This window comes from Cyprinus carpio, unplaced genomic scaffold, assembly GCF_018340385.1.
Source record: "Cyprinus carpio isolate SPL01 unplaced genomic scaffold, ASM1834038v1 S000006714, whole genome shotgun sequence".
NCBI classification, from domain to species: domain Eukaryota; kingdom Metazoa; phylum Chordata; class Actinopteri; order Cypriniformes; family Cyprinidae; genus Cyprinus; species Cyprinus carpio.
In genome coordinates, this window is record NW_024879320.1 from 160,339 (window position 1) to 304,517 (window position 144,179).

The 144,179-nt window shown below is 38.9% G+C and overlaps 1 protein-coding gene across 2 annotated transcripts; it reads right to left on the reverse strand.

Moving 5' to 3' along the window:
- Positions 1-3,259: 3,259 nt before the first annotated feature.
- Positions 3,260-72,962, reverse strand: LOC109064939 (A disintegrin and metalloproteinase with thrombospondin motifs 16-like). Of its 2 annotated transcripts, XM_042755517.1 has the most exons (23): positions 72,567-72,962; positions 72,395-72,485; positions 69,831-70,159; positions 57,740-58,049; positions 57,038-57,240; positions 55,655-55,738; positions 54,847-55,006; positions 47,016-47,121; positions 46,801-46,938; positions 40,079-40,232; positions 29,412-29,507; positions 26,544-26,692; positions 25,228-25,400; positions 23,897-24,027; positions 22,290-22,413; positions 21,655-21,899; positions 20,523-20,661; positions 18,751-18,877; positions 8,197-8,401; positions 7,474-7,662; positions 5,891-6,100; positions 5,655-5,802; positions 3,260-4,390 (listed from the first exon to the last, which is right to left on the reverse strand). In XM_042755517.1, exons 1-23 carry the CDS (start codon positions 72,660-72,662, stop codon positions 4,275-4,277), a joined length of 3,723 nt encoding a protein of 1,240 aa, XP_042611451.1. In that variant the 5' UTR covers positions 72,663-72,962; the 3' UTR covers positions 3,260-4,274. The 2 variants fall into 2 exon arrangements, with proteins under 2 accessions (XP_042611451.1, XP_042611452.1); XM_042755518.1 differs by lacking the exons at positions 69,831-70,159; positions 72,395-72,485; positions 72,567-72,962 and having other exon boundaries at positions 57,736-57,935.
- Between the last annotated feature and the right edge of the window lie 71,217 nt (positions 72,963-144,179).

The window sequence follows — 144,179 nt, forward strand, 5'->3', positions numbered from 1 at the left end:
AGCCTAGTCCCAGACTAAAGCACTTGTCTGACAAGTTTCAACTAAAAGAAACTTGCACTGACATATCTTAAAATATGCAAGCGTCATTGATTTGGCTCAAGATGCACATCAGTAACCATGCACTAATTGAAAAATAAATAAATAAATTGCCTTTGCCAGTTGAAAACCATTGACTGAGTTAGGTCTTTACTGGTAGTCTATTCATGTAGAGCTAGACTTGACGTACAGTCCAGCGTTTCTTCTCACAGTCACAGGAGGGCAGCAGGCGTCTGATGTTGTCTTGACTGTCAGTGAAACAAACTAGAGCACAGAACTATCACTGCAGGTCTGTACCTGCACACTGAATATGTATAGACAAATACAGGCTGTTTTAAATGCACTAGGAATTCTTTTGATAGTGCATTGATTCACACGATTTGCATTCTGTAATGGTTTGTTTACATGACTTTTTGTTGCTTTGTGGAAAGGTAGATCCAATAAAAATCCAGTGAGTACCCAAAAACTGTGATGTTCCATGAGTCTTTGAAAAAGCTGTTGGACACAAGCCTTTATTTAAAAAATGTTCATGTAAACAGCCTGAAGAAAAGAAACAAATGACCAGTAGTGTTTTTCTCTTTTTGTTGTTAGTGTCTGATTAATATTAATGAATATGAAGGTAATAGATGCCAGTCGCGTTTTAGTTGTTGAAGGTAAAAAGCTTTTCTACAGTACCAGCAGCATCAACCAGAGAATCCATCAAGACAAACTGGATGGTGGGAGTCTGAGAGGGTGTGAAGAGAGGTTAGGGTGCATTAACCCTGACCCTAACCACTCACTAACCCTACAATCAGACAGAAACGGCAGGTTGATAAGAACTTTGTTCAAGCTTCAACCTCAACCTTAACCTCACAATCTGATGATAGAAATGTTGTTCCAAGACCAACAGAAGATATTGATCCTTAAACGTTTCCCCTGCATGGACAAATCAGATGTCCGTTAGTGAATGTGGCGTCTGAGCTTGAGCTAGTTAATGGTTAAGTGTGCTCACTATGTTTGTCTAACAGGAATGCTCTTCCAGATCCATATGTTGTTGTTTAGTTCCACATTAACATAATGCTCAGTGGAAACACATCCACTACACACTGGATTGAACTATTACCAAACCTCCTCCGTATCTGATGATGGATTCAGAAAGGTTGGTGAGATCATCTTCACGATGACCAAGAACACATGCAGAACCAAATGAGCACATCACAGCTGACCAGCCGTAAATCAGCTGTGCCTCTCCTTCAGGTCCTCCTCGAGGCCGCTTGGTCTGTCCTTGAGTCCAGGACTGCTGTGTTGTTGTTAAGCTCCTTCATTTCTGGTTCTGGATCTGATTTCCCATGGATGAATAGTTCTCTGAGCTCATCTGTTCTTACTGTCTGTCTCAGCAAGTGCATATTAATATACACAGTTAAGGGTCCCGCTATGAAATACCATGTCCGCCTCAGTCCCAGCGCAGCATTAAGACAGACTCTCCTTTGAGAGAGCACTACTGTTGTGTCTCCAATCAACACTCAGGTGTTTCATTCCTGAATGATTACACGTTTCTGACAGAATCATGTGACTCAGTGATTCAGTGGCTCATTCAGAAAGACAGTCACTTGATTAGTTCCCTGAATGAAACAAATTGGTTGAATGAATAATTCAATGACTGATTAGGACAGTGACTTGCTGCCACCTACTGGCAGTTTTAGTTTCTCATTTAATTTATAACTTAATTAAAAACATTTTTTACCAACATTGTAAGTTCTATATTTCAAAAGTTTTATGCTTAAAAACATTTATCACATAACATTATGTTAGTGCAGTGTAAATGCATTCATGCCACCTCTGAGCTGCATTCTGTGTAAATATACTACTTCAAACACTACATCAGTGCCACTTCTGCAGTGCAAAGATGGATTTTGTTTATACTTCATTTGATTGGTAATAGCCCTGAGATGTCTTATTATTCTAATTGCATCCTCTGCAGTGAATGGGTGCCACCATGAGAGTCCAAACTTCTGATAAAAACTGGATTATGGACTCATGTTGCATAATTTAGCCAGAAGCAATGTTTTAAAGATAAGATGTGAACTGATGGAATGGAGTGCTGTGGATTACTTGTGGATTATTGTGATGTTTTTATCAGCTGTTTGGACTCTCATTCTGACGGCACCCATTCACTGCAGAGCATCCATTGATGAAACACTGATGCAATGCTACATTTCTACAAATCTGAGGAAGAAACAAACTCATCCTGATCTTGGATGTCCTGAGAGTGAGCACATTTTTGGGTGTACTATGTCTTTAATCAAGGTGTCTTGCACCAAAAGCAGTTCTGCTTCTACAAGAAGAATACATACGATGCTGTGTTATATTTTACTCATAACAAGGTATCTTAAGAGGGAACTTTTCTTTTTTAAGCTCACTAGTAGGTCTGTCACGATCATTAATTTTGAGTTAAAATAAGACTTAATTTAAATTCAGCAATGTACAGTCCATTTGTTATCATTAAATTATAACTCACATTATTCATTAATCACCACCCTGCTCTCTAGATTTACTCAAAATTACTGAGACACTGATGTAATGCTACATTTCTACAAATCTGATGAAGAAACAAACTCATCTACAAATCGAGTACATTTTCAGCACATTTTCAGTTTTGGATGAACTGTCCCTTTAAATAATCAGTTTTCTTCAAGGGTTTAAGCACAGAGATTGAATTTTTTAATTGTATTTTCTTTCCCTCATTAGTGCAGACAGAGCCGATGCTGATCGTGATCAATAAGGCATCACTGCAACAATGAAGACGTTCATGTAATCATTCATTGTAAGTATCGGGTTGTTTTCATCTGGTTTATTGCTTACGATAGCAGGATTTTTTTCCTGCCTCTCCAGCTCCACATACAGAATTGCTTCAATAATATTCAGAACATTCATCTAAACCTTCAAAAGACTCTATCAAAACATGGTTTAAGTCTTACCAAAAGTCTTCAGACATTAATAACATAAAGTGATGTATGTGTTTTCTGTTAAAGTCTTCACAGAGCTGTACGTTAGAAGCCGGTGAAAAGCTCACAAGTCATATTAATTCCTGAACGCGCTCCAGCGGCCTCGTCTGACTCCATCTGGAAACAATAGCACATGAAGAACAAGAAAAAGCTCTGACTCAGCGTTAGTGAAGCCGGATCACGAGCAATCTTCATATCTGCTTCCTACGGCCAAGAGAGAAAGACAACACAGCCTGTAATGTGATAGCAGTGTGACACGCATCACGTTTAATAAGAACTGCCATTTATAACAAATCCTGCGTCCACTCTTCAGAATAACACTCGCAGTGGACGAGCGATTACATTCATCTACCGTTGCTGTACAACAAATGCAAATACTGTAAAAGATGGAAGTCATTTGTGCGACGCAGCTCTCTTCAAACCCCACACGTGCAGAGTCTCTCCATCAGGCCCAAGACAGATTTACTGTTCTTGGCAGTCGAGCGGTTGCTAAAAACATCCCGCGAAGAGAGCTGACTTTGTTAAACGTGACACTTCTTACAGTTCATTAAACTAGTTTAATTGGCATTTTGTTTTCCTCGAAAATAATGAAACCCAAATACATAACAGTGCTGTGAAGGCACATAGAAAAATAACCAATCGTGCAACTATACCCAAAAGTTAAACAGGAACATAAAAGCCGTATAACACAATGTTACAGCAGAAGAGCATTGTGGTATATTGCAGTATTGTTAATAAATAAGAGAATTAATATCAATCATACAAAAGCGCTGATTTATTGTCATGTTAATTTAAAACCCCTGTTATGCAACAGCTGCTCGGCTGCCATTAATATTAACATATAGCACCAAAAATGAATGTAGCTCTACTACACGACACCATATTCTCCCTGCTGCCACTATGAGACGCATTAAGCCCGTTTATGTGTTTCACGTGAGATTATGAGGCATGTTCATGGAAAAACATAACACATGTCCATGCATTTGGAGCTCCGTGACACATAATGAGTCCTCACACCCTCACTGACACGCTATCGCCCCCAGAGGGCTTTGTGATGATGTCATTTCCTGCAGAGAGCCGCGCACTGACAGTCTCGCCGGTCTCGGCTGTGTCATTCTCCAGACAAACAAACCGCTCTGAGTCTTTAATAATGTCTTTGTATTCAGTATGTGTTGAGCGCAGCACTAGAGAGGGCATGGCTCTGCTCCATCCAGGGCTCAGAAGGTCACGGTCAAACATCTGGAGCAGAAGTTCTCACGGGTTCGTGTGCGAGCAGGACTTGCAGCATTGCTTCCCGTAGAACTTGTGGTTGCAAACGCCGTGCTGCGGCACCAGATAACACCAGCTGAAATGATCCTTACAGATCACATCTGCACAGAGAAACTCGGATGTTACACAGCAGCTTGGGGTACATGACGGTCATACTTTAGTTTGGGGAGCAATTCTTCCTAAAATTGGTTTAGGGTTACTTGCATGTAATTATGCATAATTAATTGTAATTATAATAGTAAGTACATGTAACGAGTAACAAGGACACCTTAAAATAAAGTGTTACCCAAACCATTAACTTTGACTTTTGCCTCAATAAACTCCTAATTTGCTGATTATTAATAGATATTAAGGTAGTTGTTAAGTTTAGGTATGGGTTTTAAGGATTAAGGGATCTAAAATATGCTCATGCAGAATAAGGCATTAATATATGCTTTATAAGTACTAATAAACAGCCAATATGCTAGTATTATGCATGCTTATAAGCAGCTAGTTAATAGTTAGAATTTCTCTCTAAACTAAAGTGTTACCAGCATGTTCTGTGTACGGTTTGACCATTTCATTTTAATTGATTTGTAAATCACAAACAAAAAACGAGATATTGAGCAGAAATCTTATATCCTTTTTTTAGTATTATTAAATGCTATTATAATATTTATTAATATTCTGAATTAGCTTTTATTTGCATATTTTCAGTTGCCTTTGTCATTTTTATTATTATGTTTTTATTTAAAACTTTACTTTATTTAAAGTTATTTAACTTTATTTTCATTACAGTTTTAGCAAATGTAACTTATTTTTAGCTTAGTTGCCAAGCCACATTTCTAATTTTAGATAAAAAATAAATAAAAATGTTTAATCTAATATTTATATTTTATTTACTTTCAGCTTTATTTCAATTAGCAAAAACACTTTTTTAATATTTAGTTAATTAAAACACCAAAACATACTATCAATAGTACAAATGTCAACTCTCTCTCTCTCTCTCTTAAAAGTTCAGCAAATGAAACAATGTTTAATCACAATAATTACAATAATATCATGATATTATTCACAGTTAATTATTATAATTAACTGGCAGCACTAATTTCATTGGTTTAATTTAAGTTTAATGTACTAAAATATCTAAAAAACTAAACAATGAAATTTAAATATTAAAAACTACACAGACAAAAATGACAAATGACAGACAACAAATTATTGAAACTTCAATTAAAATAGTAAAATTAGAAAACTAATTCAAAATATACAACAACAACAACAAAATCTATAAATGAATCGCAATACTAAAAAACACTTCTCAAAAGTATATTTGTCACATAACCAGTATTATGTGATGGAATAACATCCCAGTTAGCAACAGACCTTTCTTCTCTGGCTGAGGGCAGAATGCAGTGTTACAGGCCTGGGACATCACAGGCTTCATCTGCGGGACACAGCTGGAGGAGGGACGTCCATGAACGAGACACTGGACGGAGCGCACCTGAACGCCCCCTCCGCACGACACCGTACACTGCAGACAACACAAAACACAACATCAAGCACCTGTTCTTTCTGCTGAGCTCATGATGTCAGACGGGTGTGGGACGAGGGAGACCTGCCTGAGACCACGCTGATGAGTACCAGTCCGGTCTGCTGTGAGGAGAGGCCATGGGACAGTCTGACAGGACGCAGGTTCTCTGGAGCTCCATGGAGGGTTTGGGCACATGCTGACACTTTTTGGCTGACAGTTCTCTATATTTTCCTGCGGTGTCCTTCTCTGCACACTTCACAACACGCAGCTGAAGCCCCTTACCACACGACACTGAACACTGCAGAGAGAAAGAGAGAATATCACAGCCAATATCAAATGTGTTCAAGATCAGGGGCTCGATTTCCAGGAATGCAAGTTGATCCTGGAGAGGTAGTTATTCTTATTTTACTCGATCTCACAGTTACATTTGAATCCGTTGATCATGGTATTTTATTGCAGCCCTACTGTACTGCCTTACATTGGTTTAAATCACATTTAAAATATAGATCATTCTTGGTTTGCATTGGAGATTTGTGTTCTACATCAGCTAAATTTCATAGTGGTCTGCCACAGGGGTATATACTTGGGCCTATTTTATTTCCATTATATATTGGCCCCTTGGGCTCAATTTTTTGTAAGTATAATACTATATATCATCTATATGCAGACGACACCCAGTTATATATTCCTTTGACGGACTTGTTCAGTGTTTAGGTGAGATTAGAGCCTAGATGGCAAGCGATTTTCTTCATCTTAATACTAATAAGACTGATTGTGTTGTCTTTGGACCCTCTTCTGCTTCCAATTAAATTATAAGTAGGCTGGCCTCTATGATGTTAAGTGTTTCAGATCATGTCAAGAATTTGGGTGTTATAATGGATTCAGCTTTAGATTTGGATAAACAGATTACTAGTGTTGTGAAGGCTGCATTTTATCAACTCTAATTCTAAGGACCTGGAGACTGTTATTCATGCTTTTGTATCATCATGCATTGATTACTGTAATTCTTTATATATAGGTATTTCACAGTGTCTGTTATCTCGTCTTCAATTAGTACAAAATGCTGCTGCTAGACTTCTGACTCACACAAAGAGGAGGGAGAGGATTACCCCAGTTCTGGTTTCTTTACACTGAATTTAGAATTGAGTTTAAGGTTCTGTTGATGGTTTTTAAAGCGCTGCATGGTATTGCCCCAAAATATATTGATGACCTTTTGATTCCTTATCAAAATACAAGAAAAATGAGATCCTATGAGAAAATCCTTCCGATGCACATTAAATCTTCCCCATCTGTGGATGCTTTTAAGTCTAGATTGAAATCGTATCTTTTTAGCATAGCTTTTAAAATTGATTAGAGTGATCAGGATTTTATTTTTTAATTTTAATTTTTGTTTGTGTGACTGTATGTACTGATGCTGGAAAGCACTCTGGTCAACTAGTTGTTTTAAATGTGCTATAGAAATAAAATTTGTATATGTAAAATATAAAAGGCCTGCAATAGGAGAAATCTGTCCTTAAGCATATTATTTTTATTTAAAGTGACTCGAAGTGCTCTAATTAAAAGGACAATCCCTTTTTAGCAGTATGGGGTCGCACCTCCAAACATTTGCTTTCACACCACACCACCCCACTGTACCTCAATGCAATGCTAATATTCTGCGGAGGGTTTTACCGGTTGCCAGGTTGAGACGAACCACTGGGCCTTGCGCTGTTTGTGGCAGCGTTTGATCATGCAGGTCTCTTGGCTGCTGGGTTTGGACAGAGCGGCACAGGAGGCATCCGGCAGCACGCGGGAGTAAGAGCCACTGCTCACGCACACCACCGCTCTCTTCATCACTCCCTTCCCACATTTACGAGAACACTGGTGGAAAAAAATCCAATCGTATTGTAAGACAGTGTTACTCAGTGAAGTTTTAACTGTAGAATTAGAGGTGCACTCAGTCATCGTTTGCTTCCATTCTTCTGGCCAGAGGATGCAGCATCACACAAAACAAAAGTGTTCAGTTACAGATGTGATTTTCAAAATGCACTATTCGCAGTCAGCCACAATTAGCTTATTTTGTGAACACGCTGACTCTTATGAGGAAGCGTCATAACCACCATAGATATATTTAGCAATATTTCTTCTGTACACCATTACACAGCACTCTGTTTGTTGTTAGTATGAAAAAAAGTTTTGAAATGAAATTTTTAGGCTGCTCAAGATGTCTAACAACTAGGGCTGAGCGATTTTTCTGATTTTATTGATTCATTTTTATAGATTAAATATACTAAAAGTATCAAGCTGTTAGCTTAGCAAAATGTTGTTATGTAGCATTTCTGTCACTTTACAGTACTGTATGTAGACATGTGATGCACTGTTGATTGCCACAGAGTTGTCTGATTGAGCAGTAACCTGCGACCAGGGTCCAGCGCTCCAGACGGGAGGACAGGTGTGTGTGTTGCAGGTCTGTCTGCGAGACGGCGGTGGTTGTGCACACCGCTCATCGGTCACAGTGTCCACCTGATCCGGGCCTGTTTTCTGGACACAGCGCACCTGTCTGATCTGCTCTCCGGATCCACAGCTGCGGCTGCACGCTCCCCAGCCCTCCACACGCCAGCTGTGGTGTTAACACACACACACACACACACACACACACACACACACATATATACAGTAAGTGCCTTACATCCGGAGGGAGTTATTTGTGTTTAAAGAATCACTAATATTTATCACATGGCCAGAGTGCAACCCAAGATTTCCCACAGCATTTATTTTTTCAAAGGCAATTAAATACTAATGCACTGCATATTACATCATGCTCATTATACTGTAAACTGCATAAATATTACTGTTTTTAAACATCATGACAAGCATTTTAACAGCATTCTGGGTCATAATTGCTATGCATTACAAAATGATTCTTTATGCCCCCTTCATACTATATGGTTCATTGTTTTTAAATATGCACAGTAAATCATTTTAGACAGTCAATATAATTAAAATAGTGGATTTTATATTTTCTGTGATGATTTGTTCCATCATATTTAATACAGTTACTTAAATCTACAGTTTATATTTTAAAGTGCAACTGAAGTACAGACATATTTCAAGAGTTAATGGTTAGAGTTCAAAAGGTACTTTTGCATCATCTCTGAAAATTCATTCTAATTTAATTTTGTATAAAAATGTTTAAACAATTCTCAGTTATTTACATAAAACAAGTGCATCAGTATTATTATACTATAATTGATTCATATTAGGTAAAAGCTTTTATTTTTATAGTTTTTGTTGTATTTTTTGCTTAGGTTTTAGTAATTTGACATATTAGTTTTTTATCTCACAGTATAGGTTTATTTATTTATTTATTTATTTATTTTCAGTGTTTGTTTCTGTAATTTTAGTAATTAAACTTATTTCAGTTAGTTGCCAACACAACATTTATTAATTAATGTTTTTTTATTTCATTTTCATTAAAGTTGAAGATTTTCATCTTTATTTCATTATATATTTTCATCTTTATTTCATTATATATATTTCATTACATTATATATATATATAAGTTTATAATAACACTGGTCAAAAATGGTTCATTCATCACATAGGAAATAAAGGGTGGAGTTGAGTGCATTGCATTGTGGGATACAATATTCTGAACATAATGAAACAGAAATATAATAGTATGGTAGTATTCTATTCTGAAGGTAGTTACAGCATAGTTTCCCACAAGCCTCAGCTCTGGTTAGGGGAGGATTAACACTGAGACACCTTGATCATCAAGGGCAGATGGTTTGTTGACTTTCAGCACAACCCACCAGTCACAATATCAGCTCATAAAGGCTATCAATTCACCCTACCGTCCCCAAACAACCTGAAATCCCCGTCAGCGCATTCAAACATCCTACAGGTTATTTCTCACAGCTCTGACCAATGCCTCCCATCGCTATAGTGACTGGATCTGCTTTTATCTTAAAAACAGCAGCGGAGACATTTCAAACAGCATTCTCTTTAAAACACATCCCATATTAGTACAGTGGAATCACACATTTGATCTGCTTCAAAAGGTACATTTGGCAGTGCCTTGGCTGGACATCTGTAGTAATTAAAGGACCTTTATAATATATCACAGGGAATATGTGGTCTTGTGTCTCTGTTGCCATAAACCTGTTTGTGTGAATTTATTAATTATGAGCTGGATTAAATGTTCACACAGCTATGATTTCACAAGCGTTCAGCTTTCACCATCTGTGATTTGAGCTGTAATGCATACGGTGCAGTTGGCACTCAATCAGAAGTTATTTGCCACATAAATATGACCGAAGATGGACATTATATTCTATTATGGCACACTATATATCTACCAGTTTTGTGCTAGTGCTACATTCAGACATTACAAATGAACAACTTTATTTGAATACAGCACAGAAGAATAGATGCTCTGCGTGGAGGAATCTGATCGCACAGGTCCGATATTAACCTTTTAACCCAACCGCAGTGATGTCAGGCTCTTATTGGGAACTTACACCTATTTCCATGATGTAATGACTTCTCCATGCTCTTTTCTGGCACTGAGGACTGAAGATCAAATAATGGAGCACCCTAAAATACTTCATAAGTGTGTCTGCGCATCCCGTCTGTGTCAAGGAGATGACACACATCTTTTTTTGGACACTTAAACCATGCATTCACTAAAAACTAAATTTCTAAATAATATAGAAACAAAAAAGAAGCACACTTCAAGTTTATTTTAATAAGCAAACTTAAGTAAAGTTATTTCCTAGTACACTTCATGTAGTAATATACTAAAACCATTGTACTAAAAAATGTATGTGACATTTCAATACTTCTTGGGACTAAATTGTTGCACTTTTTAGTTTATAAATGTATACTTTTAAGAGAACACTAGTTAAGTTTTTTTTTTAGTATTTAAATTATACTACAAGTAAGCATACATCTGTTGATTACTAGTTGTATACTTTCAACCCACTTAGTTTATGAAAGTAAAAGATACTCTCAGTAAATTACTACTTTACTAGATTGGTAACACTTTATATTAAGGTCCAATTCTCATTATTAAGTAGTTACTTATTAACATGAATATTACTAGCATATTGGCTGTTTATTAGTACATATAAAGCACATATCAATGTCTTATTCTGCATGGCCATGTTGTAGATCACTTAATCCTTAAAACCCATACCTAAACTAAACAATTACCTTACTAACTATTAATAAGCAGCACATTAGGAGTTTATTGAGACAAAAGTCATAGTTAATAGTGAATATGTGTTCCCTAATCTAAAGTGTTACCACTAGTTTTAATACTGCACGTATATTTATACAGTACTTACAGTATACTATTTATATTTTTGCACGTTTCTTAAGTACAAGTACAGGACAAACATACTTAGACTTTTCTGTATAAGCCAAGTATACTTAGTATATTTAGTTTTTAAAGTATACTAATAGCACACTGGAATAAATTTCTGCTTTTGCTAGGGAATCTATTGGGAAGAAAGACAAAAAAACCTCTAAAATGCTTTTTTTTCTATCTTTTTTTCAGTGTGTTAAGTTTACTTTCTCAAGTACTTAGTCAACATTTTGAACGAAGTCTGTCAACAAAGAAAGTATTGTGTTTGTTTGAGGTCAGTGGACGATGCTGGTAATTAATGTGATTCTCTACACCTGTGTAAACTTGAGCAGAGCCCACTTCATACAGCCACAAAAATCACCAAAACACCAGATTCAGACACATCTGCAGGTGGTTTAATATGTTGTATCTAACGCAGTGTGTGTGAGTATGTGTGTGCTGAGTTTAGAAGGTTTTTAACCTTGGCCTCTCATGAACCCAAAGAGTCTGAAGCCAAGCAGGACATCAGATAAACATGATGCAATAAATGGTGTTTACAGAGGCCAGCTAATGAGGCAGAAAAACCCAGCGTGAGAGAGAGAGAGAGCGCTTGAGATGCAGACCTTCAGTTAAACAGTATTTTAACAGCACTGCTCACTGGCTGAGCTCTTGCCTGAAGCACCTGTTATAGTCGTGACACCAGCATGCATTCATCAGGACACTGGAATAGACACCAACAAATGTTTGGCTGCTATTATAGCAGGGAGACACACATAGTGAAAACTCCCAACCCCAGATCATAATCTCTGAGTGTGAACGCAAATGTTTTTAGCTGCGCAAGCTTGATTTCACACACAGCTGCCTTCCAAAATGCACTCAAGTACATGCTGCAGTTTCAGTGTTGCCACAAAGGGCCCCTTAAGAAGAACAAGTGTGCTTAATTGTAGTAAACATGCACTTGTGAAGTACTTTAAACCTTATATATATATATACTTTATACACACACACACACACACACACACACACAGACACACACACACACACACACACACACATACAAACACACATATATATATATATATATATGCCTGTGTGTGTGTGTGTGTGTGTGTGTGTGTTTTTTTTATCTGTTCTTGCAGATAATATAAAATGAATGAAACAAATGTGTTTAGTAGTTTAGTCCTAACATACTAAAGCACATGTAATGTACTTGATTATAATTTAAACTGTAGTGTGTTATTCGATATTGCATTTAAAGTGAATATATTTTAAATGCATTAGCATCTTTACAAATGTGCAATTACAAATACATTTAAATACAAGTTGCAAAGGAAATGTCATTAAAGTATATTTTAGTTTACCATAAATGCTTGTCAATTCATTCAGCAGTAACACTTTAACCATATTTCAAAGACAATAGAAGACATTATGAAATTACTTATAAAGATGTACTTAAGTCTTGCTTATCAAAAAAAAAAAAAAAAAAAAAAAAAAACACTCTTAAAGTTTAGCTAACTGCATTTAATATAAATTTAAGCTACAATACATTTTTTTTTTTTTTTTTTTTTTTTTTTTTTTTTTTTGTGTTTAATGTTCGCACTGAAGTATATTGTTGTAAAGTTTTTTATTTCTGTATTAATGTTTTAAGTCCTCTTTTTATATGTATGTTAGAGTTCATTTGTTTTATCATGTGTTTGTAATGTGATGGTTTTAGAGATAAGAAATTGGTATTGTGATGGTCTTCAGTTATTACACTTGATGTTATTCATCTATTTTCCTTTTACATTTTTTTTTTTTTGCTTTCACATTCGTGCTTGTTTTGGACGTCTTCACTGTCTCTCTCTCTCTCGCTCTCTCTCTCTCTCTCAGGGCAGGAAGCCTATGAGGACTCAGTACTTGGACGGATCACTTTACAGAACCAAGTCAGCATTTTCTGGGAAGACTGACATAAGAGGACACAAGATCTCCAACAAGAAGATCATCTGTGTGCCAGAGCAGCCGCTTTTATCAGACACGAGTGTCTATCTTACAAACACCCAACACTGCTCTCTCAACCGCATCTGAAGAAATGAGAGAGATGCTTGTTTGTGCTGAAATCCCTGCCATGATGCATTGTGGGTGGTTGCCAGGGTGTTGCTGTGCAGTTGCTATGGTTTTTAGAGTGGCCTTTAGATAATTACTACTGCAGTTTCTAGGGCGTTTGCCAACTGGATCTTGTGCTTATCATCTTTCTTTGTCAATGATTTCATGAGAAGCTGATGTAACGGTAATGACAGGCGAGTTTTTGGGATGGGACCAGAGTCTGTCTGTCTGTCTCTAAAGCCATCAGCACTTGCTGATATGTTGTTTGATACTTTCGCTGACAGCAGAGCGCCGCGTCCGTCATCACCAGTGCGTTACGGAAAACACGGGAGGACAGATCCGTTCTCCAGCACTCGGAGACCAGTGAATATGGATCTGTAATGTGTGTGTATGACACACACCTTATAAACTTCAATTAAATTAGAAATTAGATTTGTTGTGTAAACTATTATCTAACATAAACTCAACCTAGAAATACAAGTTGCTAGTCTAAACACAACAAATTACTGTATTAAAATGATCCCAACTTAGAGGTTTCTTGCAACCCAGTAAAGCGTTATTTTACAGTTTTAAATAATTTTGTCTATTTAATATTTACTGCCTTAAAATGGCAAGTCACATAAGGTTTTATATTCTATTTTTTATGCTATTCATTAAAAAAGAAATATTAAAATAAAATAAAATAAAATGAATACAAATTTAATTGCATATTGCTCTCTAATTAATTATTATTGATCACACCTAAAATTAAAATTTGCTGTCATAAATATATTTTCACACTGAATCTCCAAATTTATCTATAAACAATACAAAGACAGTATTTTTAATATTTGATATTTTAAATATTTGTTTAATGGCTACTCATGATGGCCATTATCATTGAAATCAATATTGATACTGATAACTCTTTAATTTTTGGGTATGAGATGAATAATTTGGCCATTCATCATTACAACACCACTGAAAGCCAGGCCGGAACTGAAAATTATCAGACTGTTAATAAATTATAAATAAAAACAAAATAAAGAACATTAAAACATTAAAGGGACTTTTTACCACAACATAAGTGCAGATTATGCATGGTTGCAAGTTAAAACATTTATTGATTTAATTAGTTGTAAACATTATTTCACTTAATATTGTGTGTAATATAAACTGACGTTTCTGTTACTTGAGTTTTTTCATAAGGTGTAATAACTTAATGAAATTGTCTTAATTAGTGGATTTCTAGTTCCCAGCATGCTTTGCACAGGTCTGGATAAGCAGAATAAAAGTTTAAATTAAGTCCTATTTTATTATTGTTTAGTCAATGTAGTTTGTTGGTTGACCATAATTCCATTAGAAGTTGCCGTCACTCAAAATGATCAGTGCAAACTGTTGCATTATTTTTTTATTTATTTATTTATTTATTTTAACCAAAAAATCTTTTTTTTGAGTGTAAGCCTAGTATTTTTACATTCATAATGTTCATAAAAAGGTTGAATTAGCTGCAAACATTATTAAAAAGGTAATTAAAAAAAGCTCAGATGATATTTAGTTTGAATATCTTTGATCACTGGTTGAAAAAGCCGTAGTCATGGATCTGTTTGTGAGCTCAAATGCCCAGCTCACACACGTCTGTCATGCTGTGATGTGTCCCGCATTACTCCGTTTCCTTTGAGCTTTAACGTGTCACTCTTCCCTCGCCTTAAAGCCAGTCCCGTCTGGTTCCCCTCAGTTCCAGCAGACCCAAACCCTCCCAGTAATCCTGCAGGACGCACTCGTTGTTCAGCAGCAGGTTAAGCATGAACCTCCATCGTGAGAGCGTTTCTTCAGCGTCTCCTGAAGAGCCATGAGCTCACTGCATATTCAGTATCCTCCATTATAAATCAGTGCATTGTTGAGACAGAGATGGATATTTCTCGTTTGCATTGTCTCAGCTCAGATTATTCTGTCAGAAGAGGTTGTTGCACAATCATGCAGGATAAATAATAACAGTTCTGACATCTTAAACCACAAAAACTTCCATTTGAATGTCAAACATCATGAAAAACCATAGAAGCAACAACAACAAACAACAACAAACTTACAAAACGCAGCAAGCCTCTCATGCGTCTGTAGCGATCAGTGTCACAGTCTCCGTTTCTCGGGTCTCTCTGTGTGAATTGTCAAATCCAATAACCGAATGCTAGTCTACAACTGTCCAGATTTGGTGCTGATCTGGGGTCAGGGTTGTGAGGTCACCTTTGTCACTGTCCCAGGAATGGTTGAACGTGATGCCAACATGTGAGTAATGTAGGGTACACCCAAGACGTGCCAGTTGGCCAAGGTGACCCTTCACCCCGCCTCGCCCAGACCGAGCTGCCAGACACCCATCAGTGGGTCAGTTCATCCCAACAGTTTACTGAGCAATGCCCTTCTTTGTCAGCCATCAAACCAGCTTTACGTTCATGCAAACATGATGGATGAAGCATGTTCTCACAGGCACTGGGGAAATGAGCTGTTTGTTTCAATCACTAAACTCATATGAAGCGCTGTGAGGCTCAGAGGCTCATGGGAAGCAGGTTCACAATTCAGGTGAATGTGTTATAGTGCAGCTTTAGAGGTTTAAAACGCTTAATTACCCCAAAACTGGGATTTTTTTTTTTTTATCAATGGAGATCAGACAAGCTCCTTTAAAAGCATTTCAAGATACCTTTTTGATTAAATATTTGTGTATTTAATACCTTCGGTCTTTCATAATAATGTTCAGAATTATCTTTACATCAAAAGCTCAGCAAATATTAATACTAGAAAATTATTTTTTAATTAATAGGCACATCATATAATTAATTAGATTAAAATATTATATAATTTTTTTTTATAATTTATAAAATAAATAGGAAAAAACATACATTACTATCCGAAAGGTTAGGACTTGTAAGATTAGTTTTTTTTTTTCTGTTTTTTAAAGAAGTCATTTTAGTCAATTTGACCAAAAATACAGTAAAAACAGTAAAAATATGAAATATTATTACAATTAAAAATTATTATTTTCTATGTGAATATCTGTTAAAGTGTAATTTATTTCTGTGATGCGCAGCTGTATTTTCAGCATCATTACTCCAGTCTTCAGTGTCACATGATCTTCAGAAATCATTCTAGAAACATTTCTGATTATTATCAATGTTGAAAACAGTTGTGTTGATGAATATTTTTATAGAAACTGTGATACATTTTATTTTTCAGGATTCACAGATGAATAGAAAGTTCATTTTTTTTTTTTTTTTTTGTTTTTTTTTTCTTTTGTAACATTATAAATGTCTTTACTGCCACTTTTAATCAATTTAATGCATCCTTGATGAATAAAAGTTTTAAAAATGTATGCAAAAAAAAAAAAACGTATTGACCCCAAACATAATTTATAGAATTATAGAATGATTTCTGTACATGCCTGAATTTAAGTATAAATGCAACAAAAATAACACATAATGTCATGATAATTCTGAATGTTCTTATTATTATTTAGAGATGCTCAGGTCTTTGAGTGGATAAGTGAAACGGGAGAAGCAGCAGTGCGGTGTTTTCCCATCAGCAAGAGCAGCTGCGTGTTTTGTGTGTTAATGACAGCATACAGATGTAGATGCTTAGCAGGATTATAGTGCATGATCTGCCTCTTAAACTGAAGATATGTGAGAAACTGAGCGAGAATAAGAGATGGAGGAGAAAGAGCTGGATCTCGCGGCCAAATAAAACACAGCTACACTTGGGACACAATCAGCTGAGCATCGCGCAGGTTACGGGAGTCTCAGACACGTTAATGCTTTAAGAGCAGCTCTCAGAGACACTGCGTGAGGAGCTGTTCGGTGTCTCTCTGTCAGCTGCGCTGGACGTCTCTGAACTGAGGTTTTGGCAGACCTGCCGTGAGCGTCATTCTAAGCCACTGGACGTTATTGGGAATTACTCTGCCCTGGAGTCTAGCTGGACTAGACTTGATATGTGAAACGAAAACTTGCCATGCATGATGCTGCCATGGAGATGCTTCTACAACATCTGATGAGGGACACGAGAAAACATGAGCAGTGAGGTTTAAAACCAAATACACAGACACACACACACACACGCACACACACACACACACACACACACACACAGACACACACACACACACGCACACACACAGATCTGTTGCAGTGACATGAGACCAGACAACATCTGTGTCTCGTGTCAAATACACTCTTGATAATAAAACAATGGCATTAATGGCTCCATGAAGAACTATATCTGCATGGAACCACTGCATTGGCAAAAGGTTCTTCAGATTGCTGAAATACTCTTCACACTAAGAAACAAATAGTTCATAAATGATCTTTTGGAGAACCAAAATGGTTTGTTTATTGCATCACTGCTAGAGATTTGAAAATAGATAAAAATATGTGACAATTCAAATCGGTTAATCGCAATACAGTTGGGGGAGGAGTTTATACGAATATTAATCGTATAATTATTTCTTATATTATTAATTATATCGATATTTTCTTATCATCTTGCCTCCGTATAATACATATTAAAGTAGTGTTTATAAGTGCAACGCTGCTTTGTTCACAGTGTTTAACCAAGGAAAAGCTGGATCACTGCTGTTCCATAAGCGCCACCTGCTGTCAGAGAGTGAATCTGCGTCTCATTCAGAGCTTCTGCTGTTTCGGTTTCATGCAGATATGTTTTATGTATTAAAGTTTGAAACAGCTAAAGTCAGACCGTTCTGTATTTACTTTAAATTTCTAAATTATACAATCTCATTTAAATCAAAACTGCTCATGCTGCGTGTATGCAGCATCTTTGTTTGGATCGTGAGTAAAATGCAGTGATTGTAATTTCAAATGGAAAGAGCACAGGGAAAGCCTTAGCTCGTTTATTTGAAGATATTTAATTTATTTGTAATATGTATGTTTTAACATTTCTATTTAGTTTTGTAATTTGACATATTTCAATTTGCAGCATTTTGTCTGAGAAATAATAAAAGGACACTTTTTCATTTATTATAATTTGCCTTAAATGTCCTTTTATAAGTAAAAATTGTAAGAAAATCGTATCATGAAATCAGTATTGTGAGTCATATCACATCATGAGTTGAGTGAATCGTTACATCCCCTTATCACTGCAACAAAAATAAAATAAAATTAAATTAAAGTATGTAACTTAAGGAGTAAAAATACAAATACTTTTAAAACTATTTTTGTTAATTGAAATGAAATAAAATATACAAACCTGAATTATATTAAAAAATTAAATTTAACTTAAAAATGTTGTTTTGGCAAGCTGAAGGAGTGTAATTTTAATATCACTAAGATAAAATAAATCTAAATAGAAATATAAAAAAAAAATCAACAACAAAAACTAATAAAAATGATAACATAAATTACAATGAAAACTGAAAATAATAAAAATAAAAGACAATTCAAAATATTAATAAATACTACAACGGTAATTAAATAATAGTAAATGACCACTGGTTCCTTGCTCTAGAAAGGTCTTTCTCAGTGTGTAAGCAGATGAGAGGAGGTCAGTGAAGACGTTACCTTGCTGGACAGGGCTGTGTGTTACAGGACGTCACACCGGTGGACGGCCGAGACCGTGAGTTACAGTAAGACGTGTTCACCTGCAGCCTCAGATCCTTGTAGCAGACTGATTTACTGACCATCTGACCTGAGGAACAAACAACATAAGCTCAGAGTCCTTGACGAAAGGACTTACATACAGTACACCAACATGTGATTCCACAGTGATGAATCTGAGCTGATATGAACATAATGGTCATAAAGCCATGTCCTGTGACATCATTCATAAACGGGTACGGCCCGTGTCAGCCCTGATGGTGGGAACAGACCATAGAGAGTCCCCTGAGGCTCAACTATAGAGTTACACCTGCACAGACCAGCAGATACGCTTGAGAAACACACAGCAATGCTGCTGGATCTCTCTCTGATCATTTACAGAATGGATTCATGCAGAGAGATATGTAATTAATTAAAAAGTGCAACAGGTTTTACACAATCCCTGGTGAAAAAAGAAGTACACTTGAGTATACTTTTAGAGTACTTATTTTTGGAATTAATATATACTTAAGTGTGAACTGAATTTAATGTTACATGTTAATTGCAATTGAATGAAAATGTATTTTAGATTAAAGTTGTATTATGCAATGTTTGATAATTTTTTTGACACACTTACAGTAAGTGGTGTGACTTCAGTACATCTTTATATGTAATTTCATAATTCTATTGTCTTTGAAATATGGTTGAAGTGTTACTGCTGAATGCACTGACAAGCATTTATGATCAACTAAAATATACTTTAATGTAATTTCTACTAAAACTTTAAAATTTAGTAATTTCAAAATATATTTATTTTAAATTAAATTTCCAAATAACACACTACAGTTAAAATTATAAACAAATATGTTTTTTAGTATGTTAGTCAACGCATCAAAATAAGTGCACTTCTTACAAAAGGTTATAGTAATTTTAAAATATATTTATTTTAAATTTATTTTTTAATTTGACATCATTACAAAGTGCATTTTTAAGTCTTTTTAAGTGATAAGAAACATAGTCAAGAAAGTGTCTAGTTTAAGTCACTTGCCTTTTATTTCATTAATATTATTTTATCTGCAAGTATAGTATATATATATATATATATATATATATATTAAACATTAAACACAGTTATGTGCATTTCTTTTTTAAAAGGTATTACAGGCTGAAATGTATTCATTAATCCTATAAACTCTGATGCATTAATAAATCTTTCAGACTGATGAACTTGTGAACTGCATCAAATGATTCATTGAAAAGGTCTGAATCAAAAGATGGAATTATTGACAAATCTGATATTGCTGCTTCTCTCATAAACTCTCATGAAAGTGCCATATAAAGCTGTCTAGATTTTCAGTGAATAACGATTTTAAATAGTAGCAATGCAGTAGCAACGCCTTGGTCATCATGGGTTTGTTTTCCAAGGAATGCATGAACCGATGAAAAGCAATACCTTGAATGCAATACAGGTTGGTTTGAATAAAAGTTTCTGCCAAATGCATAAATATAAATGTGCCAATAAATACAGAATTTTGATTCAGATTGGTTTTCTGTGCATATGCATTTGATAATGAACATGTGCTTATGAAAGAATTTAGGTGTAGTGCAATCAGCAGTGCTTCATGAGCTTAGGCCGGACCAGAATTACAAACCTCCAGAAGATCCGTAGCAGACTGATTCAGTTAAAGTGTTAATGTTTTTACATGTGACCGCAGTGTAATGTCTGGCCTGCAGCTGTGTTCAGACTGACGGCGTACCTCCTGCACAGCTGGCTGAGCACTGCGAGCGAACGATGGCCCATGTGTAGTTGTGTTTGGGCTGGTTGCGTCGCTCTGTGTGATCTTTGGTCAGTGTGTATTCCCACTGAATGCCCGGGTTCCAGCCCTGCATGAGAACCTGTGCAGGGACAAACACACAAGACCTAATGAACACCATCCACCACACAGGAAATCACACAACCATTCTTCTCTCATCTCTCCAGGACAGTGAGTACACGGAGTCTGTTTTACGACAGAACGCTGCCCACATGCTGTGACGCTGAACAATGTCTCCAGCGATCAGAACATTCTGTAATTAACACATTCAAATCTGTTAACCATAATTCCATTTTGTAGAGTTAGACAAATAGTTGTCATCTGCATGATATAAGAGTCAATGACATATAAATATCAACAAAGGAAAGATATTTTAAAAATTACGTAAAAAAAAAAAGAGCTTAGAAAAGAACTGTTAATACTGGTAGTTTATGTTGGTTTCATATGGTTTTGATTTTTTTTTTATAACATTTTAATGTTTGAATTTTACAACTTCCAGTGACAGTAATAACATATCTTCATTACACCTTGAATAAAAGTGTACACATTATAATTTTTAAATACTTTTTTTTTTTCAAGGTAAACAGTATATTCACAATTCTCGTGAATAATTAACTACGTTTTTGGGAAGTCGGACCATATTCCAACTAACTATGGATTGCCATAAAAAGGTGAAATTATTAGATATTTGAAGAGACTTGTTGACATGAAGGACTGCAGGTATTCTCTCTATGATATAATTTCCAGTCCATTAATTAATGACTAAAGCCAAAAGCTGCATGTTGGTAAGAAACAAATCCATCATTAAGACGTTTTTAACTTCAAACCATTTATTTTGGTCAAAATACGAGTCCATAATCCATAATAACACTTCCTCCAGTGAAAAAGGCCATCTCCTGTTGTCTCTCACATCAAAATCCACCTACATATTTGTTTAGAGCTGTGAATGTTTCGGCTTGAAAACAGTGTAGATGAGATGCACACTTTGCACTATAACACCAGAGTCTGGCAAGCAGCATAATGGCAATACCATTATGTAATTACAGAAGATATAAAAGTTACAGGCAGCTTCTACCTCAACTACCAGCGTCTCATTGGTGGGTCCAGTGGAGGTGAGGCTCTCTGGACGGTTGTAGGGTCTCTTGTAGTCAAACACAGCCCCAGCGATGGAGTGTCGTCCGGACCAGTCCACTGTCCAGTGTCCATTCAGGTAGTACTTCCTCTGCAGATTCCTCAGGGCCAGATAAGAGCTGGAGGAGTTGAGCTCCGTCACACGGATGCTGCGCGCTCCAGACGGTATGGTCACCACACGGTAGTACTCTACACAACAGACAGCGCAGAAATCATAAAAATTATATTTCTGAATATAACATTATTTTTTAAATGTAATTAATGTTTTACTTATCATTAATTTTTAGATTACATAAACACTATTATTTCACTGGTACGTTCCTTATAAGGTTCCAAAAATTAAAACTATATTTACATAAATCTATTATAATACTGTAAATATGACTGATGATGTGGGGAAAAGACAGAGCAGCGTAGCTATTTTAGGAAGGGAAAACATGGATAAAACACGATTAGACAGGAAATATAATTGTAGAAATTAACATGTTATTTTTCCCAGCCCAAGTTAGAATGCTGTTCACACAGATAGATGCCTTCGTAGATTGTACATGCGTTCAGAGAGTAAAGACAGACACGTACGGCTCATGTAATGTTGTTTGGAGAACTGTCCTTTGTAGGTCTTGCAGGTGGAGTTGTCGCCCTTGCAGACGCCACACAGATCTGGCACGGCATTGGATCCCAGCATCCTATCACAGCCCACTCTCTGGAAATCACAAATCATGAGCTCTTAGCAAGCACAGAAACACTCCTGACCATCATTCCAGTTACAGCACTTCAGTTTAATCAGACAAAAAGTCACCTCCATGGCACTGTAATTGGCTGATTACACTGTCAGTATGATAATGCCCTTGATCGCAAACAGTCTGCAAATTGGTATTAATGAGTCTAAATGATAGAAATTAATGGGTTGACTATAAAGAAAAGAACTCACCCATTCAGATATCAGCCTCTCGTCAAATCAAACTCTTAAAAAAATGACTTACCCAATAGGTAAGAATAAATCTGTAACAGTGAGCATCATTATAGATTTTACCAAGGAAACCAAAATCAGATTTAACCTCTTCATTTCAGAAGACCACCACACACCACAGCTAGATACATCACACACACACACACACACACACACACACACACACACATGTAAACACGCTGTATTAATAAAGAGGTACAAGATGCTCCACACTACAAAGATAATCTAGAGAAAGAAAACACAAGAGGGTAATAGTTTCAACATGCGTGTCCAAATCCACACAGATCAAATCCTCTCAGCTGGACAGTGTGTTCATGTTCAGTGTGTTAAAAAAACTCTTTGTGTAATGTTTTCAGTGCAAGCTACTTGTGTATAATCTAAAACATGAAACAGCAATGATGATTCATCATTACCGCTTACTTAAACTAAATCCGCTGAACTACAATTGTTCTGGTCCACTGCAATTTGTCACAATTTCATACAAACACAATTTCTCTTCTAATATAACAGCAGATTTGAAATGCTGTCAGTGAAACGCAGCAGATGAAGTCAAATTTAATGGAACAAAATAGTAATTGGCTCTCTCGCTGCAGTCATCCAAACACACAATATGAAACTGATGTGTGTTCTGAAGGAAATCCTGTTTTCGTTGTTTTCGTTTCTCTGAACTAAACTGAGATGAAATGCGTTTGATCGCTCTGCCTCTCAAGAGGGATTTCCACAGCAGAAGAAAACATAAAACCGATCACTGGGAGAATTCACTACAGATGAATCCTCTTGAACATCTCTGGCTTTAATGATAACACACAAACTGTGTCAGTAGTCCATTACCAGAGGAAAACAAAACAACCAACAGCACGATGCTTTTATTATATGTAGCAATGTATTACAACTCTACAAACCACTGCATAGAGAACACAACAGACGTAAGTAAATAATATTTTGCATTCAACACATTTTCAGCTGAGAGTTTCTCAGTTACTCGCAAATGACTATTCTTGTTCAAGTAACTAGTAAAGTAACACATTACTTTTGAACTGATGCTGCTGTAGATCTAGACTAAATATTGAAATGCATTACTTTTAAAAAAAGTAACCGTCCCCAACACTGGTATCTACAGTTCTAATATCTACAAAGACAGAGACTTACTTAAGACCTCAGGTTATACAGCATTTGCATGGTGTCAGAATTCAAAATTGTGAATATTATACATTACCTCACAAATGCCGTCGATGCAGACATTAGAGCTGTCCTGTGTGCAGAGCGTCCCATCCCTGACTTTGCTGGAGAGGGCGAAGAAGAAGTCGTAACCTTCAGCGAAGCAGTAGAGCTTACACACGTCCTGATCTGGAACAACACACACACACACACACACACACACACACACACACACACACACACACACACACACACACACACACACACACACACACACACAGAATATCAGGCATAGTTCCCTAAAAACACAAGTGCTACACTCTGGGGACAATACATTCAAAAGTATTCAACCCCCCAGTGATTAGTTCCTGCTCTGTCACATTCTTAAATTACAGCATATATTACATAGGATATTAATCTTAATTGACTAGTTTGAGCAGACAAACTTGTGTAAACTATTCAATCACACCAGGAACGTAAACTCTCAAATTACACAAAACACGTTAACCAGGTACAACTGTGTTTCTTTCAAACCCATCTGTATTCCATTGTCTGAAAGCACACCAAATTTCACTGACTCAGTGAGTCTCACAACTAATGAAGCCCAAGGAACTTTGAGATTAAGATGCTAGGAGGAAAACAGCTGGAAATGGTTACAGAAAGACAGACAAAGCTCTGAATCTTCCTAGAAGCACTACAAACTCTGTCCCAACTCAATCCCTTAATTAAATCCAAACTAACTTAAAATCAGAGGGAAATAACTGGTAATAAGTGCTCTTTTTGATTGCATTTGCTTTTCACAATGGCAATGTTAACCCAAAATCTAAAATCTGATTTGTTTTTGGGGTTCCAGAAAGTCATCAAGAATGGAAGAAATGTCAGAATCATGCATAGTTTTTTTGTTTGTTTGTTTGTTTGTTTTTTTCAGGAGGAACTAAAAAGCTTGTTTCCATTAATGCAAACATGGATGAAGCCAAATACAGAAAGACGCTTCATGAGTACTTGCACAGTCATCCAAATATCTGCATTAAGTGTGAAGATCCAATGACTGAAAGCACATGTTAAAAACTACGTTTTCATTTCTAAAGGACAGTGTAGAAACGAATGACTTTGTGGGGTGAGAAAAGTCATTAATGTTCTTTTGGTGCGTACATGTGTTGAATTTATTGTGTGGTGAAAGAGGAAGACACATTTTCCATGTGTTACAATTTGGAGGAGTAACAGAGAAAATGTGAAAAATTCAAGGACGTGAATATTATGTGAAGGCTGAACATACTTCACTTCAGTCTAACTTCATAAATAATGTTCTCATCCAGATTCTTCTCAAATGCTATGCCTCATCTCTTTCAAGCATCCCCTCAACCAATTGAAATACACGTTTATACCAACCGTCCACGCGTGTGTAGGGTTTCCACTTGTAGTGCCATCCGCGGAAGGGTTTGCTGTTGAACTCGGCGCACTGGGCGGCTCTGAAATCCATGGCGTTTTGAGGACAGTCAGCGGTGTTACACAGTTTATAAGAGCGAGACGAGCCCTCGCAAAACCTGCCGCCATACATGGGCCTGAGAGAGAAGAAAAGATCATGAGACACGTCTTGATTTACAGCAACAGCAACTCCATTCAATCATTCATGGTTGCCAAGCGGCTGTAATGTTTGTTGTAGTAATGAGATGCATTGCCAGAGAAATTAAGATGTCGTTCTATTTTGACAAGGAATCAATTTTCTCGACGCTTAAAATGAAATTTCTGTAGAGGATACTGTTTGTATATAAAGTGCAGCAGTGCATAAAGCATCATGTGATGAACAAGATGAATGATTATCAGAGCATGGATCAAACCCAATTACAATGCCAGCAATTTTCTATGCAGGAGATTTTTATTATATTCCTGCTTGTGGGAAATGAAAAATCATACAGTATTTCACATGAGATGGAGCCTTCCTTCTTCTATAGAGTTTCATGGCATCTGAAGCTGACTGGCTGAAAGTGTTGTGTTTCCATCAGCAAAGATGAGACCATACAAATCTGGTGCTTCTGAAGCGTTCTGCTCTTGCGATGAGATGAATGCAGAAATCAGAACGAGAATTACAGTCTGAAAATATTTGTCACCTTTTGAATCATTTAAAATCAGCCCAGATTAAAAATGGACACGATTGTTCAAAAGTTTGGGGTCAGAAAGTTTTTTTTTTATGTTTTTGAAAGAAGTCTCTTCTGCTCACCATGACTGCATTTATTTGATCAGACATACAAATTACAGTTACGGTTTGTGAATATCTGTTAAACTGTAATGTATTTCTGTGATGCGCAGCTGTATTTTCAGCATCATTACTCCAGTCTTCAGTGTCAAATGATCTTCAGAAATCATTCTAATATGATGATTTGCTGCTCAAGAAACATTTCTGATTATTATCAATGTTGATAACAGTTGTGCTGCACAATATTTTTGTGGAAACAGAATACATTTTATTTCTATTATTTGAAATAGTAAACTTTTGTAACATTATAAATGTCTTCACTGTCACTTTTAGCTAATTGAATGCATCCTTGATGAATACAAGTATTAATTTCTTTAAAAATATCCATCTGAACCCATGCCAACAGTATTGTACATACGTCAATTATATGATTGAAGTGATCAAGTGAAACTCATTGTGAACAAGGCTTTAGTGGAGACCCTCTCCGTCTGTCACCGGGCCGTGGATGTACCTGGGGCCGCTGCAGTGTCTCTCTCTGTAGGTCACTCCACTCTCACAGCTTCTCGAGCAGCTGGACCAGCCAGACCAGGATGACCACTGACCATGAACCGGCTTAGGACCTTCATCACCCTGCTTTACACACTGACCCCGCCGACACCACTGCATAAACACACAGAAACACACACATCAATCTGAGAGCAATAATGGTCTTTAAAGGGATTGTTCACCCCTAAAAAAGTGAATGAACACCTGTAGGAACACAAAAGGTGATTAATTAAAAATAATAATTTCTCTCTTTTCCATATACTCCACAAAATCAATGTAAATCTCCAAAATGACAAAGAAGCACAATGAAAGTATCACAAAGATGTGACACAGTCACTATTTAACGTCTGCTGGAGTTAGATGATGCTCTGTATGAGGAACAGACTGAAATCTAGTTCTTGCTTGCTAAAAACTGATTGTTAGATCCCACTCGTCTCACATGCCTCTGTGGATTTTCAGTGAGTAGCAACTTATACTTGGGTTTGTTGAATCATATGACTTCAGAAGATGTGGAATGAGGGCTGCATGATTCATTATCACATGTCAAATCACAAAGAGAAGCTTAAAGGGCTTCTTGGGCCAATAATATTAGTACTGTAATTTTACAGGTGGAATGTAAAAATATATTTTTTAATAATATAACATATATAATTTTCTTTTTAAATTGCATTTATAAATTACAATACTTTTTTTTTTTTTTTTGAGGAAAAAAATAGCAATTAGAATTTTTTCCCTTTCCCAAATTGTGCAGCCCTATGTGGAATATCATGCATATCATTAACATAATTATGATGCTTTTTTGTTTTTATTAAGCTGAACAGATGCAGTCATTCACATTCAATACAAAGAATTTTTCACAAATTCACCTTCGGAGTTCAGCTGAAGGAAGTTTTGGAAAGACATGAGAGTGTGAAAATGATAGTTTGAATGGCCCACCTTCACAGATTCATTTTAATTCCCATCAGGCATCATTCCATCTAATTCATCTCTTTGCGAGATGTTGATGAGTGAATGAACGACAGTCCGAGTCCAGCACTCTTAACACGCTCTGTGTAACTCAAACCGAGTCTCTGGCTCATGTGACGGAGCGGATATTTCCTGAACGCAGATGGGCAGGATTCCTAGAGGAGACTGTCATCATTAGCGCTGCGTACCGTCACTGGCTCTCGCTCGGATTAAACAGTCGTGTCTAATATATCACAAACCAAACACCTCCAGAGCTTCCCCTCGAGGAACACGTGTGAAAGACATCCAGACCACCAGCGCTGGCCTCCGTATCAGCCAGAGACGAGGAGTGTGTGTTTGCAGGAGAAGAGCTCTTCCTCCCTGATCAGCAGAGCTCAGGACGGGCCTGTAATTACCCTCTCACCCCAAAGTAAAGAGACGCCCCAGGAGATCAGCCGAGACCCACATGAGCTCATTAAACCCAATCTGCTGTGAAGGGCCTGCATCAGTGGAAAGGCATCCTTCGGGAGGAGAGCAACGATGAAAACTGTATCTCACACAACACTGATCCATCTCTCTGTCTGTCTGTGGGGCTGGCTGGTGGGCGAGGTTCAGACCGCAGCACAAATTCATTTTCGGACACCTTTTTAGTAGTTCAAGCAGCAAATATTTCATTGTAAAACCCAATCCACACCACATACTTACTGCATGTCGCTTAAAATCCACTTAAAGTGTTTGAGAGTTAAAGATCGGGAATCTAGAAACGTCTCCAGCAGTGTTCATAACTGCATTCACATTCATATGCGCTCATTTTCTTGTTTAAAAGAATTACACTTTAAAAAAAATAAATAAATAGTGTTCCAGAAATAATATACTTTAAAACAATATACTTCAGTATGATCTTTTCAGACAATCAGCTGCATAATAATTGCAATTAAATGATCATGTATGATAGTTTAAATTTATAATAAATGCAATTTTGTCCCACTTAGTGCTTTTTTTGACCCACTTAAGTAGGACTTTAATACATCTAATTTCATAATGACTTCTATTGTCTATTTTTATTACACTGAAAAGCATTTATGATAAAATAAAATATACTTAAAAGTCATTTCTGTTGAAATTTCTATGCTTTTGCATTTGTAATCATGAAGTTGCAGCTCAGAGCTTTTACAATAAATTAACTGTAAATGTAATATCAAATAACACACTACAATTAAAATTATAATCAAGTACTTAACGTGTGCTTTAGTATGTTAGTGAACACATCAAAATAAGTGTACTTCTTTAAAACATGACAAAATAAAACATGATTTAGAATGCAAATTACAATTCGTGTAATTAAGTGTGAAGTAGTCATTAGAGTGTCGCTCTTTAAGTGCACTTAAGTGGCTTTTATTTAAGTAATTTTAGATTATTGGCAAGTACAGTTCAAAAAATTTTTACTTTTGAAAGATTTTTCAAGTGCACATACAATACATGCAAAGGTTTCCCTGTCAAACCGAATCTTTTCCAGCCTTCAGTACGGTGACTCCTCACATGAATCTCCTCAGCTTCTCTTGTGTTTTCGTGACTCTCAGCATGAATTGTTCACTCATTCAGTCTGCTGGCATTCACAGCAGCCTCTCCCTGGAAACACTCGTTTAAGACACTAAACATCTGTTAAAAACCCATCTGAAAGAACAACACAACCCCCTGAAAGGCTCTCTCCCCCGCGGGGTTAATGTCACACACTGAAGAACCACGAGAGGATGTTAATGATTAAACTCATTCAGTGACAAGAAACAGAGCGCTTGGCTTTTGTGCCGCTTGAGCTGAGTGTGAGGTGATTTCTTTTTAAGATGAGATGCTTCTGAAGACATGAATGCGTCCTGTGAGCGTGACTCACCATCTCTGGACCGCAGGCAGAGCCCTCGGCGGCTGGCATGAACTTGGTCTCACATTTTCTTCCGACCCGGTGGCACCACAGGGCTTTACAGATGTCCTGCGTGACACACATTGATATGGATGCATTAAAGTCACTGCGATAAAAGACTAACCAGCAGAGATCTGCCAAGAACTGTGACAGAAGTCTGAGTGATAGCTATACCGAACAAATTAAGGATTACACCACACTGTGTGATGGATAGACGTTCTTCACGTGCTGGATGAGTGCTTTACACAATAATAGCAGACTGTTTAGGCTCTCTGGATGTAATAATGACCTGTCTGGTTTGTTTCAGCTTTAGTGTCACATCAAACACTCTGTATGTCTGTGATTCTGTAAATTAATGGAGCTTTTGTGTGTATGTCTGTGTGTGTGTACTGCTATGCCATATGTTATCCCTACAAAGATAGCCATAGCAGTACATTTTGACTTTGTGGGGACATCTTTCTGGTCTCCATGAGGAAACAAGCTTATAAATCATATTTACTGAATTTTTTGAAAATCTAAAAATGCCTGTACTTTTGTGTGAGGGGTAGGGTTAGGGTAAAAGGATAGAAAACACAGTTTGGACAGTAGAAAAACCATTACGCCTATGGAATGAACCCATAAAACATGGAAACCCAACATGTGTGTGTGTGTGTGTGTCTGTGTGTGTGTGTGATAGAGATAAAACAGTCATAGGACAGATTAGAATAGACTGGAGCATTTTAATTCATCTTTATTAAATTTTCCCCCCAAAATATTTTTAATGGTTCTGCTGGTAACACTTTAATTTAGGGACCAAATCTCACTATTAACTTGTTGCACATTACTAGCATATTGGCTGTTTATTAGTACTTATAAAGCACATATTAATGCCCTATTCTGCATGAACATATTTTAGATTCTTTAATCATCCAATACCTAAACTTTACAACTACCTTAATAACTATTAATAATCAGCAAATAGGAGTTTGTTGAGGCGAAAGTCATAGTTAATAGTTAATTAGTAGAGAATTGGTCCCCAAACTAATGTGTGACTGTTCTGGCTTTAAAAATGTTAGGATTTCTCTATTTTTGGCTTTACCCTTAGCACCAATTTTAAACTTCTTCTTTTTTTTTTTCTTTTCTGTAAAATTAAAAAAAAAAGTTTTAAAAAGTTGACAGTCTTACATTTGAAATGAAGAAATTAAGTCAATCATAATATTAGTTTTGTAATTTTAAGAGCTGTAATTTAAAATGAAATAATTATATTATTAGACATTTTTATTTTAAAGTCAAATAATACAATAGTGATATCTATTTTGTATTTATTTAGTCATTTTTATTTTATATTTAGTAGTAGTTGTAATAATAATAATAATAATAGTAATTATTATTATAGCCATATTGATATAGAATAACACAATTTTGGCCAAACTTTGCAGCTGTACAAACAAGCACAGCAAACCTGGGATTTTTAAATTGCATAAAAAATTTTCATATACAAATGTGAGTGATTCTGCAACTAACAGTCATTACATTTCTAAAGGACAGATAAGTATAGACTTCTTTGTGCGTCTTTAATTATTATTATTATTATTTTATTTATTTTTTCTTCATTTAAAAAAAAAAAGTTCTGGATTTGAGTATTCCAGAATTTCTCCATTATTGGCCTCACCCGTACCATCCTTTTGAAATGTCTTTTAACTTTAACCTTACTACATTTATAAAAAGTGTAAAAAATAACAATAATAATAAAAATAAAGTGTGTTAAGTGTAAAAAAAAAAATTCTTGTTTTCTAACCTTTAAGAATAATGTTTTCAGTTCATTTGGAATTTATATAGAATTGTAATGTTTTAATGACAAAAAATCACTGTCCTCAAGCGATTGTCCTCAATACTGCTGTCATTACCACTGCATCAAACATTTAGAGTTTATACTTGTTTATTATCACGGAGATGAGAAGTGACAGGCCAGCACATCTCTGCCAGACGCTCAACACAAGTCTTCAAACAGAAATGCTTTACTTTTTACATCATGCCACAAGAGCTGCTTTTTTAAAACTGGGAAGTACCAGAGAATTTAAATTCAGAAACAGCCCATTTCTTTTTTTCTTCTCTTTTTTTGTTTTCTTACAAATTCTAACTTGTGTCAGCACATTGTACCCAAATCCACTTGAAGGTTGATCATGTGCATGCAATAGATGTGAAAATAAATGTGAATATAGTTTGAAGAAAATTTTATTTTCTTTCTTTTTTTCAGAAATAATCAAAAATTTCCCTCACTAAAAATAATTTATGAAACATACTGTACTTCATAATTAAATTTAATAATTTAGACATCCTAAAAGTGTTTTACTGGATGGCTCCCATATATTTACATCTTTATCGCAACGCTCCTCTCATTCACCGGCTCTGTGAGAAGAATGAGGAACGGCTGCACGCTTTATGTGTCCGTATTACTCACATCTGGATTACTGTATCATATTTTGACAATGGGAGCACAGATGGGAGGAAAAGGCGGCAGTTTGCCAGAGTGATCACGGTCCAAATCCCAGCACAAGTTCTGCAGTTGTGTGTTAAAGCGAGACCTCCTGGAATCCGTCCCTGCTGCTCCTGCTGAGCATGAGCCCATCACAGTCCCGCTGCCAGACAATATCAAGATGCTAATTCACAGTGAAAGCAGAGGGAGCTCAGCATGACTGAAGAACAACAACAGAACCATTTCTGTCCCGTTCAGTGATGTTCTGAAAAGAGCTTTGCTCTTACAGTCGAATGAAAATTCATCTTCAAATTTCCATTTGATGTTTACACAGATTATGAGTTAATGACGCACTTCACTATCCCACACTATCATGTTTTTGTATGGCTATACTATTTATTGCCACAAAATTCCAAGTTTTAAACCTAAATTTTATACATACAAAAAAAAAAAAAAAAAACAATGCTTCAAAAATAAGAACTATAACAAAGCAGTTCTGATGTCAGCATATTTATTACATTTATATTTGTTTCTCCTAACTGTTTCTGGGTACTTATTGTGACGCGTGTCCCGAGCACTCATCAGCGTCGCCCTGGCAACAGCACAGGCACACCTGTGCCTACTCATCACGGGCTGAGTGGCCACACCTGCGTGCCATCAGCCGCTGCCTATTTAAACCCCGCAAGCGGGTACAGAGGTGAGAGATGTCTCCACAAGAGCCGGCTAACTTTGTCTTTTCCTTTGGCTCTAGACAGCAGCGTGTGACCACCAGCCCCACCGCCACGGGAGAGCACGGGCCCACACTGCACTAGCAGCACCTCACAGACAAGACGCGGAGCACCGAATGCCCAAACCACCTCACCGCACCGCCTTTTCAGTTAATAAAATCCACCCTTCGGGGAACTTACCCTCACCCTCGTGTCGTGTCCTACTTTGAGTTTGCTGTTTGGTGTTGATTTGGGTTTTATGTTGTGTGTTGGTTTCCGACGACCCCACCCCTCACCGCGGCTACGAGTGGACTGGATTGGATTTCTTTGTTTTGATATTTTTCCCCTCACGGTCTTTGCTTCACACGTCTTCTCTGGTTCCCCAGGTGGCGCTCCTCCCCCAACGATGGAAGAGCTGCTAAAACATCTCACCGAGGTGAGCATCCGCCAGCAGCAGATTATGGAGCACATGGCCTCTCGGCAGGGGGAAACCGAGCGAGAGTTGGCTGCGCTGCGCCTAGCCACAGCCCCGCGAACTCCGCTACCTGACCCCCGTGTCCAAGCAACCCAGCTGCTGCCCAGGATGACTGGCCATGACGATGTAACGATGTACCTCCAGATGTTCGAGACCGTAGCTGTGAGGGAAGCGTGGCCCAAGGAAGATTGGGCACGCATCATTGCACCCTTGCTCACGGGAGAGGCTCAGCGTGCCTACTTTGCGCTTCCCCCGGAGCTAAGCACCTCCTACGAGGACCTACAAAAGGAGATCCTGGGACGAATGGGGTTGTCGCCGATCAGTGCGGCCCGGTTGTTCAACGAGTGGACCTTCGACACGCGGCAGCCAGCCCGGGCCCAAGCCGCTAGCCTCTCCCGTCTGGCTCAACACTGGTTGCTGGCCGGGGGTCCCACCGTACACCAGGTAGCGGAGCGCGTTGTGGTCGACCGCCTCTTACGTGCCCTTCCCCGCCAATTACGGCAGGCCGCCGGGATGCGGAACCCGGCCAACGTAGACGAGCTGGTCGAGGCCATCGAGCTGGCAGAGGCCACCCAACACCGGGAGATAGGGGGGAGAGAACGCCGCCGTTTCCCCGAAGGGTGGTCCAGGAGCGGCGCACGCCGGAGGGCACCCAGCGTCTGGTAGGCAGGGCGGCGGTTCCCGGCCCACAGGATGAGCCCATGCCCACGGAAGCACCCCGCCCCCCAGGACGACCTTGGCTGGCGGGCTGCGCCGTGCACACGGAGAACGCACCATTGGCGGACGTGAGGATAAACGGACGGCCGTTCCTCGCCCTTCTGGACTCCGGCAGCATAGTCAGCCTAGTCAGGACCTCCATATTACCTCCGCGGGCTGACACCAAGACCCAGCTCCCCATGACTTGTGTGCACGGCGACACCAGGGAAGTGCCTGCGCGGCGGGTCACCATCACGGCGTCGGTAGGCACCTGGCCGATAGACGTGGGGCTGGTCTGTGACCTCCCCGTACCGGTGCTCCTGGGAAGGGACTGGCCAGGGTTCGACCGCCTACTTGCCACCGCCACCCAGCCCGCCAGCCCGGCCGGGAATCGCCCGTCCAGGAAGCCCCGCAGGAAGGCCCCGCGATGTCCCGTGCTGCTCGCCTCCGACAGTCCCAGGGATGGTGAGTCGCCCCGCCCTCATCTAAACCTCTATTATGACTTGTTCCAGCAGGTGACCGGGGCCGGGAGATTCTCTAGGGAGCAGCATGAGGATGATCGCCTCAAACACTGCTGGGCCCAGGTGAGGGTTGCCGAGGGGAAGGAGCTTCAGCGGGCACCCCACCCAACACCACATTTCATTGTGGAAAATGGCCTGCTATACTGTGTCGCCCATCGGCGGGGGGAGGAGAAGACCCTGCTGGTGGTCCCACGCACGAAGACGGAGGCGGTGATCGAGATCGCCCATGCCCATCCGATGGCAGGCCACCTAGGAGCCCAGAACACGATACAGCGCCTCCGTGATCGTTTCCACTGGCCGGGCCTCGAGGCTGAGGTCCGCCGGTTTTGCCAGGCCTGTCCAACATGCCAGCAGACGTCGCCTTGGACCCCTCCCCCCAGCCCGCTGATACCGCTACCCATCATAGAGGTGCCCTTCGAGCAGATTGGGATGGATCTGGTGGGGCCGCTGCCAAAGTCTGCCCGGGGGCACGAACACATCCTGGTAATCGTGGACTATGCCACCCGGTACCCTGAGGCTATCCCCCTTCGGAAGGCAACCACCAAGGCCATCGCCCAGGAGCTCTTCCTCCTCTTCAGCCGGTTTGGCATCCCGTCGCAGATACTGACTGACCAGGGTACCCCCTTCATGTCCCGGATGATGGTAGATGTGTGCAAGTTACTGAAGGTACAACAGCTCCGCACCATGGTGTACCACCCCCAGACCGACGGGCTCGTCGAGCGCTTCAACCAGATCCTGAAGCAGATGCTGCGCCAGGTGGCAGCCGAGGATAAACGGGACTGGGACCAAATGCTTCCTTACGTGCTCTTCGGCATCCGGGAGATTCCTCAAGCCTCCACTGGTTTCACCCCCTTCGAGCTGCTCTTTGGCCGACAGCCCCGCGGATTGCTCGACGTAGCCCGAGAGGCCTGGGAACAACAACCGGCGGTACACCGAACCACCATCGAACATGTGCGTGAGATGAGGGAACGGATCGAGAGAGTGATGCCCATCGTCCGGGAACACCTAGTGAAGGCCCAACAGGCGCAGCAACGACAGTACAACCGGGCGGCCCAACCATGGGAGTTCCAGCGAGGAGACCACGTCCTGGTCCTGGTGCCCATGGCTGCCTGCAAGTTCCTGGCTACTTGGCAAGGCCCATATACAGTCATGGAAAAGGTTGGACCAGTTACGCCAACCCCCGGAAGTGTCATCTGGCCCTTACCGAAGCCAAATACTTGGGGTATGCCAAGCATTTGGGATATCAGGTGGGTAGGGTGGTGGTTATACTTTATGAGAAGGTGGCAGCTTTTATAAGACAGGTACGGGCCTTTTTGGGGTTGGCGGAATATTATCGCTGCTTTATCCCTAACATCTCCTCCTTCTCCCCTGACAGACCTGACCAGGAAGGGGCAGCCGGAGAAAGTCGGGTGGAACTCCGAAACAGAAGCCGCATTCCTGAACATCAAGGCCGCCCTGACGACGGAACCGGTCCTCCGTGCCCCTGACTTCAACCGCCACTTCCTGCTGCAAACGGACGCATCCGACATGGGGTTGGGGGCCGTCTTGTCGATGGAACTGGTCGTTGGTGAACACCCGGTGATGTACATCAGCCGAAAGCTGACTCCCGCAGAGCAACGATATGCCACCGTAGAGAGGGAAGCGTTGGCTGTAAAGTGGGCAGTCCTGGAGCTCCACTATTACCTTCTCGGCCACCACTTCACCCTCGTCACGGACCACGCCCCCCTGCAGTGGATGGCCCGGGCGAAGGAGACCAACGCCAGGGTGACGCGATGGTTCCTGGCGCTCCAGGACTTCCACTTCACCCTACGACATCGGGCGGGGACGGCCAACGCCAACGCCGACGGACTCTCCCGGCTGTGGTCAGCTTTCGCAGGTCTGTCAGGCTCCACTCCCCGCCCTCCCCCGATCTCCCCACTGCTCCAGAGGACTAGGACGACGCTTGGGGGGGGGGGGGGGGGGGGGGGGGGGGGGTGACGCGTGTCCCGAGCACCTCATCAGCGTCGCCCTGGCAACAGCACAGGCACACCTGTGCCTACTCATCACGGGCTGAGCGGCCACACCTGCGTGCCATCAGCCGCTGCCTATTTAAACCCGGCAAGCGGGCACAGAGGTGAGAGATGTCTCCACAAGAGCCGGCTAACTTTGTCTTTTCCTCTGCCTCTAGGCAGCAGCGCGTGTGACCGCCAGCCCCACCGCCCACGGAGAGAGCACGGACCCACACTGCACTAGCAGCACCTCACAGACAAGACGCCGAGCACCGAATGCCCAAACCACCTCACCGCACCGCCTTTTCAGTTAAATAAAATCCACCCTTCGGGGAACTTACCCTCATCCTCGTGTCGTGTCCTACTTCACCCCGCCACATTATGTACTTACTTATACAATACCGGTCAAATGTTTGGGCATGGTAAGATTGTTTTTGGGTCTCTTCTGCTCTCCAAGGCTGCACTTATTTGATCAAAAATACAGTAAAAATATAGCTGTTTTCTGTGTGGATATACTGTCAAATGTGATTAATTTCTGTGTTCAAAGCTGAATTTCAGCATCATTATTCCAGTCTTCAGTGTCACATGATCTTCAGAAATCATTCTAATATGATGATTTGCTGCTCAAGAAACATTTCTGATTATTATCAATGTTGAAAACAGTTGTGCTGCACAAAATGTTTTTCTAGAAACTGTGATACATTTTATTTTTTTCAGAATTCAAAGATGAATAGAAAGTTCAAAAGAACAGCATTTGTTTAAAATATAAATCTTCTGTAACATTATAAATGTCTTTCACTTACGATCACTTTAATGAGTCCTTACTAAACAAATATTTCCACTGTTAATAAGTTTTAGCCCTAAAGTAAATTATTTGAATAGTATTTAGATCCATACATTGAGTTGCAGCTCAAAACTGAGATTAAATGGATATTTTGGTAACCAAACAGTTGCCGGTAGCCATTTACATCCATGAATAAATGAAGGCGAATAAATGATGGGGGGTTGAACTGTCCCTTTAAGTCATATTAGTTGTCCAGAAAGAAGCTATTTCATTCTCCAATGTTGAAATCATGACCTGAACAAAACTGATAACTTGCTACTTAGTAACTGGGTGAGAAAAACACCTGTAAATACGGTAGTGCTACTGCAATCATACATCCACGCCAATAGTAGTCAGTATAACGTCTGTGGTATCGGCCAGAACAACATAAAGAAAAATGGCTAAGTGCATATTTACAGGACATATATAATGAAATCTGTGTGCTAAAAGTGAAATGTGTTTCTTGATCATAGCTTGTTTGTGCTGAATAATTAACGTTCATCTTGATTTGTGTCAGTCGGTGGCATCAGTGCCCAGTCTCTCGCCTCATTTCATCGACTGTAGTACAGTACAGTTAGGTGAGATCAGGACAATATGAGTGCAGAGAACAGAGATTCTCACTGGCATCCCTCCAAAGTATATTTAGCTCTGCGTCTGCTTCACGAGAGTGAGTGGGACTGGAGAGGGATCGGCTGGAGCCGCACTCCAGCAGATTTCTCTAGGGAGAGCTCCAATTTTAGATGTATAGACAACACAGTGGAAAAATTACTTCAGCAAATCTCTATTGAGTTCAGACCTGAATTCCTGCATTATAGAACTTTACAGCTGATCTGAGCAATAGAGAAATAAAGACCATGCTCTCCTGATATTATGAGCAATCGCTCGTGAGTATAACAGCACAGATCAGGGCATTTGTGCATCAGACTCTCAGGATGCAGGTCAAACGTTCACACAAAACACAGAGACATTGGTGGAAAAAGTGTGCAAAAAGTTGCATTCCTGAAACTCCTGAACAGCTTTTCTACTACCTCTAAATGTTTGGGAGAGACAGTCGGTGTTTAGTGAAAATTAATAATATTCATACAATAATTTTAGAGAATTTCATGTTTCTTTCTTTTTTTTTTTTTTTTTTAGAATATTCTGAAACCCCAATTTTCTGACTTTTTGAAAATGGTAATTTTGGTGCGTAAATATAATATTCACACAAGTAAATGGAAGAAATGTTAAACATTCCTTTACTTTATTTTTTCAGTTTTTTTTTGTGAGAGTTTTTTAAAGCTTCAAATAATAATAATAATAAAAAAAAGTATAGATAATTGTTACTGCTGTCCAGATTTAAAATTTTGTTCAACTAAGTCCATGCATTCCTTTTTTTTTTTTTTTGCATGTTACTAAGCGTGCCTTACAGAGTTGGTATATGTTTCCCGTCTTTTGCTGTAAATTTGCAAAATGTATAATAAAAAAAGAGAAGAAAACAAAAGAGTTGCAATCCACTTTAAGCATCACATTTGTGTCCAAACATTTAACAAACTTCTTTAAATAGACAAACAATGACTATAAAAATCTACACACCCCTTTTAAAAATTGCATGTTTTTAATATGTGAATGTGAATCACGTGAAGACAAATCATGTCAGAACTTCTTACACCTTTAATTTCTGCAAAATTTCATAAGTAAAAAAAAAAGGTCCTGCTGATACAGAAGTCACTTCCAAACTGAGCAGGTTTTTGTTGCTCAGTGCTCTGAATTAATCTGACTAACGTAAAAAAAAAAATGAACTAAATTTGCGTGGGTACGTTTTTTGCCCTTACATGAAACTCTCGGTTGAATGGATTCTTATTGGAATGACTGGATTTTGCACACTAATTTTACAGATCAACATATCCTGGAAAAACTATATGATTATATAGAAAATGTGGCACATGTGTGTTGTGATGCAGCATCACATTTTCTGTTCAGTCTCACTTGAATCATTCCTGATCGTGCTCTACTGCTGAACAGATATTCACATAGAAAACAACTATTATAAACTGTAATAATATTTCACAATATTACTGTTCTTACGGTATTTGTGATCAAACAAGTGCAGCCTTGGTGAGAAGAAGAGACTTCTCTCAAAAAGTCTTACAGACCTCAAGACTTTGAATGGTAGTTCATGTTTGGAAACAGGTGTGCAAAGTACAACCAGTCTTCTTAACTATCTTAACCAGAAAGACCATGCATGGTTGAGCAAAACGTTGTTTTGAACAGTATAGCTATAGAGACCAACACTAAACCAGCACTAACCTAGTTAAGCTGGTAACACTTTAATATAAGGACCAATACTCACTATTAACTTGTTAGTACTTATAAAGCACATATTCTGCATGACCATATTCTACATCCCTTATCCTTCCTGATAGCTAAACTTAGCAACTACCTTACTTACTATTAATAAGCAGCAAATTAGGAGTTTATTGAGGAGAAAGTCCTGGTTGGTTAATGGTCTGTTAATAGCGAGAATTGAACTTTAAAATAAAGTGTGACCGTTAAGCTTGTAACAGAATGGAAACTCATGCTGTCTAATGCTGCCTTCAAGTAGGAAGTTCCCATTTGTGAGTTTGGAAGTGCATTCTTCTGATTTTTTTGTCAAAGTATAAAATGTATGTGTTGGGCAATTTCATAAGGCTTTCTGTCTTTTTTTACTTCCTGACAAGAATGGAAAGCTCTTTACAACATGATGAGAGCAAAATGAGTTAACTAATCCTTTAATTACATGTTTTAACACTCTGGCGTAGTGATTTTGCAGTGTAAACGTTCTCCTCATTAACAGGCTAAATGAGCAGTGGTCCCTGCAAGGCCTTAATAGCTCATCCTCTACAGAGTGCAAAATGTTCAGTCATGTCATCTGACATGACCTAATGGGGAATAAACTGGTCTTTTCTGGAGGGTTTCATATATAAAACAATATGAAATACTGAAATTAATGGACTTGCCTTCTTGAAGTCCAGAGTGCACAGTTTAGCTTTCTCTCCGAACTGCCACTTGCACTGCGTGTCGGCGTCATACAGCTCTCCGGGCAGTTTCTCAGGGTACTTGTACTCCTGGATGGCGCTGGGCTCGTCAGACAGACAGGTGGCCTGTGAAGTACTGAGACACAAACACTACTGTAAAACCGCTCGAGTCCCATACAGTAGAGCAGAAACCATGACAACATAACAACTGGAGTTCCCTCGGCTACATTTAGACATCTCTCTTTTCAACACATCCTCTGACTTCATCATTACGTATGTTATTGAATGCTGCCGTTATTATACGGGCCGACAGTGAGGCTCCGTGTGTAAGCGATATCAAGGATCATGAGAAAGCATTTAACATTGTTTAATAGTGTGTGCTTCACACAATCAGACACACAGTGAAGCCCTGAATGAGCTCTGAGTAGTTTAGCAGGCACTCCGGGCCGCTCGCCCGCTCCATGACGAGACTGGGTGGGATGTATGTTTGTAATGGGGGTCACATTAACTGGTCTGTTAGGTCTTAATATATGCAACACACACACATTTCAAAAATTCTATTAATACAGGTGCTCAACCAAAACTGACAATGAAAGAATCTTAACAATAAAATCAGCACACTGCTGCACCCATGCAATACTTGAGTTTAGAGCTGCAGGATTTGGCGGGAAAAAATCGAATTGATTGATTGATTTGTTTGTTTATTGATTGATTAATTTAAATATTTGTATTTTTAATTTATAAAAATGTTTGTAATTGTGATAAAAAAAAAGAAAGAAAGAAAGAAAAGAAAAAGAAATCCAAGTCTGTCGGGCTGCAAAATTTGGAATGACTATAATAATAATAATAATAATAATAATAATCAGGGGTCAGCAACCTACAGCCCTAACCCTAACCCTAACCAACAGTGGCACGCAGAGGGATAATCGCTGGCACGTGAGCAACAGGGAAAACTGCATACTGACATTAATTTTGAGGTAATAACGTCACACAGCCTGTTAGGAGCTATAAATACTGTTAAAGTGTGAGAATTAATGAGAGAGCAAAGTAAGATGAAGCTGCAAATTATTTAATATTAGTCCACTTTTAATGATACGTTACGCTGACAACAAGCTTCTGAATGTTACTTTTTGCACAGCGCAATCTCAGATCTCTGTATGCGAGTGGTGTGTGTGTGTGTGTGTGTGTGTGTGTGCGCGCATCAATTAAAGCAGTGCATTAATATAGAACAGTGATTAAACTGAACGGTTTTAATGCATTGGCATTGTCACACACACACATACAGTAGTGTTCAGTACAGTCACACTGTATATATGTAAGAAACTTTTGAAAAGTTTAAAAAACTATTTATGAAAATTGCATGAAAATCAGATAGGCCTATTGTTTTGGCACAGTGGTTAACCCGAAAAATTAAAAATGGCACGTCATGCGGAAAAGGTTGCCGACCCCTGATAATAACAACAACAATAGTAATTTTAAAATAATTACTTTTATTGTGATTATTAGCAACTATTACTAAATAAAATATTCAACAAAATTAGAAATATTACTATTGTACTATTTTACTGTAAAATAAAGTATTTAAGAAAATAATAATAATAATTTTACATTACAACTGTAAAATTACAATACTAATATTTATGGCTGTCTAAATGTCTTCTTTTTCAAACCAAAACCCGTCACTCTTTTAGTTTTCTTTTATTGTATAATTATTTAATTCAGTCACTGCCTTTGCAATTTAATAATCACACTAATAATCTTTTTCTGTAGCTATTGAGAATTTTACCTCTGTCAATGCTACATGTACATGTGGGGTACCACAGGGTTCCGTTTTAGGCCCTGTTTTGTTCTGTCTTTATGCAGATGATATCCAGCTTTATCTTCCAATGAAACCAGATGACAATATATCTCTCCAGTCTTTGATTGATTGTGTGAGCAAAGTTAAAACTTGGATGGCAGAATTTTTTTTACAGCTAAATGATTCTAAGACTGAAGTGCTGGTCTTTGGAAGGCCTGAATGTGCTTCCATCCTATCTAAAACTCTTGTGGCACTTTTGCTCGGAATTTGGGTATTACTTTTGATCCAGCACTCAAATTTGATAAACAGATCAATTTGGCTGTGAAATTACACAACATTTTTTACAGTAGTGCTCTCATTATAACGTTATGTATTGCGTTACCGTTACCGTTAACGTTAATGTTCTGCATTTCTGTTTTGAGCTGCGTGCTGAAGATGACCAGCAGAATGAAGCAGCAGGTTTTTAATCAATGGGATTTAACTCATCATTTATCTTATTTAGAATATGCTTCATTATTTATACAATATAACGTTAATATTATGATATAACGTTAATATTTTCAATCACCGGGATCATTTATCTCATATAGAATATGCTTCATTATGTATACAACATACCATTAATATTATGACGTATAGGCTATCTGCACAAAATGTCCCGAATGCATGAACGTGTTTGCGCGGCTCTGAATGAACTCCTTTTGTGGACGCGTTCTTCACGTAACAACATGCAGAAACACAGCAACTAAACTCTAGCAAATTCACAGAGTTTTATTATAATAGTGTTCTCATTATAACTGTTGTGTATATGACAGTCCCAGTCATAGTTATTAATATTCTGCATTGTTGTTTGCCCTGCTTGCACTGTGCACTGAAGAGATGATAACCATAGTACTACAATAAAGCACTTTACTGCAGCGCAACTCAACCTAATGCATCTTATAGGAGATTAAAAAAAAAAATATATATACACATGATATATATATATATATATATATATATATATATATATATATATATATATATATATCTAATTATATGACCAGCACCTGTATATATATATATATATAAACCGGCCTGATCGAAAAAATACAGTTTTTCACTCTGCCTGTCAATTTGAGTCTTGTTTAAGTTTTAAATCTTTGCTGCCAAGATGCTTCTCTGTTGGTCAAGGATAATGGAAAGTGAAACCAGTAGTAATATGTGAAATAAGTCATTGAGCACCCCCATATAGCCAAAATGGCATGATCATAACACCCCATGAATATTTGACTGTGAGACTGGTATCAAATCAGGCTCCTCCTATCGCAGCATCGAATCTTCGACTATTCGGGGTCACCTCTAATTAAATGTACTATATGAATCAATAAAACTAAACTAAACTAAACTAAACTAAACTAAACTAAACTAAACTAAACTAAACTAAACTAAACTAAACTAAACTAAACTAAACTAAACTAAGGACACAGTTCTAAACTAAACTAAACTAAACTAAACTAGTTCTACTTGAGTTTATTCTCATCACTACCAAATAAGTGATGTTTTGAAGCTCTCTGTCAGATTAGTCTGTCAGCTCTTTAGATCAGCAACTAGTTGAAGCATTGGGTCTGTGTTGACTAGTAGTGGGTGACTTCACTTGTGCTTGTTCTTTATATGGTGTCACTCGAACACTTTGTATCTGTAGATGTTCTTGTTGCAGAACAATCCACTATAATTAGTCCAGCGATCCCAGAATCCCTCAGTGATTCAGTGCATCCTGTGAAGGGAAGCCCTGTTCATGCAGCACATGTAAGTCCTGCTTCCAATTATCTGGAGATGGATCAATGTGGCAGCATCTGGGCCGTAGAGGCAGGAATGTCTGCGTCAGATGAATCTGATTCAGTTCTCCCAGTGTCACTTCTTTAAGTTTCCTCCTCAAATTAAGGCGAGCGACAGCTATAAGACAGAGAAGCTCGGGAAGCACTCCCTTTCAAGCTCTGTTTTATTAGTGATAAAAGCAGAGGGTTATGTAGAGGAAGGACAGAAGGTCTGAGAGCAGCTACTTGAAGGTCTGTGATCTGGAGGCTGTATGTCGACAGGCACGTGATGACGTAGGTGAGGCTGCTGATGAGGATGGGAAACAGATGGGAGGACAGCTGACGGAGACAGAGTCGCTGTATTTTATCTGCAGCATGCTGCTGTTTTTGGGGTGTCGTGGGTGTGGAAAGAGAACTGAGGGATGATCGCTCTGCACTTTGTTGCCTTCAGATGCCCACACAGTCCTGGGAAAGCTGTGGTTCACAGGCAGACCCTGCTGACACTGAAGCCGCTGCAGGTTTGCAGAACTAAGTGAGACGAATTGACTCCTTTGGCTAAAGCCCTTTTCACACTGCCAGCAACAAAGCATCACATATTCATTTTCAATAGAAAGCTGGATTTCCGTCGACATGAGTGACAGTGATGTCCATGGATTTAAGAAAGTTGAGAAAAGTTTAGCATTATTCAAATAAAGGGGAACTACCAATGAGAGTGACGTCTGTGTATATAGTATTCAGGGAGATAGAGTGCTGCAGTGATGAAGTATTTTTGTAGACTAATCCTGGTTCCCTACACCAACTTTTTCATCAGGAGGCCCCTTGTGTAGGGTGAATCCTTCTGTGGCACCCCAAAAGAAAACTCATGATGCAAATGCAATGCCAGAACATCAGTTCTGTTTGTAGCCTTATTTCTCTGATGTTAAATACACAACATTTATTAAATTCTATATTTCATAAAATACAACAAATTGTTATAAAACAGATTTGACAGTTAAAAATAATATTGCCTAAAATCTGCAACAAAAGTATTGAACACTGAACAGTAATTTACTATTCAGTTATTTATATATATATATATATATATATAGTAGTAAATATATATATATATATATATATATATATAGTAGTAGCAGAGCAGTAGCCGACCATGAGCTGCCCCCATCTCTGTGCCAAGGGACGTGACTTCAGTGGTCTTGAATTCATGAAGCTGACAGCCGCTACTACTGTACTACTTCCAACACATCATGTAGGTCAGGTGCCATTTACTTCGATGCAAGTGCTTGAGGATGAAGCATACAGTGAGTGGCTGCGATCTTTGTATTTATGGCTTAAATTCAGGTGACAACTCCACTCCTGTGCCTGGTCATTGAGAAAGTTGACTCCTTTGGACGAGATGTCTTTGATCCATCAGTGCAAACAGATGTACATTTTTCCCACCTCAGATGTCCTTCTACCATGGAAGTGTCCAACATTTTGAAAATTTCCTCACCTGTGGCTCTCCCCTCGAGTTCTTTTTAAAATAAAAAAATCTTCCATAATTTTACTGTCCCATAAATATCGAACGTTCACTAACAACTGCAGCGCTGCTAACGTCAGTGCATTCATCAGGCTGAAGAGCCAACTGCTCACACAATCGTAATCTTTCGGTCAGTTAAGATTTCACATCGAACGAGATGTCTTTGATCCATCTGTTGGACAGCAGTTTAATCTACACAAATATCAAATAGGATTTTTCCATTCGTGTTTTTGGTAGATTTGGGGTATTTGGACTCAGAATCCAATTATGAATGAACTCGGATGCACTGAGGTGGACTTGTACTCAAATTTTGACACAGACTCTGACATTTTGGACTTTTTTTTCCTCCATTATCAACATAAAGGTGATATGACAATAAATGTTTCCCACTCAAACTCAACTGGTTAAGGATTTGGACTCAGACCCAACACTAGCTTTTGGATTAATGCAGAAAATAAACTCTGTGACCAACAAACGTTTATGATTCTTATGTTTGTTTGTTTTTTCTCCATCATGATAATTACACAAATTAACATGATTTTTGAAGCCTAAATACCATCAACATTAGTCAAAGCTAAATGTAGGTTATATATAGTTTATCTTTATTTGACCCTCTAACTTTAGCACTCATTATTCTTAAAAAAAAAAAAGATCTCTAACACTAGTTTGCTCTATTCTTTTTCTATTCTATCTGTTTTTTTTATTTTATTTATTATATTATTTAAAAGCCCTGGCTATGTGTACTGTGTTTAAGCTAACTGAGATTTGTTATAGCACTTATATATCATTGCTCTTTTGTTGATTTTGATTGCTTCCATTATTTAAAAACATTTCACTGAAAGTTTGAGATAGAATAGTTTGCAAGAGTGCGATTATAAAGAATGAAGCTGTGAAAGCAACTAGTGAGTAGATGGGTCTGATGACATTTAAGGTACAACCTCTATAGTCCTTCCACATGAAGCGTTGCTGGAAGATGAGCTGTAGGAAACAGGTGAAGCAGCTCCGAGCATCTGACTAACGCCTGGCAGGGAATCCCTTCTTCCGCTGAGGCCTAGAGTTGCTGATCCAGGCGGCAGGGAAGAGGATGAGCTCATCACGATAACGGAGTACAAGGCCGATTCATTTGACACGTCGGGTAATTTAAGGGCAACTGGTCAAGCCGATCCACTTTCACGAGCACAGACGTGGCTCTCAGACAGAAAGTGAAATTTAAAACCCCCTGGAGCTGCTCACTTTTAGATATCAGAATCAAAACAGCACTAGAAATACTACAGTACTTTTAAAGATGAGGTTGGCGTCTAGACTCTCGCTGGACTCACGCTGGGTGATTCTGCATGAATGACTAATGGACAGGAGATGCTCAGTAAAGGGCATGGTTGTTAATATCTTTGCACTTCTAATGCCGCTTTGAGCTACCAATGGGTAAAGCATGTGATTCTGAGATAGACTTTCCAAGTGCCTCAAAGTTCATTACAAATATCAGCTGCAACACTGTAACTGTATTGATGTACTGTAAAAAAAAAATGTGCTCATGATACTGGCATTCCTAACTGTTCTTTGGGAAACTAATTCTAGATGTCAAAAGAAACCTCACCTTAGAAATCTGTTTAGATATTGTCGGCTACAGGATGACCAGGAGAATAAACCATTGTGTCCTGCCAAGGTAGGAGACATAATATTTCCAACCGACTTCTTGCACACATTTCCTTCACCATCATGGACCATTCCAAAGCTGTGAAAAAAAAAGGCTTTTGTGAATCCGGATTTGAGGGAATCAAACAAAGGATTAATTATTAAGTGAACTCTTACTTGTGTCCAGATTCGTGGGCGATGGTGAAGGCCAGACCGAGACCCGTGTCCTCATTGATCGTGCAGCTGCGGTACTTACTGCACATCCCACTGATTGGAGCAAAGCCTGAAATCAAAACAATAAATGGATGAATGAATGAGTGATGAGGGGTATGTAAGTCTAGGCTAGCATACCACTGCAACATGTTATGAAGTACAACTCATTAAAGAAGCCAAAGAGTCTACACCAGATCAGAATAAATCTACACCAGATCACCTCATATAGTCTGACCCTACACCAATGATCAAAAGTTGGTAAAAAAGTTTTTTGAAAAACAAAAAACAAAAAAAACAAACAAACAAAACAAAACGTCTCTAGGTTACGTATGTAACCCTAGTTCCTCGAGGGAACGAGACGCTGCGTCGAAACGCTTTGGGGAACGCACTTAGCGTGAGCGACTCTGAATATCGTGTGTAATCTGTCTCATGGAAGAGTGTGACATCACGGGCGGGGTGACGTAAGCGACCAGGAAGCTATAAAGGCACATGCCGCACAGCTGGCATCAGCTTCGAGTACCAGCAAGCGCCGGCAGGGGTGCCGGGGGTATGGCTCCGAGACGCAGCGTCTCGTTCCCTCGAGGAACCAGGGTTACATACGTAACCCAGAGACGTTCCTCTTCAGGAACTCGAGCTGCGTCGAAACGCTTTGGGGAATGAGTACCAATGCTGCCAGACTACCAAACCCCTGCCTAGTGTGTATCCGAAGAGCACAGCTTAGGACGAGAGGACAGAAGCGCCTGGAGTAACTAGCATGTCTAAGCCATAAATCTTGCAACTGTAGAGGGCGTGGACCACCCCGCAGCGTTGCAGATGTCCAGCATGGATACACCTGCTAAGAAGGCCTTGGAGGCCACCATACCCCGTGTGGGGTGAGCCTTGGCTCCCAACAACGGGGGAGGACCAGAGGACTCATAGGATATGTTGATAGCCTCGACTATCCAACGACTAAGAGTCTGCTTAGATGCAGAAGAACCCCTCTTGGGGGGACCATGGCATACAAGCAATTGGTCTGTTTTTCTCCACAGGGCAGCTCTGTGGACATATGTGTCGAGCTGGATACATACAATTAGCTTCTTCTGGTCTGACTCCCGGAAGGGAGGAGGGCAGAAGGCCTGCAGTACTATTGGTTGTGGTGTGACAGAGGGAACTAAGGAACACAACCCGCTCGAGGGTATAGAAGTGCTTTGGCCATGCTGGGCGCAAAGTGAAATGAGTAGGGGCCACTGAGAGGGCCTGAAGATCTCCAACTCTCCTCAGAGAGGTAATAGCCAACAGGTCAGATGTCTATCTGATATATCTTGGATCGGCTCGAATGGAGCTTTACAGAGCCTCCAACACCACAACCAAGTCACAGGGGGGACACGGGACCATACTGGAGGCCTCAGCCTCAGCGCACCGTGGAGGAAATGTATCAGTAGGGGGTGTCTTCCCACTGATTGTCCACCGAGAGGGACATGGTAGGCCGCAATGACCGCCACGTAAACCATTAAGGTGGAGTGGGTCAACCCTGCAGAGAACCTGGCTTGTAGAAACTCCAGAACTGTACCAACTGGGCAGTTAGCTGGGTCAAGCTGGCATGCTCTGCACCATGAGGTGAAGAGTTTCCACCTCAGGGCGTACAGTTTCCTCGTTGAGGGAGCTCTGGATTGGAGGAGGGTCTCAACAACCTCGGTTGAGAGACCGGATGCTATGAGCTGTGCCCCCTCAGGGGCCACACCCACAGTTTCCACAACTCCAGGTGAGGGTGAATTATCGTGCCCTGCGCCTGTGAGTGTAGGTCTGTCCTGATCGGTATCTCCTGTGGAGAGCCGTCGAGGAGCGAGACCAGATCTGAGAACCATACTCGGCCCGGCCAGAATGGGGCTACTAATAACAGCCGAACCCCATCCCAGCATACTCTCGCCAGAACTCCCGGGAGCAATGCGATAGGGGAAAGGCGTACAGATGAAGCCTCGGCCAGGTCTGTACCATAGCGTACAGTCACAGAGGAGCTGAATGAACTAGAGAGAACCAGAGGGGACATTGCGATGTCTCGAGTCGCAAAGAGGTCCAAAAACTCTCCATATCTGCTTCACCACCTCAGGGTGAAGCCTCCATTCCCCGGGCCTCGGCCCCTGTCTCGACAGTATGTCTGCTCCAACATTCAACCTCCCAGGAAAATATACTGCTCTGAGCTAGAGGAGTTGATCCTGGGACCACAGAAGGATCTGGTGTGCCAGCTTGTAAAAGGGGCATGAACGCAGACCTCCCTGCTGGTTGATATAAGAGACCACCGCTGTGTTGTCGGTGCGCACCAACACATGGTGACCTCTCAGGTCTGGGAGGAAATAATTTTAATGCTTAATGCACAGCTAGCATCTCTAGACAACTGATATGCCATGTAGAATGGCGACCGCTCCACAGACCGCGGGCAGGGTGGCCACTCATGACCACACCCCAACCAGTGAGGGATGCATCCGTCGCTAGTGTTACACGGCGACCAGGACCTCCCAGCACCGGGCCCTGATTCAAGAACCAAGGTTTCTTCCACATGTCTAAGGCACGGAGGCAGTGCCGCGTGATCTTGATAGTTCGAAGTGGATTGCCCCTCGGGGAAAATCCCTTGGTCTTGGGCCACCACTGTAGGGGTCTCATGTACAGCAGGCCAAGAGGTATCACGTTGGACGCAGCTGCCATCAGACCCAACAATCTCTGAAATTGTTTGACAGTGAGTGACTGGCCTTCTTTGACTCTCTCGACTGAGATGAGGATCGACTCGATACGAGCAGGGGACAATTGTGCTTGCATCGCGCGGTCGAATCCCATACTACGCCTAGATAGGTGGTTCTCTGAACTGGAGAAAGTACACTCTTCTTGGCGTTCAGTCTCAAACCCAGCTCCCCCATGTGGGCGAGAACGACATCTCGATGTCGAACCGCCATCTGCTCTGATTGAGCTAAAAATCAACCAATCGTTGATATAATTTAGTATGCGGATGCCTCGCAGTCGCAGTGGAGCCATTTGAGCAGCATCCACGCACTTCGTACACGTGCTGGGTGAGAGTGCAAGGCTGGACGGAAGTACTCAATATTGGTACGCTTCGCCCCCGAAAGCGAACCTCAGAAACTTCCTGTGTTGTGGAAGGATGGAGACATGGAAGTATGCGTCTATGAGATCTGTCGTAACAAACCAGTCCTCAGACCTGATTTGTGGTACAACATGCTTTAGAATAAGCAGTTTGAACTTCAGCCTCATAACTGAGCTATTTAACTGACGTAGATCTATGATCGGACGCAACCCCCTCATCCTTCCTTGGGACTTGTGAAATACCGGCTGTAAAACCCCGGATTCCCTGTCTTGAGGAGAGACCACCTCGATGGCCTCCTTTCCTAATAGGGTATTCACTTTTTGTTCCATAACCAGAGCCTGCTCGGGTCCGACCAACGTCGGAATAACCCCGTTGAATTTCGGCGGTAAGAGCCGAACTGAATGCAATAGCCTTATTGCCATATGCAGGCCCCATTGAGATACATTTGGCAGTCATTCAAATGGTGCTAAATGATCTACTAAGGGAATCAGTCTCTCGAGATGGACCTCTGGTGTAACTGAGGCAGCTAAATCGGCGCCTGAAGTAAAACACCATTCCCAGCAGCCGATCTAACTATTTTAGAGACCCCCGAAGGGGTTGCGAGCCTCTCAGCACCGCTACGCTCGCGTGGAAGAAACTGAGAGCAGCGCTCGCTGGAAACCGCTGCGCCCTGGAGCTCTGGCAGGGTTGGCAGATCGATTTCCTGAGGGCACTGAGGAGAGACGGGCACTGTGTAATGCGTGTAAACACCACTCTACCCCAGTAGGGGCCGCCCTCTGCAGTCGTGACCGATGTGTCAGGACTTCTTAGCCAAGGACCTCCCAGCCTGAAGCATGGCCCTCAGATCCGGCTTAGGCTGGGAAACCCTGGCCCAGAGCGTTGCTTCAGCCACTGGTCCCGACGCGGGGGAGCGCGGGCGGCAACACTCTGATTCTGCGCCTCCCTACATGAGGAGACGGTACAACGAGAGGGCTGCTCCCGCCCAGCAGCCCCTCCAGTATATATATCTTCTCAAAGTGAGATAAATGTCATTATATTCCACAGAATTAAATGCAGCTAAACAACCAGACAAGTATACATGGTCTGGCATGGTAAGATTCAGATCAAGAATCAAAAAATTATATATCTAACTTCTTTCAGTCAGATAAATGCCTCATTTAATTCCTCAATATTAAATGGAGCCAAACAAGCAGACGAGTAAACATGGTCTGGCTTGTGATAAAATTCATATCTAACTTCTCAGTCAGATAAATACTGAATTTAATTCCTCAGAATTAAATGCAGCTAACCAATCAGACTAGTAAACACGGTCTGGTTTGGTAAGATTCACATCAAAACTGAAAGTGGGAGCCGCTTAGTCACACAAACAATATTAATCTCCTCTGAGATAAATAGCTGCAGCTGTGAGTTCACGGTCAGAGGGGGAAGAAACCGCAGCCCGGGCTTCCGAGCCTCGAGAACGAACTCTAGATCTAGGGAACACGGGTGGAGATAGGAAAAGCCGTCTCCAGCCCGTCCCCAGATATGCGAGAAGCACAGTCAGCCCCCTTATTTTTCCCGCGAGCTGACTGTGCGAGCTGCGCTCCTCATTAATGCTGCTCGTTATAATGTTTAGGCATAATATGCTTGTGGATGTGTTTTCTGTGCAACTGAGGTTTATGCAGCTGATGTTTGTGTAACTGTGAGCTCATCGACACCCTCCGTGTCAATCTCCTCGGAGAAAGAAAGGCGGTGCGTCGCGGCCGTTACTCGGGTGGAAGGACCGGAGCTCGGGCTTCCGAACCCAGAGATCAGGCAGATCTGGCGGGTGAGGTAGGAGATAGGGAAGCGCCCGTCTCCATTCCCTCCAGCAGATCTATCTGCGAACCCAGCGAATGCAGGCGCCGCTCCGCCTCGGCGAAAGCGGGACCAACACCGTGAGGAATGCTGGCGAAGACCCCCTCTCGAGGAAAGCCCTCCGGGATCGAAGCATCCGCACTGGCCGTACACAGTGCAGGCAGACGGCTCCCTCAAGAGCTGAATCAGCGTGCTTCGATCCCAGGCAGATCGCGCACAGACTGTGTGTATCCCCACTCGTGATGTAGCGAGGGCAGGGAGGAACACACAATCTGAAACGCTGATCTGGATTCGCCTTTCAAATGTCTCATCTTAGCTTTGCTCTTTGACTATTGCTTACTCTTTGAGGAGCTAATAGTGACAAACAACAAAAAATAAGACTGACAAGACAGAATGACATGCACACACAGAGCGCTTGCTGAAAGACGCGAAGCTGATGCCAGCTGTGCGGCATGTGTATTTATAGCTTCCTGGTCGCTTACGTCACCCCGCCCGTGACGTCACACTCTTCCATGAGACAGATTACACACGATATTCAGAGTCGCTCACGCTAAGCGCGTTCCCCAAAGCGTTTCGACGCAGCTCGAGTTCCTGAAGAGGAACGTATTTTATGCTCCCTAAGGCTTCATTTATTTGATCAAAAATACTGTAAAAAATAAAAAAATAAAAACAGTAATATTATTACAATGTAAAATAGCTGTTTCCATGTGAATATCTGTTAAACTGTAATTTATTTCTGTGATGTGCAGCTGTATTTTCAGCATCATTACTGCAGTCTTCAGCGTCACATGATCTTCAGAAATCATTCTAATATGATGATCTGCTGCTTGAGAAACATTTCTGATTATTATCAATGTTGAAAACAGTTGTGCTGCACAATATTTTTGTGGAAACCGTGATACTTTTTTTTTTTTCCAGGATTCACAGATAAATAGAAAGTTCAAAAAGCATTTATTTGAATTAGAAATCTTTTGTAACATTATAAATGTCTCTACTGCCACTTTTGATCAATTTAATGTCCTTTTTGGAAAAACAAAATATTCAAAGAAATTAAAAATAAAATAAGTAAATAAAAATCTTAATGACCCCAAACTTTTGAAGCACCGTTGTGCATATAATCCATATTGCTGAGAAGAGAGGGCAGTAAACGCAAGATTTTTTACTGTGCGAGACTGCAACTGATGAACTGCTGTAATCAGATCAAGGTTTCGAGTGCATTTGTTTCACCAGTGCTAGTTCAAGAGCTACAGATCTAATCCAGTTGTTTTGAGTCCATTAGAGGAAATCTGAACAGATATCCGAGTTACTTCAACCAGCATGAATCTGAAACACATTATATACTAGGCTGTCAACGGATAGGAGTAGTATATTAACTGTAGAAAGTTGTGTCTGAGATCTAAGGGAACTGTATTTTACAACAAATAATGACTTTCTAACTCTTTAATACAAAAACTGTGGCGATGAAGTCCAAACCCCATGAAGTGGACCAAAGTCAAACCCCAAAAGGACCAAAGGAGTCTGATTTATTATCCTTTGATTTAATCGCTTAATATATGTGCAGTTTTTTGACACATACACAGAGAGTGATTAAATACTTGCATGTATTGCACAAATGTGTTGCACCAGAGCATGTGGTGATTTATTTGTGTCTTCTGGCCTTACTGAAAATTGGGACAAAGAAGAAGAAGAAGAAAAATTATGTATTGATTCTAGTGCTGTAGAATAAATCAAATCAAATCATGTTACTAAAACATGTTGCCATCTCATAAATGAGCTTTTAACACTATAACAAATATATATTTCAATATCTCTTTCTCTTAAGACCCTGTCATGTGCGGAAATGATGCATGAAGGCAATTCAATGCATACGGTGGTTTTCTCAGACTATGTAAATAGTGTACACTAGTATTAAAGGTTCAGCGGAGCTCTTTAATCTTCCAGTCCATGACCTGTGAGGGACGTGAAATCTCCCAGAACCCCTGACCTCTTGACCTCCGAACATGAGTCTGCACTCAAGTGTTAATCATTGACACTCCTTAGCAGCCTTTGAACCACAGCCTTGCATTTGAAGGGCATGGCTAGCTTTGCTAATGGCGTAAGGGGTTAGTGGGGAGAGATTCTTTTATGTGGCACAGGGTGGAGACAACAGCTTGAGCTCTCATAGGAAACAGGTTATTAGAGAAAGAGCTTCTTACTGTACCTCTAATAATTTAACAGTTCAGCAGCTGAGTGGAGCTGAAGCTGAGTGGAGCATCACCATACAAGCAGCATATATTAGGTCATTAAGCTTGAATGTCAGAACACACCTATGATTTTTGAACTCTTTAATGATTTTGTGCAGGGTTCCAGAAAAAAACTGGTATCATCTTAAAAGTGTGTTTTTGTCTTAAACTGTCACATAGCTGTGCGAATGCAGCATCAGTAAGGGTTTTTAGTTACCGATGCCACTGTACATTCATATTTTACATTATTACAAATTGCCCTTTTAATCTAAATAGCTTCAGAAAATACAAACACAAAAAACAATATGTTCAATAAAACAAAAAGTGCTTTAAAATTTGTAACAGCAAAGGGCTTCTAAAACTACCCAAGTTTGCCAGACAAGAGCAGTGAGCGGAGTTTATCTTCTTCTCAATATTAATGCTGTTTGATTATTAATAACATCATAGACAGTGGCAGATCTCTTAAGACTGCATTTATGCTGACTTTTAAACTTTTTAATTTGTCATTTTGGATGTTTTGTCCCATCTGATTACAATCCCTTAAGAAAGAACTGTGTTTACATAAATTTTTGCATCATAAAAGCATGATGTCTTAAATTCCACTCACACGTGAGATGCTTCAAAAGATGTGACTAGCGCATGTTAGATCAGCAGATGTTGTCCTTACCCAGAGTGTCACATGGTTCATTCTTCCAGGAGCAGATATCCAGCCCGGTTAGCAGGATGGCGTGATCATGCCGGCGACCTTCTCGTCCGGCCAATCCCGACTGCCACTGGCAGAAACTGTTCAGAGTGTGATCTGCATGATGGTTAATCACTAGTCCATCCTGAGGGAGCAGAGCGTTAACTAGAGTCAAGAGCAGAATGAAGTCAAAAGAACGAAACAATCACATGTCGCCGGTGACTAGTGTTGGAAGAACTACTCAAACTGCTTATCGTGCGCTGGGCCGAGTAATTACCTGCTACCTCTACTGACCCCACCTCAGTAAATGAGTCTATGGGTAATTAGCCTATCGTTACTGATCCTGAGTGACTGTGGCTAATTACTCCAATTAAAAGGGGGATAAGGCCAATTTTCTGCATTCCTCGTGAACTTCATTAACATTAGCACAGGTGTATCAGTAACGGAGCCCTTCAGCTGTTTGCTGGCCCACTTTTGGCTGGAATCCAATGGAATGTTGTGTATCCAATTAAACTGTCATCGTAAAAACGAGACCTGTTCAGATAGAGCGTCTCAAAAAGAATGAAGGAGACAAGCCTCTCAAAGGACAATAAAATCCACCTTCTGAAGCAATGTTTCATTCGATTTCAAAGCTTGGTGTTGTCTAAACCTCTCACGGTCCATAAGGTCAATCACCTCCACAGGGTTTTAACTATCATTTATTTAAAAAATTATATATTTTTTGTTGGTGTAACATATTCATTTGAACGCACATTATCTTCAGTCAATACAGTTCATGGCATCTCAAACTCACCTGGTCTTCATCCAGCAGTATTAGTCCAACAATTACAACATTGATGTCACCTCCAATCGTGCCATCTTTGAAAAGTGTTGAGACCTTTGTTGAGATAAGCAACAATACAGAAAAATCAGAATTACGTTACAGGGTGGTGCATTAACATGGAGGCATCTAAACCCCAATGACCTTCTTTGAGCAGAGCAATCATAAGTGTCTCTTTTGAAATATGAGAAGTGTATGGCTGGTATGTTTCTCCAAAGTTCTTCAAAGCCTCACCTTGGAGGCATACCATATGTACTTAAGGGAATCCCTAATCCCACATTTCATTGGTCCTTGAAACAGAGCTGAAGATAAAGTCCTTAAGATGGTTTAAAAAGCTCAGGTATCATAAATACAAACACTTAGTCCCAATACAAGGTCTTTCATTCCTACTATTTTGTCTTTGCTTCAGCTGACACGAACATAAGAGGCATCCAGTTTGGTTTCAGGTGTCAGTATTTCACAAATCCTTTGTAACCCAGAACTCTTAAAACACTTGCACTAAGTCTGAGTTTGATGGATATGTTCATAACATGTAACGCGATCCTATTTCCATTAGTCTAAAAGAGTGTTTTCATCATTGCTTACATTTTTCACTGTGCTCACCCCAAAGAGACTCACTTTGACTTTTAGCAATCATTAACTAGCTCATTTGGTCAACCAGATATGCCACAATGAAGTGAAAACACATGCTCTGACCTCAGCTTGACATCATTCTCCATGCATTCAGAACATACTCAGAATAAACTGGGAAATGGACAGACAAATGGATGCATCGTTTTCTGGATGGATGCATGGATGAACAGATGGATGCATTGATAACTGAATCAATGCATGGATGGATGGATCCATAATGGATGCCTGGATGAATCGATGTATGTGCTGTATGGACAGATGCATGAATGACTGAACAGATGATAGATCCCTGGGTGCATGGATGGTTGAATGGATCCATCGATATCTGGATGGATGCATGGATGTACAGAGGGATACATGAATGGATACATGGATGAAAGGATAGATGCATTGATGGATGCATGGATATATGGTTGGATAGATGCATGAATGAATGTGTGTATGGGAACATGATGGATAAATGGACTCATGGATGTATGGATAGATAGATGGATGCATGGATGGATGGAGATAGATGGATGCATGGATGGATGGATGCATGAATGAATGCATGTATGGGTGCATTGATGTATGAATGGATTCATAAAAGTATAGAGGGATGGATGGATGGATGCATTGATATCTGGATGGATGCATGAATGGATGCATGTATGGATACATGGGTGGATGATTCCATGGATGTAAAGATAGTTAGATGGATGGGCAAATGGATGGATGACTTACCATGTTAAGAACAGTAAGGACATATGTGGTTATATTCTCATGGCCATGATTGTCCATCATCTTGCGGTCGACCACCACTAGGGTCTCCACATTTAGCCTCTGGTGCTTCTGAGGTTTGAACATAATGGATCGTTTCCCTCTGGGCATGAACTTATATTCATCCGGAAAAATATAGATATCGTCCTCAGGAGGTTTAGGCATGTCTGAAACACAGGACCAAGATGACATCAATACTAGGTCACACTAACACAGTCAATGCTGGTTCCCCAAAGAAAATGCATTACTAGTTCAGCAAAAAGTTGAATCTGTGTCTGGAAAACTCCGGCCCATACATGACATTAATGCATGCCATGTGTGTCAAACTGTATTAGCTGTTACCTCACATCCCACATAAGATTTGGTTACTTGGTTCATAAAATATTACTCAGGGTTCAAATGCAATGCGAAGATTTGGTGTTTGTTTAGAGTAGGTGAAGATTATTTATCCCTGACCAAACACAATACAGGTGTGATGATGTAATGAAAACATATTCAAACTGACCCTTGAGCAGCTGTGACCTCTTTACATATGAAAACATTGTTTAAAGAATGCCCCCCTTCCCTCCTAATGAGCGTTTTTGACAGTCCAGCACCATGTAATGGAACGCAGCTTAGTGTTAGAGACTCTGAAGGTGCGGTTGGAGAGAGAATGTCCTTACATACATTTCTTCCGTCTTCCACAGAAGTGCTGTCTCTGCCATGTGCCATCATGACTGTGCAGTGTACGCTGGTACTCCTCTGGATCCGTCTGTGTGGTTCTCCCCAGATATGGGACGGCCAAATGTCTTCTGCTGATTGTCTTTGGCTCAGTTGACCTCCTGTTTCTGCCTGTGTTTGTCTGTGCTGGTGTGGATCTCTTGTATAGGATGTGGGGATGGTGGTCTGATGGTGCTGTGAAGTTCTCCAGAAGTGCCTGATGTGGGTGCAGTGGCTTCAAGAAGTAATCCGCATCCTGAGTTCTGATCAAACCTGACTAGAGAGAAAACACACTTGTCAATGACTCGGCATCTGATCAAGAAACGCTGCACTCTCCATGCATACTCACAACATGTGCATGTGTCCATTTCCTGAAGGAAACAGCAGTGCTTGCAAGGCAGCAAAAGAGAGAGAATAATGAAAGCTCATCCAGAGAAAGTACATCTAGGGCTACATAATAATAAAATTGTTTTTGTGATATGGCTTAATGTGTGAGACAAATCACAAAGGCTATGATTTAACCAAATACATATACTGTATGCACTGCCTGTTTTAGAAATACAGTGTGTCTCAACATCTCATAGCACCTTGGCTCATGTACTGTGAATCGAGCCGCTTTGAGATGCTGAAATGCATGCAAAAATGAACACAGAATCTCTTCAATCTAACTCTGCTGACAAACCAGCAAAATAAATGGGTCAAAAACAGTGATATATGAAAACACAAGCATAAATCATATATGAAAACACAAGCATAAATCTATATATATAATTATGTTCACTGTTGTTGTAATGAGTTAATACCCACATTTTCAAGATTTTCCCAAATTGTTAAGCCCTAATAGAATGGTCTTCAGAGTAAAACATAATTTTCAGGTCTTTGAAACTATTTTCTATGCAGATGTACTCCCAAAGAAAATTGCCCTAATCAATCTAGAATGATTAATTCTTCTAAACATAGCTTTTCAAGTCATGTGTTGGAAATCACTTATTTTTTCATATTGCAGAAAGACAAAATATTGCAATGCCACTTTTTTCCTCGACATCGAGCAGCCTTAACATCTACTGATTTATACCAAAATTCTGCAAATTTTGGATGAAAACTGACATGCGAATTTGCGCAGTGCAAAGACATTTGACCAAAAGAAGTATTAAACATCACAAACTGAAATCTGTTGCACAAACTTAAAGCTGCACGGTTTGCAGCAATTGAAGTAATTTCATAAGCTCCAAGCCTAGTGTGTCCACAGTTAACAGTGACTACAAAGGATTAAATAAATGTCAAAGATAACACATCAATCAAAACTCAGAATGCAAACAGATGCAGGACAGAAGATCAATTGCAATTCAATTAATTCATCTTAATTTAATGTTTAAAAAAATGTAATAGAAAACAGCACATCTGATCTAAAAATCAAAGTCTGAATGGAGTCTGTACATTAAGAAGTTCAGGCTGAATGCATTATTTTGCGTAAGAGGTTGAGAACAGACGCTGAGCCGGATGATTGAGGAACACCAGCACAGGGTTTTACGAGCACTGTTATAATGTCAATGTGCTTTGGAACATAAAACAGATACTTTGTTAATATTCTCAAGACGCATTTAGATTTTAAAAAGCAAAACCCATCTGGATTAAAGATATATTTGGAGTCTGATTTCCCAAGCGTGATTCCTCAAGAAGCTGTACAGATCACCCTGGAGGTGCAGTACTTGCACATCAGGCCGACTCTGAGCTTAGTTTATGACATAAACGCCCAAATTACACTTCTTTGGAGAGCTGCGTTGTCATTAACCCTAATAAGCTTCACGTCTTTCACAATCTGGAGATCCCATGGACTCTTCAAGCCCTCAATCCAAACATCACGCCAGGTCAGAGCGAGAACTCGTTTGCGTCCCTGCTTCAGCGCGGTCTGATAATTATCCTCAATTGGGCTCTGAGGATAAGCTCCTCTCCAAACAAGCAGAAAAGCCCTTCTGAGAACCTGTTTGAACCCAATGTGCATCTGATTATCATTCATCGCTGCCAACAACACTTAAGTTCAACGCGAGGCAATCACACACACAATAGGCTGTAAAACATATGCTGAACTCTGAGAAGAGAAGACAGAGGCAGAGCGGGTTGCTTTTGAGTTGAGGATTTATGCATGAGGGTGAAAAAGAGTCACATTGAGCACTGTCTGGATGACACAAGTACAATCAAGGACTGAAGTCTCTAATGTGTGTTTAAGGTCAATTTGATGCTCCACAATGTGAGTTGAACAGATGTTTATGTGTACACGCCTTTTCACATCATCTACATCCTATAAACGCTTACATCATTGTGACTTTGAAGAGTGTACAGTATGTCCTGTCTACAGAGGTTAATGTTGATCTACCCTGCTGAAAACACTGGTTTATGCTCTTTTTTTCCACTTTTTTCTTCCAGACTGTGATGCCTACACAGTCAAGCAGAGATCTGGTCTCACTGGCTCAAGGAACGCTACCTTCACTCCACGCTTAAGTAATCAGCGAGCGAAACCATGCAGGTCTCGCCAGACTAAACAACCCCAGTCCAAGATCACAGTGTGTGTAGAGGATACACATCTCATCACGTAATTAATGCCTGCTTGGGAGGTAACTGCTGACAGATTTCAACACTTTTCAAACAATGCTCGCGTGATTCAGAGTGTGAACCGCCCACAATGTGCAACGATAATTAGACAATTTAATTAACACAGCACACATACTGCACATTTACAGGGAAGTATTGAAAAAGGGGGGTTGCCAACTCGCAAGCATTTGTAGTGAGACACTACAGTACGTCTCAGGGAAAATAACAAGACAACGCAAAATAAATGACTAGGGCTTACTATTCAATACATTATGTTGCAATTATAATTTTCATTTGGGCACAGTTTGCCATAACCAAGTTTAACTGAGCTGAACTACAGGTATTTCAAAGTGTAGACAATTGCACATCAATCAGCACAAAACGGATCCGGACTGTGAGACCACAAAGCCTTTTGACATAATGAAATAAATAAATATGCCAAACTGTTTTCTAATAAAATCACATTAATATCAAGCACATCAAGGCCAGCTCAGTAGAGTCGTTTGGGTTTTATGGCGCCAGCGGTTGCTACTACAGTTAACTGTTGCTATGTTCAGAGCAGAGAGCGGCAGATGAACCTTTCAGTGAGTGGAAAAAAATGGCATTCACAAAAATGAGGAAAGTTGACGGGTCCTTAAAAAGTCATGACATTTAGTTTTTAAGGCCATAAAAAAAATTAAATGAAACAAGAAAGTGTTAATTATGATATCAGGAGGTCTTAAATTTGGGGACGGAAGGACAAGAATTGCGATATGGCTTAATGTAATGATTAAACTTCAAAAGGCTGTGATTTCATTGGCTGTTTCTCCAAAGAACGCATCTTTGTGAGAATTGAGATGTGAATTGAGATGTTCTTGCTGCTCCACTGACAGTCCCAGCACGTTATAAGGAGCGAGACACAATAAATAACACATAACATCACACACAAATGTCATAACCCTTTTAAAACATTTATTTCATTTTATTATAGACAATATTTTCATATTATTTTATAGCTGTTTATTTACCGCATGTACACGAGCTGTCACATATTTACAAGCTTGCTGCAGGAATCTCTTGAGCGATTAAAAATTTAAAGCTTACAGGCTTCCGTACGCCATCCGCCAGAAGCGTCTTCTGGGATTTCTAACGGTTCGATTCCAAAGCCACTAGAAGGCAAGCCAGCAACCTTTAGCCAAAAAAGCATAACGGCTAATGCTAACGCTTCTGCTTTGGCAAAGGAGACCAGAAGCCGTTTTTTTTTTTTTAATGGATGTCAATGGAGGAGAGGCTTCACTACGCTGAATAAACAGCTTTTTAGAGGAAACAGCTCATCATTTAATGAATCGACATCCTATCGGCTAATCTTCAACATGTTTTACACTAAACAATACTTTTGGATCTAACTATTTTTAGAGTTTACACCAAAAAAAAAAAAAAAAAAAAAAAACATTTTATAAGTCACTAACTTTTTGTGACAGTTGGGATACAGTTTATGGCATTTTTCATTCATTCTTATGGTTTCCGTAAATGGTGATTGAGTGTCACACTCAGTGACACTGAAATTTAGTGACATCAAGGCTGTAATGTGATTGGTTATTAAGGCACATATGATCCAAGTTGACCGTTACAATTTCTCCAATAGTAAGTAATACAAACACTTTCATCTCCCAATAGTAAGACAATATCTCTCAGATCTGCCTTCAATGCATCACATCGTCGATTTCAAGAACACATCCAGGCACTTTCATGCATCCTTGTACTTGCATTCTCGAGTATTGGAATTGAACTTCGACGTAGAGTGAGAACACAAAGAATGCATATTGAGAAACGGCCATTGAATAAGCATGAGCTCTGCACATTACCTGCTGGCAGAGAACGAATTTGCATTTTCAATAAACCTGTCTGCTGTTTTTGTTCAGACTAATGTGAAAATCAACCCATGTTTTTACGCAGCAAACACACAGAGTTGTGAATTCGTGGATTGAAAAGAATCTAATGTTTTCTAAAAAAAATTTTTAGAATTATGAAATACATGTTAACTAATATAATAAATGATTGATAATTATTTTTATATTAATATAATAATTGATACTTTCAACTTCATGGATTTAATTCTGTAATGTGAAGTTTATCTTTTTTTTTTAAGTTTTTGTCTTCGTGAAAACCTGTGTCTTTACTCTAAATCATGCTTTTTACAAGTCATTTTAATTTTATTTGTGCAAGTCTTAAAAAAGGTCTTAAAAGTCTTAAATTTGAGCTTAAATATCCTGCAGATACCCCGGTCTGGCAAAAATCATCAATTTATGTTTTAGGTACATAATTGTCTGGAACTCGGCTGGTGAGGAGGTTTCATTACTGGACCTCAAGCAATTTTGTTGCGTCTAGTACAACATTAAGCTGAAGTGTTTGGGTAATTTGCATTATTAAGATGAACCTTACAACCTCAGTCCATGTCAGTCCATGTCATCAAAATCATCAAAAACTGCGGCCAGGTAAGTAAAGCTGGCAACGCTGTGAAAGGCACGAATGTATCGAACAACACATCTGATCCATTAATTCACACAAAGCTGTGAGCATGGATGATTGTAAAAAGAACATCTTGGATGAGAACTGATATCACTCCATGTTGATGACAGTATTTTATAGAGCAGAAAAAGGCAGCAATAAAATTGATGTGGATGCCTAAAAATAACGGAAGAAAGCACTACTAGATTTCAGGCCGAAAAGAGAGTCACATGTCAACAATCACTAGCTGTGGATCAGATTTAAGTTCGTTAGGCTAGTTGATATCATTAGCAGCTGTAAGCAGATTAATCCAGGCGTTTCCAGAGCAGTGATTTAAGACTCCATCAGGGGAACAACACCTGAGACTTCATCTCAGCCCAAGACCAAAGGTCCTACAGTCAAGCATTTGATCCTTTATTGGACACCGAGGACTTCAAAGAGCAAAATTACCCAGTTGTTTTGGTGTCAAGGCAGCAATCCTCATGAGATACGCTCATCTTCTGTCACCAGATCACAGGGTTTAGTCAACAGAAGCGACCTTTGCCAGAGCCGAGGCTTTCGGGCTAGACGTAGAATGAAGTTCAGGCATGACTGGTCACTCTGCATGACTCCAGCCTCATGCTCTCATGTTGGGAGTTTCAGCCATTGTCAAGACTAATTAAGTCAATTAAGTCAAGCCGATGTATGGCGGTTGTGCTTTCATGCTGTTTACATGCTTGCTGCATGTCTTCCAGTCAGTCTTTCCTATCCATCCAAAGTTAAGTCAATAGAATCCCGCAGGATTGCAATTATGGCTTCTAGTTAGTTGAGGAAGACAGTACGGAATCTCAGTGACATAATCCAGACAGACAGTGAGAGACCTTGCAGTGACCCCTGTCGTGTTTTCCATTCAATTCAATCCACATGGTGTCTTTCAGATATTATGCACTAGTGTTCATCCTCTGTGATGTCACTTCCAGTTACCAAGCCCGATTTACCCCAGACTGTCGAAGAACTTTCGTTTGCTGATGCCTTTGCTTTGGAGACCCACTGGAAATTGTTTCCAGAGACACTACAGCAGACAACCTGCTGACCTGTATTCAGAGTTTTAGCTCATGTGATCAGATTAAATACAGGCGTGTACTTCACCTTCGCCTAGAGAGGTCTGCCATCTGACAAAGAAAACTAAACTGGCAAGTCACATTTCTTTGAAATTTAATGCCACTACACAGGAAAGAAAAATCACAAACAAGATCTCTTGAAAGAGATAATCCAGCCCAAACTGAAAATTTTTCATCATTTTACTCACCCTCAAGTTGTTCCAAACCTGTATGAATTTATTTATTTTGTTGAACACAAAAGAAGATGTTTTGAAAAATGCTGGTTGCTGGTAGGTAATTTCTGGGTGAACTGTCCCTTTAACAACCCAACCCAAGGCTGGGCATACACTGTGCGATTTGCGTCCGATTTTGAGCCGAATTCCGAATTCTGACTTGTGCAACTTTTTTTTTTTTTTTTTGAGACAGGCTGAATTTCTGTCAGCAATTTTGGTCGGCCTTTGTGAGGGTATCGCACAATTGAAGCGGCGATGCGAACTGACTGCACTAAACTCAGTGTTTTTTCCCTCACTGCGTTTGCTTGAAAACAGAAACGAAACCATGGTGGCATGGCATGTTGTTTGGACCGGGGTCCCAGGTGTTTACTTTGCACATATTGTATAGTGTTAGCAATCAAGTTGCATCTCGACAAACAGACCGTATAGTGTAAGCGCATAAATCCTGAGCTTTGGCTCTATATCGCATGCGATTCACTCATACAGTGATAGTTGGTATTTAACAAAAACATTGCTGAAATTATACAGTGTATGCCCGGCCTAAGACAGAAATGAGATTTAATTCGAGAGCAAATTTTTGCAAACCACCTTCTTCGCAAATTGATCTTCAGAGAAACAGACTCAGTAATCTCACTCTAGAGTTTCAGAAGAGGTCTCAACGATGTCTCAAACTCAGCTCTGGTTTGTCAAGATCTCTTTATCTGCTCTGGCCCTCGAGGTCCACTAACCTGCAGAGTTTCACTCCAGCCTTGATCGAACTCTCCTGACTGTAGCTTTTTTAGTAACTCTGAAGACCCTGATTAGCTTGTTCAAGTGTGTTTGATTAGATTTGAAGCTGAACTCTGCAGGAAAGCGGACCTTGAGAGTTGAGAACCCCAGTTCTATATTCGTTCAGTATATAATATAAAATGCAACATAACTTGAGCTACAAAAGAACAACATACGAGTGATAAAATTCTCTTTGGGACTGTTATTTTTGCCATTCTCTACTGGGAAAAGAAATTAATTCTGCTGTTCTGAAAGGTGCAGGATGTGTCAACAAAGATTTGCGTCACAGAAATTAAATTCACTGTTGTCATAAGAGCTTGAATTATGCTGTTCTGGAACTGCTGGATGATGCAATGGATAAACAAATCAAATTTCTGTCAAATGTATATCAGGCACAAATTTGGTATAAAGCAAGTGCCAAATGAGAAATGGGAGAATTTTGAAGGAAACCATACATTTGTTGATCTATCCAGGGAAATCTGTACCTTTCCATTTCTGCCAGGAGGAAACTTGAAAAAATGTAAATCAGTTTACACACATGGCACTTAGCGTACAGTTTAGTGTAAGTAAACAGTGCAAATCCATCTTGTCAAGCGGGAGTGGTGCTGCTGACGGCATTCCTGCATAAGTAACACATAAGAATCATCCGCCACAAATCTGCGCCTCAGTCTACCAGGTCCATGACAAGCTTAACTAAAAACAAATGTCTGCGCTGCCTCCTTAAATACCTCTCATGAAATTACACACTGAGAGCTACAAGGTGCAAATAGCAGTCATAAAGCGCCAGGAGACGGGCTGAGACGCTACCTGGGAGAAAATAACAGCTGGGAAATGGGCAGATCCAGGCACGACCCTACAGGAACTCTAATCAAAGGAGCTGAGCGGATATGAGGAAACTCTGAGCGATGCACCTGACGCTGTTTCTATTTCCATGAGTGAGAGGCTTGCACTTGCCTTGCTGCTTTTAGAAGCTGAAACTGAACCTCTACTCTGCTGCTATGAGAGTTTAAATGCCAGCTGAAACTATCCGAGAAGGGTGTCGATGATTAGTTTTTTAAATCCTCTTACATCATCTCATTGACTAACTGTTGCTGTTCTTGTCGTGAAGAAGCCGATTCAGGCTCTTAACTCCTTCATGGACTTTACATTGCATGAACACTGACTGTATATAATAAAGACCAAATCAACTTGAGCTCCTCAGAAACACCACCTCCAACAGGACAGCATTTATTCTTTGCACATTAACGATGACCTCCCGCCAACAATTAGTCATCAACGGCGCCTCTTTCTGCTCTGCTTTTACAGGGCAAATCGTGCTACGCTTAATTTCTGTTCACTATAAATAAATATGTTAAGTCTTTAATTCTGTCAGTCCATCAAGGCCACATTCAAATCATGTAGATTGAAACATGGGATTGTTTTATGAGGGGTAATAATGTATATGTTTTGGACAAGAGTTCTGAAGAGTTGCTGGGGGTTGCATAGCTTGGCTTTCAAAGCCTTATGATGAATGCTAAATCATAAGCATTATGGGAAATTTGGAGAAAGACAATGAACCTATGCACCAGGTTCTGCTATGGAGCAACTTGGGATCACAAATCAAACATGATTTCTTAGGGATTAAGTGCTTGTCCTTGGTTTTAATTAAGAGTGAACAAAATAAGTCTGATATAACAGGACCTGTACCAAAAACAGCAACTGTGACATGCTATAAACTCTCAGTTTAGACCGTCAGTCTCTTAATTTAACAGTGTGACAACTCTCAGACTTCATATTTCCTTTCCAAATCCTTAACCCTTTAGCGCGTACGATCACACCGGTGTGATCAGTCTTGGCTGGTCCCTGAAGCGTACGATCACACCGGTGTGATTAGAACTTTCAGTGCATCACGTCATCAACTGCTGAATTTAAATCCGCTTTCGCGCTTTGCCTGGCGCAGAGCCAGATCAGACTCGCTGAGCGCTGGACATATTATCACAAATATTCAGTGTTTTCAACCATATAATGCTTATTTTAGGTTTCAGATATTTAAAAACACATAAGTACTAGCAAAAACATACATTTACAGTTTGTAAAATACACGCTGATATCTATGGAAATGGCAATAATGATCCTTACAAATATAATCTGACTACATGTTTTTATTGATATCATATACAGATTGTGTAGGTAACTATAAAGTTTACTCTGCCCTTCTCAGAGTTTACCGGAGACCTACTTTAACGTGTTTCGGGAGGAGAGGATGAATTTGCGTGCTGTAAATCCCACAGCTTGCCCGGTATAGATCAACTAACACGGTCGATATAAAAGTGTTTAAACTACCAAATATATTTACTTGCACATATTTCACAATCGGAATATCAGATATACCATAATATAGTGAGCATGTTTGTGAATATTTTGAATAAAACAGGAAAAACTAAATAAAAGCGATCCATGTGTCATACAGATCTATTGTGGCTTTGGTGTGTCACATGACAAGCATGAGGTGTCGCCATGGAAACAATAAGGCTGAAAAAGAACTCACGCCGGGGTCTCAGCTTGAATATTTTAAACTCACGTGCGAAAGGGTTAAAATCAGCATGAAAGAGTATTGCCAACCCATTTAAAATTCCATAATGTAACATAAAAGAAATGTAGGTTTTTATCATCAGAAACTGACAGGATCATTCCACCTGAATGGAGTTGTATAGTTTACTTCTAAATATTTGTCAAATATCTTCTTTCGTGTTCTTCACAATAAAAAAGCTTGGTGAGTTAATAATGACAGGATCCATGGGTTCCTTTAACAATAAGACCAAGTACATGTACGACACAAATCAATTTTGACTATATGCTGACTTTTAAAACCTTCCCTTAAGTAAGTAATAATGATTTGCTTATTTAAGCTGGGTTATATTCACAGTATTGTGTCAGACGTGTTGGGGGTTGGGTGTCCAAATGTAGATTTATGGCTTCAGTTTATGGCTGACATCACTCACAATTAGCCTGTTATTGCAGACTGGCGACACTTCAGAAAGACTTTCAGCGTGGAGTTTCCATGGCATGCCCCCGCCTCAACCCAGACTGCCATTTCCAATGACCCTCCTAATTGGCATCCCATGTGCCAGCACTAAAGTCAGCTATTGTACCGTTTTGTATAAAGCCGTCAGCTTGAAACCACTGGGGCCTCAATCGTCTGGTCCTCACGCCTTTAAACTCGCATTTGGGACCTTTTATGACAAACTCTGACTGTCATCAAAGCCCTGCCAACCTCCAGTGGTGATCTGCCAAGCCAGGCTCAGCCATTCAAAGTGAATTTACACAAAGGCTTTACCGGACACATAAGGAGAGACGGAGTTAACTAATGACTCTGCACCGCTGCTAATCACATCCAGCTGGGGACAGTGTGAAAGTCTACAACATTACACTTCCAGCACATATTTCAGCTGGTTATAGGCCCAGTACATTTACAGTGACAGTAAGAATTGAGCTGCCACTGTTTAAAGGCTGACGATCACATAGAGGTTAAAAGTCACTGGGAAATGTACTGCCACAAGATTAACTGAGTAAAACATCAGATATGGATCCTGTTCAGACTGACTAGTTTCATCACCTAACATGCTTGTGCAATTTAGGACACACAGGCTGCATCCGAAAAATGGAAAATGCTGCCTTCGGAGGACACATTTTAAAGCAGGAAGGGATCAAGGCACATTCAACTCTTCACTTTCTGCCTCCTGAGATATACCTTCACCTGGTCGATTTTTCCAGATGATCCTTCAATGACTTTAATATCCCACAATCCTGTGCAAGCTGGTATCTGAAAGTTGCGTTTGGTTTAAATTTGTGTGTAAATATATGTTTCTGACTGACTTTTTGCACTTTTGTTGTTATTTTTAGGTGAGAAATCAATATTATAGTAATTAAATATTCCCTTAGTTATCACCAAAGCTCGTTCTTTTTTGTTGTAGGTCACTGAATGTTTGCACTGCGTCAGAAGTTTCGTGAGGTGCCTTCGTGTGCAAACGCTGCCTATAAAGTCATTGCCTGATAAGTCAGGATGGATAGTGAATTGGGACGCAGCAACAGAGTATTTGTAGATTCTTGAAGAGCTCATTGTAATCTTTCAGTGTTGCTGTGGAACTCCTTTTCAAAACAAACTGTTTACAAATAAAACATCATGTATTGAAGCTTGTGTGAGTACAATATGTGTTTGTTTCCACTGAGGACGAGTATAGATCTTCCAAAATGTCGATCTGACTAATAAAAGGAGGCTCTGTTCTCCAGTAAAACCTCCCCTGACCTAAATTTATGTGGGTTATTGAGTCACTGGTTTAAGGGGATTTGAATGCTGGGCTTTTAGACGGGCTCTATTGATGGGACAGGGCACTTTATGTCAGTCCAGTCAGGGTAAAGTCATGAGAACTGCGGCAGAGTCACTTTGCTCCTCCAGCGCCTACTGGGAGCCGAATCTCGTGCGGCCTGGGAGCCAAAACAACAAAAGCACTCTGGAGGGTTGAGGTTTCTCTGCACACTGAACATTAATCCAAGGAGAAAACAAACCGATGGGATGATGAGTGCACTAGACGGATGAATACAGCGGTTTGAAGGCCTGCACAAATGATTCAGTGCATTGATGATGGCACAGCGATCTCTCTTAAGTTCCTGCCAAAAATGCTTGAGGTTGTGGGTCTTTCTCTCTCTACGGAGAAGATAAATTCTTTCTGGTCTATTTTTATCACCATCATTATCAACTATCTGAACGGAATAGTATAAATCCTTTGGGGTTAGTGCTGTATACATTTTCCACATTTCAGAGGGATTCAAATTAATGCAAGGATAGACTTGTTTTGCTATTAAGACTCTTCCCCAAATGACCACAATCAGCTGTGAGACAGAATAACCCATCGATCCACTCACCATCCCTGCACATGTCGACAGGGCCACGGATGAGTTGACCTCTGACCTCAGCACCCCATGGTAGAAGCAGAGGTGGTCTTGAGGAAAGGGCTGCAGGCTCTTGGTGCCGCTCCTGCTCAGGGTTTGTACGGTGAAGCTGGGGGCGATCAGGTCACGGGACGGCTGCAGGTCCAGGTGGAAGTCCTGTCCTAATCCACGCAGCCTGAAGTGCACAGCGAGGTCGTGATCTTGATCTTCCATGGAGCGTTTCCTGCGGTGATGGTGGGCCACGGCATGAGAAACGTAACGCCCTTGATGGTCCACCTCGTATGGGGCCACGATTTCATATTCTACATAGAGGAGGAAGTGAGGTCATTACAAGCTGGAGTTGAATGCATTATTTCTGTTCAGGTATGCAATGAATAGATCTAATATATCTGCTTAAAAATCTTTACGCCATCACACTTTACATTAAGTGGCCTTGACTATACTAGCATTTATGGACTTAGATTTACGGTGCAACTTCATGTTATTTTGTAAAATTTCCAGATTTACTGCTAATGAGTTGGACTAAAGGTAAGGTCAGGGTTATAAAGGTTTTAGTAGGTGTAAAGTTAACAGTGAAACTACAAAAGTTAATTAAATGCTTTAAAGCACACCCTGTCTACCATTGTTCATCAAACAGATAGTACCACTCTCTTGTATTTCTTGATTTTGTTTTGCTGAATGACAGATATGCATATGAGATGTTAAATGCGAACTATAAGAATAACATGTCTCTACTTTTATTATGTGTTGTATTCATTTTGAAAGATTACAGTGATGTAAATCCCATAATGGAATACGTCAAGCTCATACTAAGTGGGTGATGTTAACCTTGTCAGGTACACTGGTCATTTATCAACTTTAACTAACATGCTCGAAACTCACTTCATTAGTTGAGTCAATGTTGGTCGAGATGCTCAAGCAAACAGAGATCAGCCTGCAAAAGGTTTATAGTAACTCTGAATACGCTAGGAAAGAGATGGGTATTTAATATGGAAAAAAAAGATTTTTGCAGAAAACACTATTTTAGTCTTCCTGCTTCAAAATGTCACATTTAATTCTGTGCGCTACTTGCCATTTTTTTGTTTAATATTTGTGAAACTTACTAGGAATTTCTGCGTGAAATTTTTTTCAACACCAAGGTTTGTCAGATATAAATGTCTGGCTGGAGTTTCTATAGTCCAAACACAGATCTTAAAGGGAATGAACTGAGAACATTAAAAAGTCATTTATCATTTCAATATTCTCATCAGGATAAAAATGACCATATCTAGCAAATGCATTGTTGTTATTGCAAAAAATAAGTAACTGTATCCATATAAATGCAAGCTGAAGTGATTTATAGGAAGGTCCATGGAGATGCTGCTCACGGGGTGAAGGTCAGAGGACGTGTTTTAATGTTGTGTGATTCTGACCTCCACATACACTCATGCTCCTCTCATCCTCGCGGTGGTCTGCTGGCTCAAGTTATAAATGCTTTTACAGACATAAGCAGACAGATTTATGATCTCTGACCGTGGGTGAGACACACACTGATGACACACACTCTTAATGCTCCGCTGTGATATGGAGACACACTCTCACTCACTCATTCTCTTTCACACATACACACACACACACACACACACACACACACACACACACACACACACACACACACACACACACACACACACTATTATATCTGGCTACTCCAGTGTCTAAGCTCATGCAGAAACTCTCAGTGCAGAGACTCTTCACAGGATAAAGGCAGTAAGTGCACACAGACACTGTTTGTAAAGCTTGGCTGATTGATGGAGAGCTTCTTCAAGTGTCTGCCTTTGTTCATTGTTCACTAAGTCCCAGTGCATGCCAATCTTTATGCTACACACCTCCTCCTTCTCCGCGTGTGTGTGCGTACAAAATTGTCCGCAGAATCGACAAACAAAACCTCCTTTTGGGGACATCTGGGGACACCCTTGTTTAGAAGAAATGACTCATATAAGAAATGAACATGCTTTTATTTATGATTCACTTTAGTTTTCTTTTAGGAGAAGGGTATTCAAATCCTTTGATTATTGTAATTAGCTTTATATTAAGTTGTGGTGCTATTTTTATGGTGTATCCTCATTTACAAAGCTAAATGCATGTGTGTGCATGTATGCAGTGTCAGGTTTTGCTCACACTGTAGGCATTAAATATCACCACAAGAAACACTAAAGTGCACTGTCATTATTAATGCATTCATTATTATTTTTAAATGGCCTAATCACCTCAACACATCAGTTGTGAGCTTGTATTTTAGGGTGCATTTGTCATAGGCATCAGATCAATTAGGATATCTAGCGCCCCCTGCTGACGACATCTCATACAGACTGTGCAACTGCAATAAAGTCATTCTCCTATAAATCAATCTTTGAGTTTCTTTCTTTTAATTTTTGGAGAAAATTCTCATATTGCTACTGAATCAATGATGCAATATCAGTAAATCCGTGATATCAGCTATTTAATGCGACTGACAGCTGTCAATCACGTCTGGCAGGTAACTGTAAGGCTCTCACCTGTGTTGTGAGGCAACCGCAGAGTTTCCAGCAGAGCTTTATGCTTTACATGGGGACCAGGATGAAGGGTTGCAGATGCACAGTGAGATATCTACATGGACAGACAGTGAACATGCATCATTTGCATTGCAATACAAAGCAATATCGACGAAACAGGCGCGTGTTTGCTCACCTGCTGGCATCCGAGTATAAAAATCAGAATGAACAGCACAGAAAAGATGGATGCGGTATGATTCCTCCTCGCTGGCACAGAGCGCAGGCAAGCCATGTCTCCTAAAGACTCTTATCCGAAATCTGCTGCGAGCAGCCTCTGCGCCTCTCCAAACGCGCGCTGCGCTCTCACTGAATCACTGCACGCGCTCGTGCGCTTCGAATCTATTCATACAGCATCAGTGAAGCGCAGTCAAGGCGAACCCGAATCCATGATCTGTATCCTAACAGCGTATTTCCAGATCCGATAGCATGTTGGAGAACTTCTCCCTGCGCGCTAGCGGAGTGTGACTGAGGATACCTGTGCCATGCTCACGCAGACGAGTCTCTTTACTGAATGTCTGGAGCAGCTCGGACGCCGGTGAGCTGCACACGCGCTTCCGAACAGCCAATCACAGCCCACACCTGCGCGTAAGAGCCCCGGGCCCCTGATGAGAGGAGGGTCCAGACATCTACACTGTAAAAAGTTAACCCATCCAACTTAACATAACTGCTGCCCTACATTTTTAATACAAATTAAGGTTGTGTGACTCAAACTCTAACCATTTCCATTTTCTATTTCAGTACAGTTGAAAACTCATAAAACCCAAAAGAAAAACGTGTTTTTAAAACATAATAATAATAACATCATGTTAACCTAATGACTGAATTGCAGGATTTTAACCACCTGAACATATCTAATTTGTGTGTGCCGCCAATAATTCAACGTTAAAACAGACAGTGTTTAACATACAAGGTGCAATGAAAATTCAGCATTTCAATTATATATATATATATATATATATATATATATATATACAGGCCAGTATAATAAATGTTTAGTGATGTTTGTGGATAGTGATGATCGATGATCATTCTTATTTTATTATTATAATTTTTTTTTCATAAATTGCTCATTTTTGACTAGAGAGGCAGTTTTGAAAATCACAATACAGTTTTAGAATACATCAAGCTCATATCTCAAGAGCTCAGGGAACTTTTGATTCTTTATGATATAATCTCTTTCAAATCAAAATATATCAGTGTAAAGTTTTATAGAAAATCCATACAAGATGGGTATTTAACCTGATTTTTCTTTTGTGTTCACACACACACACACACACACACACACACACACACACACACACACACATATTATAATTCACACTCTCTCACACACACACACGCGCACAGACACAAAGATACACACACACGCGCACACACACACACACACACACACACACACACACACACACTCACACATATCTGTGATTGACAACAATGTATTACTAGGGCACATATAGAGTTTCTGTTGAAATATTCAAGAGTGCAGACCAGTTGCAGACAGTACTTTAAGAGATTTTACATCATAGCCACTGTAGATATTAGACACTTAGACATTGATGTTTATGCACTATACAGAGGATGACAATCATTATATTTCTATGAAGCCAGGGTGCTGCTCGCAATATAACAATCTCAGAAACAGATTATGTTTTCCACGAGCATACAGTAAGACCTCCCATATGCAGACAGCACACTTTACAGCCATTTTATTGCCATCGTATCTCACTGTCTCACATAATAAAGAGAAAATACACTTGTTTCTGAAACTGCTCCTCACATTTCAAAAGTGTTTCCTCAACAAAATGTGATTTCCCGACTTGTCCTGTAGAATAATGGCTACAGCAAGCAGTAAACAATCTGTAGCTTACTGTGAAATACAGGCTGGATACTTGCATATACAGTCAATGGCCATATATTGTGTGCATTCTATATCTTACACTGCATGCATTTTCAGACATAAAAAAAAAACTTTTTGCCTCGCTGTCTTAAACACAATGTAATAAATAAAAAGAAAGTCTATCAAATGCATATGGAGCACTGATCACACTAGAAGTGAGGTAATATTTTTCAGATGGGTGATTATGTGTATGTTACTGATACTTATATAGTTTCAGAAAGCAGAAGTCAATGTTATTTTATGATGAATATAATTTTAGTTTGACAGAGTTAAAAAAAAAAAATAGAATTGAGAGAGTTAAAAAAAGAGCAATTTTGATGAATTGATAATGTGGATTTTGTTTTATTTTGGATTTTATTGTGGAGTTTTATGTGCAGTTTTTCGTCCCAGAAAATATAGAATGTTGTTTGCTGTTTCGTTACAAAATTTATTTCTATTATTAGAAATCATTAAAACTTTCAGTTTTAAATTCAAATATATTTTATATGTAAATTCTGACTGGTATATAGTTTCAGCTATTGTACTGTTTGCCTGTTATACGTCTGATTGCTTGGGAAAACTATGAACACGCACTTCTGCAACAAGCCGTATAAATGAGTCATAATTGATGTCTGTAGCATAAATGAGTTTGTCAGATTAAGCTTTAAAGGAAAGGTCATTATATATAACAGACTTGTATTTTGGCCAGAAGTGATGGTTTAACATTAAAGAGTCTTAATGATGGATTTGTTTCTTACAAACATGGATTACATGATGTTTTAATCAGCTGTTTGGACTCTCATTCTGACGGCACCCATTCACATTGATGAGACACTGATGCAATGCTACATTTCTCCAAACCTGATGAAGAAACAAACTCATCTACATCTCGGATGGCCTGAGGCTGAGCAAAAGCAATCAATAGTGATTCTTGCCTTGCAAACTAAATCACTGAGAACAAAATGTCATTTTAATTTGTACAACTCTACAAGGGTTTTCTGTTTTGCTGCTTGAAGGTTTCTTCCACTGAACCAAACACACACACACACACACACACACACACACACACACACACACACACACACACACACACACACACACACACACACACACACACACACACACACACACACACGCATCCGTGGGGATTTTAATTCACTGGCCCAACTTAAACTCGCCCTTATACTCAGCCGTGGCACCGGGCCATCTCAACCGCTCTGACCTCGCCTGTAAATTTCCTCTAGGAATCCAGCAGACACTATCGGCCGCGTCAACTGACTCCACTGAGGAGAGAGAGAAAGACATATGGAGAAGAAGCTCCAGCCGTTTGTGTCTTTTGCTGAATGTGTGCAGAAGGAATAGCTCTAATTATTACCTTTAATGTTTGTCTGCTCATCAGGGCAGAAAGAGCTCTCTGGCAGAGCGGATACAGCGGAGAATGTGATGTGTCCAGTCTCATGATGCACCGCAGGGATGCCGTTTCTGTGAAAAGGTCTTCACCCTCGTGTTGTGTCCACAGACCGCTAGAATAACAGCCTTTATGTCTCTCTGCGGAGGAGCGCGGCTGATTCTGACTATCCCTGCGGAAATGCTACTCGTGCAGTAGACTAGTTTAGTTTATATCAGCATGTAGCATTTAGAGTTATATGGACTGAAAGTTACAGATGTGAAGTCAAATCCAATCGATTTGATCGTAGGCAGCCAGAGCAGCTTATCAGTCAAAGCCGTGACATTTGGAGTATGTCTGGCCCACAGAATAAAGAATAGTGGCCTCATAGTTTGTGGGCCAGGGCCTGGTGTTCAGCACTGAATGAAAGACCTTTTGACAGTCGTCCTACAGTCCTTTTCCACAGGAAAACCTGCGGATCAGTGCATCTGCACTCCAGCCGCAGTGTGGAGAGCCAGAGAAAACTGACCAGCACATCTCCAGTTAGCTGAGAAAGAGAGCTGGGCTGTCTAGCCTCGTCTCAGACTCCCTCAGGGGTAGAAGTGAAGACTGCAGATGAGCTCGGAGAGACCACCCAGATTCGCCAAACCAAGATCACCTTCAAAAACCACCGAGACAAGATGCAGTGGCCAAACCTGTCCATCTCTGACGGTGTTGTGGAAATAATAAGTTTGGCCTTGTGCAGACCAAATGTGGTGGCATTTTACTTTTAATATACACTGCCTGGCCAACAACAACAAATAAAAGAGATTAAGATTTTAAGATTGAATCGTTATAGCAGTTATAATTGTGTTTCTGGCATGTTGTATGTCTGGCAATAATTATTTTAAGCTTTTTATTTCTCAGACACCCTGTCAGAAGACGTACCCATGTGACAATGCTAAGATCCATCAGCCTGAGACCAGGAAAGACTGGCCTCCACAGAGTCCTTCTTGTATTCACAGACAACTCTGTGAAGTTGACTCTAGCACATCCTAAAGACTTCCGACAGTGTTAATATCAGGACTCTGTGGTGCCAGTTCATATCTGAAAATGATTCCTCATGCTCAGTGATTTCAACAAATTAGGTCCAATGAATCTTGTCTTCTGACGTGGCTGTTTAAGAAATGTAAAGCTACACACTGCATCAGTTAGGGTTAAAAGAGTTGTTTCAAAATATATAACATGCCGGAAACATTTTAACCACCAAATTAATGATCCAATCCGAGACTCTTAAATATTTATCTTAATTAAATCCAGACAATGTATATTATGAACTATCGCTTTAATGCCTCGACTATTGGCCAGAAAAATAATAAATAAATAAATAAAAGACAAGTAACACATTGAATTAAATATGAAATTTTAAAGTAGAAAGACTGAACTATTCTTGTAAAACATACTCTAATAATCTTTGTTGTATTAACAACTTCCCGTGTTACAATTTACTTCTTATTATTATTATTTTAATAAATTAAATATGCATAGATGAATAATTCACAATACGTTCAATAAAATGGATACAGAAAATACATAGGGATTGTTTTTTTTTGTTTGTTTTTTTTTACTAATAAAGGTTGGTTCAGTAACAATAGGAATGGAAATGAAAACTCCAGTGGTTTAAGTCTTAAGAGATAAAATCACCTTTTATGATGAGCAGAGCAAAATCTAAGTGGTTTTTCACTGTCAGATAAAAGGTATATGGATCCCAATTAAATATAATGATGTCTCAATAACATAACATCAAACCTTGTTGGTGCTGGTGTAATAACAGTAAATCACAAGATACACAAGAACCAGAGAAGTTTGATCTTACTCATATCAGTCAACCACTAAGTTTGGTTAAGGACTGAAAATATATACAACACAATAAAGACAAAAGAATGCTCCTGTAGTTTGGAGTAGGTCAGTTTTTTTTTTATTTTTTTATTAGTTTTTTTTTTTTTTTTATTAAGTCAGACTTTTATTTGATCAAAATAAGTAACACAATTAATTAAAATAATTGCTTTCCATTGTAATGCATTGTAAAAAAAAAAATTCTGTGATGTGCAGCTGTATTTTCAGCATCATTACTCCAGTCTTCAGTGTCACATGATCTTCAGAAATCATAATAATATGCTGATTTACTGCTCAATTTATTTTTCTGTTTTTTTTTTTTTTTTTATTTGTTTTTTTTTTTTTTCTTTTCTCTTTTTATTTTCATCTGCTTTTCAACTCTTTCTTTCTCTCTGTCATTCTCTGAGATGAATACGACTCATTTCCTGATTTTATCATACATTCACCACATTCCCGCTGCCTCTATCTGATGTCCATGTCCCATCATGCCATATATCAGCTCCTAAACATCATATATCGCAGACATGATGCTGATCAGCATTAAATCCTCCGACAGATGCTCTGGTCTTTTCGCTTTGAGTTTGCAGCCAGTTTCTCAGGGAAAGATGAAAAGGGGACATGGAGAATGTAGGACTGGAAATCAAAGACAGCACTGGGCCAGAGATATAATGCAGGGCTTCAGCAGGTGCTGCACATTTCATGGTGGACACGTTTCTGTTGAGCGTTTGTCTCAAATGGTCCCTTCAGAACAGGCTTTTCATCTGTGTTCAGGTGCTGTGCGTGATGTAAACGTGGACGGAGTCACTGCACCTTGAACATGTTAACATAGTATGCGTTCTGATTTAACCCTTCGTCTTCAGTGCAGCAGTGCTAACTGTAAATATCTGAGGATTCAACATTATACGAACAGTGGCAGTCATATAACCAACTAAAGTTGAAATATAAATAAATCTGCAGTTTACTAAAACTGATGATTTTGTCAGTAGGAATAGTTTTTTTTTTCTTTTGTGTTTGAACATTTATAATTGTTCTGATGTATTTAATTAGTCCTAATTATTAAATATGTGCAAAATGTAAACTATACACAGTTGTAAACAGTATTTAACTAGGCTACATTTTGTCAAATATCTATATTTTATGTATGTTTTCTAATATTTATATCTTATTAAAAATAATGTTCCATGTTGTTATGCAATATACAGTTTTACCTTTTAATCCTCTTGATTTTATATAACACATCTTTCCTCGTTATTTACTTTAAAAAAAGTTCCAAAACACAGTTTGAATGAATCACTTTTTTGAACTGATCCTTTGTTGAATGATTGATCATGTGATTGTTTGCAAACATTTATAAAACGTTTGTTTATTTGATGATCATTATATATTTAATATATGCATTCACAAATCTTCCTGTTTTGACTTCTCATAATAATTATTATTGTTATACAGTTAAAGCTTCATCCTGTCTCAAATAGACCTTAATCAGGTTAGACACCAGATACAGTATGTTACATTTCTGTGAAAAAAAGACTTACAGTCTAAACAATGGCACACACTGCATAAAGGTTCTAGATCACACAATTTTCACAACTCACAACTTAAAAAGTTTTCGGCAACTATTTTTTTCCAGAAGAATGTTTTGTCAGCTGAACAATCGATATGTTGTTATTAAACAACAGTATGATCCCTTGAATGCAGTGTACTTCAGTCTCTCACAGCCTCATTTTCGTTACTGTCAAAAATGAAATCTGGTGCTACTCTGACTAGATCTTTTGTAACGTTCACAGCACGTTCATTATTATTGCATGTCATTAAACACACTACTTATTAAACTCTACTACACATCCGATCTGCCCTGAGGCGATGAGAACTGGAACAGAACAAGCCTGCCGATGTTGACGGGCTGTTATGGGTTAATATCAGATGTCGTCTGTTGTTTCCAGGCCCGTTCTCCTCTCTGCTGTCTCTCATGCCAGAAGGTGGCAAGCTAAACAAACATGACCTGTTCCCAGTGGTCACCAAAGAGAGGTTCTGCTTCCAGGTCAGTTCTCACATCACGGCAGGTCAGTGTCTTGGCAGAGGGTTGTTGAGAGGGAGGTTTTGTGTGTGGATCTAACCATTCATTTACAATGCTACAGGAATAGTGTGAATTCAGCTAGTTCATTGAAAGAAACTAAAGTAGTATTTTCAGTGAAGTGTCTTTACATTGCACACTTAGATGCTCTCATATCTTTAGGATCATCTTCATCCTCATGTAAAGCCTTCGCTGAGGAGAGGAGGATTATACTGTAATAATGCTTAGAGATAACAGGCTCTGTTGTGTTTATTATTATTATTATTATTATTGTGTTACTTAAATGCTGAACATACAACATACAACATAAAAAAAAAAAAAAAAAACTTTACAGATGTAACAAGTCATCCAAATGGAAAACAATACACTTAAATTATAATAAATATTAATTAAATTTTTTGTTTTTTTTTTTAAATTTAACTCTTTTCCAAATATGATTGCAAACTAGGGGTTTAATATATATATGTATATATATATATAATCTTACTCGAGTTAAAAACAGCTTAACTTTTCAATTAACTTTAACTCTTTAGCAAATAGAATTATGCGTGTGTGTGTTTGTGTGTTTGTATATATATATTAGTTATCAATACATTTAAGATAGGCATAAACAAATAAAAAATTATAAAAATAAATCAACCATAAAGACCTTAAAACATGGTTTAGATTTGCACAATTTGTTTTTTTGTATATGAAATTTACCAAATAAAATCATTAGATTATCATCTTTGCAAGTAATATTGATCTCCAACTCTGTTTTACACAATGACATCACACTATCCTCATCTTCTATTGGTCAAAGCAGTCATTCAGCTTGTTTTCTGCTGGGTTGTTCTGCACAAAACCTACACAAGCCCGACGCAGGGAAGCAGGCACTCGAGAATAATGCTCGAGAATACTAATGAGGACAGTACTTACTGAAATTCCACTCAGAAGCTTTTGTCAGATGAGTGTTGATCTCATTGTGATTCGTTGTGAAGTGTTAAAGTGTAAGTTTCCAAATGGACGGTGAAAGAACGAAGCATAGATTTTGTGCATTCTGAAACTGTTTGAATGTGCATTGGTCTGTGTACAATAAATCAACAATATTTTGCGTTCCTATTCAGCGTCTTGTAGTGTCCTGTGGCCTGTTGCAGCCTGTCTAAGTGAAAGGCATTCTTGTGTGGGCAGTCCCCTGCCACTGACACACTGTGGAAAAGGCTGCAGCAACTAAAACCCCATTATCTGGAATGGAAGAGAATTACTCAGTGGCATTAAAGCTCACTGGAGCTCCAAACAAAAGGCCCCTGCAGACTCAGCAATGCAAGAACGGGGGGAAAAATGAGACCTTTCACATTGGAAACAACAGTCAGTAACAATCCCACCCAGTGTGGCGCTCACTGACAATTTGGGAACGATGAATTTCTCATCTGAGATGGAGACTGCAGCTCTGAGACACTGTCCTTAAAAACAGAGTCAGCCAATCAGAAGCTTGTGCTGATTTATTTCTCCAGGAGAAACTTGAACAATGAATGCAGTATAAAGTACATGATTGTGAAAGTACTCCATAAGTTGTAAATATTTCATATTTTAAGATATCATTTCAGGCATTTGACAGCAGCTTCTTTATTTATTTATTTATTTATTTATTTATTTTTAAGACAGGAAATCTCCTGCTTGATCAGTTATTATTATTATTGTTGTTTTTGAATGATGCATTTTTTTTTTCAATTTAAAATAACTGTTTTCTGTTGAATAGTGACCACTCTCAACACATTATTGTGGTGTGGTGTGAAAGTATCAGATTGTCTCTGTGTGTTTTTCATGTGCAGACTTAAAACTCCAGACTTGAGCAAAGAAACACCTTTGCTGACAAATCCAGATCATGCCTCATTGTCCTGCCCCTCTGAAGATGATCTGAGCGTTTGCTGTAGGGTCAGAGGTCATCTGTGTGGGTTAGAGACAGGAGCTAATCCACGCAGAGCCCATGAGATCCTGACGGCAGCAGCTGCTTGCATTTCGATTGCGGGGCAGGGATAAACAGTGTTTCTCACACTCACACACCCTCCATACCGTGCCATGCTCTGCTCCATGCCAGCTTCAATCATCCCCACGCCCAACTACCCTCAAACAGAGCAAAACCATCACCGAATCCCTGATGTCTCCACCATTAGACTGTTCCAAAGAGAAACGCTCACAGCCAGTCCCGCTAGAGATGATAACACGAGGGCCAGGGCAAGAAACCCGTGAGAAACTCCATCATGACATCCTAAAATAAGGGGTGCCACCCAAAGATCTCCCCAATTACACGGGAACAGCTTCCACGGTTTCCAGTTGTGGAAATCACCCTCCCAGCTGCTGGTTTATATTCTACATTAAGGATTTTTCTCACTGAATGTAACTCTGCGGGAATGTCTTTTTAACAGTCGGCTCAGGCCTTGTTTAACTCTAGGTTAAGCAGTGCTCACATAAAGACTGACCGCACCACATTTAAAGATGGATTACAACCCAGCTCCATGAAGCAGCACAACTGTTTTCAACATTGATAATAATCAGAAATGTTTCTTGAATCATTAGAATGATTTCTGAAGATCATGTGACACTGAAGACTGGAGTAATGACGCTGAAAATGTAGTTTTGATCACAGAAGTAAACTACATTTTAACATAAAATTATAAATAGAAAATAGTTTTTTCCAAATAATATTTCACCATATGTTTTTGCTGTATTTTTGATTAAATAAAGGCATTGGTGAGCGTTTTTGGTGAATAAACCATACTAAGATTATAAGTGCACCTCAGAAAAGATTATAAAATAACATACATTTCATGACCCAATGAAATTGTTTAGATTTCACAAATTTCACTATAACAAAAAATTCTAAAAGTTTTGCTACAAAAAATAGTTCGTTCATTTTTTAAGACTTTTAAAAAATTTGGACATAAAATCTTACCGCCCTTTAACTTTTGAACTGTATTAGTTACTTACTAGCACTAGACAACCAATCATAAACTGCCTTATTAAATATTCATGAGCTCTGCGTTGCCACAGCAACTTTTACAAGCTGTGTTTAGTTTCAGCATCTGAATGCATTAGTCAATTTAAAAGTGATAGTAAATTCAGTCACAACATATTATCATTTGCTCCCCCCACCCCCCTTCGTTTTTATTTTTTTATTTTTCCATTTTTCCATTTTTCTCTGTAATGTTTCAAAATATTTAAGACAACCAGAGCAGATTTCCATTTCCAATGATGAACAAGTAGTTATTAAAACAGGTAAGGAGTTGTACTAAGTCCAATCAATGTTATTAGCCTCATAATGATACACATAAGAAGATTAAACCAGGTTTTTTGAATGTACTGTAACATGTGAAAATATGACACCTAACTGTAAAGAGCACTGTGAAACATGGCATGGCTCATAGTTAATAATGCAATGAAAAAGACTGAAGATTGCCCAAGATGCTTGTTTAACCAAAGGACTCCAGAGCAGCAGCATGTGCTGTTTGACCATGAATACAAATTTGAGGATGAGACTGGAGTCGTCTGAAGAGAAACACTTGGCGCATTCAAGTCATGTTGGAAAGACAGTATTTATGAGTTTAACACACAACGTCATCACAAAGTCATAATTATGGGTGGGAAAGTCAGGATTTTCTTTAAGCCCCAAGTTTGGCGGCGTGTCAGTCAGAACAAAAAATTGAACGTGATAGATGCACTGTCTGTATTAGTAGTAATTTTATATTATATATTATTATGTATTGGTGGGAAAGTCAGGATTTTCTTATATATATATATATATTATATATATATATATATAAATATATATATATATTAATCTAAATTGCATGTACAAAATACCATAGTATTGTACAATTACGATAAAATGTATAATGATTCTATTTTCAGCACCTTCATGAATTGAATAAAAACATAATGCATACACAGACCCAATGCACTTGCTTTATTCAACACTTTGAAGATGCAGAAAACATACACCACCCTCTTGCTCCGACCAAAGTTATTTGAACACACCTGACGACTTCTCAATACGAATGAAATACGGACTTCCCAGGAGGACTTGAACAAACCAACTATCCACGTTATGTTGCATGGTCTGTCCTTTATTTATTAAATGATGGATGAGTGTAAAGAATAGATTTTGTGGCTGTACAAACTGATGCATGCACATATACTGTAGATGGTTTGGTGATATTTTTCTGCTCAGAATGAAATGGCATTATGTGCAATAAGAAGTCTAATATTTGTACGCTGTACATTGTGGGCTCTCACAAGGAAATTTTGTGCCTGACATGATGGTGCTTTGTACATGACAACAGGTAGATGGATAGATTTGATCCCAGAAGTCACTGCAGAACTCATAACAGGTGAAATCGACACCGGAGAGAAACCAGGTCAAGGTGGATCCTCTGCCAGCTGCAATTTCTCATAGCGCTCAGTTTCCACATAATCGAGCCGTGCAATAAATGTTCGCTTTACAATGCAAACAAGATTTCCCATACATCACTGCCACTGAGAGTAAGTTGTCTGGTATGAGACTTTAATGCTGAGTGAGCGTTTTCCCTCTCCGAGTCCAGGGAAAATCATTTGAGCCAGGGAAATCCCAGACGTTCCCAGTGTCAGGGTCAATCTCAGGGTCACGTCATGAAAATCCTCTGGTGCATGCTTTCCATTTCTCTGTACATCCACTCAACAGCTGATTCTGGGTCTGTTTACACGGAGAGTCTCTCAGGATTCCCAAAAGACCCGGAAAGCCAGCAGGACACTTTGTGGAAAACAGATTCTGCTGGCTGAGGCCCAACAGGGCTTTATATTATACATCCAGGTCTGCACAGCTATAATGTGTCACATTAAAGACAGAACGTGTTATTTATGCACAGGAACGCCTGTAAATATTCCAGAGTAATATATCTGGAACATTTGTCATGTCGGTGGTGCGTGCGCTTGATGTTTTAAGGGATCTGTATTTGGTCGTGTGAGTGTCTGTGTCTGTCTGATGCACTCGCAGGTTGATCAGATAACCTTTCAGATTATCATGGTGACATATTTCAGCTGAAGACAGGTGTTAGTGAGTGATACACACAGATCAGTGATGGGAGAGTGAAGACGAGCAGCGCTCTCTGCCAGAAGCTCATGACTCATTTCCTCAACATGGGCAACAAGAGAAGACTCATAAAATGACACATGGAGAGCATAAATTGAAATGAGTTGTTCACAGTATAAAATAGTATAGTAGACTATGTTGTGCAGTTGTTGTTGTTTATTTTTTTTTTTTATGTTGTGTGTAGTAGTATACATCATAGTAAGAACTGTAATGATTTTGTTCTGAGAATCTTTATATACAATAGATGGAAACAACCGTTAAAAAGTCAAAGTGTAACGTCATGTCGCCCTCTGATGGTGAAAAAGGAGAACTACTGTATGTGCATGTGAGAGGTATTTGCTGTAGAAATCTAGGTGCACTACTGTTCAGAATATTATTATTATTATTATTTTAGTTTGAGCAAGGGCATGTTAAATTGATCAAAAATTATTCCATGGTTTCTACACACACACACACACACAATAATATTTTAACACTGATAATAATCAGAAATGTTTCTTGAGCAGTAAATTAGCATATAAAAAAATATTTCTGAAGGCTAATGCGACACTGAAGACTGGAGTAATGATGCTGAAAACTTTGGTCACAGCAATAAATTACAGTTTAACAGATTCACATAGAAAACAGCTATTTTAAATCGTCATAATATTTTACAGTATGTTTTATGAATAAGCACAAGTACGCAACAGGCAGCGCGTCCATATGCAATTTAAGATAATTTAATGACTATCCACAGAGATATACATCCCAAATACTTGAGGGAACCAAAAAAGGATCACAAGAAACTCACACTGACAATAGTAGACCTGGGGTGTTATTCCAGAAAGCCGGGTTAACTTTACCGTGAACTAAACCCTGAACTCTCGGTTGATTAACCCCAAACCTTGCTTACTCGAGGTATGTGGTTCCAAAAATGCGTCCGGGAGTAAGTTCATTCAACTCAGAGTATGTTCCTGGTTAAGACTCAAGACATTCTCAACAGAGCGACGAATCGACGAGTCACTATGGAAACAGACGCTAAGAAAAAAAAGCGCGCCAAGCTGTTTCTTTCTTCTTCTTTTGTCATTAGTTGTTTACATGCTTAGTGCATATCGCCACCTAATTGATGACCGTGATTTTTTTTCCATGTAATCTTTAATCCTTGAGAATGTGAATTATATTTTTTGTTTTATGCTAATTATATATTAACTCATATCAGATATGTATTTTGATTTAGAATTTAGACATTATAGAAAATCCATGTGTGACATAATATAACATGTAATAAATAAAATAAATAAATATTTATAAGTTAAACATTACCTTGTCATAGTGTTTTATAATTTATACAGATAACTCTTATATATGGCAATAAAAGAAATAATCATATTAGAATAATGTTACCTTATTTATTACTTATATTAGTGCTTCCTCATTAACATATAAAAAAATATATATATATAATAAGCTATATTAGATATTGTAATATTATATAATGTTGTGCGCTATCTGTCACGCTCACTGAAGGCTCGCTGAAGTGAACTAACCCTGGAACATAACCTGCTCCGGAGCAGGTTAAGTTCAGAGAGTGAGTTGCTATGACTACTAACATACCCTGAAAGTTACCTCCGTTTTTGGAACCGAAAGTTGAGGTTATCCACTTACTTACTCTTAAACATACCCGGGTATGTCACATAACCTGCTTTCTGGAATACCCCCTGGGCTTAATATACACAAACACAGGACCAAACAGGAAATGGAACACAGCTGCATGATGGGAAATGGAGTCAATAACCAGAACAACAGGCAGAAAACCAAAACACAGGAATGCCCTCTAAAGCCTCACAGGCCCCCCAAGGGCAGATACCAGACACCATACACTGTCAAAGTCCAGGAGGGTGGTGGTACAGAGGCGGACACAGAGGGAGGGAAGGAGGGCCAGGACCATGGAGAGGTACGGGAGGCAGAGGCAAAACAGAGGGTGAAGGCCACGGATGATTCCGCAGAGCAGAGGGTCGAGACCAGATCAACACCATAGATGAAGCTGACAGAACTAAAGGCAGCAGCCACGGAGAAATCAGCAGATCAGAGGGCAGAGACCAGAGTGGAGTCAGAGGTAGAGCTGATTTAACTGAAGGCGGTGACCATGGTGGAGTCAGCGAAGCAGAGGGCAGAGACCAGATTGAGGCCAAAAGTAAAGCTGATGGAGCTGCTTGACCAGAAGGTGGCACAGATGAGACAGATGGTGGTCTGGGTGGAGCTGGTGGAGCACATGGTGTCTTAGGTGGGTCCGGCTGGATAAGCAGCCAGAGAGGAAATGGGTCTGGATTGGGTTCAGCGAGTGGACCTGGTTCAGAAACAGAGTCTTGGACTGAACTATGCTCCGAAACGGATTCTTGAACTAGACTTGGCTTAGGACCAGAGACTTGACCTGGACTTGGCTCCGGAACGGATTCTTGGAATGGACTTTGTTTAGTACTAGAGACTTGAACTAGACTTGGTTCCAGAAAGGATTCTCAGACTAGACTTGGCTCAGAAACAGAAACTTGAACTGAACTTGGCTCTGGAATTAATTCTTGGACTGGACTTGGCTCCGGAATGGAAACTTGAACTGGACTTGGCTCCGGAACAGATTCTTGGATTTGACTTGGATTCGGAACGGATTCTTGGACTGGACTTGGCTTAGGACCAGAGACTTAAACTGGGCTTGGCTCTGGAACGGATTCTTGGACTGGACTTGGCTCCGGAACAGATTCTTGGACTTGACTTGGCTCAGAAACAGAAACTTGAACTTGACTTGGTTCCAGAACGGATTCTTGGACTGGGTTCCGGAATAGAATCTTAGACTGGACTTGGCTGTGGAACGGATTCTTGGACTGAACTTGGCTCAGGAACAGAAACTTGAACTGGACCTGGCTCCGCCATAAGAGTACAGTGTACTGCCCAGGCACACAACATAGCCACTGCCAAGACTGGAAGCACTGCGGACAGAGGTCTGTCTATCTATCTATCTATCTATCTATCTATCTATCTATCTATCTATCTATCTATCTATCTATCTATCTATCTATCTATCTATCTATCAGGGGTGGAACGGTTCAACTTTTTCACGGTTCAGTTTTAGGGTCACGGTTTCGGTATGGTTCGGTATGTGCTATGTTTAGGGAAAAACTATACTGTCAAATAAAAATAAAGGAAATAAGAATAATCTAACTACAAGCAACAGCACAAATAAATACAATTGAGGAAAGATACAAATAAAATAGTGATTTTCAGTTTTATTTTTAGGTAGGTCTAACAGTTTTTATGTACAGAAATTGAATAAAGTAATGAAATGTAAAACAGCATTGCATATTTGATATAAATCAAAGATTAATCTTTATTAAAGTTACAAAAGCTATTCAATCAAGAGCAGTGAATGATTTCTTTGTTGTTGCTGTTTGCTCCTGTCACTTTAAGACACTGTAAGTACGTTCAGTCGGCTATGTCCACTATAGGGTACTTACCAAGACGGGCAAAAAGCCAGAATGCCATAAGAAAGCCATCAACAGAAACATACATTAGGCGAACCCTGTTTGTTTACGTGTTATTTATAGCAAACCATTTTACAGATGCATTGTCAGATTGAAGTTGAACCGCGGTCTAGCGCATGCCGAAAAACCGTGTGTGGAGAACCGTACGGTTCAATTTTTTTTCCACGAACCATTCCATCCCTACTATCTATCTATCTATCTATCTATCTATCTATGTATATATGTATTTTTCTTTTTTTTTTTTTATTTGTTTATTGTTATTTTTTTCTATCTATCTATCATAGTTCTCTGCGGGGGTCAGATGAATATCTTGGGTTGGTTTATATGAGTTCTGACAACAGTTTAGAGGCTCACGTCTCCTTGCTATGAAACAGGCCTGCATCAGACCCCCCAGGGCCCGTCACAGTGCTAGAGTTTCACCATCAATCCATCCTGCACTGATTGCCAGAGATCAATATGGACAGCGGCACTATGGGAAATATACAGTTACTGCGCCTGACAGAACAGTATACAGTGACAGAACTGAAAGAGAAACAGTCCTCCTTTACTCTCCTCGTGCGCGTTAGCTTTAATTTGCCAGTGGGCAATGCAGGGATCAAACAAATCTGCCAGTCACATGTCTTTTAGTGGTCATGGGCTCCCTCGTCTTATGGCAAGTGACAAAATGCATGCGTCCATCTCATTGTCCTCTAACAAGTCTGTCTCTCCCAATAACAGAGACGCAGTCGTTAGCGTCGACCGAACAGACAGAGAGAGACCCCAAAAACGGGAAATTAGGAAGGAGAAAAGAAGGAAGCCAGCGTCGCACAAAGCACTTAAGCGCACTCATTACCGCCGTCCCGATAGCAGCAGGCCATCGTGGGATTTGATAATTTCTGCCGGCATTATGCACCAGCGATCCTTTCATGTTCCGTCAGGGATCGGGGCTTGCAATTCTAATACGAGCGGCGATGAGGAAAATATGCACATACATTTAGCATTTAAAATCTCCACAGGCTGAACAGAAGAGAGACAGGCACATGTCATACGACATATTGTGCGAGGGAAGAGGCAGAGAGCCCCTCCATAAATGATTCAAGCGTTTATTTATCAGCAGTTTATGTCTGCCCCGGGCAGCTGCCATGGCAATATTAATGACTTGGCCTCACCACATTTGAAGTGAAAAGGTCACGGCTGTTAGACTCCCCAGTTAAATCTGAGGCCTACTGTTTATTTAACGCTCTAAAGTGCTTTGAGAGGCTGGGGAAGGAGGGGAGTTTATCTCACGCGCTGAGAGAGAGAGCGAGAGCGAGATGTGACTGTTTTCATGCTGTATTGACAGAGCTCCTAAACAAGGCTGTCTTCTGGGGTTGAGCTGCGCCTCGCGTTTGACCCATCGAGCTGCTGTTTCTTATGGTTGAGGTCTACAGAGAAACAACAGGTATAAGAATTCTCCACTTCGCTCTGTTAAAAAAGACACTGAATGCTGAGGCGACTCTACACAATATTATTTCACAACATAGTGTATTTAGATTTGGGTTTTTTTTGAGAATATTAAAACTTGCTAATGTTTCTTACAAAGCTCTCCAGTGGAAACCATACTTGCACTGAAGTCATGTCAAATGTTCTTGTATAGCGAGTTTCACAATACACACTGTTTTTTTTACATACAATTTGCAACAATTGACATTTGCTATATACTGTAGTACATATTACTTTTCATGAGTGTACTGTATGAATGCAGATAAAGATAGACATGCATATATATCCAACTTTATATAAAGAGCTGGGCGATAATATAGTAACATTTTGCGACATAATATAGTAACATTCTACTGTAATAACTGTATTGCGATAATAATAATAATAATAATAATAATAATTATATATATATATTTTTTAAAAGATTTTCTTGTTATATGAACTATTGTTACACTGAATGACATTTAAGTGGGCGTGTTCTGTAAATCATGGGGAAAAAAATGTATGACAGTCATTAAAATTAAGCAGGACATATTCTAATGTACAGGGAAAAAAATATAATTTCTTTAAACATATTTTTCTACCTGATATAATATGGCATAACTAGAACAATATATGTTTTTGATTTTAAAAAAAAAATTGAATTGGACTACACTGGTCTAATTTATTGTCTTTGCAAAAGAAATAGAATAGCAATAGAAAGTCTTTGTAATGTATCGCTTTAAGTACCTATACTGTATGTTGGCAGATAAAGCTAGGTATGCTTATATATCCAACTTAATATATAGATCCTGTGCAATAGTTTACATTTTCCAATGATAAAAACAATCAAGCATTTGCAGTATATAGGAGCCTATATATTATTTGACGTGAGTGTACAGTATGTGGATAATGCTGGACATACTTTGACAACAATATAGTTTACATTTTGCAAAAATATATACTCAAAATGTAAACTATATGCCTATGTTATAAACTGTATGAAATGAATTAGATATGTCAGTGTGTTAGCGAGTCAAAGGACTACTCAGTCAGATCTGTAGCCTAAATGTCATCATTTTCGTGCAAATATTTAGCAGCATGAATTGAGCTGATTTGTGTGGCCAGCAGAGGGCAGAGCTGGACTGTGTGCAGCTGCAGTGTTATCTGAGATGATTAAGAGAACATCTCTGTTTGCTCATGCACACAGAACATTCAGGATCCCTTTGTGTGGCCTTATTAATTACTTTACAGACACAACTAGAGCCTCCCCACTCCCTCAGTAATGACTACAGTGAGAACAGTACAGTGTGCATGCACAAACACACACTTCAATGCATCAAACAGCCTAAATAAATAGCTAATAAAGCAAATAGATATTTTAAAGCTGCATTAGGCGGTGTGTTCATGGAAGCTAATTGTAATCATGTAATATGCGGCTTACAGCTCCAAATTAAATGTAGCAACAAGTATCTGCTTCTAGAATCTAAAGCAAATATAATGTTACGTTCCTCTATGATTTACGTGCAATTGCTATAAACTCTGAATAAAGGATGTGCTTTCAGCCGCAGAGGATCAAATAAAGCGCGAGCGATCAAAACACCTGAGTTTTCCCACAAACAGCATCACAGATGCTTCATTTGCTCGTGTTCTAGCAGATTATTTTTTTTTTTCAGGGAAACGTGAATATTTCATATCCCTGGCAGATTTCTCTGTCTCTGTCAGTCATGTTCTGCTGTGTTTATTCTTGCTGCACTCTTCATAATTAATTTTGTCAAGCATAATTACATTTTCATGACAGAATTTTTAAGCGAGATGAGAAAGCAGATTATTTCCTTGATAACATTCCAATTAAAATGTTTGTGTCTCTGTTTGTTTACTTAATTAAATATTGACACAAGCAGCCCAAACTGATTAATGCCGAAAGCCCTCGTTCCGTTCGACGCTCCGAGATTCCGTTCAGACAGAAAACAAACATGTCGACAGATCTAAACGTGAGTCACAAACGACAAACGGATACGTTGGTGTTTGTTCTGCGGCGGCGTCTCGCGCCTCCCGTGTAGTTCTGCAGGAAATAAATATTGTTTAAACTCGTTTTGGACTCTGCAAAAACAATCTCTCCTGAACAGAGAGATATTGCGGTCTAGGAAGTGTTGTTTGGTTCCTGCGGGCTCCTGGCTAGAGCAAAGCGTCTGTAATATTTCACAGCGCTCGGGGCTGTGCAATCCCGGCCTATTGATAAAGCATCCGTTCCCTCCGCTATGAGCTCAGACAAACTCCAAATAAAACCGAGCCGGCTTCACTACAAAGCATTTAGTGGAGGGGAACCATATTGTGGGAGGAGAAGGTGATGTCAACACATCTCTGTAAATTATTTTGGAGCAGTATGAAACACAGGGTAGAACAGCGGTCGGTCAGTCGGTGGGCGAGAAACGGAGATCTAATGAGGAGAGATCAGGCCTGGAGGACAAACAGATACTGAGAGAGAGAGAGAGAGGAGAGAGAGACGAGAGAGAGAGAGAGAAGAGAGAGAGAGAGAGAGAGAGAGAGACTTGGAGAGAGAGAGAGAGAGAGAGAGAGAGAGAGAGAGAGAGAGAGAGAGAGAGAGAAGTAGCTGGAAAGACTCACAATCAGTGCAGTCTCGTCTCTGAACAAAACTCTTTGATGAATTATTGTAGTCGTTATTCTAAGGTATTAAGTCTGCTCAGAAGGAATTTAGTCTTGATTACAAAGCTATTGTGGATTCCCAGTTACTGGGCAGGAAAACACATGCAGTTGCATTTAACACATACTGACCCCATATACCAATATCAGACATGTTGTGATTTTATAAATCACATACGATATGGTGACTATTGTCTTAATTTATGTAGACTAAAAAGATACAGATCCCTGTTGGCAAACAAACAAACAAACAAAACATACCTGACCAGCATATGCTGTTTTTTTTTCTTCAACAGGGATAGATTCTATTATATTCTAATATTTATATATTGTCCACGAGAATATTCAACAATAAATTTTATTTATTTATTATAAGAAACATTTTCCAATTGTTATGGATTATCTTGGCAAGAATTAAGGATAATAAAATTAAAAAAATATATATGTTATGGTTTGGCATAAATAGAAACATATTTATTAACATATTTGATAAAAGTGAGATATAATTTTTTTATTTATTTGTTTATTTTTTTGCATGGTTTTTAAATGATATTTTTTAGTTATGATATTTAGTTTTTATTTTTTTATTTTTTCAAGATTGCAATTATTGTTAAATCATGAATTTGACAGTTGCTTTTATCTAAAGCATTCTAAATTTTATTGTTAAATCATGAATTTGACAGTTGCTTTTATCTAGAGTTTTGTGTTTTTTCATGCAGTCAGTGAAGAAAAGCAAAAAAAAAAAAAAAAAAAAGAATAAAAATAATAATAATATAATATATATATATATATATATATATATATATATATTTTATTTTATTGATTTTTTCTTCACTGACTGCATGCAAAAATAAACAATATATATATATATATATATATATATATATATAATATATATATATATATATATATATATATATTATGTATTACATATTTTTTGTAGCTGTGGCTCTGAATACTAGAAACTCTGGTAGAGTCTCAATAAAAATAAAATATATATATTTTGTATTATTATAATAAAAAAAATAATTTTGCTCTCAGACTAAGTGTGTTCTCCAGCCCCATCTGGACAGGAGGAGCTTCCCTCTTTTTATTACCCTGTGATATTTCTCTCACAGTCCAGGTAGCTCATATTTATGTAGATGAATAATTAAGAGGCTATTAAAAGGGCCCATATTCATGCACTGATGGAAGTGACATTAATATTTTAATGTTCCTCTACCTGGCTTTGCATGTTTTCTCCACAGATCATTTAAAGTCCATTTTGGTGGCAGCATCCCCACTTATCAATTTTGAATATGGAGTTCGGGGGAAAGCCTGCAAACCCTAATCCCGTCTCTTGTCCGTGTCTCAGTGAATATCTCGCACAGTAACGGCCGACACATATTGAACACCTTCCAATTATTAGTTATCCTAACAAATGATTGAAAGACGCGGCCGCGGTCAAAGCGCATTAACAGTGACTGTTTCACTCAATTCTGGCATGTTATGAAAAAGTTCACCTGTGATCTGATCCGCCTCATCTTGTGGCTCGTTTAGACTGCGCCGTCGTCCGATGTTAATTAGTGCCGGTCGTGCACGTTACTTGGGCCCTGATGTCCTGTTGTCTCATACAGCTCAGACGCTTGCTGCCAGGATGCGTGACAGTTGTTTAAGAATGGGAGTTCTTGCTGCTGTCAGTTCATTGAACAGTTTATTTCGCCCGGCGCTCTAATGAGGTTTATTTACTCGTCAGCCCCACGAGCGCCTGCTTGACATCTTACAGCCCGCGCTTGCAAACACCCCCCTCCCCTCACAGCAATAATACAGACGGCTGGAGAGAGAGGAAGCCTATCAAAGTGTCCCTTATTAAAAGCAGCCGCGGCACATTATTAGGCCTCACAAGGGCAATCTGAGGGTCCAACCTGAAAGCTGTCAGCTGGAGGAGCCGGCGCCATCCCTGATTGCTTGTAGTCCCAGCAGGTGAGCTGACCCTCCCAAACCCTCCACGAGACACCCACACTCCCCACGAAACACCAGAGCAGGGTCATCAGCATTCACCACATCTGATACCATGACCACATTAGTGCACACTGAAATAAAGCTGAAATACAATAACATATAAATATAAAAATCAGTTATAAAGTTCTAAAGCAGTGAAATTACTAACTGAAAATGAAATAAAATACTGGTGGTGTTTGCAATAATTAAGAATTTTATTTTTATTTTATTTTATGTTTTTTAAAAGAAGAAATCTCTTCTGCTCACCAAGGCTATATTTATTTGATTAAAAAAATACAATAAAAACAGTATTATTATGAAATAATATCATAATATAAAATAGCTGTTTTCTGTGTGAATCTCTGTTAAACTGTAATTTATTTCTGTGATGTGCAGCTGTATTTTCAGCATCATTACTCCAGTCTTCAGTGTCACGTGATCTTCAGAAATCATTCTAATATGATGATTTGCTGCTCAAGAAACATTTCTGATTATTATCAATGTTGAAAACAGTCGTGTTGCTTAATTATGGCAACATTTTGACTGCCAGTGTATAAAAAAATAAAAGCTAATTCAAAATATTAATAAAAAACTATAACGACATATTAACAATACTAAAATAAGGCTGAACAAAAGAAGGTGTGATGCTAATAAATAAGCAGACCGCTTGAGAACAGTGACATTTCTAATTTTTGTTTAGTTAGTTAAAGCACTAAAATCGCTAACTGTAAGTAAATTAAATTAAATTAAATAAAGATAATAAAGTTAATAAGATTGAAAAATTATGTAAAATTAAATTTAATTTTGATGAAAATTGAAAGTATAAAACTAAAAGCTAATTCAAAATATTAAAGTATTAGTTCACTTTCAAATAAATATTTCCTGATAATTTACACATCCCCATGTCATCCAAGATGTTTTTGTATTTCTTTCTTCAGTCGAAAAGAAATTAAGGTTGTTAATGAAAACATTCCAATATTTTTTTTTCCCCATATAATGTACTTTATAACGATACCAGACAATGAATAAGGGTCTTATCTAGCAAAACGATTGGTCATTAAAAAAAAAATAAAAAAAGTATATGCTTTATGATTAGTTTACTTTCATAAACACTTTTGTAAACCGGAACGTGTGGGTGGTGTAGTGCGTATGTGTGGAGTGTAGGAGAGAAGGAAACAATGTTTCCTTACTTTAGCAAAGGAAAACCTCTTGGCTTATATCGAAATCCTCCGACATTTTCCTTAATAAATCCTCGTTTTCTGCTTCTAATTCGTGAGCGGCGTTTTGTTTGGTTCTCTCTCTGCGCTCGTCACTAATCACGCCAACGTGCTACATCATCCACCGGAGCGGCTTCCGGTTTCGACAGATGGCAGAAGTGAGAGAAAAGTATTTATAAAGCATATACATTATTATTATTATTTTTTTAATGACCAATCGTTTTTCTAGATAAGACCCCTATTCATCGTCTGGTATTGTTTATAGCCATTTAAAGCTGCAATGAAACTGTCATTTTGACCTTCGTTTGGAGTCCACTGAAGTACATTGTGTGTATGGTGTTTTTTTTAATAAAAAATTTTTTTTTTTTTTATTGTGGAGAGAAATACATAAACATCTTGCATGATATGGGGGTGAGTAAATTATCAGGAAACTTTTATTTGAAAGTGAACTAATCCTTTAATAAAAATTATAATGGTATATAAATATTGCTAAAGTAAAGGTGTGACATTAATAAATGTGCAGAGCGCTGGCGAGTGGAGATGAATAAATAACCAGGAAGACATAAGAAGTCTATACACTCTTAAAAACAAAGGTGCTTCAAGCGATGCCATAGAAGAACCCTTTTTGGTTCCACAAAGAAGCATTCAGTCAAAGGTTCTTTAAAGAACCATCTCTTTCTTGCCTTTTTATCATCTGATGAACCTTTTTTCACCACAAAGAAGCTTTTGTGAAACTGAAAGGTTCTTCAGATGTTAAAGGTTCTTTATGGAACCGTTTAGTTCTCCTTTTTTTTTTTAGAGTGTAGTGTAGAGCTGCTTTAACCTGATTCTGGAGCTAAAGCATGTAATCTCAGGCTGCTTGCTGCTTCTGATCATACCAGTAAAGTGTGCCTTCACCTCTCACGAGTAATCTTGCAAATCGGGAGTGATTTTTGACAGATGAGCTGTACAGTGTAACTATTTGTGAGCATGCAATATCCTTCTTACACAAAAATGAAATTTCCCTGCTGATGAATTATTTGGCAGGGCTGTATTTACCCGTGCTCTCGGCGTCCGGTTCGGCTTGCGAGAGACCTGGATGCTAGAGCGACGACTTCTACATTTAAATCACCTTTTACATCCATATTTAAGCGGCTGCTCCGTGGCCTTTATTAGAGCGGCGGGCTGCTGCTTTCTTAACCGGCTGGCTGAGGGGATGTAAATGTGGAAAAATGTAGCAGGACCAAATTTGCATGGTCAAATGTCAAAAAAAATGAGCCCTTCCCCTGAGCCTTGTCAAGAGGAATAACATAAGTGGCCTCCTCCACTGCCAGCATGCCATTATCGGTTAGTTCAAGCTGTCATCAGCGACTGGGAAAAAGAAATGGCGGTCATTATCTCAAAAAAAAAAGAAGAGTGGAGGGGAATATACGCTCTCTCCCTCCCTCCTTCTCTCCTCTCTTAACCTCTCTGACAAGATTTGACTATGCACAGATGTGTTTTGTTGTGCGTCTCGTGGCTGTGGGTGTATGTGCGCCGCAGGTCCGCTAATGCTAATAGCTCCAGTCAGTGTCAGTCTCACCCGGGGCATCGCTGATGCACAGGAAGTCGACACAATATTTGGAGTAATCGCTTTATTTCAGGCCTATAATGCCGTTAACGTGCCAGGAGGGCCAATTTACAACACGCGGCAGGAATAATTAAATATGCAACCGGTAGTAACGCAGGAGCGAGCGCTGATTATGTGGGTCCCGCCAGGGGAAGCCGGCACAGTCAAGCAATTAGATAATACGTTTAAAGAGCGGAAAATCTGCGGCTGCGGGGACAATTAGCCAGAACATCAACCAGCCACATATTTACCTCTAGATAAACCTGAAGGGGCTTTCAGTCTCCCCCTCCTGGAGAAACCGTCTTCAGCCTCTGCTCAAAGGGACTCGCAGTGAATTTGGTGACTTTTTTAAAAAATGTTTGTGATACAAATCTGGTGTGATTTGTGTGTGTTTTGTATAACTGTTAAATAGATTATGAATTATCGTCTAACAGATTAATGTAACATGATAACTATTATAGTTTTAATACACTGAATGTCTTTATTAAAATGTGATTTCGTGTGTTTTTTTTCTCTTGTATAATTTTAATTTTATATTTAAGAATTAAATTATTTTGATTTTGTCTTTTTATTTATTTTTATTTTTTTTTCTGTTATGTTTATGTTATTCTAATTACCAAAATATAATGTTATTTTTTTTGTAGATTAGTGCTTGATCAATCAATCAATCAATCAATCAATCAAAAATAACTAAATAAAACAAACAAACAAATGAACAAACAAACAGATATCTCCTTGGCTATATGTAAGAATTATTTTTTTTTGACAATCTGTTGAATTAATATTCAATTTATTATTGTAAACCCTTTGAATTACCAAAAAAAATAGTGTTTGATCATTCATTCATTCATTCATTCATTCATTCATTCATTCATTCATTCATTTAATCATTCAATCAATCAATCAATCAATAAAACAAACAAAACCATTAAAAAAATAAATAAACAAATATATAAGAAATAACCCAATACAAAACAACATTTGGTCTCCATCTGCATTATTTTTGTTGTCAAGTGTTTAAAGTGTCCTTGAAAGGCCCTACATGAATAATATGTATATTTTTTAACAGTTTTAAACTATTTTTTTATGAATACTGATTATTATTATTATTATTACTTTTATAGATTTTTTTTTTTAGTATTGTTTTAATAGATTTTCTTTTTCTAGTAATTATCAGAAACACATTTCAGTGGACAGTCAGTGTTATTGCCTCTTTTTACTGTGCATTTCTTTACATTATTATATATATATATATATTTGTACTCTGGAAAGTGCAGGAAGCACAAAGAAAATGAAGGCCAAAATATATTAAAAGCATTAACATATTCTCAACTATAGACAGATATCAGATTTTGTTGTCAAGTGTGGTTGTTCTTTCGCCCTTGAATCAATCCCTGGCTAATACACACACAAAGAAACAGATTGATGCACGAGAATAAGATTTTAACAAACAACGGCTTTATGGGCCATCGGTGGAGGACAACAAATCCATGAATTTTTAAGAATGTGGTTGTTTGGGAAAGAAAACAAACAATGAAAAGCAAACCAGCTCCATTGGGGAGATGATAAATACCATGAATAATATTCTGTGAATAAACTGAAGCAATCAAGATGGCATGTCTTTGCATCGGCAAGTCAAATGAGTGTCCTTCACAGAAGCATCAGAGTGTCCGGAGAGATTAGCACCTTAGCATCACCTTCAGAGCGGTTCACAACACTGTAAGCTAAGATTTGGGCTTTTACACACTTAGGAATACCTGGACAACAAATCCATAATTATAGAAATGCAATCATTAGCCTTACAACATAATAAATTTTAGTTCTATTAGCTATGGGGCTAAAGTAATTTGGAAGATTTTCACTATTTACACTGTGATCAATATACTGATCTACCAGCCTGTTCAAACACTTCCTACTGAAGAACACTGTTACACAGATACATTTCAATTAAACAGTCAACTTTATATTAGGTGGCAACTCTATGCATCTGCTTTAGTGATGCACTTTTTAATCACCAGCTGGAATGTTTTTCTGTTTGGAAAAAACGTATATGCATGTATACACATAAATCTACATCGAATTCCAGAAAATGTTACACATGTTTTATTTACCGTCTTTAAATTAAACAGTGTGATATCATATATATATATATATATATATATATATATATATATATATATATATATATATATATATATATATTGTTTTCTTTTATAAAAAAAAAATGTATAGAAAATTTAAAAAGAAACCCCAATAAAAACATAATAATATTTCAATGATCCTACAATAACACTGGTGCAGATTAAATGCAGACTAGATTTAATGTTTGTCTGTAATGTTGCCCAAGGTGAGTAAAGCCTGTATAAGTGCATGTGTGACGGACGCTGCTGTAGCTGCGCTGTGCTGCTTTACCTAATGGACTCACAGCCATCTTCAGAGTGTCTGTCATCTAGACACACCGGCTGCACATTACCTTGACAAAATCAGCCTCTGTAAATTAGCCATCGTCTGCATTATTAAAATAACAAGGAATATTTTATTGGACCTGGCAAAAATATCTACCCTAATTGTCCACTTTATTCAGAGTCCATCCAGTCGGCTGCTGCTATAGGCTCTCAGATTTCTCTTGTTCCATTAGAGGGAAGTGGCACTGCAGTCCAAAGCGTCCTCATTTCTTTTAATAACCTACCGAGGAAGACATGAAAATGTTAAAGTCAAACGACTCCTACATGACGGTGAAGTGGCTTGTCAGATCTGCACCGGAGTCTCTTTTTACAGGCCTCTCTCCGTTCATGTCTTTGGAGTTTGAGGATTTGATTGACTAATTATTACAGAACATTGTGTGCCGGTGTTGTGACTGATACGCTTTTCAGACCTGCATCCTGCAGTTTTTTCACACTGCAAAAAAAAAAAAAAAAGATTTTCATGCTTAGCATCTGTGTCTTCACTGCAAAAAAAAATAATAATATTTATTTAATTTTGAGGCAAAGTGCCTTAAGATATTAAGTATTTTTTTTTGTTAATAAAAAAAAAAAAAAGAAAAAAAAAACTATAATACTGTGTGTATGTATATATATAATTAGATATATATATATATATATATATATATATAATAAAACCAGTCAGTATCTGGTGTGACCACCATTTGCCTCACGCAGTGCGACACATCTCCTTCACATAGAGTTGATCAGGTTGTTGATCGTGGCCTGTGGGATGTTGGTCCACTCCTCTTCAATGGCTGTGTGAAGTTGCTGGATATTAGCAGGAACTGGAACACACTGTCGTGTACGCCGATCCAGAGCATCCCAAACATGCTAAATGTGTGATATTTCCGGTGAGTATGCTGGCCATGCAAGAACTGGGATGTTTTCAGCTTCCAGGAATTGTGTACAGATCCTTGCAACATTGGGCAGTGCATTATGATGCTGCAACATGAGGTGATGGTCGAGGATTAATGGCACAACAGTGGGCTTCAGTATCTCATCACCGTATCTCTGTGCATTCAAAATTCCATCAATAAAAAATGCACCTGTGTTCGTTATCCATAACATACGCCTGCCCATACCATAACTCCACCGTCACCATGGGCCACTCGATCCACAACGTTGACATCAGCAAACCGCTCAACCACACGACGCCATACACTCTGTCTGCCATCTGCCCTGTACAGTGAAAACTGGGGTTCATCCTTGAAGAGAACACCTCTCCAAAGCTAGACCAATATGTGGGGGTGCAAAGAAAATAAATAATATTGATGACGTCAGAGTTACTCCATAAAGAAATTGGGCTAAACCCGGCTATTAAAAATCCTGATGGGGCTATAGCCCCCCCTAGCCCCAGTGTAGCACCGTCACTGGGCTGGTCTCAGACGATCTTAGAGGTGAAGATGCTGGATCTGGAGGTCCTGGGCTGGTGTGGTTACATGTGGTCTGCGGTTGTGAGGCCCGTTGGATGTACTGCCAAATTCTCTGAAACGCTTTTGGAGATTGTTTATGGTAGAGAAATGAACATTCAATTCATGGGCAACAGCTCTGGTGGTCATTCCTGCAGTCAGGATGCCAACTGCACGCGTCCTCAAAATCTGCGACATCTGTGGCATTGTGCTGTGTGATAAAACTGCACATTTTAGAGTGGCCTTTTATTGTGGCCAGCCTAAGGCACACCTGTGCAATAATCATGCTGTCTAATCAGCATCTTGATATGCCACACCTGTGAAGTGGATGGATTATCTCGGCAAAGGAGAAGTGCTCACTAACACAGATTTAGACAGATTTGTGAACAATATTTGAAAGAAATAGGCCTTTTGTGTACATAGAAAAAGTCTTAGATCTTTGAGTTCAGCTCATGAAAAATGGGCCCAAAAACAAAAGTGTTGTGTTTATAATTTTGTTCAGTATAATTCTTTGTTACTTGTATCAAGTTAATCTAAATGAAAATTAGAAACTTGTTTTCTAATTTTAATAAAATAATAATAATTTGCTTAAAACCAGAAGAAAAAAAAAAGTTTTGCCTTTGAATTAAGAATATTTTTCTTACCCCATTGGCAGATATATATATATATATATTTTTCTTTTCAGAAAACAAGACATAATTTTGCTTCTCAAGTAAATGCATCTTGATTTAAGAATGTTTTGATTTGTATACTAAAAAACAAAACAAAAATACTACGTAAGAAAGTATTTTTTGCAATTCTTTTACGGCATTTTGTGGGATTATTTCCAAACATCCTGTGATTCAAATCAATTTTGCACTTTTGTAGTGAGTTAAGCCAATTAGTGGAAGAAGGAATAAGGTTTATAATTAGTAGTTTCCAAATCCAGAGACCGTTATTTAAATAGCCTTGAAAAGTCTGATTTCATGGCAGCTTGATTTTCCTACTGCGACAAAGAGAAGTGTGGGTATTTTTCCAGGATCTGGAATGAGAGAAGTTTCCCCAAGCGAAGCGGATGTGTGTCGAGTGAAATCAAAGCATGGGCTCTCGTTTGATGGAGTCTGACTTTCAGCCATCAGATGACCTGTCGACAAACGAAACATCTGAATAACGTTGAGGGAACGTTGAGGTGTAACTGTGTCATGGAGGACTTAGAAAACAAAGAGGCTTTATCAGTCGAGGAGTAAACAAGGCCTAATTCTGCCTCAGATCTGAGTAAATAAACGCGGGCGCTAATTCACACAGATCTCCTGCCTCCAGGTTAGCCTGCTTTTTTAACGGAGTCTGTCAGGAACTAATACCATGTAAATGAGACACTTGATGGCTGGCAGAAGCTTCCCCTAAATCCCCTGCCATTCTTTTAACCGCTGCTCTCTCCGAGACCAATATCTATTTTCATCTGGCCTGATAAGATCTCTTAAGGATTTAAAGATGGCTGCTCGTCCGCCAGCCTGGGTTTTTCACTGTGATCTAGGGCTTTAGGGAGTTCTCATTAGGCAGTGGGGCTCGGATCGAAGAACCTAGTTCTGGCTAGTGGATTTTTAATCCTCTGGTGGCCTGTGTTGGGAGCAAGAGTTATTTAGAGACTTTGATTAGCCACAGCGGTGCACTTTTGATTAAGAGAACTTCAGACGATTGAGCAGCGCTGTGATTTGGGGGAGGAAGGCCTGAACTGAGCTGGGGATGCTTGGAGTGGCAGGCTTTGTCCACAAGCTGTTCCCTCTCCTCCGACTGACCTTCTGTGCCTCTGAAAGTCAATGTGAATGGAGGGGAGGGCAGAAACTTCTGATTCCTTTAGGTGGCCGTTTGTCAGTCGGTTTGGGTTACTGACACTTCATGTGTGCAAACAAGTGGAAAAAACAACAACAGTATTTTAAAATGAGAGAAAACAAAATGACTGTTGACAAACGATATACTGTAAAAACAGACATCACACAGATCAAAATGTATACAATTTTAAGAAGAAAGCTATGCAGACATACTAGTTTAAAAAAAGTAATTTTAAGCAGTTTTGGCAGTGTGGGAAAATGCATGGACATTAATCTGCATCATTTTAATGTTATATTGTAATTTTTACCTGAAACCTACCCTGTTGATTGTCCCGTTCTTGACTCATTCTGATTTATTATATTGTTTTATTTTAATTTTTTATTGTAATTATTGTCTTTAACTTGACTCATTTTGAGTTGTGAATTCACTGATTGATGGCCCTGAAATTCAGGATAAAGAATTAATTTCCACTTTGAGCAAATCAGTTGAGTGAATGATTCAAAGACCCATTTATAAAGATGTTCACTTGCTTTGTTCCTGATTTAATCAACTGTTTTAAACAAATAAGTTGAACGAATATTCCATTAAAATATCTCATAATTCTATATCAGTTCATTTGATTGAACTTCCTATAGCGTCTTATTAATTTAATTTATTTGATTAAATTTAAGAATATGATATAAAACTTGACACATACAGTGTTTGTAATAAGGTTAGAAAAAAAAAAATGCTTGTATAAAGGTAAAAATGCCCCATGGAAATCAGATTAAAGGGGAAAATACTTTCTCACTGGTTAACTGTATTTATATGCATATATATTTCACTACAAAGTTAAATACCAGGATAATATAACAGTATTTAGTGATAGAAATATGCATTAGATATATACATACTTGAAGAAAGAAACAGTAAGAAACAGCTAAAATAGGTATCAGTACATTACAAAAATATTGTAAAAAGAAAGTAGGCCCAGAGTCTCAACAGCTGTAAAGATAAGTTTAAGTCCATAAAGTACTGTGGAAAGTTTTTGTATATAATTACAACTATTTATTTATTTATTGCATTTCCAGTGTGTTTTGCTGTTTAAAAATTATTTTGAGTGTAAGAGAGAGAGAGAGAGACCAGTAAAAGAGCACAGTTACACAGATAAACCTCTGTTTGTTTACATTTATGCATTATATATGCACATATATTATAAATGCACATACCTACATATTATTAGCAGACTTTCAAAAGATAGTAGTAGCAAGGGGTCATTGATTGCAACTGCTATTTTCATGGTCAAAAAAGAGGTTGGACAAAGACAACATCTATCTCACACCCAGTGCCGGTACACTGGATGACAGAACGGCTAGACACAGGTTTGTGTGGCAGCAGAGGCTCAAGAAATGTGACCTGAAAGCTCATCTCTCATTGTTTGTCAGTTTGCTTTTTGAAGGAAATAAAATAATCACACGTTTTTTTTTTTCTTCAAAGGAACATGTTGGATTGTTAGCATGTGAATGTTCACATTCAGAGTAGCTCCAGAGGAACCGTTTCGATGTAGTTTATGGTTTTATGAATTAACTGCTTTATCTTTTACCTGAAGGCATCCAGTCGTCTGTATAGAATGACTTCTGTACAAAACCAAATGGTTTCAGAAGACACTAATACTTTGTGGAATCATGTAGGCTGACTTAAGTTTGTACTTTTGTCCTGCTCTCAATCCTCACTGGACAAGAAAGTGAATATCAATCCAGTAAATTGGCTGTTCTAAGCGGGTCTTTCAGTAGATGAAATAGCGTGAATATAATTGTGAGCAATCAAGCATTGAGCTCTGAGCAGAGATACTGTAAGCGTAACGTATGTAATGTGCTGGAAGCCCATGGGGATCACAGCGAGGCGATCGTCTATATCATAAAACTGTGTGTTTAATTACCATCAGCTCCCTGTCTTCAAGCTTCAGCATCACCTCATGAAAACCTTATGAAGGCTAATGACACATAATAATGGCTCCAGAGAATTCATAGTTAACGTCTCCAACAAATTCTGTGATTATTTTTCTAAAAAATGTGTAAAAACTTTTTTTATTATTTTAAAAGAGCTTTATTATTATTATTATTATTATTATTATTATTATTATTATTATTATTATTATTATTATTATTATTATTATTATTATTTTATCTTACACATAACTTTTTTAGTTTAAGCGCTACAAAAATTCTTACTATAAATTTAGAAATGTTAAAATATGTTCATCATGGAAGTGTGTAATTGCCTGTACGAACTGCATTTGAATGCATTTTTGACAAACTAAAGATCTGCACGAAAGCATTGAGCGTCATTGACCAGTGTAGGTACATACAGTATGTCCACTAAATATCAACAAACACCAGAACAGGGCTTTGGTCTCTCTGAGAAACTATCCAGATCCATGAGCTCATTGTGTGTTATAACAAAATGCTAGTTTTTGGTAGAGCATGACACTAACAACAGCATACTATTTTGAATAAATGAAAAAAAAAATGCATCTGAAAAACGGTACAGGAGGATTCAGTTTATTATTTTGTTTCTTAGTTTGTTTTGATGAGGCTGGAAACCATTGCTAGGATCTGAAGATATGCACTGAGCAACATGAACATGAAAAATCAGTTGAGCGAATGATACAATGACTCACTAATAAAGACATTCACTTGCTTTGTCTCTGATTTAATCAATTGATTGAAACATCTTTTGAATGAATAATTCTTTAAACATAGTTTATATTTAAAAGTATTATTTAGTTTTTTTTTTTTAGATTTCATGATTTTAAGAATTGCGATCTGACTGTGATCTGGTGACATGCATTGAACAATTCTGCAATCAAAGCCAAAGAGCAGATGAACAGACAACATCCACAGCAAATAATTTTGTCTCTTGATTATTTCATGTAAGATTTCATCAAGATACACATTAATGCTTTGGGCCAAACCGAGATGTAACTGGCACACTTACACGGGAACGACTGTGAAACGGTTCATTCATTTGTGTCGAGTATCTCCGAAGTCACACGAGACTGGAGAACTAGTGCAAACATGAATTAAAGATCTGACGTTCAGATATCTCACAACTTGTTTAGCTTAAAAACAAGGATTGAAAGTGCATGAAAATGCCAGATCCGTTCAAACAGGATCCAAGTTTTGAGTGTAGATCCTTCCTGTTTACATCAGGAACACTGGTACCTTTAAACCCAGTTGAAAGCAGCCCGTCAGCATCAATTAATGGCTTCATGAGTGCGTCCCGATCGGTAATGACATCCGACACACCAGTAACCAAAAAAACCACAACAGCTTTCAAAGGCCGACGGTGCCATCGCCATCCTTCACATATGCTCTTTAAATCTACAGCCGTCCTCCCTCCGGTGCGCCGCGCCTTTGATATCAGAGGGGTTACAAAATCATATCTCGCCTTTGAAAAGCAATTTTACGGGGTGAGGGATTTGTATAAATAGTCCCTCGTCATGCGTGCCACGGGCCAACGGATTTTGATGCCGAAATTGCGACGAGCTTCTAAATAGCGATGCAAAATTGATGACTACAGGGCCGCTGCACTGGTGTCAGGCAGTCGGAGATGCAACGGCATGAGGACATCAAGGCCGAGGCACGGCGATTGGGGAATTTCTCGTCCCTCGTCTGAAGAGAGCGAAGTTCTCGACGAGTTCACTCTCGCTCTGCTCAAAGGACTTAATAGACGAGAGCTTTAAGAGGCCAGAGAAAGAGGGTCAGACAAGAGCCTGGTGCTTATCTGCTCTTGACCACACCATTTTCTGTCTCTCTCTCTTCTCCTCATCTTGATGGGTAGACTCTTCAGATAAAGCTGTCTAATGAACATGCAGGAACTTTAGCGCGTTACGCATCGAGACATCGAAGGCGGCTTGAACTTTGACTCCGCTGCATTAGTGCTGCGGCCTTATCAGCGCCGGAGACTGCAGAGATTAGAGACTTCCTAATGAAGTGGAGGGATCGGAAAGGTTTTAGCACTGCCAGAGTGGATTGCTTCCAACATTTTTCACTTGTTATCGCAGGTATCCAGATTGCTGTTGTGAGGGCAGGACTTCTCTTAGTTTCAGGTCAGTAGAAAAAAAAATCCTGGCTGGATCAGAGAGTGAGTAGTTTGAGCAGCTGACAGCGTTCAATGATTTTTAGTTTGCTGGGTTTTCTTGGTTTCGTTGGGTGAAGACAGTTCTTTGCGAGGGAGCTCTTGTCTCTTTTATTTGGTATAGTGGAGAACAACATAAAATCGCAAGCCAGGCTGAAACCTGGGTCTTCGGTGAGCACCACGGCTGAATGCGTCCATCATATATGCTAACACACTTTATTTTGCCAGTGTGTTATGCCGCACACAGGCCTTCATCTGGGCTAGTTTTAAGACAGTAAGTATGTTTTTATAGTGTTTATAAATTGTGATTTTGTGTGTTAATTGTGATTTTGTGATTTTAAAATTTTATTTTCTTCCAGTCATGTTCGTTAAAAACAATATAAATATGATTTCAGTTTACAGTGCTATTTCAGTATTATTTATCTACTATTATTGTACTATTTATGTTAAAAAATAGGTTGAGTATTATTAATTTCCTATTTTGTCATTATTATTATTATTATTATTATTATTATTATTAGTTAAAGTGTTTAATCTAATATTTATATTTTATTTTATGTTATTTCAGCTTTATTTCAATTAACAATGTTTTTTAATAGTTTAGTTAACGATAACAACACATCTTGATTTTATTTGAAAGCTGGCATTTTAATTTAGATTACAATTAGATTATTTAATATATTTAATATATTAAATATATATATATATATATATATATATATATAAATTTAAATACTTTTAAGCCATCTTGTGGTCCCCTTGGAAGTGTACTAAGGCCATGTAATGGTTCCCTGGTTAAGATCCGCTGATCTAAAACATTGTAAAATAGCTGTTAAACACACAGTTGTGCATCAGTTGAATTATGTTTTTATGTATCAAGTTAAACACTGTGTATTTTAAGCCAATTAACTGTTTTGTATTGCTCATCCTGCCATCTTTAAGGGAGTTTGAGCATCCGTCAACTCATAAAAATAACAAAAGTCTGTTTTACAAGAGAGACATGTTGTCAATAAAGCAACTAAATCTGTCCCCTAACGAGTCTGACGTCCTGTGATGGTCAGTGTAACTCCTGAGAGTTAAAGTGTGTTGTCAGCTGTCTGGACATACGTGCCGCTGCACAGCTTAATAATTCATTGTTAAGTGAGAAATTTCTCTGAAGCATGAGAAATGGTAAGAGCTGTGATAAATATGAAAGCACATTATAATTCATAAGCATGTGTTGGATTAGTGTAAAGCTTCCACCCGTATGTACATTATTAATGCTGTGATCTAAGCCTTTGGGCCTGAAGGACTGTGGCAGGGCCAGATATCACCTGTGCATGACGATTATCACACCATCATGTGCACTATTCACAAAGATTGTTTTTCCTCTCTCTGAATGAGAACTTTTGTGCTTACGTTACTTAGAAGTGTCCAGGTCATGTTGGAGCTTTGCATCGCTTTAGTATGAGCCATGGCACTCATGTGAGCGATGAAGTTCGAATCTGACTTGCAACATTTCACAATCTCATTCAGTACTCTATGAATAAAAAGTTACCACAAGGCCAAAAAGAATGTAATTTTCCAGGTTTGACTGTGGCTATATCTGTAGTATTTTGTAATGTAATGCTTATTACAGTAAATAAAATTTGAATACACTGTATATATATATATATATATATATATATATATATATATATATATATATATATATAGTTCATTGAGTTAATGTACAGACCATCATAATCCACCCTGTATATGATGAAAGTTGGATCTGGCTTGCAATATTTTCCAGTCTCATTCCCCATCATTTCTTGTCTTTTACTTTATGAATAAAAAAGGCAGTTGATTAGTAATTATGTTTAATGTTTATGACAAGAATTTGTGTGTATGTAAAACAAAATATATATTTAAAATAAAAAGGGCTGTTACACTTACAGGATAAGTCCATTGGACCAATGGACAATAAAACCCACCCTATTTAAAGAAGTATCTACAACAATAACTTATTATTATGCAAGATATCAATACACAAGCACTGAAAAAATTCACTCAGAAACTGCTAGTTAATTTGACAAATAATTATACAAAGAAACGGTAAGTGCACATTTTATTAAATATGAAATCATGATGTAGAAACCTGAAATTATTATTATTTTTAATATATAAAAAATTCCAACATTTTTTTTTTTTTTTACTACAGTGAGTCTGACTGAATTCCTTACTGACTTGACATCAGTAACAGATAAACTGAAGTTCATTTGCTTTAAAAAAATAATCTTTGCAATAATAATAATACTAATAATAGCATAGCAATAATAGGGGACGAATCAAAATTATCTGCATTAAATTATTAACATTACGCAAAAATTGCTGTTGGTAGAGCTTAATTAATTTTGAATCTGGAACATTAGTTTAGCTTCAGTCAGCATGTGCTATCAATGTCCATTTGTAACTCAAATTATATAATAATTATAAGATTAAATAGTATAGTTAAGAGAAGAGTTACGATGTAAAATCATGTTCTGTATTGAAAATATGGAGGAGATTTGAGCTGCACTGTAGAGTTTCACTCTCGGCTTGATTCCAGCATCAGCAGATGCTCCTCATGATGCTGTTTGTGCTCATCCTCCAGAGATCTCCGAGTTTAATTTCTGGAGGTATGAGGAGAGGCTCTAATGAGACTCTCTCTGGATCATCATTAGGTTTTTATGAGCTGGAGATGCTGGTTTGAGCAGCGGGTCTCTCGTGAGAGTTACTGCAGGCAAACCCTCGGAGACGCTCCTGATCTGCAGCCCCAGAGAGAAGAAGCATAAGTGCTGTATGAATTTAGCACGACTGCTAAAAAGACCTGCGGGAATATCACCGCCGTAGATCCGTTTACAGCACAGTTAATGTTAATAGATGGTAATATTTTATTTCTATCTCTCTCACACAGTTGGCATTTAAGCAGAGTGGAGATTCACATTCACCATTTACGACACTGGGGTTTATTTAGAGCCCAGTTTAGTGTTTAGTAGTAACAGAGGACAAGGCAGATTAATCGAGTCATAATTATTTTGGGAATAATATGTGATCAGCTGATACCAGTAAGCGATTAACAGAAGTGGTAGTATTCCACTTATTAAGGCTCATTCTCAGTGTTGTCTACTGAATGCAAATGGGTAACACTTTATTTTAATTACATGTTACATGTATTTACTTTATAGTAATAACAGTAAATTATTAATTATTGTATGCAACTAACACTAAAGCAAAGCCTACCCCTAAACTTACAGTAAGTACATGTTAATCAAAATTGCTCAGTACTTGTTTGTGTAATTACACTGTAATAATGGAATTGAAATAAAGTGTGACATGGTCTGTTTTTTTAAGTAAAAAAAAAAGTAATAATAATAAGTAATATTAAAATTTATGTTCATGCAGTTTTAGTAGTTTTGTGCATCATTTACCATCCTTAGCTAATTGTATTATTTATACTAGGCTATATATTGGTATAAAAATAGTTACATTGTTTTATAGATATTGATATTGGCACTGTAGAAATCTGTATGGTTGATCACTAGTGTTTAGTAATTTATGCAGGTATAAAAAGGTACGTTTTGAAAAAAAATATTTACTGGCAGGGTTATTATAGCTAATTTAAACAAACTAAAATGAAAACCATTAAAAAATGTTGCTTATAAAGTTTAAACTAATAAAAAAATAAATAAATAAACAACAGCAACATTTCTCATTTTAATTTGTTTTTGCTTGAATAAGTAAATACTAAAACAAATACTAAAACTTAAAACTGAAATAAGCATTAATACAAACCATATAGACATATAAAAAAAAACAAAAACTACAAAAAATGACAAAACCTCAACTAAATTACAAAAATTTGAAATGAATATAAAAATGGAAAATCTAAAAATAAATACGGATTCAAAATTTTAATAAAAATATAAACCAGCATGATCAATTATATTTCCCTGTTTGGTCTTTTTGCCACATTTGTTGATGGTACAGTACATAAATGACATGAAATGAAGAATGGAGAGTTTGATTAATTAAAGTTGTGTCAGACTCAAACCTGCATGTCCCATGTGAACACCACAGTTCAAAGCATTAGAGCCCCTATTAAAGGTAAAGTTCAAATAAGAATAAAATTACAATAAATTACATTAAATTACAGGCAAAACATCTGTGAAAAATCAATACATAAAATTCCCTAACAGTACATCGGATCTTAATTTTATGGACTTTTCTTAGTGTAGTCCATGTTGACTGAAACCCCTCTGCTGCAGTTTTCAAATCTCATTCCATATTCTCCATATTCATGTTGCATTTGGTTACGACACACAAAATGGCAAAACATTCATCAATGCACCTTTCTGAATGGCGAAGAGGAAGATGGCTGATCCTCACACAACGATATCATATGACTGCATAAGACCTGTAATATTGCATATGAGCTCAGAACAAACAGAGCAACATTCCGCCTCTTGGAATGCTGGGAAAACTGTGGGGAATCTTCCCGGCATTCCTCTGCCATTGTTTAAGTCTCTGGGCGGAAGGGATAGGCTTTCAAACGCGCTCCCCACATACACACCGTCCCATTGTTCCTTTCATCAATTACATTAATTACTATTCAAATCCCCATTGTAGCAACGATCCACGCTATCAGCCGCAGCATCGCCGAGGAGGAATCCGAGGACGTGTCACTCGCGGCCTCGTTTCTTCAGAAATCTCAGCAGACAATAAAGGAACACGGCGAGCTTCTGTTCCTGAGCTCAAGCCTGGCCCGCCGCCAGCCGCACTTAAACCCATTACAGCTATCACTGAAATGATTTTCCCTCTCTCTTCATGCACCGGCTGAATTTCACAGTTATCAGTGCAAATAGGCAGCGGCTGGAGCGCAGGGACGGGGGATTTGCTGTGCTTGCTGCTCTAAGGCTGTCTCTTAATTAAAGCTTTGCCCTGGGTTAACTAGTTCCACGTGCAACGGCTGCCACAGGCCAGATGGGGGCAGTGCCGCCTTACGGTACCTGCGTACACGTGAACGCGCTCGGGATAGAGTGCTCACATTACAGGGTGGGCCTGGGTGCCTTTTGATGGATTGCAAATGATTGTCCCTGAAAACAATAGCTGCTGGAAGTAGCGTGTGATATTGTCATTGGCCCGGCTCGCTTCAGAAACACATCTGCGCTGAAACACAAACCGCCTAAATGAGGGCAGGAGTTAGTCATAACTCAGTTAAGATGTCCTCCTGAATGCATCCGTGCCAGATCTGCTTCATTTATAAAGATAATGACGGCGGGATCTTCCAGCGGGTCTCTGAGGTAATCCGGTGGAGGGAAGGTGGGTAAGACTGATGACAGATGGCAGCTCCACCAACATGTCCTTTAGCCAGAGATACGGCCTGACGTCAGAGTAATGTGAAGGCTTTACAGCAACTCCTCCACCTGTATCTGTTACACTCCGGACTGATCTATTCACACCGTGACTGATGCCATTATGATTTTATGAGTCCGGTCGAATGTGTCAGACTACGTTTACACTAGTTTTCATTTTAAAATGCATAACTTTTGCTACGGTTACGCCTGTTGTTCTTCGACTCTCGAAAACGCTCCAGACCCCATTTTAGCTTGAAAACTCTGGGGTTGCGTTTCAGTGCAAATGGACCAAAGCGGAGACTTTTGAAAACGATGGCCTGGCTGCCCAGATTCGCTCTGCGTATCCTTGATGACCACGTAAACAATAACATGGAGAATGAACTGCAAACTTTCCTGACTTTGTTGTCATTTTTAGCAGCCATTGTGCGAAAACACCCAAATTCAATATTTTATAATATAGCAGCTGCCTACATGCTCAAGAGCCAAGCTTAGAGCAATCGGCAACAATAGGGTTACCAAACGTGCCAGTATTTCTATATTGCTTAAAATATCCAGGTTTTGGCTTCGTTTGCACTGCGCAGACCAATTGTTGCATGACAAAGTAGCGTGAGAGCTCTAGAGAGCAGACCGCTTCTCATGCTTTTGAACTTCTCTCATGGTACGATGTCATACACCGGTCGGTCTGCTCAGTGCTGCTTCAGGTCCAACACTAAGATGTACACGTATTTGCATCGCTTTGACCCTTCTCTGTAGATCCCACCTTCTCACACACCACGATTGGTTGATTACACACAATGTCTGCATGTTATTGGTCAAACGATCATTACCTTCATTAAGTATGAAAACAGGAAACCAAAGCCAAAACCTGGATATTTTAGGCGATATAGAAATCCTGGCCAGGGCGTGTCCTGGGAAAATCACCCTAGGCAACAAAGACATCCTTGCTTTTCCTCGGCATTATGCTCATTGTTGTACCTGCCAGTGACTAGCAACCAGCTTCCTGTTTACACCTTGTTTTTTGAATGGTCATGTGACATGCGTTTTCTGTTGTGTAGTGTGGATGGAGATCGTTTCTGAAACGCTGTGAAAACGCCAATGTAGACAAGGATCATTTACATTTTAAAATGCTGTTTTAAAACGAAAACGCACTAGTGTAAACAGGGCATCATTTAGGGCCCTGTAAAGTCTTTAATGTTTTCCCAAATGCGGTTTAATTTATTTAAAATAATCATAAAACATGTTTAATTGGCTAAATTCAAAAAAACTTAATAATTTATGAAAATTGTATTGTAATATTAGGCCCCTGTTTGTTTTATCTTAACCCCAAATTCCATGTTTTAATGATTTAATTAAATCGTAATCACACTTAATAAATTGAATTCACTAAACTTTAACAATTTAATAATGTATTTAAAATGTAACAACAATAGGGCAATATGTTTTTTTTTCTTCATAAATTCAGTTTGCTTTGACAAGTACATTCTACTGTGCAATACTAATACATCAGAATATGTTACAATTTTTTTAATTTAAATTAAATGTAAATTTATCAATTAAAACATAAATGAAAAAAAAAATAATCTATTGATTGTGAAATATTCCTTTAAAAATGTTATTATTATTACTATTGCTTTGAGAAGCATGTTGTTCTTTGCTATAGTAATATATAATAATTATGTTGTAATTTGTTCAAGTTATACTGAACTTTTATTTTGGTGTGTTGTAGCAAGGGCTCTTTGAGTTTCTGTGTGTATCTGCTGTTTTTGTCAAATGAAGTGAAGTGAGCAGCTCTGGAGATGAAGTTGATGTCCCCATATAGTGACACGCAGACGTGCATCACGCGTGCTTCTGCAAACTGAAACACACAACATGTAGACTTCATATTAAATACTGTACAGCCCTATATTGATTTATTCATTCAAAATTTGCCAAATTCTGTGACATTCCACATTATATAATACATTCAGTTTTAATGACTGGATTCCGCATAGCCCTCTAGTAATTATAGCTTAAAACAGTGTGAGCTGTTGTTTTGGACCAAGAACAAAAGAGTGATGTGGACAGAAATGCAGAATGATGGATGGATTGCGAGTCAGAACCCACACAGTCATTTCTAGAACCCTTGTGTGATTGGTGACTAATGCACAAACACATAAACTGGTGTCAGAGCATGTGTACACGAGTCCTACCACACCCACAAGTCTTGCCAAGTTTTCCGGAGCGCAGTCGCAGAATCTGAGCACACACACTCATCAAGCCCCGCGTCAAGCCGAGAGCGGGTACGTGGCGTTTCCCGAGCGAACTGACACCACTCCTCTCCTCGAGGTTTCTTCCTCGTCCTCTCCTCCGCGCGCATCCGTTTTCTGTCTATCTCTCTGCCAAGCTGTTCCTCGGCGGTGGCACACATTCTCAACTACAGCTTGACAATAGCTCTTTCCTGTTTCAGCACTGGTGCCGAGAGCCGGCGTACTGGCAGCTAGGGAAAGGTCGAAAGAGTTTTCAAGATGGTGTTTTCCTTTGTGCTACGAGCAGCAGCGGTGTGTGTGTTGCTGCGTAAGCCGTTCCTACTGCTCCCTGATGTACGGAAAGGACCGTAATGAGATCAGGCCTGTCATTACTGTTATTGATGTTCGCTCTGACACAGGAAGATATACACAATAATTACGGTGCTGGGAAGTCCCCGTGATCGCGTGTGTGTGTGTATGTGTGTGGCAGATTAAGGGCTAAGCTGACAAACACGCATTCTGAAGGGTTGAGTTCTGAGGGTCTGTGGTTGAGTGTGTGTGTGTGTGTGTGCGGTAAGTGATCGTGAGCAAGCACGGAAAGGATCAGTAGATTTCGGCATCAGTCAATGTCTGTGGCAGGGCCGTGGACTGGATATGTGAAAGCTCTCTCTCGCTGTGAGTTGATTTTTGCCAAAGTGTCTGCCGTGACTGTATGGATGTGAGTCACTTTACACAAGCGTGCAGCTTCGACGTGTTGTCTTCACAACGGGCCACTCGCCGCAGTCGAGCTTTACGGCAAATGAAAGTAAACTGTTCAGGTGCATCACAACAGTCTGTCCATGCGACTGCTTCTCATACACACTGTCTTCGAGATTCGGCGACGTGCGTATGTGTCTCGTAGTCTCTCATATACAGTCTAAGTTGAATCTTTCAAGTCTCAAATCTTGTGTCAGTGATTTTAGTAATTAAGTGTGGCAGGACTGAGTCCTAAAACCTGGACTTCATTTCAATCGTAGGAGTTTTTGGTTAAATGTCTGACACAAGCTCAAGATATTTCATATTTGATTCAACTACACACAATTTACTTTTTCTTGAAATGTGTCTAAATGGGACTACAAAGGTTGTTGTGAACATTAGACGTTATCACGCAGAACACCAGGTTATACTCACACTCTTGCTTACTATTCCAACGCAAACTTTCCAACTTGTAGATTCATCAAGATAATACTTTATTCTGAGAGTCCACTTTAGAGATTTTACTAATTATAAGTGACTTTGCAAACTTTTCAACTTGTAGATTCATCAAGATAATACTTTATTCTGAGAGTCCACTTTAGAGATTTTACTAATTATAAGTGACTTTGCTTTATTAAATGGTTCCTCAACAGACATTCTGTTGACTAAAAGTAACTTTGAGTCTACTTATACTCTAATGAGAGTTAGGTGACATGTAGCTAAAGCTAAAGCAAAAAAAAAAAAAAAATAGAAAAAAAAAAAAAAAACGTATTCTGTAAACGTATATCAAAACTGTAGAAGCCAAATAAAAATCTTGATTCTAGAAGAAAAAAAAAAAAACTTCCAAAAGAGATGCACATATAAACAACTGGAATTGTCTCTAAAATAATGCAACATGGAAGCATTCCTAAAACTATGCAGGGCAAATTCATCCACAGTACTACAACATAGGACAGTGGATCCTGATCAAAAACATGTTATTAATTATAGACTGAAAGAGTTGTCAGAAGTTTAATAGTTGTTATTTTTTATTGATTTGAAGTTTTGTTGTAGCCCCACTTTTGTATACACTTTTGTATACTTCTGCCATATGTATTTAGACTTGAAAGATTTTTTGTTTTGGTTTTGTTTTGTGAGTATTTATGATAAAAAAATGTTAGAATTTTTAATGTTGATAAACACAGAGCCTGTTTTCTGCAGTAATCCAAAATCTTATTGGTGTTCCCTAGAGTAAGTAAATGGGTGAGCAGGGTTTGTTTCCTTCTGCACTAATCTATGCCCTCAGTATATGATGCATTGGTGATTGTTGAAGATGTCATCTTGTTGAGATGCTGCTTTAGAAGTCGACTGCTAAGTGCAAATGGAGTCAATTATTGCACTTTAATGTCTGAGATCTCTGGTCTCTCTATTTAAAAAATAAATAAATAAATAAATAATGATAAAAAAATAAAAAAATAAAAACAAGCTTGAGAAAAAACCCCATCTGAAAGCACACAGAGCAGTGAAAGTGTTGGAGTAGCTTCACTGGCATGGCTGGCCCCTGACTGCCCTCTGCAGCCGTGTGACAGCGGACATGGCAGGTAGGTGTTGACCTGCTGACCTCCTCGGCTCACCGGAGCGGACAGGAGCGTGTTCAGAGAGAGGGATCCGGCGACGGTGGGGATTTTGGGGTGGGTTTTAGGCTTTACAGTGAATGATGGGGGCACCGCATGCAAAACTACATCCAGAAGAGTTTGTGTTTGACCTTGAGCAGAGAGATGGACGCTCCGAGGAAGTCCTGACCTCACGTGTCACGAGATGAACTGTCCTCATAGTGCTATTTCAGACATGAGACTTACTCTTTTGTTCACAGTTTATGAAGTCGCGGATGCTCAGTAGTATCACCATAATTTCAGCATAACAGCGAGACTAATTGTTTCCCATTTTCTCTCTACAGCCATCTGCAGCCATTAACAACATTCACTATAATATCAGGGTTGTGTGTCTTCAGAATCGAATTATTGGAATGATATTGCTGAATAGGATTTCAAATGTGAATTTAAGAAAGTAAAATTCATTTTTTTAACATCTATATATATATTTTTTTTAATTCAGCTTTCTTAAGTTGTGTTGAACTGTCTCGGCCATCGTAGATATGTATGGCTATTTTTGATGTCACTTGAGTTGCATGGACTATTGAATAATATTAATTTCATAACCATACAACATATTGAAGTTATTTTGGGACCTCTGATCATTGAGATCTTTGCTGGGAAGGATATTTAGGAACTGGACTTCTTAAAACGTAAATTTTATTAACTGAAGACCCCTTCACCATGAACACAGCGTCGATGAGTGGGACACTTTTAATTGATGAATAATATTTAGGCTGTATTATGTGTCTGGATATGGTAATAAAGTCAGTGTATCCAGTCATGGTTTTGCATGAACCCACATGAGCGTGTCATCCTTTTAGTTTTGGGCTGTCAGTCGTGATGCCGCAAACCTCGGTCCCTTCAAAAGGTCCTAAACTGCCAAAAACCTACAAACAGTGATCTAAAAGAGACCTGCTTCATTTCTCACTGCTACGATAACACACCGAGCTCCCCTGAGCTATAAATGACTGTATGTTATCTGATTTACTCCCGTTCATTCATGACCTGGTTAAATATGTATGTAGGCGCTCGGCGACTGTGCTACGGTGGCCCGGAGGTGATTTATTATGTTAAAGCAGGCAGACGTTGACCTTCCTTTAATTAACACTGATGGAGATAAAGGTGAGCGTGGAGACGATGAAGATGGATTCGAGCACATAAATCACGGGCCGGCTGTTGAGAACGCTGAAGGTACAGGAATAACCTTGGGGTTCACAGGTTAAATGAGCATTCACAGAGGAGCACCGATCATCACTTATAGCGACAGCAGCCATTGTAACGCAGCGCTCTGTGTTTACCTCCCTTCATTTATTAATCTAAAGCCCTCCATTTGCTTACACTTTGCTTTCGCATGGTTCTTGGCAAGGGGCTTTGTTAATTAAACAATTGCATTGTTTTGGCCTTTTTACAGTCAAGTGGGATGCAGCATATGACCTTTAGCAGATATTCATACTTTGCATAATAAATAAATAAATAAATATATATATGCAGCATATGACCTATATATATATATATATATATATATATATATATATATAAATATGTATATTGTTTTTTTATATATGTATATATTTTTTTTCTAAAGTGTTTATTAGGATATGTTGGAGAATCACAATCATAATCATAACCACATTTAATCTTCAAAATTTGTTTTTCTGAGAATTTTTGAAAATTGTTTAATTATATTTGCTACAATTAGTGCTAAATATTATATTATAACATTATTGCATATGCATTTTTGCATGGTATGTGTGTGTGTGTGTGTGTGTGTGTGTGTGTGTCTGTGTTTTTATATATATATATATATATATATATATATATATATATATATAGTACACACACACACACGTGTGTTTTAAAATTATACAGTTTTATTATATTATTTATTTTTCAGACATTTATAGCAATGCTTACTGCAGATGCAATTTTTTGTATATAAATAGAACAGGTTGAAAATTATAAAGATTTATATTGATAATATTTGATAATATATCAATAATATTAAAAATTGATGTTATATTATAACTTATTTATATTTTAATATTTTAAGTTTATTATAGACAAAATAAGTTGAAATTAGTTGATAATAATATTATATTATATTATATTATATTATATTATATTATATTATATTATATTAATTATATTATATTATATTATATTATATTAATTTTAAAGACATTTATAGCAATATGTTTATTTTGTAGTGGGCCAGAGCCTGAGTCCTGCATTTTAAAATAGATTCATCTTCGGTAATTTTCCACTCTGTTTTTCTTGCTCTTGCTTAGTATTTAATTAATATTGCACCCAGACCCATAAAGCACTATTTGTACTGCTTGCAAAGAACATTTTAGACACACTTCATTGTCTAATATTGTCCTTTTAACACTTTCCTTCAGAACTCGGTGTTTATGGTCTGGCCAGAGGCGAGGGGAAACTTTTGATGTTAAACCGGAGTATAAGATTAACATGGCTGTTAGGTTAATATATTACATGCCATTTCAAATGAAAGGTGATAGCTCGTGAAGGGCGATGAGGAAGTTACAGAAATCATGTGACGAGTAACACACTGAAACTTTCTAGTAATGCTCTAAATTGCATTAACTTGACAGAAACATCATGCGCGCAGATGCACGTTCAGTGAGTGACATGCTGGAGTTTACATGTGTCAGTGCATTTAAAGACACTGCAGATGATGATAATGACTACGTTTGGTTCAAATGAATAATTGACACTTTTTTTATTCATGCACGGGCACACAAACAAGAGTGCGGGATATTATTCTGATTCAGTCCGTGTGTTCGCTAACGAGCTCAACATACGCTCCCACGTGCTTCAGGGCCAGCCAATGTGTCGTTTTGCCTCTCTTGACATTTTCATGGCTTAAAATGATTCATGCATTTTGAGTGTTGTTTTCCCCCCTTCCCCCCTCTCTCTATCAGCAATTCATAAATAATGTATTTATTTATCATGAAAATCTGTTTTGGAATTAAAGACTACCACACTTCAAAGACAGGAAACCTTTGATATGTTTGATTCTCTCTGAATATCTGCTTGATTTATTCAATTTATGCAAAACACCTCCGGGATTATAAAGGTGGCATTTGAATACATTTGAGTAAACTAAATGATATAATAAGAGCGACTGCTGTCCGTATCATTAAACTGGGTCTGATGCTCAGTTTTAGTGGGCCATTTTGGTTGCATGTGTAAGTGACGTGAGATTTATGTGTATAGTTTCCAATGACTCTTTGGCTTGCCTTCGCCTCTTGATATCCAAGTTCAGAGGTGTCTGGAGGGAATAAGGCTGTTCTTTTAACTTCTCTGTTCAAAACATCCATAAATTAAAGATCGCTGCATGCCACACACACGCAGCAGCTGGGGGTGGGCTGGGAAATCATCATTCATTAGGCACTGGGCTCTGACTAAAGGCTGAATGTTATAAAAGGTGTGCGATATATTTCATTTATCAGCGCTTGTAAATGGCTGTGCTAATATTGCTTTGTTACAGCCGTGAGATATTACAGGTCAAACCAGGCTTCATGAATTTCTATTACAGTCACTTGACTGACATCACAAGCTGAATCAATGCCATGTCTAGTGAGAGATTCTGATATATTTACATGATGTGCAACTAACTCAAATCCAAATGACTTTCACGCTTGTAGCTTTTTTTCATTTACAGCCCATATTGATTGCAGGTTACGGTTTATTGTGCAGAAGGATACGTAAATATTAGACAATAGGCCAATGCCTGCATGTGTTCTTTTTTTTTATTTTTATATATATATATGTATATAAATATGTGTTTCATATTAGAGCGATTTTGATGAATTTGAATATCTGTAATCTACATTATGAGAAGATCCTTATTATTTACAGTAGCCAAGAATTATTGCTATTGGAGCTACAAGCCCATGATAATGACATTCATGACATTATTCATGCACTGGATAATATTCAGAAAATATCTGTGTGTTCAATAATGAGCAGAACATACATTTTGCCCATAAATACACACACACACAATTCATGACATTATTCATGCAGTGGGTAATATTGGGATAATATGCGTGTGCGCACACACACACACACACACACACACACACACACACAGATTGTACTCTTGTTTTTTGCACATACTGCCTATTTAGGATAAGCATGCATATAAATACATTTTCTTCAAAAGGTCAAAAGGTAAATATTTAGTTAGTTATTTAGTTTATTGTAGATATTAAATGCACTGGAGTTCTTGTCCCTTTAAAATGGTTTGTTTGACTATACAATATATCCCTGCATTAATATATATATATATATATATATATATATATATATATATATATATTTTTTTTATTATTATTATTTTCTCTTTGAGAATGTAATACACATGCTCTGAGAAAAAAATATAAAGCTGTCACTGGGATGGTACATAAAGATACAAAAGCTGAAAAAAATTACTAATATGTACTGTACACTTTAGTTAATAAAGTTGATTAATAATATCTGCTTTTTAAATACTAATATTCACCTGTAAGGTATTAATATGTACCATTTAGTTAGTTTAATTTTACTTTTTTTCACATACTGCATTTTTAGAAAAACAGATAATATGCATGTAAAATAAATTTTCTTCGAAAGGTCAAAAGAGTAATACTGAGTTTTTTTCTTTATTTTTTATTTTATTGCAGCTCTCAAATGCAGTTATTGTCCTGTTAAAGGGGTTAGATTGAATTTAAATGACCTACTTCAGTGTTTGCAAACCTTTATTGTCTAATCAGTCCAATAAATAATGTTTGAATACTCTTCATAAACACCACAAAAAAAAAAAAAAAAAATCATATTATACTGGACATTAGCATTACCATTAAAAACAGACATTAAAAATCACATATGTTCTGCTATAATTTGTGCACACATTATTTATCTTAATAACGAAAAAAAGAACCCTGTTTGGCAATCACAGGTGCACTGATGAGCTTCAGGCCCACGACAATGACATGATGCACGAGCACCTGGACCAATGTCATGGTACTAATGTAAATGTTTGAGGTATTTCCCTGTTAAAATCCAGTTGTAATCATTCCCGCGAGCGCATCAGCTGCGAGTGAGCTGAAGCCATTAAAAAGTCCCACGTTGGAGCCTTTCCTCCTGTAATTCGGCCTCACTTCCTGTCTTTGAGTGTGGGGAATGGAGCGCAGGGGGCTGGGGGAGGGAGATGCACCGCTGAATGCTTGTCCATCACCCCTCTCAGCAGTTACAGGTGGTCTCATTTTCCCTCCAGCAGATCGCTGCTGCCTGGGTGGGAGATGGACAGCTGTTTGCTTGTTCGTCAGACATCTAAGGGGTTTTGTGTGTGTCAAAATAGGTGGCGGTGCGTGACAGTTCCTACACAATGCTGTCTCCTCTTGGCTTGACCCTCCGACCTCTCTGCATGTCTCCCTCGCAATCAGGAGGGAGATGGGGAAGAAATCATGGCCACCCCCTTCCTCTGAATAAATCTGATACCAATGCCATTATCTCTCTTCCTCTCAGCACTCCATCAACAGCTTCTTCCCCCAGCCCTGGTGCTGCCTTGCTCTCCTGCTTCTCTTCTCGGCTTTAAGAGGGGTTTGTTGAGGTCGCAGAGTCTTGGAGGGCACTCAGAAATAGCAGAGTGGGTTATTTACTATGTGAGATAATGATGTGGAGGGGGTCATTGTCATGAGATCCTACTAGTTCTGTTGAGACAAATTGCTGCGTGAGATGTGCCAGGCAACTTGGGCATCCTGCACGTTTTGGACCTGTATTATCGATACCAGATTATAAATAGCCAGTCTTATGACTGTTGCATATAGAAAAACCTATAGCTGAGGAAAATATGACGGCCACCGACAGACCGTCACGCTTCTTACAAATAATATGATGAGGGAATGTGATGGGAACAAAAGCCAAGGCGTAATTGGAAAGCAAGAATTTTCAACTTCCTGCGTGGAAATGAGCAACAGGACGACACTTAAAGTCACACTTCCAGCTCAGAAACTCATGCAGTAATATGAGATATGGATGTATGATGTCATGCTTATACATTATATCAAAAAACCTGTTTCATTAATTTTTGCATAGGCACAATACAAAACAAACAAACAAACAAACAAAAATAATAATAATAATAAAAAACCCTACAAAAACAACTTAAATTTACAGTAAAACCTGTCAGCTGTGGTTGCCAGAATACATTAGCAATGATTTTATTATATTAACTGATATAATGTTAGTATACCAACCTATTAAAATACTAAAATCTAAGATTTGGTTTTGGATGTTTATAATACACTGAAATTCACAAAAAAAAAAAACATGTGGTACAGATAAAACAACACAACACGTATGATCAAAGTTCATCACTAATTCCTCAAGCTGAAGTAAATACTGATACAGATATATTAATATAGACATATTATTACATTTTAGGTTTCGTACCCTAGGGTACCATCCCAGTGTAAGATTTGTACCTTTTTTTTCCTGAGAGAGTGTACAGTATGTGCATTATATTAACACAATTATGGTAAAATAAATAAATAAATAAATAAATAAATAATAACAATAATAATAATAATATTGCACTAAAATAATGAAATGGACATTAATTTAACAGCATGAGATGCAACATAAAACTTAATGTCAATAACTGATAACAAAACTGTTAAAGGGTTAGTTCACCCAAAAATGAAAATTCTGTCATTAATTACTCACCCTCATCTTGTTTCAAACCGGTAAGACCTTTGTTCATCTTTGGAACACAAATTAAGATTTTTTTTTTTATGGAATCTGAGAGCTGTCTGACCCTGCATAGACAGCAATGCAACTGAAATGTTCCCAAGTCCAGAAACGTAGCAAGGAGATCTGTAAAATAATCCATGTGACATCAGTGGTTCAACTGCAATTATATGAAGCTACGAGAATACTTTTTGTGCTCAAAAGAAAAAAAATTTATTCAACAATTTGTCTCCTCCACATCACCCTGGTGCCATTTTGACGAATATCCGCTGGACATATGCTGTTCTGTGTCATCTGTGTCACGCCGGATACGCTGTTTCCATTCAGATCAAATCACAACAACAGGAAACAGATCCGGCATGATGCAGCTGAACCACTGATGTCACATGGATTATTTTACAGATCTCTTTGCTACGTTTCTGGATTTGGGAACATTTCAGTTGCATTGCTGTCTATGCAGGGTCAGACAGCTCTCAGATTCTATCAAAAATATCTTAATTTGTGTTCCGAAGATGAACGAAGGTCTTACAGGTTTGAAATGACATGCAGGTGAGTAATTAATGACAGAATTTTCATTTTTGGGTGAACTAACCTTTTAAGAAACACAATTATTTAAATGAAAAGCAATCAAATGTGAGCTGTCACGCAGGGAATTCTGGGAATGTCAGTTTATGTTTTTTCCACTGGTAGATCACTTTCAATAGTGTCTCGGTTACGTATGTAATCCCTTATTGCCTGAAGGTGGGAACAGAGACATTACGTCGACACTAACGTTAGGGGTCTCACTCGGGAGTCCTTATCACCTCAGAGTAGTAAAAAACAGGCCAACATGCCCAGCCACTCCCACGTACTCATGGGTATATAAAAGGGGTGGCATACATCCACTCATTAAGGTTTGTGCTGAGGAGCCAAGACCCTTTTAGTCAGTCACTTTCGACATTACGCCAACAATGATGTTAGGGGTCCCTATGGAAAATGCTACAACCACTGAACTGTGTTACGAGGGTTGGCGATGCAGATGTAGTCAAGCTCTCATGTGCCAAGTAACAACTGGCATCCCAAGTCACAACCTACCCAGTGCTCAAATAGTCTTTCTTATCGAACGGAACTGAAAAGACAGTATTCACAGCAAGGAGGGTCGCAGCTCCTGTTCTTTTACCCAGAGTAAAGAAAGAGTGCTTCAGTTCTATCAATTGCAGCCATGACCACTTGCATTACACTGGGGAAGTGTGCTTAAGTCTGAGCGGAGAAGGACGCTACGGAGACCCCATCCTGCCCAAAGAGAGGTAACGTGGAGAGGAGAGTACCCATATGGACTGCCGGCAGGGCAGTACTACATATGAAATAAGTCACTGTGGTAGGTCCTGCCTGGAAGGGGGAGGAACTACAACCAAAGCAGAGAGGAAACAAACGGAAACCGTACTGTTTATTTACCAGATGGAATCAACTACATACTGGAGAGATGAACAGCGCTCGTATCCCCTGTTGAAGGGGAATGGCATTGCAAGCAAGATACTGAGCCAATCTTCCTGCCACGTTCCTGTTAGTACCATACAAACGAAATGAAACCTCATACAGATTTCTGCTAGAGAGGTACCGTGCACCAGCACCCAGGAGGAAGTGACCCTCCGAGTGGAGTGAGCCCTCACTTCTAGGAGGCATGACTCACCTTGTGTTTGGTACACCACAGTGATGGCATCGATTAGCCAGTGGACCAACCCTTGTTTGGAGACAGCCTTCCCCTTCTGCTGTCCTCCAAAGCAGACAAAGAGCTGGTCAGAACTTCTAAAGCTATATTCCCCTTCTGCTTTGATCTAATTGATGGATGGTGTTGGTAATGGTGTATATGGTGTTAGTGCTGACAGAAACTCAAATGATTGCCTCAAAGCAACTGATCTGGCACTGAAGTTGAGGTCCTGTCCAGAAGCACGAGGCACCCCAGGAGCAAACAGTACCCCAGCCTGTCTTGGAGGTGCCTGTTGTAAGAACAACATGCCTGGACACTTGTTCTAAGGGCACTCCTGCCCGTACAAAGGCAAGGTCCAAAGGAAGGCTGAAAGTATGGCGACAACACCGTAATGAAAAAGTGTGCTATGGCACCATGTCCATCTCGGACTCAGCCGAGTAGCCAGTGCTGAAGCAGTCTCATATGTAACAATCCGAGTGTCATTACTGCGGTTGCGGATGACATGGCCCAGTAGCCTCTGGAATTGTTTCAATGGAATCTGTGATTTACTCCTGAATGCATTCAGGCATTTCAACACTGAGTGGGCATGCTTGTTCATGATACATACATATGGAGTCCAACTCCATATCAAGAAAAGAGATTCTCTGCACAGGAGAAAGCTTGCTCTTTTCCCATTTGATCTAAAGCCCCAAATGGCTTGTACTTATAAGCCCTGACCCTCGAAGCAAACCAAAGAAACTGTCTGTGTCGAGTCAATATAGAGACATGAAAGTACACGTCCTTTAGGTCAATCGCTGCAAACCAATCCTGTAGCTGAACACACGTAAGAATGCATTCAAAACACACATATCCAGGATTGGTCACAACCCTTTGCTTTTCTTGGATACGATGAATTGAGGGCTGTATACCTGACCCCATCTCGGCTGGAGGGACAGGCTCTATTGTGTCTTTCGCTTGCAGGACCACATTCTCCTCACAGGACAGAGGCACCATTGTTTGCCACCAAGGTAAATAGGGTGCTGCTGAATCTGGGGGGAACCTGGTGAACTGGGTTACGTAGTCTGATTGTTCAAATGAGCCAACGGAAAGGGCTGGGAAGCACTAGCCAGGCCCCAGTCTCTGTGTGAGTGGCATCAAAGGCACAACAGATGTACCTGTGGAGGGGCAGCAAGGAGTGTTGGACACCAAACCAGGAAGCGTTGCATCCCGAGGAAGGGGTGATGAGTGCATTATAACACTTACCTGGCTCCATGGAACTCACATGGGAGTGGCTAGAGATGCATGAGGAAGCAATGTGTCACTGAAATGCGAGCTCTTAGATTGTGGCGTTGGTGGGAGGCTGGGAGTGAGGAGGCATTGCATTGCTCACTGCCAGACTGCACCCAGTGTAACCCAGAGACTGAAAGAACTGCTCTTTCGTAGAAAATTGGTAGAATTATAAACAGAAGACTCTCCCCCCAGCCCTACTCCAGTGGGAAAGAGCAGTATATTCACCACCTCCTGGGAAAGAGCAGTCCCCTCTATCTCTGGGTCGCCCGAGTCAGGGCTTAAAGTTGCTGTGTGACCCAAAGTTGCAGCTGATGCCATGCCGGTGCAGATGGGACACTTTCAATGATGAACAGACTTGGGACCAGCCCTCGGCGGCCTGATGGTGGTGGACACATGATGGGACAGGATGTGTTTGATGGCCTCCGTCTGTTTTTGGTCTGTCTGAGAGCTATGATAGTGTCAAAAATGCTGGCTTGTGAGATGGGGATGTCAAGAAAGTGCACTTTGTCGGCTTTGCACATCTCCATAAGGTTCAGCCAAAGACGGCAATCCTGGACCACCTAAATGGACATCGCCTGGTTAAGGACTCGCACTGTGACCTTATTCATCCAGAGGCAAAATCGGTCACCATGCATGGTTCCTGCATCACCCTGGCTTAGAATTACCACGTGCAAATCAGGGTTTTGGCCTGATAAATTTGGATTCGCACTCTCCGCCTAGGAAATCTCTCTGCACTCCAAGGTGGCCCCACCATCAAGGGTAGTGAGAGTGGAGGAGGCTGGGAAGCAGCTTCTGGCAGTAAGAAAAGTGCCTTTCACAACTTCGTTACCTCCCCCATGGACTTCCAAAAAAAAAAAAAAAGCATCAGGGGGCATGGCCATAAGTGATGCCCCAGCCTGAGTTGTGATCGCAGCATTGCAAATGGTTATGCTCTCACAGCGAGAGCATAAACCATCCAGAACACACTGTCAGCATGCTTATGAGACACGTGAGACAGCAATCGTGGCTGTCATTAGAGGCCAAAAAATGTCCGCAACCAGGAAAACATGGACTGAGTGTCACGGAGTCACAGCCTACACCCTCTCCACTCGCCACACCTACTCGTTCACAATCACCAGAATTCTGAGCACCTGTCCATCATCACCAAGCTCTCATATAAAGACTATCACTTCCCCCCCCTCCTCGAATGATCTAGCATTGACCCACATGTGTTTACTTGAACCCTCACTACGTTCCCCCAACCCATCGCCAGCCCCTCTTGGACTTAACTCATACATCCCCGGGCTATGGACACCCAGGCAGGAGAAGGACCCTCTCGCTCCTGAAAGAATGCTACTGGTGGCCCTCCATGTCTCGGGACATCTCTCGATATCTGCAAGGATGCTCAGTCTGTGCCGTTGCTGACACCCCTAGGAAGCTACCAGAAGGGAAACTCGAGCCTCTGCCCATCCCCGAGCGACCCTGGACGCACATTGGTGTAGACTTTATGACCGATCTTCCTCCATCCCAAGGTTACACAAGCGTCCTGGTCGTGGTTGATCGATTCTCTAAATCTTGCAAACTCATTCCCCTCAAGGGTCTACCTACTGCTCTACATACGGCAGAAGCACTCTTCCATCAAGTTTTCTGCCACTTCGGACTCCCAGAGGACATTGTCTCGGATAGAGGTCCCCAATTCATCTCACTCGTCTGGAACGCCTTCTTCCGTCTCCTAGGGGTGTCCATCAGTCTCTCCTCCGGATACCATCCTCAAACCAACGGCCAGACTGAGCGTAAGATCCAGGAAGTCGCGAGATTCCTGAGACTGTATTGCCACCAGAACCAGGACAGCTGGAGCCAATACCTACCCTGGGCTGAATACGCACAGAATTCACTCCGTCAAACCACCACTGGGCTCATCCCGTTTCAATGTGTCCTGGGCTATCAGCCACCCCTCTTCCCCTGGTCAGGTGAGCCCTCTGAGTTTCCAGCTGTCAACCACTGGTTCCAGCAAAGCGAGAGGGTCTGGGACTCGGCTCACGTGCATCTCCAACAGGCAGTCCGGAGACACAAGGAACAAGCCGACGCCCGAAGAGGTCCAACTCGGCAATACCAACTGGCCGGAAGGTTTGGCTATCCACTCGGGACATCCGTCTCTGGCTGCCTTGCCGTAAGCTGAGTCCCCGGTATATTGGTCCATTTACCATAGAGAGGCAGCTGAACGAAGTAACCTACAGACTCAACCTCCCTGCTCACTACCGTATCTCACCTTCATTCCATGTCTGAAACCTCACAATGACCCTTTATCTCCTCCCTCCACAGAGTCTGGTGATGATGCGGTACCTCCTCCTCCTGCCATCGATGAGACTCAAAACATCTACCGCATACGGGCCATCCTCGACTCCAGACGACAGGGTCCACAGCTGGAATACCTTGTGGACTGGGAAGACTACGGCCCCGAGGAACGATGCTGGGTGAACCGCAACGACATCCTGGACTCTACTCTACTTACCCAATTCCATCAGGAACACCCAGATCGTCCAGCTCCTCGGGGTCGTGGCAGACCCCGTCGTCAACATCCCGGCCGGCCGTCAGGAGCCGCCCGTGGAGGAGGGGGTACTGTCACGGAGTCACAGCCTACACCCTCTCCACACGCCACGCCTACTCGTTCACAATCACCAGAATTCTGAGCACCTGTCCATCATCACCAGGCTCTCATATAAGGACTATCACTTCCCCTCACTCCTCGTCTGATCTAGCATTGACCCACATGTGCTTACCTGAACCCTCACTACCATTGTTGTTCCCCTGGATACCCGTTGTTCCTTCCTCGTCAGTTCCTCTGTGCCGCCTTCCGATTCTGTCATCTACTTCCATCACAACCAGAGCTAAGTTCTGTTCCTGTTGCTTCACCTGTGTCAGAAACCTCTGTTACAATAAATACTGCTACACGTTCACCTACCTCTGTGTTCCCGTCTTGTGTCTGACGCCAAAAAATGGCCGCAACCAGGAAAACATGACTGTGTTGCTTTTTTAGGGAAAACTGCTCTTTTATTTGCTGAAGCACCCAGGAAATATAATCTGTGAAAATTACTAGTAATTTCTAAATGCAAATTGTTTCAGATGAAATCATATACAGTTTTTTTTTCAGCCTGTAGAAAAGTGGATTATTATATCAACAATAAAATATATCATCTAATTTAAATAATTTAATATAATAGTAATTTATTTACTCTCTGTGAGAATCAAGAAATGCTTAATTTAATTTGACATGCCTGTGAATTACAGCAAATAAATAACAAATAACCTTGTGTTTTTTATAATGCTGGATTATTTGTCCTAATTGTGTTCGTTTGCAAGATTTGGCCCACATCTTTAAATGACTCATGCAACATCACTAGAAGTTAAACCGAATGCACTTTAGCAGCATGAATAAATGAGATCTGGCTGTCTAGAAGAGCAAAAGAGATGATTCACAGGTCTATTCCCTCCTGCCTTATCACACCCTAAAAGAGTGAGTAAATGAACTTTCATTAGCAGATAATGATCCTCAAAGAATGCTGACCTTGATTCCAATAGACAGCTAATTGCCTGTTCACACCTGTAACTGTAGTGTTTCTCATCTTTTAAACTGTGAATTAACTACCGCGCCCCAGAAATTTCCAGTGTCGCTGTGCCGAAATTAGATGTTCACTAAATTAACTGCCACTTTCTCTCAGCCGTCAGTGAAATGAACTTTTGCTCACTTACCGGCGTTGATAAGACGCTGATTCAAATGAATATCCGTGTACAGCAAAATCTCACTGAAAGTGGAGCGTGAGATAAAAGAGCATTATCATGGCCCAGGTTTAAGTATATACTTTACATATTTAAGGGGATTCTTACATCATGAGCTGGTGTTTTAAGAGGTGCTGCCAACAGTCTGCGGAGGTTAACTCAGTGAGGCCCCTGCCTTCAACAGGAATATTCATCAGTGAGAATAATCCAGAGCGCTGTTAATCCAGCAGACTATCAGTCCTCGACACGGAGGATTGTACCATCACAAAAGTCATTAAATACTGCCAATGCACAGACATTTCTATGAAACTATGTTTTGTGAGCTGAACCCCGCTTTGAAACAGGAGCATTTCTACAATTACAGCTATTTTGGGTCCCATGGCTCTTTAAGACACAGTAAAACTGTCTACAAGCTTTTATGTATTTTTGCTACGTGTGTGTGTTTGTGTTGGGTTCATTAATGTGAACTGTGAGAATATAAACCTGCCCATTAGCAGTTACTGCCAATTAAACTGGTCTTAAAGCAACAAATGACAAACCCGATGCCATTATTTACTCATTCTCATGTCACTTTAATCATGTATGCTTTTAGTTTTCCATAGAAGTCAAAAGGTGAAGTTTTTTTTTTTTTCATTTTAAATAAAGATTAAAACCTTGAATAGTTCACCAGAATTAAAATAGCTAAATGTGTTCACCCTCAGTCCACTCAAGATATAGATAAGTTTTTTTTTTTTTTTTTTAAATCAGAACAGAAATAAGAAATCAAATTATTTTGTTTTGTTGAACTGCTGCCATTTATATTGAATTTTTCTTCTGTAAAAAAACAAAAACAAAAAAACAAACAAAACACTATCCTTCTTATGTAAACTCATATTAGAAACTGTCATGATGTCTCTTAACTTCCTCTCACCCACTCGAGCAACATTTTTATAAGATCACTTTCTAATGTCACCCGTGCATATCTTTTGTTGAGCGATAGACGTGCGAGTTTCAGCCGAGCGTTGTAACCTTTCCCCGTACTGAAACAAAGATGTAAATTTGCCTTTTGTTTCCATTGAGGCTGAGTGTCTGACACTTGAGATTACGGCCAGCGTAACCTTAATCCACTCCAGGATGGCTGTACGTTCTCCAATTTAAAGCAGCTCTTTCATATCATGCAAACTTCAAAACCACATCTGAGACGCCTGTGAATGGTGTTGTCACAACACAGGTGGAATGTAAACCGCATGGTGATTCAACGTGAAACTCCCTCACTCGCTCTCATGCCTTCCAAACAAAGAGAAGAGGCCTTGAAGAGCTTCTACCTTTACCTGCGTGAGTGTGTGTGTGCGATGGGTTAATGGAGACTTCCTGTGATTTAAAGCAGTCTGAGGATGAAACCGGCTGAATGTCTGCTCAGCAGAGAAATAGCGCTGGGGGCATTTTAAAGTCAAAAACCATTAAATTACCTGGCGTCTGGTGTCCACCGTACAGTACGCCTTTAAAGAGCTGCAGAGATGAACTCAAGACATCTCAGCCACATGAGAATTCATTGAGAATTTGATATTTTCACACTGAAGGCGCTGTTAACATCATCTGCACTCAGGAAGTGCTGTGAAAGAGAAGAAAGGAGGTGGAGGGAAAGAGAGAGAACGTACTATTTAACACTCGAATGAGGTCAGAAATACTCATCCTGAACATGTTCAACGTCTCTTTACAAGAAAAACATGCAGAGAAAATGTTGCTATTTGCAATACTTTTTTGTGTGTGAAAAATAAGTGTGCTTAACTGTACTGAATGTGCACTTGTACACTTGCGAACATAAAATCTTAAAAGTATATATACTGTATATATATGCTTGTACCTATATATTAATGAAATGATAAGGCAATTCAGTGTACTTAAAGAGTGAGAGAGTTTCTTGACACACTTAAGTACACTTTTTTTAAATGTGTATTTTACAGTAATGCCAAATTAGTATTAGATTATCATTTTAACTGTAGTGTTATAAGCAGTGTTGAGTAAGTTACTCAAAAAACGAATCCACTTCAGATTACTAATTACTATTTTACAATTGCATTTTGATTACATTACTGATTACTGGATGTAGAAAAGTAATCAGATTACTAATTACTTTCAAGTTACTTTCAAAGTCTATCAAACCTACTTCAAATATTAAAAGTATATATATAAACTGCACAGATAATATAATTTTAATGAAATAAAAGGCCACTTAAGTGACTAAAAGAGAGACATTTTCATGGAAGTGTTTTTTAACACACTTTAGCAGACTTTTAAATGTGTGCATTATGTAATAATGTCAGATTAAAAGCTTTGAATCATTGCTTAAATCTTTTGTCATGCTGTAATGAAATACACTTATACTAAAGCCCAAGTATGATAATTTGAACTGTAGTGTGTTATTAGCAGTGTTGGGTAAGTTATTCAAAGTAATCCACTACAGATGACTAATTACTACTTTAGAATTGCAACATGAATGCATTACTGATTACTGCATGCAAAAAGAAATCAGATTGCTAATTACTTTCAAAAACACTCTACAAAGTGACACTTGTAGTTCTTTCAGTAATTTAATATTGACTGAAAAATATTATAGAAAAACAAAACAGCTTGACTTAAATATCATGTGCATTTCTAGACGAAAACTGAAAAATCTCGACATAAACCTGCCTAACAATGAAATTGTAGTATCTATAAACATGTCTGTGGTGGTGTTGCAATGTTTTACTTGAGGGAGATACCCTAACAATGTTTGGGAATATGTTTGGGAATGTCCAGCTTTATTCCAGAAGACGTAAAATACTCCATGACTTCTGATTCTGCAGAAGAAAAAAAAAAAGAGAGAGAGAAAAAAAAAACTTGTGCTCATCTTCACACACACACACACACACACACACACACACACACACACACACACACACACACACACACACACACACACACACACACACACACACACACACACACACACTGCTACACAGATTGTACAATACAGAGTGCTGAACTCGACATTCTGCAGTGACTTCACATCGTTTCTTCTCTCCTCATCGTTAATCCAGAAGATCTTGAACTGGGCTAATGTGCTGCCAAAAGAGCATTTTTACGGTCCAAGACAGAGCTGAGTCACACTTTTATGGCCTGTAAGAATAAAATACCTTCTTCCAATCCAAATAATTTTTCCAATATGAAAGACAAAGAACAGCAATGTGTACTTTACAACTGCATTTGATCTCTTTCTCTGTTTGTAATGTTTCAGCATCTGAATTAATTGGTTTTATTCATCAAGTCACACATTTAATTTGAATGAATCAACCTCAATACTGTCATGGTAGGTCCAAGGAAGGCAGGGAAGATGAAGGTAATCCATGTAAATGCTTTTAATTATAAACACACTATACACAAAAGGTAAATAGTTATGGTAAAATAAACATATGTGACACATAACAATAACCGACAGCAAACTGAACAGACAGGAGACAAATACATTAGGTTACACCAGGGTGCAATTTGCCCCCTCCTAATTATTTGCCATATAATGAGGCAGAAATGTATTATTCACAACTTTTTATTTTTTTATTTTTATAATAAGCTATTCACCTGCATAATGTTTTTCATGCAAATATCCTGTTTTAAAAATACCACAAACTGGATGGGAAAAAAACACATACAAATCACACAATATCATATTGCATAGTTAACAGAAAATGTATTGAAATTATGATTTTGTCTAAAGGAATATGAAGCAAACAAGTCAATATGTGTGGTGTAATGTTGCATTCAATCCAGTGTTGGATGTCAGATATTTTGAATTGACAAAGAAAATTGCATTAACAAAGTGTTAAAACATGCTAAATCATCAAACAAGTAGCTTGCTAACAATGCAAAACCACACTTAAGAATTGCTAACTATGTTAGAAAAATGCTAGCAATGGTCTGTTTCACTTATTATTTCTCTATCGGTTCCACGGTTGCCAAGTCTGCAGTTTTCCCACTGAATTCTGCTACTTTCAAACTTTTCCCCTGCGGGTTATTGGTTTGACAGATTGCATAATTTATTTTTGACTGCAATGCTTGTATTGAAATATTTTATATTCTACCAATGATGGTAGATGTTAAGTTTTGTGTAGGAGGGCCACTGGGAAGAAGCTTTTGAGCTGTGTTTATGATCACTATGATACAGTGGTTTTTAGTTTGCATAACTGTGATTACAAAATATGTATTTTAGGTATGAGAATGACCAATTTTGAGTTGTGATATATGGGGTATTGTCACTGGGTTACTTTTGAGCTAGTGTTGTTATAATATGATCCTTCAGAAATCATTCTAATATGATGGTTTGAAACCTCTGACTGGTACACACTTGAAAATAAATAATTTGTGTTTATTGCCTGCCCTAATATAAGATTTGTTTGCTGAGAGAAATTGTGGTCTATTTACAAGGTGATTATGATGAAAACTAGCCACTGGAATTGAAGCGGTAACATAATTTGTGGCAGCAAATTATTTAGAGATATTCAAAATCTGAGTTTCAGGCAGAGAGTTGCAAGTAAGTTGCAAGTTTTGATTATTGTTGATGCATGTCAGTCCATTGCTCACCTTTAAACATCCCATACAAAATGAACCAAGTGTGATTAGCGGTTTAATATGTCAGTCATTGGCCCCTTCATGTTTGAATGAATATTTCTTGGCTTCAGAACAAGCTACAATATGCAGCAGGCTTAATAACTGATTGTTTGCAGGGCTAGCAGTGTTTTTGTACTGAGAGCGACAGGTCAGTGTCTCACAGGGACAGAGAGAGTTTATGAGAGCCAACGGCACAGAATAATTCACATTTCTCTAAGCAGCAGATCTCAGAACCGCTGGTGTCCTGGCCCACGTCCACCGGGAACATACATGAATAATGCATAAATAAGAGTGAAGATTTGATCCTAAGCTTTCATAACTTCAATGTAATGCCGGCCATCAGAGATTTTACGGTAGAAAAGCACAAACATATGCAGCGATGTCACGCAAAAGCTCTTGTGACGTGCAGTATTTGCCGTCATCCTCTTATTAAGAGCCCTCGTTAAAACAGACACACATCAAAAGTAAGCAAAATACATAATCACCGGCATTAATATAATGAGCCCTTCAGATAAGCCGGCCGCCCCTCGGAGGCGAATGGAAATAGTGCTGGCAATTAAGTGCGCTGTTTCTTCAACACGAGCAAACGTATTTACTAGATAATTAGTTGATAATTTCCCAGGTATGTCTGGCAGTGTTTAAGCAGGTATGGGAGGTTTTTGCGGGCTGGCCCATGACAGCCTGGCCTGTTAACATTAATTACACGAGGACACAGAGGGACTTGCCTTTCACAGGAATGAAAGGGTGAGGACTTCAGACCCGAGGCGATTCCTCGCATTGTGGGGTTTACCTAACAGCCTCACAAGAGGTTTACATCTTCTTCAGAGCATGGGTGAGGTAATCACAGATCAAAACAAATGACCCATCTGCAGTCAGGAGACGGCGTGCCGTCAGAAAAGCCTGGGGTTATGTACGATTCGGAGCTCAGTAACTGGGCAGGGGTCTACAGAGCAGCTCTCAGATCTGACCTGTGTGAAAAACAACGCCAGGCCATCGGATCTGATGCACTTCATGTGACCTACCGCAATAGGAAGGAAGCAGGCAGGCTGTTGTGATCTCATTAGGACACACTCGTCCATCTTAGACACTGATACTGTACGTGATATCAACATACAGCTTCTGAAATATGCACGTTAAACTTTAGATGTACACACATTTATGAATCCTTTGAGGTCGATAGAATCGTGAGCCTGATGTTTAATGCCTTCACATATATTTAATGCAGCTGATGCATTGCCTTTAGCAGTACACTAGAACATACTGCTTTTAGTAGTGCAAACTGAATGTAATGTTGTCGGACACTTAATTGCATGTTATTTACAATTAAATGAAAATATATTATAGTTTAAAATAATATTAAATGGAATTAGCGGAACTTTTGAGTGTTTTTGACCCACTTAAATAGGACTTAAGTACATATTTATGTCATGTCATAATAACTTGAATGTACTGACAAGCATTTACAATCAACTAAAATAAACTTTAATGTAATTTCTGTTGAATCTTGTATTTTAAATATATTTGTAATTGCACATTTATAGTGATGTTATAATTTAGTATATTTTAAATATATGAACTTTAAATGTAATATTGAAAAACAGTTTAAATTATAATCAAGTACTTTAAGTGTGCTTTAAGATTATTAAAACAATGATTTAAATAAATTTACTCTAAAACTTTTAATTTAACATCATTACAAAATGCACTTTTTAAAAGTGTGTTAAGAAACAGTCATGAAAGTGTCTCTCTTTAAGTACACTTAAGTGGCATTTCATTATTAGATTGTATACTTATAAGATTTGAAGTACATAAGTGCACATTCAGTGCTATTAAGTGCACTTATTTTTAACATGGGATTACCTAGCTTTTAACATTATAACAGTTTCATTCTGTTTTGCTGTTTTGATGTGGTAAATAAACAAAACACACATTAATGTTACATTGCATCACCTTCTACTGCAGGCGACACAACTCGCCAAACCATATTCACTGCTAACAGACAGCACAATGAGGTCTTGCGACATGTTTTATGATTCGTACATGTCTAAAGTTGTATTTAAGGGTTTACATTTTTGATCGACTGTCAGAACTCAATGTTTCACTGTCTATCTGAAGACCTGTGGATTATGTGTAAACACTTACAATCACAAATGACATGACCGTGAGCGCTCAGTCTTGATCGGCGTGTGCCGTATTTCACCGAGACCACAGGCTGATGCTGTGGGTTCAGATTAATGAAGGCACTTGTGTGGCTTTTCTCTGCGCTCAATTCTATCTCAGCGCAGTCACCTTTGGGCAAGAGGTTCATGTAATTTATGTTGAGCTCTGTCCCGATGGCTGTAATGTGCTCTGTGTTTACTGAGCTGATATGTGGCCATCAGCCATGTCCAATACTGACGGCCTGCCTGGAGTTTCCCACATGCCAGTTTGGTCACTAGAAGTTGTGGTTTTTCTTCTGAGAAATGTAATGTGCTCTGAGCCGTAGCATCTCTGCTGCTTGTTTATTTGGGAAGGTAACGCCATGCTTGCCTGTTTCTCTGGGTTAGTAAGACCTTCGTTTATTTTTAGGGCTTCAGCGAGTCTTCCTGAATGACAATTTTGGACATTGAGTGACACAAATTGATATGGAACGACATTCAAATATGTTGCAGAGGCAGTCGGTTTTGTGCATGCTGGTTTAAAGATGCTTGGCATAGATTGTCATGCAATATGATTGTTTAGCTGGATAGAAAGCTAGCTTGTTGTGCTTTCACTCAAGGTAAAAAAAAAACATGCCGTGTTTGGCATCCGGTTGCCAAGAGACTGTCAGGAACCACAAGCCCAAATTTTACTGGGAAATGGAATCATTATTAACAGTCTGTTTACACTCTGAAAATAAAATGCAGACCAAATTATAAATTGGTTTAATGAATCAACTAGATTTTATTATTATTATTTTTTTTTTAAAGAAAATGTGAGTGGTGTTTACTAATGCAAAACTCACCGATATGATGCCAAGCAAGGTCGGAAATTGGAATGGAATAGAATAGAATAGAATAGAATAGAATAGAATAGAATAGAATAGAATATAAAAATGTGTCTTGTTTAAAAAAGCCTGCATTCAACCAACATTAGACACTAAACTAAACAAAATGGGAGCTTGGGGTAAAAAGCCTCCAAAGTAAACAAAAATGCGAGATAAAATTCAAGATAAGGGTGCAAAAAAATGTCCCTGCACAAACTAAATCTATTACAGCTGTGAAATATGAAAATGAATGAAGAGTAAAAAAAAAGAAGAAAAAAGACAAACTTTTATATTTTTATATTTTTAATTTGTTGGTAAAAAAAAAAAAAAAAAAAAAAAAACCTTTAGGAAATCAAAATACACATTAAAAAAAAAAAAAAAAAAAAAAAAAAAAAAAAAAGTTGTAGGATTTTTCCAGGCTTTTTTTTCACTCAGAAACTGCTGGTAAATTTCACAGATACAGTACTCACAAAAAAATGGCATTTAATTAAACATGGCATTTTGAAGTAGAAAGACTGAAATAGAATTTTCTTGTAAAACTCACTCCAATGATCTATTTCTTTTTTTTTTTTTTTTTTTTTCAGCTGTTTTATGATCCAGCAGGTTAAAATCATGAGTCTGGTCACAGCTGTCCTCAACAGCACACATGATCTGTCATTCATCCAAAGCACAAAGGATGCAGCAGTCATTATGTGCTAAAGTTACTCTAATACCTTAATAAAGGATTACGGGGTTTAGAGCCCAGACCATTAACTCCAAACATGATTAATAGTGATTGATAATAAAGATACACAGTTTTAAACTTTACAAATGTTTCCAGTCATCCTTTGATAACTTTCAACAGGACTGATGGCTTTAGCAGTAAAAACAAGGCTAAGATTTCAAAACAGAGGCATCAGAAACACACACACACACACACACACACACACACACACACACACACACACACACACACACACACACACACACAGAGGCTTCAGACGGCCCGTCCTTGGCACATCTCCACAGCGTAACAGTTTCCCAGAATGAGTGTCTCACGGTCACGCTCGCAGTCCTTTGGTGGGACGCTGTTAATGACTTTCTAACCCTGAGGATTTTGGTTGTGGAGCCGTCGCAGCACTTAGCAATCCTAAGGAACCCAATGCTGGGCTTCTGCTGTATCAACATGCTCTGGGGCAGCGAGTTCAAAGAAGCGGCGCTATAATAGCTCTCACCTCCAGCTCCACCACAGAACACACCAGCATATGCATTTCTCTTTGTTATTGGCTAACTGACTTAATCTAGCAATGCTACTAGCTTCTAACATTGGGATTGCTAATTTTTTTTTTTTTTTAAAATTACGTAGATAACTAGCCTTGCTGTTATTGTTATGTTGTACTGCACATACAGCTTTAAAGCTAAAAAAAAAACTAATAATAATAAATAATAATAATAAATAAATTACCTGCTATATTCACTACATTAACTCTTATAGAGTAATAGAGTAAGACATGCCAGAAATAGTAAGAGTGGTACTCTGAATTTTGAATGTATCTGAATTTATCGCCCCAATGTAATTCTCTCAAAATCTGTTTGTTTGGATGTCTGGAGTTTAATTTTAATTAACAAATTAATTTCAAAAGATTGGGGTCAGTAAAATATTTTAAAGAAAAACATATTTTTATGTCTTCTCTGATGAATAGAAAGTTCAAAAGAATAGCATTTATTTGAAATAGCAATATTTTGTAATATCATGGTCTTTACTGTCACTTTTGATCAATTTAATGCATCACTGCTGCATAAAAGTATTACTTTTAGTATATTTACAAACTATTTTTATAATATTGAATCAAATGCTGCAGTTCATCCCTATGTTTTGAAATTGTGTTTTTTGGTGTTTTTTAGAGTAAACTGATTTGTTCAGATTCTGTTTAATGCTGTGACCTAGTTATGATCTTCATTGTTTTTGTGCCAGGATTTAAAAAAAAAAAAAAAAAGATCTCTTAGTACCTCTCTAAATGCACAAAACAACTTAAATGTTTTATTTTTTTTATTTACTTTTGTTTCAGCTGTGTAGCCTGACTGTACTTGAACTACTTTAAATAATAAGTAGCTTGTAGTTTGTACAAAGCCGCTTCTCCACACGGCTCCCACACACACCTTTCCCAAGCTGTACTTCACAGCCATCAATCACGAAATGTGTAATGGAGCATAAATCAAAGGACAGTAATTACACGATCAGCCCGAGAACATCTGGAGACAAGCTCAACTAGTTTCACCGACACCAGCAAACAATTGCGACACTTTCATGGCTGTTTACATTACTGTGAAGCGCTCTGTGTGTTACTCTGCCACGCTTGGGGGTGTTCGCCGTGTCAAAGTTGAGTCGAGACTGCCAGAACAAGCAGAAAAGTTGGATGCTCACTTTGTGTGGTGAGAGACTTTGTTTTTCACAGAGACATTTGTGTCACCGCTCGCATTCTTTTTCCGACAGCGCCTTCGCTTGCTCCTTTGCCCTCTCGCCGTATCTTTATGCTGATGGCAGCTCTGCCAAGCCTGCCAATTATGCGGGATGAGCAGGTGGCACCTTGCAGGTGGCAGGCTAATCCTTATAAAGATTTCACTTCATTAAGAAATCCGTTTAATGTAGCCAGTGGATTGATAAATCGTCCAAACCCAAATCCCGCTTGGTGCCAGGTTTGGTGCTCTGACTTGAACCGTGGCAGGAGAAATGTGCCCGTCGTATGTTCACACGTAAACACAGGCCTGTTTTGTGGTGGACATATTGTCGGCAGTCAAAGACTGTCTGTATAGACGATTCAGCATATGCTTAACTGGAGGAAATCATTTGCTCCTGGTTTTAATTTGACTTACAAAAAAGTGTTGTGTTTTGTATTCTGGCTTGTTTCTGAATTTTAAGTGTCAAAGTTACTTGAAATTCAACTTTTGCATCTTCAACAAGATATGCCCAAATAGTCAAGCTTTGACACGCCAGCAAAAGCAAAATTTATAATGTTACAAAATATTGCTATTTTAAATAAATGCTGTTCTTTTGAACTTTCTATTTTTTAAACTGTTTTCAACATTGATAATAACAGAAATGTTTCTTGAGCATCAAATCATCATATTAGAATGATTTCTGAAGATCATGTGACACTGAAGACTGGAGTAATGATGCTGAAAATACAGCTGCGCATCACAGAAATAAATTACAGTTTAACAGTTATTCACATAGAAACTAAACAATGCAAGTTTAAAAGCACAGTAAAACTTAATTACACAGCAGAACGTATAAACAGGTTTCTTTTTTTCTATTTTTTCCTGCTGACACAGACCACCCTTAAACCAGCTCTGATGTGGTCCGGAGGTTGTGTATTGCTGAAGAATCTTCAGTGTAATGGTGTGCTCTCCTCTGTAATGTGGGACTGCAGAGAAATTGAGGGATGAAAAGATTGAAGACACAGACCTGAGGCAGTCAGGACCACGGGGGTCCGCTCTCAGGACGTTCATTAATAATCCTTGTCAAAAAAGTTGATAAATGCATCTTTAAATGCTTCTCAGATGACTGCAGCATTCAGGCTCTGTAATCCATACCTTTAAAACTAGACAAAATTACAGCCGGTGTCACCGTGTCTCTCAGACCTGCACCCGCCACAGACCTTCCCACGGCATTTCTTTGTTGCTATGCGGTTGCTAGGGTGTCATGAGAAATTGCTAGTAAGTTGCTAAGGTGTTATGGTTGTTGTTATGGTGTATATTTATTTGAAACAAATCTTTTGAAACACTGTAAGGCCACGCACACACTGTAAAGTTGTGGCAAACCACATTTAAATACCGGAGCGAATCCCCTAAATTATCGTTTTGTGTGTGTACAGAACAGAGCTCACTCTCGAAACTCTGATGATTGGCACCGTTTTTACCATAGCAGTGTTTTGCCGTTCCGTGTGTTTGGTATCCGCATGTTTTGACCACGGTAATATTACAGTGACCAAAGACTGTAACTGAACCGCCGTGAACAGAGCTGTCGTGTTTTATGTTTGAAAGTCTTCTTTGCAGAGTGTGCTCTTGAAGTGTTGCCATGTCCTTTTATTATAAGCAGCACTTATTAAGTGTCTTCGAGCTTGTTTTTTTGTACTCGACTCAGAAAGCAATTCATTTTGCAGAGATAATACAGTAGGCAGGTGCAGGTCATGATATTTTTTAATGTGGCTTATTTCCAAGATAACACATTTGGGTTTAAGTTTATTATAGACTTGTTCTTATTTGCCGTTTTTTATAGCAAGATCTGGCAACAGTTCAAGACAAGACATTCCTCCTTTCCTGTGATTGCTTGCTTGTGTGATTTTTGATTCACATTTGAATATGTTATTAACAATAAGTTGTGCAGTTCTTTCTGAAACTGAACTATGTTCAACACTGATCATAATCAGATTTATTTATCTTGAGCAATAAATCAGCATATTCTGAAGTTCTTTCTGGACACATTGTGTTGAATTTGCTGTAAATGTGGTTGTCACTACCTGAATCTTCAGTTGTACAATGCGGTTGTGACTCCTGTAAATTATTGAACTGTGTGTCTACAAAACAGGATTAAGCACCAAAAGATGAATTCACAACCGTATATCTGTGTGTACGTGGCCTAAATGTCTTAACTGTCACTTTTGATCAATTTCATGTGTTTGAATTGTGATAGTTGGATTATCAGGCACTATATGATTTAATAATTTTAAGGTTTTATGTACGACTTCACAGCACAATAATATAACAGATTTGGCCACAGTACAAAATTCTGTAAAGAACAGGCAGCGCAAACCCATCTCAAATCAATATTTATTCTGCTGCTTCATAACAGGATGACATCACCGTCCCGGTACCAATCACATGCCAGTTTTCTGCTGCTTCGAGTAACATCAGTGTGTCATAAACTAATGAGCCCTCAGAGCCCTAAAAGCCGTTACACTGTGCCACGGCTCACATAGAGACGGCTGTCAGAGGCGTAACAGCACTGAGTTACGGCATGCTATCATGCAATCAAACATTACGCCGGCTTCTCCTCTGCTGCTAGCTAGCTTGTAACTCTGTGGCTTTAGCTGTGGCTGGGAGTGCTGTCAGAATGTGACAGAAGAGATCACCTCCTCCGTCAGGTGAGGTGCTTAATTACTGTCCCCGCACATCAAAACAAATGTCAGTTGAAAGTGCAGCGCTCACAGCCGGGCCCAACAACACCCACTCATTGTTAGGCATCACATGTTGTTTAATGGAGCCTCTTTTTTCAGTTGTCGGCCGTGTCTGGTGTGCTGTCATTATTTGTGGCTACTGTCAGTTGTTTCTAACAGGCCAAGACACTTTATGTATATATATATATATATATATATATATATATATATATATATATATATATATATATATATATATATTACATTTTAATTGTGTGGAGAGGCTCAATCTGTCTCCCAACACTGTCCTCGGTAATGATATTTGATATGATTTTTTTTTTCCCCCACTCATTGTTTCTCAGTTATTTTAATGTGGCATGTATTTAGATGACCAGACACAAACATTCAAAACTGCATATTTTCCAAAGGGTCAAATGACTAGTCAACTAATCAACAACAAAGATGTCCATGCATCCAAAGTAGGGGTCTTAAAAACAAAACAAAAACAAAAACAACACCAACAAAAAAAAAAAAAAAAAAAAAAAAAAAAAAAACATTGTGTGTGTGTGTGTGTGTGTGTGTGTGTTAGTCTTGAAAGATTTTTTATGTTTTTAAAATAAGTCTCTTCTGTTCACCAAGGCTGCATTTATTAGATGAAAAATGAAGTAAAAACAGTAAAATTGGGAAATATTTTTATAATTTATAATATCTGTTTTCTATGTGAATCTCTATTAAAATGCTATTTATTTCTGTGATGTGCAGCTGTATTTTCAGCATCATTACTCCAGTCTTCTGTGTCACATGATCTTCAGAAATCTTTTGCTGCACATCAGACTTATATTCTTTGGTTTTTCTCATTGTGATGGATGATTAAGGGAATTTGGGCTTTGCCCCCCACCCCATTTATATTTCTGTGAAACAGGAAGCAATGGCTGGATAATTTCATGTTCATACCCAGACAGCAACATAGTGTTGGCCCAGATCCGTAAAATCCATGCAGGCCAGATGTGGGCCAGATCTGGGCCGAAACT

Bases quoted from the DNA above. Each gene is read 5' to 3' on its own strand.
- LOC109064939 (XM_042755517.1), bottom strand. From the start codon at position 72,662: ATGGCTTGCCTGCGCTCTGTGCCAGCGAGGAGGAATCATACCGCATCC. The intron at 46,939-47,015 runs GTAAGAGTTCAC...TTTTTTTCACAG, and splicing joins GCCCACGAATCTGGACACAA to CTTTGGAATGGTCCATGATG. The intron at 5,803-5,890 runs GCAGGTCTCCCT...TGTTGTCTGCAG, and splicing joins ACTCATCAGCGTGGTCTCAG to TGTACGGTGTCGTGCGGAGG.